Here is a 118,646-nt window from a genome sequence, read left to right on the forward strand (position 1 = left end):
TTGTCTGCAGTACGGTAGGTACAGGGTTACTATTGAGATTTTGTCCAAGTTGGTGGCACTGGCTGTTAAAGATGGTTTTGCTCACATTGAATTATGCCACTGCATAACTTTAGTGGAGGGTTATCTATCTGGTGGGGTTATTTTATGGCATAGCTGGCCTAGAGATTTTTTTTTCTTGTGATGCTTTCATAGCCAATTATATGCCACGAGCATGATGTTTACTTTGTTTGGGTTGCTTTGTATCTTTATCTAAACTAGCATGTGGAATGCAGGGATGACAGACCAGATCTAGCATGTGACTGAATCCTAGACTGACTTCGCTGAAAACCACATGGTATAAAAGCAGCACAGCACAAAGTTCAGCCTCTTGATGGATTAAGTCCATTATCCCTTGCCAACATCTTATCCCTGCCCAATTTTGCTGTTCTCTGATGCTGGGGGGAGCCCTGGGTTTGGTCCTCTGCTCCCCTCTGCCTGAAGGTAGGTTGAGATAGAACAGGAAACCACCACTCAAAGGAGCAAAAGACTTGAGAAAAAGCCTTTTGTTCCTGAAACTAGAGCACAATAAATCAAGGGGACCTGCCTTAAAGAAACTTGGAGTGCTCTTTTAATTAAAAAAAAAACCAAATCCCAGAGTTGCTAAAAGGAAATGGAGGGAGGGAAGAAGAGACCTCTGAGATGCTTCATAAATCACATGCTGAGTGGGTTGAACTGAGGAACATCTGCACCAGGTCCCACTGTGAGGGAGAGCACCATAGTGGACTGAATGTCCATGTGTGAAAGCAGATAGAAGGCTGCTGATTTGGAGAAGGAAAACCCCTTCTGGGGAATAAAACAGGCCATTTCCTGCGCCTACCCAAAATAGAGCCAGATTAAGCCCATCTCAATCTATCGCTTTTAAACATCCTTTTTTAATGTTGTGGGGCCGAGACTGGTTTTCTGGTGCTGAATGCTTGACATCAGTGGGGGAATCTGCTAAACATCTCCGATGTCTATACACAACTGCGAGGTGTCTGGGAACTAAATGGAAGACACTGGAAGTATTAGTATAAAGCTAAATTATGACTTAACTGGCATCAGAGACTTGGAGTGATAAATCTCCGGATTGGGATATTTGTACAGTGGGCTATAGCTTGACAAGGAAGGACAGGCAGGGGAAAAGAGAGGTACATTATGCATCCAGAATATATATGCTTTTTCTGAGGTCCAAAAGATGGTGAGAGGCAGACCAGTTGAAAGTCTCTAGGGGGAAAAAAGTCATGCTAGGGGTCAACTATAGACCACCAAATCAAGAAGAGGATGTGGATGAGACATTTCTAGAACAAATAACACAAATATCCAAAATACAAGACCTAGTAGTAATGGGGGACTTTACCTACAAAACTAAGGTTGTCTACATTAGAGAGCTTACAGTGGCACAGCTGTACAGAGAGCTCTCTTGTTGACATAGCTACCACCTCTTGTTGGGGGGTGGCTTAATTATGTTGGCAGGAGAGAGTCTCCCACTGACAGCACTGTAAACACTACCCCTTATGCTGGTGAAACTGTGGCTCGAGGCATTTCTTCACACCCCTAAGCAACATAAGGTTTGCTGACATAAGTGGTAGTGTAAACATGGCCTAATTCAGCAAAACACAAAATTTCCATTAAGCTCTTGGAATGTATTGGAGAACTTACTTCCACCACTTTCTGAAACTAACCAAGGGGTGGCCATTTTAGACTTCATTCTGACCTACAGGGAGGGATTGGTTGTGAATCTGATGGTGGAAGACCATTTGGGTGACAGCAGCTGATGATAAATGTCATGATCTTAAGGAAAGGAAATGAGAGCAGCAGAATAAGGACAGTAGACTTCAAAAAGCAGACTTTAATATACTCCAGATAGTTGGTAAGGTCCCATGGGAAGAAAATCTAATTGATAAAGGAGTTCAGGAAAACTTGCAGTTTCTCAAGGAGACCATAGTCCAGGCACAACCACAAACTATCCTGATACTATTCTTCCTATCTTTCCTTTGTAAGAGGCCAATAGGGCTCCATCAGGAGTTTCTTTACCTGAAAATCAAAAAGGAATTCCATAAAAAGTGGAAACATGGATGAATTGTAAGGAGGAATACATAAAGGGACAATCAGAAAAGCTACAGCACAAAATGAGCTACACCTAGCAATGGACATAAAGAACCTGTTATTTCCTTTTAATACATTAGGAGCAGACAAAGGTGAAGGAAAGCATGGGCCCTCTACTTAGTGGGGAAGGAGAGCTAATGATTGACTTCAAGAAGTCAGAGTTCAGTGCCTATTTTGCTTCAGTCCCAGGTGGATTAAAAATCAATGTTTGGTTTTTAAAATTTTAAAAACGGGTTTATTTTTTTTTATTATTTTGCTCAAAGGTTTTTTTGTTGGAAAAACCATCTGAATAGTCATAATTAAGATAAAAGAAAAGGAGTAGTTGTGGCACCTTAGAGACTAACCAATTTATTTGAGCATAAGCTTTCGTGAGCGACAGCTCACTTCATCGGTTGCATCTGATGAAGTGAGCTGTAGCTCACGAAAGCTCATGCTCAAATAAATTGGTTAGTCTCTAAGGTGCCACAACTACTCCTTTTTCTTTTTAAAAATACAGACTAACACGGCTGTTACTCTGAAACCTATAATTAAGATACATTATAGCTCAAAGATCTCCTCATGGAATAGGGATTATAAAGTATAATTCTATAGTATGAGAATATATTCATGTAACATTTAAGAAAAGTTTTTGTAAAGGAGTTCCAATAGTTCATGGATTAGGGGCTGAATCTTATGGGGTTCCAGGGGCTTCTGTATAGATTATTTAGGTTAACTTTTCTATCTAACCAATGGGACTCTGCCATCAGAGATGCTTAGTTTTGCAGTTCTCAAATTGGATTTGTGTCTCCAGAGAATATACTTAACAGCAAAAAATGTTTTAAATAATATATAGGGGTGAGAAATAACAGACCTCAATCCTATTGCCCACAGATTTGCAGAGGGACACAGTCAATCCCTTACCTCTCTAGAAATGCAAAACTTCAAAAAGTTCAATGAATAGAAGATTGTTGGGTGTGGAATAGATCTGGACAAGGAGAAGGAGTCTGGAGATAAATGTGAGAAGGAAGAGACAGGCAGTAGAAACAAAAGTGAAACTGTTTTGAGCAGCATATTCCAGAAGTCTTGAGGTCTTCCTGAGTGTAGCCTTCATTGATTTGAGATCTACCATACCATTCTCTCACTAGAAGGGAACCTATAATGGCAGCAGGCTGTAAAATATTCCCAGTTTGGGAATATTTTAATGAAGTTCCTCTATCATAGAATATCAGGGTTGGAAGGGACCTCAGGAGGTCATCTAGTCAACCCCCTGCTCAAAGCAGGACCAATCCTCAACTAAATCATCCCAGACAGGGCTTTATAAAGCCTGACCTTAAACCCTCAAAGGAAGGAGCTTCCACCACCTCACTAGGTAACCTATTCCAGTGCTTCACCACCCTCCTAGTGAAAAAGTTTTTCCTAATATCCAACCTAAACCTCCCCCACTGCAACTTGAGACCATTACTCCTTGTTCTGTCATCTGCTACCACTGAACAGTCTAGATCCATCCTCTTTGGAACCCCCTTTCAGATAGTTGAAAGCAGCTATCAAATCCCCCCTCATTCTTCTCTTCTGCAGACTAAATAATCCCAGTTCCCTCAGCCTCTCCTCATAAGTCATGTGTTCCAGTCCCCTAATCATTTTTGTTGCCCTCCGCTGGACGCTTTCCAGTTTTTTCCACATCCTTGTAATGTGGGGCCCAAAACTGGACACAGTACTCCAGATGAGGCCTCACCAATGTCGAATAGAGGGGAACGATCACGTCCCTCGATCTGCTGGCGATGCCCCTACTTATACAGCCGAACATGCCGTTAGCCGCCTTGGCAACAAGGGCACACTGTTTACTCATATCCAGCTTCTTACCCACAGGTTCTGCGGAAAAGGACCTAGGGGTTACAGTGGACAAGACAGGCATGCTTGCGAAATGCAAACAGTGCAACAAAGAAATGCAAGGCCTGGTTGCCCAAAGGAAACAACATCCTGAGAAGGATGGAAGCTCCGTTGAAGATGATGAAAGGAACATGACTGAACATGCAGGATCTTCAGGTTGGTAAACTTTTTTTATTTCATACTTGTTTCTTAAGGACTGCCTGTCTTCCTTCTGGACTATTCTTGAATTCTCATGTTTGAGCAAAAAATATAGTTGTTACTCTATGGTACTATCGTTTTAGATGCAGTTGTGATAAAAATAAATAGCTGAAATAGGCAGATCTTCCTTTTACAATTTCACCTTTAAAGTAGTACTGAGTGTCAGTGAATGGCAATGAGTAATACTAAAAACAGGATGATTAAATAACTACAGTGACTTATTTTGTTTAGGAGAATCCATCCTCAATGTGCAGGATTCTGAAGACTATCCACCTTTAAGATCACCATCATTTTCTATAGTTTTAGAGATATCTGCCAATGATAGTGTTTGTCATAACATGTATGTCATATAGCCACAGTATATCACCTGTAGCAAAAGGGCGGGGGGAACACAACCTTGTCTATGGCAGTTTCTGGATGATGGAGATAAGAACCAGCAGATTATGAAAAGAGGTAATTGATGAGAAAATTGCCTGGTTTGTTATGCAACAAACTCTCCTTTTTCATATGATTGAGAACCCACACTTCATTAAAATGGTTCAGTCATTAAGACCAGGATACCGTCCACCCAACAGAGCAGATGTTGCAGGCAAATAACTGGATAAAGTGTATGAAAGAGAAATTGAGCAGTGTGCAAAAGGTCTAGAGGGTGAAATTGTTAACCTGAGTCTTGATGAGTGGAGCACTGTCCACAATGATTTTGTTGTTTTATGCTTGTGGGTAAGGAAGCCATTCCCTTCTGTTGTCAAAAACAATTGATACATCAGGAAATGCACAAACAGCAGAATACTTACGAGAAGTAGCAGTAAAAGCTATAACAAACTGTGGGGGGGAATTCAAATGTCTAGTATGCAGCTTGGTCACAGACAATGCTGCAAATGTATCCAAGATGAGTAGAAATTTAGAGAGTGAAGAGTCCCACGCTAATAACATATGCTTGCAGTGCTCATTTGATTCACCTCCTAGCCCAAGACTTCGGTGTTGAAATTGCAAAATACTTCCGTCACAACCACCGTGCAGCAGCTGCTCTGAAAAAAGTGGGAGGAACCAAGCTAACTCTCCCCCAAGACGTGCGATGGAATTCACTAGTGAACTGTCTTGAGCACTATATCGAGAACTGGCCTAATCTGATAGTGTGAATAAAATCATGAAAAAATAAATGGTATTGTCACAGCCAAAGTTCTCAACATTGGGCTTAAGAGAGATGTTGAACACATGCTGAGTACCTTGAGCCTATTGCTGTAGCCTTGGCCTAACTTCAATACAGGAACATGTTGTTGAACAGTCCATTTGTAAGCACCTAGAGGATAATACGGTTATAAGGGAATAGGCAGCATGGATCTGTCAAGAGCAAATTATGCCAAACCAGCCTAGTTTCCTTCTTTGACAGTATTATTGGCCTAGTGCAGTAGGGGGAGGAGCAGTAGATGTATGATGTACCTTGATTTTTAGAAAGACTTTTGACACCATTTAAACCTGGGTACGTTTCTTCTTGAGAAAAGAAGACCTGAGGGGAACCTGAGAAGCCTTCACATCTGTTAAGGGCTGTTTATAAAGAGAATGATCAACTTTTCTTTACAGCTCCTGATGGTAGGACAAGAAATGGGCTTAATCTGCAGCAAGGAAAAGTGTAGTTAAACTCTGGACTAGGTTTCCAAGGAAGGTTAGGGAATCCCTATCATTTATTAAGTAAAGATTAGACTAACACCTGTCAAGGATCTAGGTTTACTTGGTCCTGCCTCAGCACAGGGGACTTGACTAAATGACCTCTCCAGGTCCCCTCCAGCCCTATATTTCTATGAGTCTAGTGCTGTGAAGACAACTGTTTAGTCCCCACTCCTTGGATTTTGACTTCCCACCTGCATTGTCCAGCCCCGAGACTGCTGTGACAGCAGACGGCTCAGCCCTGGGAAGGATGGGGAAAGAGGGAGATGAAGGAAGGGCCTTGTATTTATCAACAGCACTGCCTCAACCAGATTGAGGCAGCTTTTTTTGAACTTCTAAGGGAGTCCCATCCAGTAGTAGGTGGCTGCTACAGCACTTGTTTGCTCCTGCTTCTGTGGCTGGTGAACAAGGATGGGGCAGGCAAAAGGCCAGGTACCAAGCAGAAACAGCACAGTGCTAATGTAAGCATCGGAGAGTCACAGTAAGGAAACTAGCATTCTGGGGGCGAGGGTCAGAGATCTTCTAGAGAAGAAACATCCCCTGCAGCTCTACAGGCATGTCAGGGGCTACCTGTGGGGGCCATGGGGCTGACTGGAGCAGCTTTTGCTTGGCCTAGATTTAGGCCAAGCAAGCAGAGCACTATGAAACCTAAACTCCCTCACTCATGTGAGAGATCTCTCCAAGTAGACCGGTCTGGGAGGGGTACTGGTGTGTGTGTGGGGAGAGAGAAGCGAGAACACACCAGAAATTGGCCATAAATGGGGGTGGAGCAAAGAAGTAAGAGGAGGAGATGCTGGACCTGCTGCAACTCCATTTATTTAGGTGGGGATTACACCAGGGATGAATGTGCCCTTGCATCACATGGGTGTTGCAGAACCATAATATAGTCATGGTGCAACAGCTAGGCATTGCTGGTACATCTTCACAAGAAGCCCTGATGGCCTGAGCATTTGGTTCCCCTCACTGTCCCATAGTAGGCACTCTCCAGCAATGACATTGGGAATAGTTACTAGGTCAAAAGTGTGCTGCAATTAGCTATGCCGGTATTATGCCTTTGTTTTCAGTGTGCTGCGCCAAGCTGTTAAATCTCTAAGGGCTCTGTCATGTGCAGACGTTTTCTGTTTGTTTCAGAGCAGACATAGGGGAGATGCACAAACCTGTCATTCTCTCTTGCTGGGAGACTTTATCTTTCTTCCCTTTGACTTGGTCTCAATCTACAATAAAGGTCACCCAGATGGGAAATACTTTGCTCTTTGTGTATGGAAAAACATGAAAGGTTGTCAGAAATCTCCATCTTTGGGGTTTTGGTGCCTCCAACACCTGGAAAGTGTATTTATTAAACATGGCCGAGAATAACTAGGTGTATGTAAGAAAAAAGATACTTAGCTGCCTTTCATCTCCAGAATGCTTTAGAGACATGAGCTAGCCAGTCTGTAAATACACACTGTCTGCAAGGGGTTCAACCTTCTGCCTTCACTGTGAAACCAATGGACTGTCCAGCAAAGCTGACAAAAGCCCCATATCTTGTAGAACAGGTCCCTTTTGCCTTTCAGCTGACCTCTGGCTACTCCCCAGTTCTTTTCTCTGCTCAAAGTGTGTGGTGTCTCTGTCTGTCTCTGCTTCCCTCCCTTGCTGGCCAAGATCAATTTCACTAAATGAATCATAGTCTAGTGGAAACTCCCTATGAACTTTGCCAAGAATTGCAAAGTTGATGAAAGAGCAACCTTCAGCCAAGAGGAGCTTTGCGTGGTTCTTACTGGTTGGGACCAGCAGAGGTTCCCATTAGAGCTGGTGCCTACGGGCCATGAGGGTCGTGGTTGGCGTCTCAGCTGAGATTTGTGCCCACGTACACACAGTGAGTCTAGCCATGGTTTAGAGGGCACAAGTAGTGGTTATCTAACACAACTGGCGCTGTAACATTGTTACTGGAAGCCTCTCTCCATAGCTGCCATCCCTGGCAGCCACAGATCATTTCTTTAGGTCTCTCTACCAGGCTTCTCCTGTTTGCAATTGATGGAATTTTAATTCAGAGCATTTCCCATCCCTCCAGATTAGCAACACCGTTCATTTATTCTTCACACTACTTTGGAATTTGCATTTAGCCTAAATCTGGCTTTAAACCTTGCTTCCCATGGCAATGACTCTATGATTGTGTGGACTTCACAGTTGATGGTGCAACAGATGTGGTCCAATAGATAAGGCACAAGACTGAGAGTCCTCCTGAGGCCTATTCCTGGCTGTACCATTCACTCACTGTGTGACCCATGGGAAAGTCACTTCACTAGTCTGTGCCTCCATTTCTTAATGGAGATTATAATACTGGCCTGTCTCTTGTAAAGTGCTGTGAGATCTACAGATGAAAAGCCCTCCATATGTGCTTATTCTTGTTTATACTTGAACCCTAGGCATATTTCACTGGTGGGGAGCATTGCCACCACTTTTAGACCTTACATCTCCACAAGGACTCTGGCCGCTAGAGGGGAAGATAGTCATGTAACATTTGGACTAATATCAGAGGGATTGGTACAAATTTTCCCCCAACCCCAGGGTTTGGATGCTGAAGCAGAAGATTTATGGAATGTGGTGCTAGAGGTCTTTGGTCTCCTGTACAAGGATGCAGGCTGTTGTTGCTGATCAGTTGTAACAGTTACTGAGGGGGGAAGCTCCAGGGACTAGGGTGACCAGATGTCCCGATTTTATAGGGACAGTCCCGATTTTTGGGTCTTTTTCTTATATAGGCTCCTATTTCTCCCCCCCCCCCCCCCACCCCCACCCCCTGTCCTGATTTTTCACAGTTGCTGTCAGGTCACCCTACCAGTGACAGCCTTATAGAGGATATGGAACAGAGTCAACAGGGAGGCACTAGTAGATTGGACATCTTACCCCTTTCACCTAAGACGACATTCTTGTTCCTGGCCTGAAATGCATCTTTCTCTGTGTGGGAAGCTCCCAACTTCTGGTGTCCTTGCAGTTGTCATCCAGCTGCCTGATAACTGGCCTGTGTCTCAGGTACTGACTGGCATGGGCAGTGCGCGACTCCTGCATTTGGGGAGGCTGGGCCCCTTTAGGGAGGGGGCACTGGCACCTGGACTGTGGCCCCACTCCCTGCTCCCCGCAAGGCCTGGCCCTGTTCAGCCCCCTCCTCTGAGGTGCCCCCTGTGCACTCATCTCTGCCTCTGAGTCGGTGGAGAAGTGTGAGAAGCAGCTAGGGTTACCAACTTTCTAATTCCAGAAAACCAAACACCCTTGCCCTGTCTGCTGCCCCACCCCTTCCCTGAAGCCCGGCCCCATTCACTCCATTCCCTCCCACCCCCCATCGCTTGCTTCCCCCCACCATCACTCACGTGCTCATTTTCACTGCAAGGCCCAAACGGTCATATTTATTGTTTTGACAGATATATTATGCTAAGTTCAGGTTTTATTTGTTATAGGACACTACAGCTGGCAGCAAAATAGTTAAAAGGGTAATTTTTAAAAAAATGAAATTTCACAAAGATTTTCATGATTCTTTCCCTCCCCTCTTTCCATTTTTTGTAACCAGCTCCATGTTTTTTGTTCACTACGTTATTGTAATTTTATGTGTGGAATTAGGACCAGACATTATCACAGCTGCAATGGGTTCATTGAAGGTCCACTCCTGACGCCCAAATACAAATCCATAGAGCACAACCACAGAAATGGACACCTGTCCATATACCTATATAAATAAACCTGTAGAAACTGACTCCCACACCTACATGCAGATACACACGTGTATTCATGTGTACACATCTAGCATGCACTAACACATAATGTGGAAATATATTTATTATTACAATTGTTGTTTAGTGCTTAGAGACTCCAACTAAGATCAGGGCTCCAGGGCGGTAGGTGCTGGATATACACACAAAAAGAGTCTGCAACAAAGAGTTTATAATGTAGCTAGACAGAGGTTGGGAGAAATGTATGATATATTGGCTCTTCTGCAATTACTAGTCAACATTCACTTTTTAAGAAACAATACATATCTTTTAGAGTTCCCTTCTCTTTTAAAAAATTGTTATGAAATGAATACACACATTTTATGTCATCAATTTTTTGTGTGTGCAAGCCAGCAAAAGGAATAAAAGTCAAAGAGTTAGGCTACTAATTTTATTCGCAAAGGTATACACATATGCAGCAATGTACGCATCTCCCTATACAAAGACACACACAGTCTCTTACACACATACATGCACACACTTGCCTACACAGAGACACTTTTTCACACACTTTTCCAGGGGCTGCCTAAATCACCCAGCCAGGAAGAGAGGAGGATGGGTTGGAGGGGAAAAGATTTTGGAGGGGGGGGAGGTGGAGGAGAGAGGATGGGGAGGGAAAGAGGCCAAGGCTGAGAGCAGGCTTGGGGTGAGAGGGGGCAGTGAAGGAGAGAGGAGGAGGTATGTGGGATGGATGGGGATGCAGGGGGAGGCAGAAGGCTACAGGTGCATGAGGATGTGGGGGGAACAGGGGTATATAGGGATATAATGGGAGTGCAGCAGTGTATGGAGGTGAATGGGGTGCAGGGGCTTGGGGGGTGAGGGACATGGGGGTGGCGACTCCAGGCGGTAGAGAGGATGGGTAGGAAAGCACTGTAAGGTCCAGGGCTGGGATGGGTAGGTGTGAGGGGCAGGATAGGATGGGATAGGGGAGGGATGCAATGACGGGGCTGTGGTGTGAGGGGATTGGGATATGGAGTGATGCAGTGATGGGGATGCAGCCCCATTCCCAGCACCCAGATATGGGGATACACAGACCGTGGTTTGCAACAGACCGCGGTTCGCCGCAGGGCACGCACTGCAGCTCGAGCCCAGCCACATGAGGAGAAGAGGGCCGGGCAACAGCAGGAGAGGCGTGCACCACGCAACTCCTCAGCAGCCTCCTGCTGAGCACTCGAGTGGCGCTAGTTCCTCCCCTGCCCTGACCCAGCCAATGGGAGCTGTGCTGGGGGGCAGGGCAGCATGTGGAGCCCCCGCTCCCCGCCCCCCCACCCCCGGTAGCCCCTAAGCCTAGGAGCCAGACATGCCAGCTGCTACCCAGCCTGGGAGTCGCGCAGTCTGCGGCATGGTGGCTAGCAGGGAGCCTGCCAGCCCCATTGTGGTGCCGTGCTAACTGGGCGTTCAATGGCCCAGTCAGCGGTGCTGACCAGAGCCGCACCAGGATCCCTTTTAGACTGGGTGTTCTGGTCCAAAACTGGACACCTCATCACCCTAGCAGGGAAGCACCAGAGAAGCACAAGAGATGGCTGGGGGGGCGCCATGGGAGAAGCAGTAGAGCAGGGATGGGAAGAGGAGCAGCATGGGTAGGACCGCCAGGCAAGACCGGGATGCGGGAGTGGCGCCTCGGGGCGCAGCATGGCAGCACTCCAAAGATGGCAGGCCAGCGGCACGCCTCCAAAGGGAGATATGCAGTATCCTGGCCTATTATACCCTCCAGCCATGTTGACTGGCAAACTTCTATAACATTGGGAGAAGCCCCCACAGGTTTGGAAGTTCTTCTCCCGGGGAGGCCCTGGAGGATTCTCAGCCCTCCTGGCTCTGGCCTAGTGGGTAGAGTTGTGTGAGTGGTCTCCCTCATGCCATCTTGGTGGTGCTCTTTGCAGATGAAACCAGACAGTTCAGAGACAGGGAAAACTAAAGCCCAGTCAAACCAGTAACAGAACCTCTCCAAACAGGGAAAGGTGTGTGAGTCAGCTAGGATAGGACCCAAATGGGCTGTCCCCTAACTACTCTATCAGGCTCCTTCCTACCACCACTCATTCTTGTGTTTCCCTCCTTGTCCTACTCCCCTTTTTCCCCTTTGTGCCTTCGGGCCTCCTCACCTCATTCCAGTACCTCACATTATGTTTCTCACTTCTCAGACCCTCTTTCTCTTCCTTCTCCTTCCTGAATCTCCCTCCCTCTTCACTCCTCGCTCCCTCCTTCCTGTTTTCTTTCCCTCCGCACCGTTCTCCCCACTCATAGGCACCAACTTTCCCCGGCGCCGGTGGGTGCTCGCGCCCGCCCCCACTGGCCCCGCACCCATTACAACCCTTTCCCGCCCCTGCCCCGCACCCATTACAACCCTTTCCACAAAGTCTCTGCCCCAACTCCGCCCCCTCCCTGCCCCTGTTGGACCCCTTCCCCAAATCCCCGCCCCAGCCCCGCCTCTTCCCCGAGCAGAGCCCGGCGCGCTCAGGGGAGGAGGCGGAGCGGAGGTGAGCTGGGGCGGTGGGGGCAGGACGGGGAGCTGCCGGTGGGTGCAGAGCACCCCACCAATTTTTCCCCATGGGTGCTCCAGCCCTGGAGCACCCACAGAGTTGGCACCTATGCCCCCACTTCCCCATAGGGTTGCCAACATTCTAATCGCACAAAACTGAACACCCTAACCCCGCCCCTTCTTCAAGGCCCCACCCCTGCTCACTCCATCCCTCCTCTCTCTGTTGCTCGCTCTCCCCCACCCTCACTCACTCATTTTCACTGGGATGGGGCAGGGAATTGGGGTACAGGAGGGGACTCTGGGCTGGAGGGGGTGGGTTCTGGGTTGGGTGCCAGAAATGAGGGGTTTGGAGTGCAGGAGGGGCTCTGGCCTGGGGCCAGGGGGCTGGGGAGGAGGCTCTGGGGTGCAGCTGGGGATGAGGGGTTTGCAGTGCAGGAGGGGGCTCTGGGCTGGGGGTTGGAGCTGAGGGGTTTGGAGTGAGGGAGGGGGTCCAGGCTGAGGCAGGAGGTTGGGGTGTGGGAGGGGGTATGGGTTCTAGGCTAGGGGTGTGGGTTCCAGAGTGGGGCCAGAAATGTGGGGGGGGGGGTCAGGGTGCGGGAGGGGGCTCTGGGCTGGGGCAGGAGGTTGGGGTGTGGGAGCGGTTCAAGTTGTGGGCTCTGGGCAGTGCTTACCTCGGGGGGGTGCTCCCCAGAAGTGGCAACATGTCCCTTGGCTCCTATGCACAGGGGTGGCCAGGCGGCTCTATGCGGTGCGCTCTGCCTCCACCCGCAGGTGTCTCCCCCGCAGCTCCCACTGGCCGTGGTTCCTGGCCAATGGGAACTGTGGGAGCGGTGCCTGCTGGCTGCACCTACACCTAGTTGCCGGGGGATGTGTCACCACTTCCAGGAGTCTGTCAGCCCCATGCCACCTAGACTTTGAATGGCCCAGTCAGTGGTGCTGAGTGGAGTTGCCACAATCCCTTTTTGACCGGGTGTTCCAGTCAAAAACAGACACCTGGCAACCCTATTTCCCCATCCCTCTTATTTTCTCTACCCTTCGTCTCTCCCTCCCCTCACCACCACCAGGATTCAGATTTCCCATTGGCCTGTCTGGTTCCTCTTCTCCCACAGGGTGTTCCTAAAGCATGATGAATGCATCTGATTGATTGGGAAGAAACGGCTTGGACCGTGGTTCCCAGCTTTCCTCAGCCAGGCCTCTTCAAGCTCTGCTCCAGGAAAACTGGCTCCAGTAGCTCAAGCCAGCAGAGGCCCTGCATGGGAGGAAAGCTCATAAAACCCAGGTGTGTTATCGCTCTGCATTGCTGTCAGCCTTAGAACATGAGCCTCCCTCAGAGCTGTGTGCTCCCTGCCAAGTGATTGGAAAGAAAGTGAAGGGCCAGCCAGGGCAGGTGTCAGGTTTCTGCTCAGGGAAAGGAATGAGGCTGTGCTGTCTGAAATCCCACACATGCAATTTCACTGGGGAGTACCACAAGCCTTATCAGGATTCAGGCACTGGCTGCTCAGAAGAGGGATAGTTTCCCATTCTTGGTCTCTCTGCGCTCTTTCTCTCTCTAACCCTCTGCTCTTTCTTTCTCTCATCTGTTTCCTTTGACGCTGGTCCCAGGCCCACTGCCAAGTCTCTGATCCATTAGTGAGGTGCCTTGCTGACTGAAGCACAAATCATGATGGATCCGGGTGCAATTAGCAGCTCCTAGCACCTCATCTGGAAGACATTAGCTTGGCTGGGGGGAGGCAGCATTGGGAGGGGAAGAGAGAAATACGAAAGAATTGATGTAGATGCCAAACTGAATAAATAGCCTATTTCTATAACGTTAAGGAACCACAATCCAGCAGCAGATAGTGATGTGCAAACAGGGGAGACAGGGCGTGTAGTTACCATATCCTAGTCAACATGGCCCCCAGAACTATAACACATTCTGGGGGTGCACAGGTGGTTACTGAGCTCTCGGACTTGCAGTTACCATGTCCCATACAAAGTGTCCCTTGGTTTTCTCACACAGGCCCAGACTGATGATTATGGTGTTCCACAGAGTGTGCCCCTTGGGGTACCATAACATCACCAGCTGGGAGGCTTGGTTCTCTAGGTGCCTCTCAGGTACTAGGACCTCCCAGTGTGTGCTGCTATGGCCTACAGTACCACTCACTCCCAGAGCCATGCCAGGGGTGGGGTTATGATGTCCTGTACAGTATCATGGCGCACTAAAGTGTCCTAGATTGTATGGCTATAAACAAGCCAGGACTCAGCCCTGGTCTACACTGCGAGTTTAGGTCGAATTTAGCAGCGTTAGATCGATTTAACCCTGCACCCGTCCACATGCTGAAGCCATTTTTGTCGACTTAATGGGCTCTTAAAATCGATTTCTGTACTCCTTTCCGACGAGGGGATTAGCGCTGAAATCGACATCGCCGGGTCGAATTTGGGGTAGTGTGGACGCAATTCGACGGTATTGGCCTCCGGGAACTATCCTACAGTGCTCCATTCTGACCGCTCTGGACAGCACTCTCAACTCGGATGCACTGGCCAGGTAGACAGGAAAAGCCCCGCGAACTTTTGAATTTCATTTCCTGTTTGGCCACCGCGGCGTGACCATGCAGAGCTCATCAGCAGAGGTGACCATGGAGTCCCAGAATCGCAAAAGAGCTCCAGCATGAACCAAATGGAGGTACTGGATCTGATCACTGTATGGGGAGATGAATCCGTGCCATCAGAACTCCGTTCCAAAAGATAAAATGCCAAAATATTTGAAAAAATCTCCAAGGGCATGAAGGACAGAGGCTATCACAGGGACCCGCAGCAGTGCCATGTGAAATTTAAGGAGCTCAGGCAAGCCTACCAAAAAACCCAAGAGGCAAACACCTCCTCGGGGTCAGAGCCTCAGACATGCTGCTTCTATGATGAGCTGCATGCAATTCTAGGGGGTGCCCCTACAACTACCCCTCACCTGTACGTGGAGTCCTGCAAGGGAGTCTTCACGCAACTGGGATGAGGATTTTGGGGATGAGGAAGATGATAGAGCACACCAGGCAAGCGGAGAAACTGGTGTCCCCAACAGCCAGGAACTGTTTATTACCCTGGAGACAGCACCCTCCCAACCCAAGCTCCCGGACCTTGAAGGCAGAGAAGGCACCTCTGGTGAGTGTACCTTTGTAAATATAATACACGGTTTAAAAGCAAGCGTGTTTAATGATTAATTTGCCCTGAAGACTTGGGATGCATTCGCAGCCAGTACAGCTACTGAAAAGGTCTGTTAACATGTCTGGGGATGGAGTGGAAATCCTCCAGGGACATCTCAATGAAGCTGTCCTGGAGGTACTCCCAAAGCCTTTGCAAAAGGTTTCTGGGGAGGGCAGCCTTATTGCATCCTCCATGGTAGGATACTTTACCACGGCAGGCCAGTAGTACGTAGTCTGGAATCATTGCATAAGAAAGCATGGCAGCGTGTGGTCCCGGTGTTTGCTGGCATTCAAACAACATCCATTCTTTATCTCTCTCTGTGTTACCCTCAGGAGAGTGAGATCATTCATGGTCACCTGGTTGAAATAGGGGAATTGTCCCACAGAGACTTGGTGGGATAACTCGGATAACTGGAGTACTGTCATGGATGGATATAAACTGTTCAGGAAGGACAGGCAGGGCAGAAAAGGAGGGGGAGTTGCATTGTATGTAAGAGAGCAGTATGACTGCTCAGAGCTCCGGTATGAAACTGCAGAAAAACCTGAGAGTCTCTGGATTAAGTTTAGAAGTGTGAGCAACAAGGGTGATGTCATGGTGGGAGTCTGCTATAGACCACCGGACCAGGGGGATGAGGTGGACGAGACTTTCTTCCGGCAACTAACGGAAGTTACTAGATCGCAGGCCCTGGTTCTCATGGGAGACTTCAATCACCCTGATATCTGCTGGGAGAGCAATACAGCAGTGCACAGACAATCCAGGAAGTTTTTGGAAAGTGTAGGGGACAATTCCTGGTGCAAGTGCTGGAGGAACCAACTAGGGGCAGAGCTCTTCTTGACCTGCTGCTCACAAACCGGGAAGAATTAGTAGGGGAAGCAAAAGTGGAGGGGAACCTGGGAGGCAGTGACCATGAGATGGTCGAGTTCAGGATCCTGACACAAGGAAGAAAGGAGAGCAGCAGAATACGGACCCTGGACTTCAGAAAAACAGACTTTGACTCCCTCAGGGAACTGATGGGCAGGATCCCCTGGGAGAATAACATGAGGGGGAAAGGAGTCCAGGAGAGCTGGCTGTATTTTAAAGAATCCTTATTGAGGTTACAGGGACAAACAATCCCGATGTGTAGAAAGAATAGTAAATATGGCAGGCGACCAGCTTGGCTTAACAGTGAAATCCTTGCTGATCTTAAACACAAAAAAGAAGCTTACAAGAAGTGGAGGAATGGACAAATGGCCAGGGAAGAGTATAAAAATATTGCTCGGGCATGCAGGAGTGAAATCAGGAAGGCCAAATCACACCTGGAGTTGCAGCTAGCAAGAGATGTTAAGAGTAACAAGAAGGGTTTCTTCAGGTATGTTAGCAACGAGAAGAAAGTCAAGGAAAGTGTGAGCCCCTTACTGAATGAGGGAGGCAACCTAGTGACAGAGGATGTGGAAAAAGCTAATGTACTCAATGCTTTTTTTGCCTCTGTCTTCATGAACAAGGTCAACTCCCAGACTACTGCACTGGGCAGCACAGCATGGGGAGGAGGGGATCAGCCCTCTGTGGAGAAAGAAGTGGTTTGGGACTATTTAGAAAAGCTGGACAAGCACAAGTCCATGGGGCCGGATGTACTGCATCCGAGAGTGCTAAAGGAGTTGGCGGATGTGACTGCAGAGCCATTGGCCATTGTCTTTGAAAACTCATGGCGATCGGGGGAGGTCCTGGACGACTGGAAAAAGGCTAATGTAGTGCCAATCTTTAAAAAAGGGAAGAAGGAGGATCCTGGGAACTACAGGCCAGTCAGCCTCACCTCAGTCCCTGGAAAAATCATGGAGCAGGTCCTCAAGGAATCAATTCTGAAGCACTTAGAGGAGAGGAAAGTGATCAGGAACAGTCAGCATGGATTCACCAAGGGCAAGTCATGCCTGACTAATCTAATTGCCTTCTATGACGAGACAACTGGCTCTGGATGAGGGGAAAGCAGTGGACATGTTGTTCCTTGACTTTAGCAAAGCTTTTGACACAGTCTTCCACCGTATTCTTGCAGGAAGTTAAAGAAGTATGGGCTGGATGAATGGACTATAAGATGGACAGAAAGCTGGCTAGATTGTCGGGCTCAATGGATAGTGATCAATGGCTCCATGTCTAGTTGGCAGCCGGTATCAAGTGGAGTGCCCCAAGGGTCGGTCCTCGGGCCGGTTTTGTTCAATATCTTCATTAATGATCTGGAGGATGGCGTGGATTGCACCCTCAGAAAGTTTGCAGATGACACTAAACTGGGAGGAGAGGTAGATACACTGGAGGGTAGGGATAGGATACAGAGGGCCCTAGATAAATTAGAGGATTGGGCCAAAAGAAATCTGAGGCGGTTCAACAAGGACAAGTGCAGAGTCCTGCACTTAGGACAAAAGAATCCCATGCACAGACTAGGGACCGAATGGCTCGGCAGCAGTTCTGCAGAAAAGGACCTAGGGGTTACAGTGGATGAGAAGCTGGATATGAGTCAACAGTGTGCCCTTGTTGCCAAGAAGACCAATGGCATTTTGGGGTGTATAAGTAGGGGCATTGCCAGCAGATCGAGGGACGTGATCGTTCCCCTCTATTCGACATTGGTGAGGCCTCATCTGGAGTACTGTGTCCAGTTTTGGGCCCCACGACACAAGAAGGATGTGGAAAAATTGGAAAACGTCCAGCAGAGGGCAATAAAAATGATTAGGGGACTGGAACACATGACTTATGAGGAGAGACTGAGGGAACTGGGATTGTTTAGTCTGCGGAAGAGAAGAATGAAGGGGGATTTGATAGCGGCTTTCAACTACCTGAAAGGGGGTTCCAAAGAGGATGGATCTAGACTGTTCTCAGTGGTAGCAGATGACAGAATGAGGAGTAATGGTCTCAAGTTGCAGTGGGGGAGGTTTAGGTTGGATATTAGGAAAAACTTTTTCACTAGGAGGGTGGTGAAACACTGGAATGCGTTACCTAGGGAGCTGGTGGAATCTCCTTCCTTAGAAGTTTTTAAGGTCAGGCTTGACAAAGCCCTGGCTGGGATGATTTAGTTGGGGATTGGCCCTGCTTTGAGCAGGGGGTTGACTAGATGACCTCCTGAGATCCCCTCCAACCCTGATATTCTATGATTCTATGATGCTATGAATTTTATTAAGGGGACATTCAAAGGTGGCCATTCCTGCTGGGCTGTTTGCCTGTGGCCAAAAAGAAATCATCTCCGCTGTTAGCCACGTGGTGGGGGGAGGAGTGAAGCAATCATCCCAGAGAATTGGGTGTGGGGGGGGGTTAGTTGGGTTTGTGCTGCATGTTAACCCGAAAACATCAGCCCCTCCTTTTAAATGGCCAATGTGTCTTTTTCAATTTTACTCTCCCTTTTTTTCCTCCTGCAGCTGCAAATGTTTCAATGCTGCCACTAGCATCTCCGTCCCAGAGGCTAGTGCAGATAAGAAGGTGAAAAAAACGCACTCGCAATGAAATGTTCTCTGAGCTCATGCAGTCCACCCAAACTGAAAGAGCCCAGCAGAATGCGTGGAGGCAGACAATGGTAGAGTCCAGGAAAGCACAAAGTGGACAGGAGGGACGTGCAAGAGGACAGGTGGCGGGAGCAACAGGAGAGATGGCGAGATCAAGAGGAAAGGTGGCAGCAGCATGATGAGAGGAGGCAGGATGCAATGCTGAGGCTACTGGAGGATCAAACTGATATGCTCTGGCATATGGTTGAGGTGCAGGAAAGGCACAGACCGCCACTGCAGCCCCTGTGTAACCAACCACCCTCCTTCCCAAGTTCCATAGCCTCCTCACCGAGACGCCCAAGAACGCGGGAAGGGGGCCTTCTCCGGGCACCCAACCACTCCACCCCAGAGGACTGCCCAAGCAACAGAAGTCTGGCATTCAATAAGTTTTGACGTGCAGTGTGGCCTTGTCCTTCCCTCCTCCCCCAGCCCTCCCGGGCTACCTTGGCAGTCATCTCCCCATTTGTGTGATGAATTAAAAAAGAATGCATGAATTTGAAACAACAATTACTTTATTGCCTCTGCAAGCGGTGATTGAAGTGGGGAGGGGAGGGCGGTTGGCTTACAGGGAACTAGAGTGAACCAAGGGGGCAGGTTTTCATCAAGGAGAAACAAACATAACTGTCACACTGTAGCCTGGTCAGCCATGAAACTGGTTTTCAAAGCTTCTCTGATGCGCAGTGCGCCATGCTGTGCTCTTCTAACCGCCCTGGTGTCTGGCTGCGTGTAATCAGCAGCCAGGCGATTTGCCTCAACTTCCCACCCCGCCATAAACGTCTCCCCCTTACTCTCTCAGATACTGTGGAGCACACAGCAAACAGTAATAACAGTGGGAATATTGGTTTTGCTGAGGTATAACCTAGTCAGCAAACAGCACCAGCGAGCTTTTAAACGTCCAAAGGCACATTTGACCACCATTCTGCACTTGCTCAGCCTATAGTTGAACTGCTCCTTACTACTGTCCAGGGTGCCTGTGTATGGCTTCATGAGCCATGGCATTAAGGGGTAGGCTGGGTCCCCAAGGATAACTACAGGCATTTCAACATCCCCAACGGTTATTTTCTGGTCTGGAACGTAAGTCCCTTGCTGCAGCTGTTCATATAGACCAAAGTTCCTGAAGATGCGAGCGTCATGTACCTTTCCTGGCCATCCCATGTTGATGTTGGTGAAACGTCCCTTGTGATCCACCAGTGCTTGCAGCACTATTGAAAAGTACCCCTTGTGGTTTATGTACTGGTTCCCTTGGTGATCCAGTCCCAAGACAGGGATATGCGTTCCGTCTGTCGCCCCACCACAGTTAGGGAATCCCATTGCAGCAAAGCCATCCACTATGACCTGCACATTTCCCAGAGTCGCTACCCTTGATAGCAGCAGCTCAGTGATTGTGTTGGCTACTTGGATCACAGCAGCCCCCACAGTAGATTTGTCCACTCCAAATTGATTCCCAACTGACCGGTAGCTGTCTGGTGTTGCAAGCTTCCAGAGGGCTATCGCCACTCGCTTGTGAACTGTGAGGGCTACTCCCATCCTGGTATTCTTGCACTTCAGGGCAGGGGACAGCAAGTCACAAAGTTCCATGAAAGTGCCCTTACACATGCGAAAGTTTCGCAGCCATTGGGAATCATTCCCAGACCTGCAACACTATGCGGTCCCACCAGCCTGTGCTTGTTTCATGGGCCCAGAATCAGCGTTCCACGGCATGAGCCTGCCCCATTGCCAGCAGGATGGCCAGATTGCCAGGGCCCATGCTTTGAGAGAAGTCTGTGTCCATGTCCTCATCACTCTCGTCTCCACACTGCCATCGCCTCCTTGCCTGCTTTTGCAGGTTCTGGTTCTGTATATACTGCATGATAATGTGCAAGGTGTTTACAATGCTCATAACTGCCGCGGTGATCTGAGCAGGCTCCATGCTTGCCATGGTATGGCGTCTGCAGGAGAACAGAGTTGCAGGGGAAGCGGTGGTTGGATGACCAGTTTTGCAGACCTACTGCACCGTCTGCTGCCAGGACACAACAGCTGAGCGGGCTGCATGCTTGACGTGGTATGGCGAGACAAGAGCAACCGAGCAGAGTTGAGACCACCAGCAGAGCAGCGTGCCAGTGGAAGGGCGCTCTGTGAGTGGCTGGTCCCTTGTTTTCCAGGTGGGGAGGATGAAGGAGAAAGACTTGGTTCTGGTTAAGCCCTTGGTCACATGAGGATGCCTTTCCTATTACTTTTTTGTTTTTCCTTCTTAGTAACTCTTCCAATTAACTCTCCCAACTTGCTCACATATTGTACTCTGCCCTGCATGAGGGGTGGGCTTGTGTCAGTGTCAAGTAAGGAATAATGTGGGATTGTTCAAATCAGGGACTTTTAGTCATGGTCACCACTTGCCCCTTGCCCCTGACCTGACAAAGAGAATTTGGGAACCACATGATACTGAAGGATGACCCTACTGAGGAGAGCTTTAAGACCATGATCAAAGGCATGTGGATACCATGTGATATGTGGTAGAAGTGCCAGAGAGTTCATCATGACATTATCAGGATTAAATTTGGGCCCAAATTTAGGAACTGGGGGGAAGCAAAAGACAAAAAACCCAAGCTCTTACAAAACCAAAGACCACGAGATCATTCAAATGGAAACAATTTTTTTTTAGCTCTAAAAACATTCCTCTGCGACATTTGCAACCCAAACATTGCATCATTGTGCTAGGGCATAAGGACCTGCTAATGAAAATGACTGCAAAACAACCACCTATTTTCCTTGTCCAAGCTGTGAGAAGTGCAAAAAGTAAACAGGACAAATAGTGCCATGGGAATAGTGTGACAAATATTTATTTGAGTAACCTAGAGTGGGATTTCCAAAAGGATCTCAATGAGTTAAGTCCCCAAATCTCACTGAATTTCAATTGGCACCTAATTCAGTTAGGGTCTTTTGAAAATCACAGCCCTAACACGTTATAGGAAAGGATTTTTGTAAAGAACCTAATAGCATATTTTTAAGATTGTAAGACAACTTCTGTTAAAAGGCTTTTAAAAAAAATTAACCCCTTCTTATTTTCTAAAAAACAATAATTTGGATTTGAAATATCTCATGCCGTGTGAGTGGTCAGTGTGGGATTTTTTGTGGAGGGGGCACGGGTGGAGGTGTGTATGTCGGGGGGAGAAAATTGTCCAAGTCGTTCTGTATCTTACACTTTTAATGTACCTCCTCCCTGGGGATTCCACCCACTTTCCAACAGGCAAGAGTGTTGTCTTCTGAGCACTGTGGGGTCCAGTCCTCTGGCTTCAAGCAGGAGATATGAGTTTTTACAGGAACCTTGTGGGGCTCTCCAGGATGATAAATCTGCTACCTGATTAAAGAACAGGAGGCACCTGAGCCGAGGGTAACAATCTTCGCACCATGAGAGCAGGCTTTGGTACACACTCTGATGTAGGGGAATTCATGGCTACTCCTGTCCCAGGCTGTCCCAGCAGGAGGCACTGTAGGCAGCAGTGCAGGAACCCTGGCTGTGGGAGAATTCATAGTTACTCCAACCCCAGCAGGAGACACTATAGACACAGCCATGAAAAACTACTTAGCAATAGTTCAATTTCTTGGGAGGATACGCTGCCTCTCTTTTGTTGAGATGGAGAAGGGGCAAATGTATTGATCAAGATCAAGATCGATCTGTAAATAGTAATTTCGCTGGTAGGTCATTTAAACAGACAGAAGCAGCTACTGCTAACTTCATCCATCATCCAAGAGTCCTTCTTATGACACAGACCTGTGTGCTGCCCGCTACACTTTGAGCTCAGTGCCTCTGGCCAGGCTGTTTGCAGCCCTATAAGGTAACTGAATCTTCACAGTTAATTTGATCTCTCTAGAGTCACTAAAACCTTCTTGGTGCATGTTTGGGCCTTGGAAAAATGACTAAGGAGCTGCAGAAGGAATTAATTTATGCAGGAAAACTAAAAGAATTAAAGGCCCTGTTCACCTCTCACTTTACACTAGAATTTACATTGGTGTGAATTAAGTGGGGTTTACATGAGGGTAACTGAGAGGAGAACCAAGCCTGAAATAAGCATTGCTTTCTAATTAACAGATAAGATGAGATCAAAGAAATACCAAAGTGGGCAAGAGTTTGTTTTGGATGGTCCAACCTAGTAAAATCAGAAGTAATGGGACGAAATATAGCAGAGGAAAATTTAGGCTGAATATCAGGAATCGATGAATCAGAATTTCCATCTTGTATCTGTCAACTGCAGGGTTCTGAAGCATCTGGCCACTGTCAGAGGCCAGATGCTGGATGAGATGGATTTTGGGACTGAGCTAGTCTGGCTGTTCCTATATTCCTATAAGAGGTGCCCCAGGACTAGCTCCAGATCAGGAATGACTTTTTGTTTTGAAAGTTTCCAGGAATTAGGGTGGCTGTTAAATGCTTTGAGATCCTGGTCTGAAAGATGCTGTAGAAATGTGTGTCCAGCCTAGTGCAATGTAAATCCAGGCATGTGTGCACACAGGTACAGCTCTTATCACAACTCTTTTTGCCTGTTGCACAATCCAGAGTGGGGATCCCCATGTTCCAACATTGTGGTGGCCTTTAAAGTGACAAAGTGTTGTTCTGAATGAGGAACTATGAAAAGAGATTCTGTAACTAGAGAAGAGGGTATGTGTGTATCAAACAACAGCTAAAGAGGAGGCTTAAGTTTGTAAGTCAGTATCTGCATGTCTTAATACCAGAAATGGTGAGGAATTGTTTAGGATGATCCTTATCACTGAAAGTAATGGGCTGAAAAGGACAACTTAAAGTGAATAACATCATGTTATGCTGGAAGGTGGTGTGGCTGCCACTAAGCGGGTCTTTGATCTATAAACAATCACAGACCTGCTTAAAATGGAAGGTGCAATTAAACCCTTCATGTAGTGAGCTTGCTGGAAACAGAAGCCACTGTCCAAGGCAATGGGCTGCATAGCAAGGCTCAATCAGAAGCTAAGTCATATGGGCTGAGGGGCTCCCTGATTGCAAATGCAGGGGCTAAGGGACTGTTTGTCAAGCTGGGTGTGTGTTAGAGGGAGAGCACCAGCAGACAGAAAGAGAAACATTTATCAGCGTGGCCCTGAGAGGGAGCAGAGACACAACTCCTTGGTGTGCAGAACTGACTGGAGAGGCAGACTTGGAAACAGTGACCAAGGAAACTGCCTGCTGTGTGTTCCCACTGGGTTCAGGAGAGCAGGGTTTTGTGGGAACTCGTAAATAAACAGGATTGCACCAGACAACATACCTGCCTCCATCATCAATTTCTCCTAATGGAAACAGTCCCACAAAGACCCCGAATATTGGCTAACCACTCAGGCCAAAGGGATAACAGTTAAGTTTGCTAACGCTGAGAACCGAGGCTGGGGAATTGTGTGTAGAAACCCCATCACTTGGGACATTTCAAACTGAATGGGACAAAGTGCTGGAAAATGTACTGTGGGGAAGGACCCTGTGTCAGGCAGATGGCTGAGGGGCCTAGCAGGACTGCCCCAACTCTGATTGCTAGAAGTCACTAACTATCTGAATCTTTCTCTGGCCCTGTCAGCAGAGAGGGCCAAGGGGCTATTCTTGGTGTAATCCCATGGAGGCCAGTGGGGTTACACCAGGGGTGAACTTGGCCCAGCAAGTTTGAAGCTGATCATGCAGCCCCTGGAAAGCAGCAGCCACCAGGCAAAGCAGAAGGCAATGGGGATTGTGGAGAAGGCTCTTTCCTGGGCTGAGGCAGGAACAGGGCCAGGCCAGCACTGTAGGCTTTTCTCCTAGGTGCCTCCCTGTCTTGGGACCCCAGGTGCTGGAGCAGGGATAGGGGTTAGCAGATTTTTTCCATGCTGTTTCTCCACGGTCCCTCACAGAGCCCATCAGGACAGCCTTTTATCAGCATTGCACGCTTTAGTGAGTCTGTCATGACTCACGCACAATGTGCTCCACGCTGGATTAATCCAGGCTTTACGCTTGGGATGTGGCGAGGGAGAGAAATGGATGCATGGACTAATGGGGGCTGGAGAGATCAGAAACCCAGTCCCTTCACATATTGAAGATAGGCTCTCAATTTTAGGGTGATCTGAATGGGCCAAGAAAGAACAAACCTAGGTCAATGGGGACGTGTACTAAAAGAACCACAAGTGGGGAGGGGAATACAGCTGTAGATAATTAAGCTTGGAAGGATTAGATTGTTATTGGTAAATGTCGATTTTCACCACACACACACAGAAAAATGTTTCCATGGATGATGACGGAAATTTACAGATAGGCTGCTTGAGAATTTACTTTGATTTAAGGCTAAAATTTTGACATATGATAGCGACAGTTTGTGTTAACGGTTATAAAACGTTAGCTTTTTGAACTACAGGGTCTACTCTCATTAAGTGATTAGTGTCTGACATCCCGCTCCATAACTTCCCACAACTTTGAACACTTAAATTGAAAAAAACGCTTTACAATAAATATTTGAAGGGTATTATCAATTATTTTAAATATTGATTTCTGCCATGCCTACGGATACAGTCCTGTTCTTACAGTCTTATCAGAGAAGAAGTGTGATTAGAGCTAGATTAAATATGCCCTGAACCCTCAAAGACTGGACCGCAAGTTCAGGATCTCTTGAATCAGCAAAATTAGCCCAGAAACCCCTTGAACAGCCTTCTAGCATTATTGCTGCTTTCCACGCAGTAAGCACCAACTCAGTCTTTGCCTAGATTACTTTTATTTCAGTTTAAGAGACTCCACAAAGAAAAAACTCCTAGGAGGGTAAAGATGCAGTGCCCAGAATACCAAATCAGAACAGGACAGGATACAACGCAACCATCTCATCCCATCAGCTTTGATGCCTAGCCAGAATGAGGATGTATAAATAAATACAAGCCACAGGGACCCCTGAATGAAGCCTCTGGAAAAATGAAGGGTTCAGAAAAATCAGAACGCAGCATAATCATCACGGATAACAACTAAGGATCACAGACAATAGCAAAAGACTATTGCACTGCATTGTGGATTCATTTATTTATTTAGACCTTTAAGAACCACAGTTTTGCAAGACAGATCCAAATGCAAAAAAAAAGAAAATAAAAGTGTGCCATCGGGTTCACTGTTTATTCACATTAGAACCTAGTGCTCCGAAGAGTGGTGCTTCGGCTAAACTCTTTCCCCTGCCTTGTCTCCCCCTAGCCAGAGCACCACTTGCAGAGCCCTGCCCTGACTATTGTATATCCAAGTGCAACTGTTCTGGGGTGGACTCATAACCTGTATATTTGAGGATCTGTGCTTAGGATCTTGGAGATCTTATGCACTGCAGGTTAGATGAGAACAACATACGTTGCTCTTAAGTACTTGAATGTCACCACAGGAGCAGAAGGGGGGCAAGGGAACTGCACAGAGGCAGCAGTTATGTCTGCCTGCCCATGTCTAATGACTGCAGCCAAGGCACTGAAGGCTGCAGGTTGCCTAAGGCCAAGCTCAGAGCAGATTCCGGGCACCAGGGAGTGTGAGTGGAGATTAATGAGAAGTAGGAGCCACATAGACCACCAAGTCTGGGGGAAGCAGAGGGGGCCCCTCTGGGCATTGCTTTGGAGCTTCTAAAATCTCTGGTCCCAATCCATCGCTACCATGTGGCCCCTTTATGGCAACCAGGGGATGCCCCTGATGTAGGAGGCTTCCCCCAGCTATTACAGAACAGGCATAGCATACAGGAGTATCTGTCTCAAGGGGCATATCTGGGAGTGAAGAGGCATGGCCCACGTACTATTGAGCTCCGAGTATTCCTGGGTGCTGTAATTCTCTTGGGGCTGCAGGCAGTTGGGCACAAGTTAGGGTAGTCCTCAGGCTGCTCTAACCTGTGCCAGGGCCCTGCGCATCCCCCAGAATGACCCAAACAACAAAGGCACAAAGCTGGCATAAAATTTTCACTGACAGGAGTGAGAGTTTGGGGTGTGCAAAGAATACAAGATTAAGGCCAGAGTTTGCAACTCAAAGTGAAGCTGTAACTCCCCAATTTTCAATGTTCCTGGTGAATGAAATGCAGGACATCAGTCATTACCAGCAGTGGAGAAATAAATTCTTCCTGTGCTTAAATTAATACATTAAGGTGTCATAAAGAGGACAAGGAGAGGACTTGTCTTCAGAAATTAAAAATGGTAAAATCAGTCCTGGATCTAAGCTTCCCTTAAGCTTGGGTGGATTTAGATCCCAGGAGCCATTTGGGGGCAGTCCATTTAAATATGATTGATTATTAAAAAAAAATCGTGTGTTTTAAAATGTGGTCTCACTATTTATGCTGTTTTTACAATTTTTGTATTTTGCTCAGCCTGGACAATTAGTTTAGGGCATTTTCACTTAGATTAATTAGTAATAATTATGAATTATAGTTGAATACAGGCACTTGTAACGGGGAGCCTTTAGGAAACACTTATTTTCACTTTCTCACTGAGGTAGAAGCTTTTTATATTTGGCGCATTCATTCATTATGGGCCACTGAGTACAGGAAAAATCCCAAATGCTCCATCTTTCTATCAGAGGCATGAAAAAGTCATCATTCTAACCATTCATGAACATTTTTGATATTCTACCATGCAGTTAATATAATATAGTCTATCCCCGAATATTTTTAAGACAGTGGACCAAATTTAAAGGTAAGTCTACACAGCTGTAATTCACAACCTTAGGGGCCTATTGACTATTGCCCTGCATCATTTACAATCCTTTACACCCACCAACGGCTTGTCTATGCACGCAAATTGTACCTCGTTAGCTGTACCGTGTGCAGCTAAAGAAGCAAAACCATCTGAGGGTGGATACAGCTGTATAGTATCAAGCATCTTTCTACCAAGCATAGCTCTACCTGTGCAGGAAGGGAACAAAGCTATAGCAGCATAAGGCACTGTTACACCGGTATAGCTGTGTCCATACTAGGGATTGTACAGGTATAACTAGATCAGTAAAAAAAAGTCCCACCCTAGCTGAGATAATTATGCTAGTACAAAACTTGCATAGCCTAGGCCAGGGCAAGTGGGTCATAAAATCTATGGCTACACAAGAGGGCCCAGAAAAAAAGGAGTATAGTAAGAAAAACAATCAACAGGAGGAGGGTGTAAGAACTTTGTTCTCACCCTGCTATAACTTACACCTTGTTACCGTGCCTTCTGGTTGCTCAGTGGGGAACTTCACCATCTTAGACTCCTCTACACATTAATAAGGGGGTGAAAGGGCCTCCTGAGTGTAAGAGGTTATGTCTACACTACAGCCACTACAGCGGTATAGCTATGGCACAGTAGCTGTGCTGCTGTGGTGTAGACACTTCCTGCAGCGAGGGAAGGTTTTTTTCTGTTGATGTAGTTAATCCATCTCTCAGAGGTGGTAGGTAGGTTGACGGACGAATTCTTCTGTTGACCTACCCGTATCTACGCTGGGGGTTAGGGTGACCTAACTTCATCGCACAGGGCACACAATTTTTCACAGCCCTAAGTGATGGATATAGGTCAATCTAATTTCCAAGCGCCGACCAGGCCTAAAATAAACTAGTTTAAATGTGACTTAAAACCATTTGAAGTATGTCTACGTTAAGGGGTCGTATTGATATCACTAAATCAACATCAAAGCAATTTAGTTTACACTAGTGCAAATTTCCTAAACTAGATAAGCCTAGTTCTTGCATCACCTCTGAAATTTAGTGCACTGTGTTTTGATGACTCGAGCCCTTCCCTCTTTGTTTTCTCTGATTTGTCTAATCTATTGTTAAAAGATGCTTAGTTTTCTGAATCCTGCTCTGACACTTTCTTCTCTGATCTTCTCTCCAGCCAAACAAGGTTTTATTTGTTTGTTTAATTTGACATGCCAAGAGAGAAACGATCCCATTTCCTATGGATTATCAAAGTCACAAATAGCTTTACAACAGAGTAAACAAAGTAAAACTCATGTCTCAAGTCTTTGAACTAGGGGCTTTCTAATCACTTCACTTCTTAATGTGATTCCTTTCCCTCTCTCCCCTGCTGCTGTCAAGATGACTTTCTGGCCACTTCTAATAGAGGCCGCTCCCCCCAGCCCAGCCCTGTCCTCTGGATGAAATAATCACAGCCTCTTTGTTCTTCCCTTCACCAATATAACCAGCAATCCAGTTTGACAGCTTTGTACCCCTGCAAAAGGGTTTTTTCCCCTTCTGTCTAGTTTTTGGCTCTGTGGCCCAATCCCCTCCCAGCAAACTCCCATTTTCACTAAGATCAAGAACTGAAAGCACTTCCTCACTGCGGATTTTTCCATTTATTTTACTAGGAGTTTTGCCTGAACAAGGAATTGGTGTTAGGACTGAAATACACTCTAATTGCGCAGCCATCGGTGTATATTTTAATTCTGATTTGAGATGGGCTTGAGTCACAGAGTTTATAATCAGGATTCAAATTTCCACAGAAGTCAGAGGCATTTTGAATTCCTGGTTTTGGATGGGTTCAGTGCAGAGATAGTTGTCAACCACAAAATTCAGATTGAAAACTTCTCCAAAGTTTTGCGGGTGCTTGGATCTGGAATTTTGAGCTCCCCCTCCCCCTGTTCTGTTTATTACTTCTACAGTAATTGGATGGCCAGTGTGGATGAATTCAGCCTAGCAGGATGTATGAGAAAACTCGCTTTCTTCCCTGGCTGAATGAGCAAATTTAACTGAGCCTGTTACCCACTGAGTGTCTTATCGAAACTCCACTGTCCAGTTTCCTTTGAGTTCTCTCTTTCATCTGGAGTCCTCTTATGCTCCCCTGTCTTCCTCAGCACAATATCAAACAGCTGGAGTTTCTGCAGCTCGGAGGAGGTGGGGTTTTAATCTAACTGGGGCAGCAGTGAGACCAGAAAAAGCTGGGCTTTATTCAGACTAGCTGGTAGCCTAGGACAACAAAGACACTGTGGCACATACTGCTTATGAAACGTTGCTCGCTGGGGCTCAAGCCTCATAAATAGTTCATGTTAAGAAGTTTCCTCTGAGGGACTGGATAACTTAGGGGATGGGGCTAAAGAGGCTTTTTCAGCTTTGTTGCTGGTTCAAATCTGGTCCATGTCAACAGTAACCAAAAGTCATTGCTGTCTAATGGCTGTTTGATGGCCAGTGTGAAAGAAATTGGTGCCAGTTGAGTGCCCAGGGGGCAGATCTCCCTGTCACAAAAAACACCACCACTGGTAGCACTCTGGCATTCTCAGGAGAGGTGCCCAGGTCTGAAGGGCCAAAGAAACTGAAACACCCTCTCAGTTTAGAGGTGGTTGCCCTGGGTTTAGGGATGAGGCATACAAGGAGGACAATGCATGTGAAAAACTTGCACTGCAGTCACATGTACTCTTCCCCGCCGGGGAATAAACAGAGAACTAAAAACTCCAGAGCTGTCCTTTTGGCACCTTGTACTAACACTAATCTCTCTTTACAAACCCTGGGCCAGATTTTTGGGTAAGGTAAGGTAACTCTAAGGCATCTTTCTCTCCTCTTTCTTCCTTCCCACCCCCAATCCTAAAACTGCTCAAGGGCCAGTTCAGCTCCTGTTTAATTTAGAGCATCTTAAAACTGCTTTATATTATGCAGGAACTAATGGTCAGACAAGTTATTTCACTTCAGTGGGAACTGCTGGGTTATCAGCACTTTTAAAAACCAGGTCATTTATTTAGGTGCCTACATGTGGATTTAGGAGCTGAACATAAGGACCCATATTTGAGCAGAAAATCTTTGGGTTGTTTTTGTTTTGGTTCATTAGACATGAAAGTTAACCTTCTGGAGAAAGAAAATCTTTATTAAAGATTCAGTAAACCTGCCCATTCAATACACGTGTAAGATCCAATGATACACACCCTTCAAGATCTCTAGTATATCCTCCAGTGCAGACCAGATTTGACATGCGTGGTATGTCTAAATATAAAAAACCAGCAGAAAAAACTTTTAAAAATAACTTCCAGGTTGACTTTATACATCATAAAGAAGCACACAACTCCCCGCCCCAAATCATCACCTAGATGAATCAACCTGATTCCTCTTAATGGTGATGTTAACTCTGAAACCTAATGACAATATAAATGTCAACATTAACTGCTGATCACCTCAGCAGAAATGTTCTCTTCCACTGTTGCTGTGACTGAATGTAGGGGCAGCTATTGGATCAGAGAGTCACGGGAGCAGCTGGTTTGCTGGGATGAAGAGGGAGGGAGGGCAGAGATGAATTCCTTCCTCAATATAAAAGCCTCAGTTGTCTTCTCATTAACAGAAACCTAAACTGCTTCCCACATGTAGTTACCGAAAGCGCCAACTGCCCCTTTCTCAGATATCAGAACTTTGAGCGTCCCCTCCGACAACTACTACAGTGCAGTTATACATTGCAGTTCATAAACAGTGGCATACTACACATTTGGGAGCAAAGTAATACCAATGGAATTGAATATCAAATTATATAAATAATGCCTGGAAGGTGTACTGATTGGCTTGGAAGTGGGGATAGTGAGGTGAAGAAGGCATGTGGGGGACACACATTGCTTCATAATTCGGGGGTCCATCTTGCATAACTTAGGTCTGATGTGTTGCAAAGGCCATGTACTCTTGCATAAGACCGCTTGGATGCCTAAGATAGTGCAGAATGTGGCTGGCTGATTGTTAAACAGTGCTGCCTGTAGAAAGCACATTGTACAGACACTCTGAGCTCTGCACTGAATGATGATTTCCAGATGTAATTTAAGATGTTGGTTTTGACCTCAGTAGCTTGGGAGGGATCATCCTACCTGATAAGACTGCCCCTCTTCTCTCCCCTGAGGTAGTCATGCAGCCCTGGCCTGCAGAAGGGTTCAAGCTAACAAGCCCTGTTGCAAAACAGAGGGATATTCAAAAGTGGAACTCAAGCCTTTTATTTGGTCAGAGCCCAAATCTGTTGGCCTATGGGGCACCCTGCATGGCTCAGCTCTTCTCCTGCACCTCTGCTGAGTGGGGTGGTTGAAGGACTTCATAGAGATTTTGAAGTCCACCATTAGATCATCTAGTCTGACTTCCTGCATAACGCAGGCCATAGAATTTCACCCTGTCATTCCCCTATCTCAGTGGTTCTCAAGCTTTTTTCATTTGCAGACCCCTACAAATTTCAAATGGAGGTGTGGACCCCTTTGGAAATCTTAGACATAGTCTGTGGACTCCCAGGGTCCGTGGACCACAGATTGAAAACCACTGATCTATGGTAACGACAACCTTTTGTGGACTCCTTAGACATAGTCTGCAGACCCCCAGGTGTCTGCAGACCATGGGTTGAAAACCACTGCCCTATATCAAGCCTGGAAGGAGTCTTGGGTATGCTACAGCATATATTTCAGAAATACATCCAGTCTTGATTTTAAAGACTTCAAGTGATGGAATCTATCACAGCACTAGGTGAGTTGTTCCAATGGTTTTAATTCCCACTGGGTGACTGGATGTGCGAGTTACTGTATATATACTGCTGGATTTGGGGGGTGAGTATTAATTTCTGCTTGCAGGGGCTGTTTTTGACTATTGTATTTGGCTGGGTGACTTATGATGTTGGGCTAGAGATAAACATCATTTGTCCTGAAATGTCATGCAGTTTTGATAATCGTCTGCAGTCCCCTTACCCTGCCAAGTCAGCCAGGGTGGATCTTGGTGAAGACTAGACAACAGCAATGCACCATGGTGGATCTAGAGAAGATCACAGTCCCGGGGCTATGGGGAGTCCTTCTGGTCTCCAGTGATGACAGCATTTGATGAGGGAGATCTGTCTGCTGCCTTTCTATCATCAGGCTTTTCTGCCTTTTGAGTATCAGGGGAAATCTGATGATTTATATCCCAAAGCTTCTGCAGGGGCAAGTTCCTCCAAATCCCTGGCCACCTGCTCGAAGAGGGATCTGCTGGGGCAGGGGTTGCCAACCTGAGCCTGAGAAGGAGCCAGAATTTACCAATGTACATTGCCAAAGAGCCACAGTAATATGTCAGCAGCCCCCCATCAGCTCTTCCCCGCCACTCCCAGCGCCTCCCACCCACCGGCAGCCCCACTGATCAGCACCTCCCCCTCCCTCCCTCCCTGCACCTCCAGATCAGCTGTTTCGTGGTGTGCAGGAGGCTCAGGGGAGTGGGAGGAGCAAGGGCATGGCAGGTTCAGGGGAGGGGGTGGGAAGGGGTGGAGTGGGAGAGCCAGGGGCAGAGCACCCCCCGGCACATTGGAAAGTTGGCTTCTGTAGCTCCAGCCTTGGAGTCAGTGCCTATACAAGGAGCCGCATATTAACTTCTGAAGAGCTGCATGTGACTGCGGAGCCACTGGTTGGCCACTCCTGTGCTGGGGGTTGGAAGGCTCAGAAGAAATGGAGAGGGGGGTTTGGGGGTGTAACCCCAGACCCCAAGAAAAGGGACTGAACCTGGGAATGGAGCCTTGCCAGACCCTGCTGCTGAGGGAAAGAGGCTTGGCTAACTGGTGGCATTGCCAGCATTCCCCTGCTCCACCCTCTTGTTCCCTGGCCAGGCCATACGTTCTGTTCTCTCTGCACAGCGGTTTGCAGTCTTTTCTCTCTTGCCTTGGAATTGCTGGGGCTGCTCTTATTTTCCCTGAATCTTTCACTAGTTCATTTCTTTCCCCGCCACTCCTCTTTCTCATTCTTCTTTCTTTTGCTCCCCTTCACCCCATTCCCCTTTTAGTGTATGTTTTCTCCTGCCCTCTCTCCTTTGGGATACTTCAAGGCATCCGAGGGTAAATCCTCTGCTCACTGCCCAGCCTCATTAATGGTACTACATTGGTGGAAAGGGGGACCTTCACTTAGAGGAACCACTACCTGGGTAATGCTGGCCAGTCAGAATGCTTCAAAGCACTTTATAGACATTAATTACCCCTGTGAGACAGACAAGGCATCTGCCTCATAGGGGTATCCTTGTTTTACAGCTGGGGAAACCGAGGCACACAGAGAGGAAGGGACTTACCCAACATCACGCAGTGAGCCATCATCAGAGCCAGGGTGCCGGATCTAATTTTCATGAGGGCCCTGAAGGACTGCAGGTAAATGTGCTAATGTTACATGTAGAAGTGTATTTAATACAAACGTTTGGCCTGGCTCTTTACTGGTGCAATTTCTAGATGGAATAGTGGGAAAGAAGTCACACTAAGATCTTGAAGCTGCAGAAAAGGGTGGGCCATGATGTTGTGGTTATATTACATATTCCCTTATGGGACAGTCCTACAGATTTTAATAGAAAATGTCAATTTTCCTCTTGAACCTTTGAACCACCCGGAGAGTTTCATAGAGATTTATGTCCCTGCTAGAGGTCCGTTAGCATGGTTAAAAAAACACCTATAGAAAAGACATCCTCTCTATTTAATTCTATAGACAAAATAATTTCTACAGACCCCTATAAGTTTCATCCATATTAAAATCGACTGGATTTTTCCATAAAGATTCTGTTCATGTTTATTAGTAGCTCATTTTATTGTTATTTCTCTCTCTCTCCAAGGTCCAGTCATGATAATCACTGGAGTCTGGTTTTATAGGCTGAGGGATATGAAAAATAATCCCAGTAAAATGTTTTAAAAGCTCTCTAAAGTGACTTTTCTGCTAAATCTGTAGCACATGCAGAATCCATCAAGCAGTGATGTACTATTAAGGTTTTGTCAGCACTTGCTTGCGATGTTCCACGTTCTGTTCTGGCCATGTTGCTCTCAGTGAATGATGGCTCTCTCTGAGCCCAGTAGGTGCTAAGCACCCACAACTCTCTCTGAAATCAGTGGGATTTGTGGGTGCTCAGTTCCTAGGATCAGGCCATGTAGACTGCATTGCACAATGTACCACCAATCATTTGATAGTTACACATCTCTTTCACTATGATGCATATGGGGGCTGATCCTGCACCTTTCTAAGGGCATGTCTACAGTACCGACCTGATCGACAAGCAGCGATTGATCCAGCAGGGGTCCATTTATCGTGTCTAGTCTAGCGTCGACTCTGGTACTGTATGTCAACGAGACATGCAAGGGGAATCGACAGGAGATGCTTTCCCGTCGACACAGTGCAGTGTTACCACCGCAGTAAGTAGTTCTAAGTAAGTCGACTTCAGCTACATTATTGACGTAGCTGAAGTTGCGTAACTTAGATCGATCTTATCGATCTGGTAGTGTAGACCAGCCCTAAGTCAATGGGAATTGTAATGTCAGTGGGGGCAGGATTGGGCCCATGGTGAAAAGAACACCCAGAGGCCTCAGTGACAGCGGGAGATCTATTGTGCTATCTGTTGGCCAAACATGGGGGAGATAGGGGTCCTGCTCCAAAGAGCTGACAATTTAAAGATTTAAAGCCCAAGCTTGTTAACACTTAAGGACGTGTGTGACGGGCTACACTACCGTGGTAAATCGATCTTACTTATGCCGCTTCAGTTACATGAATAACATAACTGAAGTCGACATAGTTAGATCCCTTACCACGGTGGCGACACTGTGCTGTGTCAACAGGAAAGTGTCTCCCGTCAATTCCCCTTGCGCTTCTCGTTGAGGTGGAGTACCGGAGTCGACGCTAGAGAGATCGGCAGTTGATTTATCGTGTCTATACTAGACACGATAAATTGACCCCCGCTGGCTCGATCATGGTCCATCCATTGGTAGGTAGTGCAGACAAGCCTGGAGGTGGAGTACACAATCAGTGGGAGAGTGCTCTCCCATCGATTTAGTGTGTCTTCACCAGACTCCCTAACTCAACACTCGCTGCATCGATTGCAGCAGTAAGTGTAGACAAGCCCTTTTCACCAGCAGTCCTGTGGATTTAGACGGGACTATACACATGAGTAAAGTTATGCACATGCTTAAGTGTTTGCAAGCGAGGGCCTTACAAAGGTGAGCAAAATCCAAAAGGCTGGGACAGGGGAAGACAATTAAACATCTGTCCTTTAGAGCTGATATATCTTAGTTTTGTAATGACACAAACTTTCCCCAACTGCCCTTCAGCCTAGCCATCGTACAGTATAGGATACAATACCAATGCATGTGCAATGTGGAGCAGTGAATAATAAAGAAAAATAGGGCCACTGGTTGGTTTTTCACACACACACACACACACACACTTTTTCCATCAGCAAGGCTGTAAGTTCCAAGAGAGAGCTTCTTTCCTGCCTAAAGGTTCAGTGTTGTGTGTAAAGAAAAAATCACTTTGCTGCAGCAGCTCCAGCCTCTAACTCCCCCCCCCCCATGATGAATAGGGGGTCACTAAGGACCGCCACATACCAAATCCACAAGACAAGGGGTGGTGGAGGGACCCTCCTTCTTTTGCCAAACTTTTCAGCTCAACTTTCCCAGCTTCCGCTTCTCTGGGGACAGAGGAGGAGGAGCGGGGGGTGGGGGGAGCACCAGGGCTGCTGCTCTGTGCGTGTGATTCTTTAAACTCACCCCAAGTGCTGGGAGATGGGACAGAGAGAATCCATCTGATGACCATTATTAGTATTTGGGGAGACTATTGTTTGCTCCCTTCCTTTGGGGAGTTATTTCCCCCCCTCTCACGTCTTGCTCCTCCTCCTTTCCCTCCTCCTACTAAGGGGGAGGGGGGAATGGGAGGCTCCAGAAGAGCCGCAGGACTGGTAGCAAAAGAAGGGAATTGTTTGAGAGTTCAGTCATCCAAAAAACCTTCTTCCATGTGGCTGCCCTGATTCCAATGTCCCTTTCTTCCTCTTGCAACAACTTCCTCCTCCTCCTCCTCCTCCTCCCCTGAGCCCTGCAGAATCTCTCCGCCCCTAAAATTATCCCTAAAATCAACCACCACGAAAAGAAAGTAAGTCCAAAAATCAAAAACCCCAGACTCTTTTGCTGAGTTCCAGATCCGGCCTGGAACTTCCCAGCCCCTGGACATTAGCCTCTTTGTTGCTTCTTCTCATTTTGTGTATCTTTGTGTTTCTCCTTCCTGCTCCATCAGAGATCTCCGGTGAGTGAAACAGCTGGGGGTGGGGTGGGGAGGTTAAAAAAAGTTTGCTTTGGAGCGAGCGAGAGAGAGACGTTCTGGTGGGTTGTGGGTCGTCCCCCCCCTTAAGCTCCTACGTGTAGGAGCCGCAAATCTTTTGGAGTTTGGGAGGGTTGTTTGCTGGATGCTTTTAGGGGAAATCTCTGTGGTTTGTGTTTTTTAATGCAATAAAAATAGCAAGAGAAGAACAGTTTCCCCAGCAATTCCCTCGCCCCATTCCATGGTGAGTTTTGTTTTTGACCGGGCAGGTGGGATTTGGGGGCTTGTTTATTTCACTCTGTCTGTTTCTCGGCATTAATGGAGGGCCCTGCACGCACTCTGTGGGTACTGCAGCTCCAATGCCCAAAACTTCCCCAAAGATCAACTCGGCTCCCTTCCCCAGGCAACAAGAGACAGGAGATGGATAAAGAGGATTTAAGAAATAGATTTCTTTACCTCCCCCTCACCCCATCTTTCATAAAAAAAATAGTGGATTTGTTTTTTAAAATGATGGGAGTTTGCAGAAAAGACAACTAATGCAAAGGCATCTTGGCTTGTGATTATGTGGAGGGGTTCCTGTTGCAGAGAGAAGTTCGTGGGTGGGTTTTCTGTAAGTAAAATGTTTGTTCGCTACCTGCATTTTCTTGTGCAATTGTATATTTTAGTCCTTATGCGAAGGTGATCGGTGAAATAGATGGAGGGGGTGTTAAAGGAGAGTTGGGGGGAATCGTCTTCTGCTGTGATGATGTGGGACTTGAGAGGCTGTTATGTGTGTGTATCTTGGTATTTGGACTGTAACTTTGGCAGGTCCTTGTAACATCGCCTTTAAATAGAAAATGCACTGATTATTTAGGGGAGGGAAGGGTTCAGGATTTATAGCAGCATTCAAATTACTTTTTTAATTAAGAATTTTGAAGAACTTGCTAATAATATAACATAATAATAATAGACTAAGCAAGCACCTTTCTTGATAGCCCCCCCAAAGGGCAAAACTGATTTAACACAAACATTTTATTTTTGACTAAAACTTTTGCCTGTAGAGGGGCCACAGTTTCCCAAGTATATTTCAGTGAAGTTGTGGAAGAGGTATTTCAGGATCTAGTCAAGTTGGTGTTTTTGTTTTGTTTTGTTTTTTTTAACGAAACTCTATTGCCTCTACACATACTCTGTTTTATGTGAACAGGAGAGTGTGTTTCTATATATACAGACTGTGTGTGTGTCTGTGTTCACATACAATTTCTTGCATGTCTTAAATTGTTTGATTTACTTGGTGACCAATTCTCTTAATTTCTGCACAGCTACCAAGCAGCACTGTGCGATGTTGTTTTAATATATCCGTCTGCAGCCTAACTGTCAACCTCCATTTCCCATGGTTTAAAAAACTTCATCATGGAAAATTATTAAGAGTCTGAGGGTTTTTTGTGTTGGTGGTGGGTTTTTTTGTTTGCAAGTAGGGTTTTATTTTGGTTTTCCTATCCTTTTGGGAGTGCGCTTTCTCAGTCTGCCTGGATTTGGAAGAGAGAAAATTGTTGGCTTTGCACATGCGCACGTGCACGCACACACACACACACACAAAACACCTTTATGGTGGGTTAGATATTGAGGTTTATGGCTCTGGGAAAGGTTTCAGGAGAAACACTGTGAGGGTTGCAAATGATGGGTGTTTTGTTTTTTAAATGACCTAAATAACTGAATGTAAATAGCTCCCCTTGCTAATAGGAAGCACCCTGGAGTCTCTTGGGGAAAATATAATTTAGGGAGAATTATGATTTTCCCATAGAATGGGTGGATTTATGTGTGGCAAGAAATCAGTGGAGTTTTGCTTCCCTCACAATCAAAAGGTCTAATCCTCCAGGTCTAAAGCAGGCTAAACTCTCAGTGGGTGTTTTCTGTTAGGGCTGAAATCAGACCTAGTGCTACCCTCCTTGCTGATGGAGTTCTACTTAGGAAAAATAGGGCATGTTCCCATGAGGGAAGCACAAAATGCTAATGTACAAAATTGAGGACCAAGTTCATTTCACCCTCTCAAAAATAACTCACCTTTTGAGAGAGATCTCAGTGAAAACTGTAAAGGTGGCAGCATCCACACACTGCCCTCTCTTCTGCACGAGGGGTAAAGAGGATACATTACGGGTGGCTGTGGCTGCTCCATTCTAGGATGTACATTCTCATGGTCCCTCTCTACTTCCTTAGGGATTGGAAAGCACCGCTTTTCTTCATCTGTTTGTTACTGTGATGCGCTGGGTCATCCACCTGACACAAAACAGTACGTGGGCTGTTTGGTTTCACCTCGCTAAATGGGACACTTAAGTATTCACAGAGTCTTTCTAGCCCCTGGGGTGTCAGACCCTCTCAGCGTTTCCTTTCCTGGGGGTTGGTGGGCAATTATTCAGCTGTTCTTTGGCCAAACTCCCCTTGCCTCCTGAAATTCCTTGCACTCCCCCCCCCCCCCCCGAACCCTCCAAGCTTCACTATATTAACCATGGAGCTCAGATCCAGAGGTGCAACTCCCATTCACCTATGTTACTGAGTGTGACAAAATTGAACCTTAAGGATCTAACTTAAGTCCCCCAAAACAAGGAAAGCTGCAGCTAAGGTTGTAAACCCATGGAATCCTCTGAGCCCACTGCAGAGACTGGTGCAAAGAAGTAAAGCTCTTTCCCAGCCTACAAGGGTGTGAGATCAGTCTGACAGCAGTCAGAAAACTCACTCTGTGGAGCTCCTTGTTTTTCTCAGTGATACTGGATCAAATGTGCTTGGTTTCCAAGTCAACAGATTACTTTTCTAACTGCCAGTGCCACCTGGGTTCATCCTGCATCTCACACCCTGAAGAGTGAGGAAGGCTGACAGTTGGATTACGTGCTCACAGAAGGGATTCCTGCTCACACTGTTGTGGCTGTCTTAGGGAGGAGTAGAACTAGGGGCTGAAGGATAATCTTCAGGTTAAAGCACAGGGCTGGGAGTCAGGAGACTTGGGTTCCATTCCTGGCTGACCGAGACTTCCGGTGTGATTTTTGAGGTAAGATCCTTCCTCCCTCTTTGCCTCAATTTCCCCATTATTAAAATTGGTCTATTACTGACCTAACTCACGAATGGAAAGCACTATAGAATTGCAAATATGATTAATAATATTGACACTTCAGGGCCAACAAATATAAACCCTTGTTTCTCTTGGTAAAGCGAGGCTAGACGTTGGATGCATATGGTGATATCCTCACCCCAGTTCTGCCCCCTATATGGTGGGTAAAAGAGCTGAAGCAGCATAAAAGGGATCTAAAAGGTTTCCCTTGTCACAGGATCTGAGGAAGACAGCCGCAGAGTGCTCTCTGAGGCCCCCTGGCAAGCCTTGAGGGGCATGTGTACCCGGGGTGGGTTTGGGGACGGCTATAGGCAGCAAGGATAGGGTGCTGTAACTTAGACAGGCCTGCAGGTGTGTCCAGGTTACAGTGGGGGCCATGGGATGGCAGAGGACTGGGAGGAAGCCACCTTAGCCCCCTGTCCACCAGGGCAGTGAGTGCTGCGCTGCACCGCTAAGGGGCGTAGCGCAGAATCTCACCCCTAGGAGGAGTAGTTGTGTTGAAAAGACTGAGCTAGTTTCCTGACTACAACCATAGTCGAGCCACATGAACCTCGAGGGTGACTTCAAGGTGACTAATAACAAAACATTTAGTTTAACCTTGGGGCCAAAAGAAAAAGGCAAAGCAGCTAAACAATATGTTTAAAGCCACCCTCCCGTCATTGCACGCTGATGGCCAGATTGTAATGCATAACTGAGCAGCTGAAGGCCGAGGAATGTCTCTGGATTTAGGCTGGTGTAACAGATAGCCCCAAGACATTGGCACTACCGCAGACCATGTGGGTTCATGGTTGGCCTTGCTCTGCTCCCATGAGAGTCAGTGGGAATTTTGACTTGAGTGAAAGAAGAGAGAGGCCAACTCTGAGTGGTTTTGAAAATACCACCTTAGACATGTTCTAGGGGAGGTTTGCGACGTAGAGCTTGTTGAGGTCATTTGTTCAGATCCATCATGTAAAATGCCTGATTTTGCTGGCTTGTAGTTGGTGCGTTATGGTCAGGAGATTGCCAATCTTTTGGCTCAGGTGATCCCCATCCTGGGTGGAGCCTGTTCAGATTTAAAGCTCCTTCAGAAACGTTAGCTGGAAATCCTGTTGCATGTGCGTGTTGCAGTAACCAGCCATTGTGCTTTGATGATTATAGTGCTGAGTCAGCCCATTGCTTGTGGAATCGCCGTTCTGAAGATGCAGCAGTTTGGCATGGTTATAAATAGGCTCGGAAAGATCAGATTTTTTATCTGTAAATGTCGATTTTCCCATGCACACCAAAACTGCTGAAAACACATTTCCGACAACGACGATCAAAATTTACGGATAAGCAAAGTAACAAAAATGTGGCTTGAGAACTGGTTCCAATTTGATTTAAAGGATATTGACTTTGTATTTTGACATGGGGTGTTTTAACGAGTTTAAAGCTTTAACTTTATGAACCTCAACGTCCACTATTGTTAAATAATTATCCGACTCTTCCCCCCCCCCCCAAATTCCCTCAACTGTGAACTTTTAAACAGATAAAAATAGAAAAAAAATGCATAAAAATAAACATCAATGTCATCTGTCAAAATTGTAAAGAAATAAAATTCAGCTTCTGCCAAGTCTAGTTTTAATGAAGCCCGACTTAAAGGCGACTGTTTCTCTTAGTCAGAACAAACCCCCAAAGAGGTTGCAGGTGTTTTAACACCTGTTTGTTTCTGTCCTAAGGACTCTAGTTGGGACGTTCTCTTCAGTTACCCTGGTGGAGTCTTGTGGCCACAACGAGGCAGCAAACGCGGCGCTGGTATTCACCAGAGCGACAGTGCAGCACAGGGGTGAGTGAGGGTCCCTAGCAGCCTGTGACTGGCAGTGCGGGTGTGCAGTTCTGGTGGACACTGGGAAGGTGCCAAGCAGAGCTGTCCCTTGGGGAGGGCGAATCGGGGCGACCGCTCCAGGCCCCGCGCTTTGGGGGCCCCCGTGGACCGGTGTGGTCGGTCCCGGAAGAAACGAATCCGTTACATCTGCCTTGGGCCCTGCACCCCTAGGGACGGCCCTGGTGCCAAGGCTCGTTAGGATGGGGTGAAGCATTCTCCTAGTCTTTTTGCTTCTCAGCATCCCTAGGCGGGGAGATGATGGTCAGAGCCATGCTGATCACCTGCAAGTACCCCCTACATCAGTGCTCCTTGACATTGAGCAACTGTTTGATTAGGAATGGTGAGGTGGAGCTGTGTTGAGCACACAAAGCTCTTCTGTACTCACAGTGCCTATTGCCACCTCCACAGCGGCAGAGTTTAAGGTTGGGTGGGAGTGCAGCGTGGAAGACATTAACTTACCCTTGCATTTCCTAGTTCTCAGAGATTGACAGTTAGTCGCCCACCGTGTTCCGGAAGCAAATGAAGTGGTGGTAGGCAACCTTCATTCTGCATTCACTGTGGGGTTTTGGCAGATGGATGTAAAATGACCTAATCCCAGGTCCCAGTGAAGTTGATGGCAAGATCGCTGTTGACTTCAGTAGGCTCATATAAGGTTTGGATAAACATTCTGAAATTTCGGTGGCTATTCAGGCCTTCTGGATCTGTAACAATGGGCTGGGGGTCTTTCACTGAGCTATATATGTAGCAGGATCCATGCAGCGAGTTACTGTGTGGGAATCTGGGGTGCTGTGATATTGTGTGGCAAGCCAGGGTGTGAAACTCGCCATGTAGACAAGCCCAAAGTTGAATATTTGTGTTTAAAAGCTTTTCAGTACTTGCCTACTTTTATACATGCCGTGGGCATGCAGAGCTCTACGGATAGCTAAGAAATGACACATCCCTGCTCAGAGGGTCTTAGATACTAACTCAGCTGGAACCAGGAAGCAAAGAAGGACAAAAATGTAAAAACAAGTTTTAACAACGACAAATGTAGCCATGTTTATTTTTAAACACCACCCCTCAAAATAAAGTGAGCATCAGATGGCGTTTTGGAGGATGGGTTGGATCACTTTTAGTTGACTTCTTAATTTTATTTTTATTCACATTATTGACAGTGCAAATTGTTGTTTTTGCCGTAAAAGAGGTGGCATCCCATACGCAGTTTAAAGGCTTAGTTGTCCTTGACAGTCACATCGGTAAGCTCTTTGGGGGAAGAACTGTCTGTGCTGCGTTTGTACCGCACCTAGCACAGTGGGGTCCTGTCTTATGTCTGGAGCTCCTAGGTGCTACGGTAATCGACTATAACAGTCCTGAGTAAGAGGTGTTGCAGAACTGCTTGCCCACAGCGGGAACTAAGGGATCTTGTTTCAGGGAGTATGTGGGAGCTGCAAAAATACTGCACCCCATTATTAGGCAGAGTGCCAGTGCCAAGAAGGAGACAGACCTGGACCCTGCTCTCTTCTCAACTGGTTCAGAGCAGCTTTCAGCTGGTGGGATGTGGGAGGAGATCAGTCCCTGAGCTCCTCTCAGATGTGAGGATTGTGATTGTGCCTGGTCGTTGTGTAGTGACCACAGGCTTCTTGGGCTTAATCCAAACCTCGCTGTATCCTCCTAGTGCCTGACTTCTGTGGAGTCGAGGCAATATGGGCTGCTGTGGGTATACGCAGACTGTTGTAAAAGTTCAGTCAGGGATTGAAAGTAAATCACTTTCCTCCCACTTGGTCTGTGTTCCCTCCAGGAGTTCAGCTATTTGCCTATAACAGCCAGTAAGTCTCTCACCCAAAGCTCACTGGTGGGAATTCCATTTTGGCAACCAAAGGTCCCATCCAGCAAAGGGATCCGCAGAGTCAGGGTCTTGGTGCGTGTGGATCCTTTTGCCAGGTGCTGAAATATATTTATTAGATTCAGTGCCAAGGATTCTAAACTGATTTTAGGCACGGGTCTGCATGTCAGGGCAGTCCCCAGTCACTCTAATGACACAAATGTGGAGGAGTGAGACGGCTATCCCTTTAAGAACTCTAGCATTAACTTTCTAACATCAGACCAGAAGCCTTTAGGTTATTTTTATTTCTCCAAACCACTTCAAATTGCCTGAAATTAGAGGCTTTCCGCAATGGAGGTTTGGTGCCATCTGAAAGCTAGCAGGCCAAACTAGCAGGTGAGATAGAGCCCTCTGAGCCATTGCATAATGGTAATCAAGGCCCCATATACATTAAGGAAATTTACGCAGGTGTAACTCCAGCAATGTGGTCACACTGGTATGACCCCCTGACCTAGATGCATTGCACTGGCCCAAAGTGGGGCTTACCCCGGTACAGCTTAATCCAGTGAGGCACTAAAATAAACTGCACCAGCATAGCCCCTGCTTTTTGTTGCTGCAGTGTGTCTAATTACAGGTCCACAATGATGTAGCTACCTTGATGCTTATTTCCTTAATGTAGACAGGGTCTAAAGCTGATTCAAAACAACGTAGGCACTGCTCACCTGCCCTGCACTGAGGAGTGCTGAGATGAAGGGTGGCCTGGGGGAGACCCAGGTTTAATCCTCTGTTCTACCAGACATCCGGTGTGACTTTGGGCAAGTCAGTTAGCCTCTCGGTGCCTCGGTTCCCCATCTGTAAGAATGCACTTGCCTACCTCACAGGGGCATGGTAAGGATAAATTCAGTAAAGATTGTGAGGTGCTGTGAATCTGGAGGCCACAGATAGGAACCGCGATTGGTTTAGGATGGAAATGTAGCATGCCTCTTCAAGCATGGCAATGTGGTGAAAGGCTTGTCCTGGGTGGATGGGATGCTGTCTGGGGGCTCTGTGCAGTGCTTTGAGATTTGGAGAACAGGCTGGTGACCTGCTATAGAAGACCTGTTAGCTGAGTGTGACCGTCAGGGAGTCTAGTGTCGGTAGCAGCACTGCAACAGATTTATGGCTCCAGCCAGTGGTAGTACAGAGAGACCACTGTAATCTTTTATGTTCCAGGCAACGTGCATCTCCACAAGCAAAATGACTCCCACCTTTTCCCTCCTCTCCCCACTTCTAGTTTTATGAAGACACTCCCCCCGCCCGCAATTGAAAATTTGACCTTATCTTCAAAGAAGCCCTTTGATGTCAGACTTTGAAAGTGGAGAAAGAGAAGGCAAGAGAGAGACCATCACATCCACTAGGAGCCCAGTTGCCAGCGAAAATGTCTGAGAACAGTCTGAGCTGTTCATGTTTAAAATCCAAAGCCTAGATTAAGTCCATATAGAGGCCTTCTCCCCAGAGAGCACACTGGCAATGCTCCATGTAGCAAGGGTTTTCTCTCACACACAAGTGGACAGTTATTTGGAAGCCAGGAGTATTTTGAATGATGACTAATATTTTTACATTCATCTGGGGCCTTTCATCCTGGAGAGCTCCAAACTATAGATAATGCATAGAGGGTTCTCTTCACTCCACCCCTTCCAATCAAAGCCACTCAGCTCTGGGGTGGGAGGATGGCACTCAATCAGTGCTTGGCATGGCTGCATGGCTGTGGGTGGTATAGGCGCATTTTGGCCAGCTGCTATCTGAGCCTGCCGTCACCAGCAAGCACTTCCTTTGGGCCCCAGGCAACTGGCACAGGAGTTTAAGGAAAGCTGTTAGGTCAACAAGTCTGAGCTGTGTCAGGCCAAGAGGGTGGGACTGAGTTCCAAAGCTGAAGCATTCTCTTGGAAATCGCTCTGGGTGGGATATTCTGAAGCAACAAAGTGATTTAATGTAAGGCCTGTTGAAAGTCAGTGGGCCGTATGCTCCTAAGTCACTAAGGTGCTTTTCAAAATCCAAATAACTCCCCTTCCTTCTAAAATCAGGGCCTTGTTTTCTTGAGTGCCCTCACTGATCCTGTGTGGTGGTGTCACCCAGGGAGCAGGGTGGTTTCTCACGTAGCTGGGTTTCCACCCTGTTAAGGTTCAAACCGTCTAGCTCCAAACCACCACCTTAAGCCCTACCTGGAAACTACTTGGAAATGGACTATGAAGCATCAATGTGATGTGATCTCTGTGTGAGGCCGGCTTACTACGTAGGGTGTACCAATCTGCGTGATCCCATGGTGTAGTTCCAAGGAGAGAGTGTTGCATTAGTCTAAACCTGAGTGGTCAAAGGCCTGGATTTCTGTGGTAAAGACGACGATCTCTGAGAAGAACAGTTGCACCCTTCTCAACAACAAGCACAGATGAAAGAAAGCAATCTTGGCCATCTGTGTGTACATATGTGGCCCACATCACCCTAATAACTAAGTTCCTCACAAACATTGAGCTATGATGTCTTGCATTTCTAAGGATCTCTCCATCTAAGAATCACACTGTGCTTTACTAACTAATGAATTTAGCCTCACAACATCCCTTTTTCCTCTCTGCCTTATCTTGTAGTACTGGGGACTACTCATGTGCATGCCAAACAGAGGCCAGAAGTCCTCTATAGACAGTATTTACACAACATACTACAGATTGTGTTGGCTCTGGCTTCCACTTAAATCAATGTCAAAACTCACAGTTATTTCATTAGGAGCAGGTACAAGCCTTAAGTATACAACAGAGAGTAGTAATGAAAACGTGCTGGCCTCACTTAAATTGGCAGTTGATGTGCATTTAAGGAAGGCTATGCTGCTTGCTGGAGGGGTGGGGGATGGCTGGAGGGTAAACAGAATGGCATTTATACACATACCATGTTTGAGATTGCAGAACCAAGTGGTAAGTCATATTTATTATGCACCTTTGGCCACCTCACCTGCACTCTGCCCACCAATCCATTTCTGCTGGGACTGCTTTCGATATCCCAATCCCCCGAGATATTTCAAAGAGCCACTGTTTAAAAAAATACTAACCAAACAAGCACACACACATTTTACCAGACCAAAAAAATGTGAGCATAACCCGGTTTGATAGTAGAAAGGTTAAGCTAAGAGGAGGTTTGTTAATGTGACTCTCTAGGTGAGAGCCTGAGAAGAGCCTCTTGCTCCCCTTTTACTCTAAATCCTAAATTATTATTTGTATTACTGTAGCACCTAGAGGAATCAGCCAAGTTAAACTGGAAAAGATGGGGATCAATATGAAAATTGAAAGGTGCATAAGGAAATGGTTAACAGGGAGACTACAGCGGGTCCTACTGAAAGGTGAACTGTCAGGCTGGAGGGAGGTTACCAGTGGAGTTCCTCAGGGATCAGTTTTGGGACCAATCTTATTTAATCATTTTATTACTGACCTTGGCACAAAAAGTGGGAGTGTGCTAATAAAGTTTGCGGATGATACAAAGCTGGGAGGTATTGCCAATTTAGAGAAGGACAGGGATATCATACAGGAAGATTTGGATGACCTTGTAAACTGGAGTAATAGTAATAGAATGAAATTTAATAGTGAGAAGTGTAGGGTTATGCATTTAGGGATTAATAAAAAGAATTTTAGTTATAAGCTGGGGACGCATCAATTAGAAGTAACGGAGGAGGAGAAGGACCTTGGAGTATTGGTTGATCATAGGATGACTATGAGCCGCCAATGTGATATGGCTGTGAAAAAAGCTAATGCGGTCTTAGGATGCATCAGGCGAAGTATTTCCAGTAGAGATAAGGGGGGTTTTAGTACTGTTCTACAAGGCACTGGTGAGACCTCACCTGGAATACTATGTGCAGTTCTGGTCTCCCATGTTTAAGAAGGATGAATTCAAACTGGAACAGGTAAAGAGAAGGGCTACTAGGATGATCCGAGGAATGGAAAACCTGTCTTATGAAAGGAGACTCAAGGAGCTTGGCTTGTTTAGCCTAACTAAAAGAAGGTTGAGTGGAGACATGATTGCTCTCTATAAATATATCAGAGGGATAAATACTGGAGAGGGAGAGGAATTATTTAAGCTCAGTACCAATGTGGACACAAGAACAAATGGATATAAACTGGCCACCAGGAAGTTTAGACTTGAAATTAGACAAAGGTTTCTAACCATCAGAGGAGTGAAGTTTTGGAATAGCCTTCCAAGGGAAGCAGTGGGGGCAAAAGACCTATCTGGCTTTAAGATTAAACTCAATAAGTTTATGGAGGAGATGGTATGATGGGATAACATGATTTTGGCAATTAATTGATCTTTAACTATTCATGGTAAATAGGCCCAATGGCCTGTGATGGGATGTTAGATGGGGTGGGATCTGAGTTACTACAGAGAATTCTTTCCTGGGTATCTGGCTGGTGAATCTTGCCCATATGCTCAGGGTTCAGCTGATCGCCATATTTGGGGTCAGGAAGGAATTTTCCTCCAGGGCAGATTAGAAGAGGCCCTGGAGGTTTTTCGTCTTCCTCTGTAGCATGGGGCACGGGTCACTTGCTGGAGGATTCTCTGCTCCTTGAAGTCTTTAAACCACGATTTGAGGACTTCAATAGCTCAGACATAGGTGAGAGGTTTTTCGCAGGAGTGGGTGGGTGAGATTCTGTGGCCTGCGTTGTGCAGGAGGTCAAACTAGATGATCATAATGGTCCCTTCAGACCTTAATATCTATGAATCTACGTATCTAAGTTCTGGGCCCCATTGTTCTAGGTGCTGTACATACACATAGTGAGAGAGAGTCCCTGCTTCAAAGAGCTTGCATTCTAAATGGAGAAGACAGGCAAAGGATGGGAGGGAAAACCAAGCAAAGTGACTGCCCCAAAGTTACCCAGCAGGTCAGTGCCAAAGCGCAGAGTAGAACCCACATCTCCTGACTCCCAGCCCAGTGCTCTATCCATTGGCCCACACTATCTTTCTGAGGAGGATGTCACAGCTGAACACTTGGGTTTTATTTTAGCTAGAGAGGTAGAGAAGAAAAAGGGGTGTTGTGAGGCTAAATTCAGCAGATGCAGGCATACCTACACTAGTTTGGATTGAGCTAGCTCACTAAAAATGGCAGTGTAGCCGTGGTGGGATGGGCTAATTATCGCGTATGTGCCTTTGGAGCCAGACAGGATTCTACTTGGGCAGCTAGCCCATGCCGCCATAGGTACACTGCTATTTTTAGTGAGCTAGCTTGATCGAAGCTAGCTTGGGTACGTCTACACGAGCTGCACCCGCCCCGCCCAGTTGCTATGTAGACGCATCCGTAGAGTTGTCTATGGTGCCTACCACTGCAGTGTCGAAGCGCCTGTCAGCCTGAAGAAAGTTGAAGGGAGCTCCACTGTGATCCTGGGGAAAGGGCAGGTGAAAGGAAAAGTGCAAGGCCAGCCTAGGGGAAGGGAAAGAACCAGTTCTATATAAGGGAACAAGCTAACAGGAGAGAATTAGCTGAGGTATGGTGACTTGCAAGCTGGAGAGTAGTTGCCAGAGAGTAAGGGAACTAATGTGACTAATTTGTGTACTGCGGACAAGGCACAATTATTATATAAATATCACACCCATTCTGTCTTGGGGTGGGGGGTGGGGGGCTGGGACTAGGCTCCTGATCCAAAACCACAAGCCTTTACTACATGAGCTAAAGGCAAACGGCTATAGCTGCTGCTAGTTGTGGGCCCCTTAGCTGTGCTGTGGACTCAGCCAATAGAGGGCAGCATCACTTGCATGTGATGCATGTCAGTACAGGAGTATTTGGTGTTGCAGGGAAGTGAGGGAGGGGTCAGGAAGATGGTGGTTTGAGGTGCATCATGGGAGGAATGGAGTGATAAAGGGCAACTCATCATTCTGAGCGCTCTGAGGGATAATTAGAGTTATGAAGGGACCTCACAAAACTGGGTGAGTGGGCAACAAAATGGCAGATGAAATTCAATATTGATAAATGTGAAGTAATGCACACTGGAAAACATAATCCCAATTGCATATAAAATGATGGGGTCTAAATTAGCTGTTACTGCTCAAGAAAGAGATCTTGGAGTCATTGTGGATAGTTCTCTGAAAACATCCGCTCAGTGTGGAGTGGCAGTCAAAAAAGTGAACAGACTGCTAGGAACCATTAGGAAAGGGACAGATAATAAGACAGAAAATATTATAAAGCTGCCATATAAATCCATGATAAGCCTACACTTTGAATACTGCATGCAGTTCTGGTTGCTCTGTTGCAAAAAAGATATATTAGAATTGGAAAAAGTACAGAGAAGGGCAACAGAAATGATGAGGGGTATGGAACAACTTCCATATGAGGAGAGATTTAAAAAGACTGCAACTGATCAGCTTGGAAAAGAGACAACTAAGGGGGGATATGATGGACATCTATAAAATCATGAATGGTGTGGAGAAAGTGAATACGGAAGTGTTCTTTACCTCTTCACGTAACACAAGAACCGGGGGTCACCCAGTGAAATGAATAGGCAGTAGGTTTAAAACAAGCATAAGGAAGTACTTCACCCAATGCAGTCAGCCGATGGACTCGTTGTCAGGGGATGTTGTGAAGGCCAAAAGTATAACTGGGATCAAAAAAGAAGTAGGTACATGTGCATAGAGGATAGGCCCATTAATGGCTGTTAGCGAGGAGGGTCAGGGATGCAACCCATGATCTGGTTGCACCTAATCCTCTGACTACCAGAAAGTGGGACTGGATGACAGCATGGATCACTTGATGATTGCCCTGTTCTGTTCATGCCCTCTGAAGCATCTGGCAACGGCCATTGTCAGAGACCGGATAGTGGGGTAGATGGGCCATTGGTCTGACCCAGTATGGCCATTCTTACTTACCTTAGCACCATCCTTTATGCCCTTCTACTTTTCCACTTTCCAAACCCAGGTTGCATTCAGTGTACCAAACAGATTGCTGAAACACCAACCTAGCTGGACCAAAACAAAGTGGAAATGTTGACTCGGTTGCTGGGGTGGGATGTAAGGAGAGGTCATATATGGAGATGTTTGGAAAATTGGGTCCCCCTTATTCATCAAGAAAATAACTTACCTCTCTCCCAACACAGGTGTTTGTGCATGCACACACACAGACACCCCTACCACTCTCAGTTTACCAGCAAAACTTGACTCAGGCTCATTGATGAAAAAGATTGTGGAGGGGGGAGAACTAGATTAGAGGTGGATCACAATTAAGATGTTATACTCAAGGAGTATGTGTGCTTTCTCCCTGAGGGCTGAGGGGCTTGTGATCAGAACCAGTTGGGTTTTCTCCCTGCTGAATTTTTTTATCTGAGCTCCCCATGTTAGGGCCTCATGCCATAATTACTGTCGCCAGAGCTAAGAGGGACTCGTTGTGGCTCATTCCTTGTTCTCCTGTTAACAGTGCTGAATACTCTGAGGGAGTCAGTCAAGAACAACCCAAGAACAATGCAAGGTGTTTCCTCCCAGGGCTAAACATGCTACCTCAAAAGTGCTCCCAGCCATGCTTGGCCTGGGGACAAGAGACCAATCCTGACATGCAAAGGCTGGTTCCATTGTACAGTAGGTGACAGGGGATTGCCTATATTCCCTGGAATTGAAAGCAGAGGGTAATTCTGGTGAATGGTTATTCTTAGGAGATTTTGGCCCCATCCAGACATGAAGATAAGCCCCTTCCAGATTTGATTCAAAGGTGTGTGGAGGGGGTGAGGAGGTGTCAATTTGAATCTTGGGATTTGAATCCAAGCCTTTGGTTATGGTTTTTGACACATCTCTAAAATTAAACGTAGGCAGGGAAATGACTCGCCAGGAGGCAAATTCACACATGGCATAAGCAAATGCAGCTCCGCTGAAGTCCGCGCATGCACGTTGTCTGGGTTTGGCCCAAGAAGTTTATCTGTCAGTCTAATCAGTTGGCTGCTACATGTCAATGCTGCCATTGCTTTACTGAAGAAGTGGGTGTAATAGCACCAGAAGGGGCGAGGGGATCCTAGGTAACATGACAAGGACTGTATCGGTCAGAGAAGGGACAAGGGACTGTGGCTACAGCATGGCAAGTCTACTGAAACTCTTGGATCAGCCCTATAGTTTTTGGAGGCTCCCACGAAAAATAAGTGATAGTGAGAAGCAGGGAAGGGAAGATGATGGAGTATGTGTGGAAGTCTTATGCTCTGGATGCTATAGAAAAAAGAGACAGACTTCACCTGGGCGGGAGGCGGGGAGCGAGGGAAATTATTACGGTTTCATTATTGGATTTGTTGCAGAAATGTTGTAAGCTGTGTTTTGCACCTCTGTCATACCTTATATTTGTGTAGCTTGTCTTTTTCTTTATTGGGCACTAAAGCACTATAAAAATCATAATGTATAGGAAGAGTTCACTGCAGCTGTTTAACTACCCAGAGCAATGCCATAATGCCATTTCCTCCCATTTTAATATTGCATTGACTTACATTGTAAGCTTTTTCGGGCAGAAACTGTCATTTTGTTCTGTGCTGGTACAGTGCCTGGCATAATGGGGTCTTGGTCCATGACTGGGGCTCCTAGGTGCTATGCTAATACAAATAATGTGTAATAATTTTGTTGCAAAGTTCTCTAGCATTTTACAAACTATTAGATAGGCGAGAGCTTCTCCATAGTTAAGAGTGAGACTGGATTTGCATCCCTCCCTGCTTAAAATCCTCAAAACACTCCTTTCCTTTTTGCTTCAGATTTTGCAGGGATGGTCTGTGACAAGTGGACACTGTTTGGTGTAAATTGGAGGTGATGTGATTCTAAGAGTCTTGGCCTGAAACGTGACTGGAAGGGGGTCTGAGATAGTGGCAGCCGCTAAGTAAGTGGAGTGGGGGCAAGTTTTGGGTTAGCTGGCATAGAAATAAGAGAGTAGAACTGGATGGGACTTTGCATAGATAGTTTATTTTTCTAGTGGTAATTGGGGCTACTGAATATGTGGCAGATGTCCCTCCTCAAAGAAGTTATTGACATCCTCTATAAGTATTTAAATTATAAGCTCCTTGGAGCAGAGACTGTCTTTTATTGTATGTTGGTACAGCACCTAACACTGTGAGGCCTTGGCCCTTGTTGGGGTGTCTGTACTACTCTAGTACTAGTAATATAATAGGAGTACCAGATGCTCTTGACTCTCCTTCATTAGCCAGATAGAGTAAGAAGAGCTCCGTGTAAGCCTGAAAGCTTGTCTCTTTCACCAACAGAAGTTGGTACAACAAAAGATACTGCCTCACCCACCTTGTACCTCAGAGAGCGTAAGGATCAGTCGGATAGGTGGGGGTTTCCCGTAGTGTTCCTCAGAGTTTCTCATATGTGAGTGAGATAATATCTGAGAGGGATCCTATTTTCTCAGGCCTCTGCTTGGCCAGTGGTTCTAGAGATGCCATCCTGGATGGGGATGCACTTATCCATCAAGTAAGCTTGATGGTATCCTGCAGTAAGAGCTGCCCTGTGGCATCATAGGAAGGCATTCTATGTTGAGAAAAGAATGCATGATCCTAAAGGGTTCACGCTCCTTCTATGATGTAGGAGAAGTAGAATCTCTGTGCATATTCTATGGCCAGGGCGTAGGCTTGTAAGAATTTCTTGTGTCAGAGGATATATGTGTGTCTCAGACACTGGTATTTTATTCTTTCCTGCTTCACTGTTGCAGGTCATCCAAGAGCCAGTGGTCAGTGATTGATAGTATGCCACTGAGGGCTTGTCTTTACATACAGCGCTACAGTGGTGCAACTTAAATGAAGATACTACTAAACCAATAGGAGAGCTTCTCCTGTCGGCATAGATAATCCACCTCCTCAAGAGGCAGTAGCTATGTCGACAGGAGAAGCTCTCCCAGTGACATAGCGTTATCTACACACGGGGATAAGTCAATATAAATACGTCACTCAGGGGGTGTGGATTTTTCACATCCCCGAGTAATATAGTTATACCAATATAGGTCTGTAGTAAAGACCTGGTCTGAGTCTTCTGTTCTTTGGCCTCTTGGGGAGAGTTTTCTTTAAGGATTTCTTAGTATTTAATTGTTCAGTGACTTTCCACCCAGGCACTAGAGCTGGACACCTCTTGCATTTGTCCAAAGGGGCAAAACAATCACCTCCCAGTATCCTGAATACGAATTCCTATGAATGGATTTACAAGACAAGAGGGGTGCACTCCCTGAGAATTGTGGGCCAGCTGATGAATTTGGGGATAGGTGAGATTATTCTTATCTGAAGTAACTTGGACATGAGTTTTTTTCCCTTTTTGGTTGATTTGTGGGGGATGGGTGAGCATGAAGGAGAGGGAAGCCCAAAGTTATTAGTGATGGGCTCTTAGGGTGGGTGAGGTATAAGCGGGCCCCATCCTGGTAAAATGAGAAGGCCTCATGGAAGCAGGCACTGACTGTTGCTCTATGGTTTTGCAGTGCGGCCCTGTTCTCAACAGACCCTGAGGCATTACTGTAATATAAATGATAAAAAAGCTAGGTAGCAACACCTTGCTGAATGGATTTCCTTCTTATCTGCCACAGGGCAAAGAGCAGGCCAGATGAGCTGTGGGACCACCTTCCATATCAGACCCTGGCATGAGGCAGATGGTGTCCTTGCAGCATCGACATCTGAAACATTACATTAAAAAAAGTGGGGGTATGATGGGTGAGGGGCACTGAGTTGTAAACCCTTTCCTGCTGCCCTGGAAACTAGTCATTAAAATCTATAGGGGACCTGGTGGTGGGTGAGGGGCTGCCTAAGGGGAGAGGGGGAAGATTGTGGGATGAGGAAGGGGAGTGGTGTTTTGGAGATGGGATTGAGGGATCAGTTTTGGGGTAGGGAAGGAAGGCCTGGGTAGGCTTTGGATCAGGGAGGAAGGTGTAGTCTGTGTTGGAGAGGGAGAAGGGAAGGTCTTTGGGTGGAGACCAGGATGGCTCTGGAGCTGTCATAAGGGTTTGGGGAGAGGCGGAGCTGTTGACCATGTCTTAGGTTGCCCAAGCAGCACCGGTGCTAGATTCTCTTCCTTCCTCAGCTGGCCCCAGTCTTCTGGAAGAGAGAGAATTTGGTGCCTATGTACTGGAGAGATGTGATGGGTGCCTTTATAAATACCTCAGATAGAGAGAGTGACAGAATGTGGGGTGGTCTTCCCTCTCTCCAAGTACACCAGAGTGAGGGGCATGCTGGTGTATGAGGAGAAAAATCAAGTTCCTGTCATGGAGGGAACAAAAGAACACCATTCCCGCCCCCCGCTCAGATTTCTCTGGATTCAGCATTGACAAACATTCTTAATTAGACTGTTTTTGTTCTTCGAGGGTTTTCTCCTCTAGGAGATAGAAGAGCCAGTCTGTACACTGACTGCCACGTGCAGCTTCTCCACAGGCTGTGTATATTCCTCCTGCCTCATGGTGTATCTGCACCAGGACTCTTTGCACCATTGCTTTAGCAGTGGTGCAGTTCCTCCATTGGTAGCAATGGCAGACGCACTAGCGTAGGCAGGGCACTTGTGTTCGATCAGTATGTCATCCAACCCTGTGTAGACAAGGACTTGGAGAACAGCCATTAGTTTGGTGCCACAGCAGTGAGAGGGACTGTAGTATCCCAGGATATTGAGGTTGTGGCATCCTAGGACACTGGGATTAAATGGGGATCTGGCATCTTGGGCCACAAGGGCTAAGCCAAGGGGGAGGGGCATCATTAGGACACATACAGATGGGTGCTGCACACCCCCATATCACAGATTCCTAAAGCCTTGCAAGACAATGAGACAGACTCCAAATTGAGTGTGGTAGAAAGGAATCTGGAAAATGGCTGCTCCAGCTGGCTGGCCAAGAGTTAGCCATGCCTGTGAACTGCATGCTTTGCTGGTGCATCACTGCAATGCCACAAATTGTTTTTGCTAGTGGTAGCAGAAAGGGCTAGGGGAGGGAAGCACAGGGAGAGCTGGCTTCTTAATACTCCTGACTCGTCCTTGGTCTGTGGGGAAACTCAGCCATCTTATTTTCAGCCTCAGGAATGATCAGCAGAGACAGTGGTCTGTGTTCCTAGGAGTGGGGGGTCAGCACAAAGCAGGGGTGCTGATGTGGTCATCTTCCTGCACTATAGAATCTAGAGGTGGTATTTAAACAGAGAGAGAGACGGAACTCAAAGCAATAAGATGCTGCTGTTGTTAGTGGGGTGACCCAGCATGGACCTGGGAGTGAAAGCAGCTGGGTTCTGGCTGTGGGAAGAGGAGGATCGTCTGGATACTGTACAGTCTCCTGTGGCCTATTTGATCCAGGCTTCAAGATAACATGAGATATTCAGAAAATCTCCTCTCCCCACCATTTCCTCCCATGGCTAGTGGATAATCAAGACACAGTTTTAATACCCTTCTTCTCCCCTTGCCCCACACGTGCATGTATTTTTTGTGTGTATCCTCTTGGCGGGAGCTAAAAAACACAAGAGGAGTTTGGACCAAGATGAAACCAGTGGAGGAATATGTTGGGCAGCAAGAGGCTTTGTTCTGAGCCCTGAAGAGAATGGGGGAGGGTGGATGTCACTTCCCCGATAGGGACCTTGCCAAAGTTGTTCTTGCTTGGAAAGGCAATGTATAGTTTTGAGGTTGTCTCGGAGTTAACACTTGGTCATCCAAAGTAAGAGTCACTTCCTTTGGGACTGGGAGACTCAAACCATGGCCCTCAGAGTCCTAAATGTGGCTGCCTTGTGTTTCATGCTGTATTGGTACAGATATGTGGCTTAGGTATTGGAAGACGGCAGAGGCAAAGCTGGCTATTCCCCTTGGATAACAACTGTGCAATGTCTTAGAGTCTTCCTTAACCAACAAACAATCTAGGTTGGCCTGTCAATGAAGATACAAGTATGATGGTTGCCATTAAAAAGTCAACATTTACCTAGTGGGAGTCAGGACTTCTGGGTTCCATTCCCAACTCTGCCACAAACTACTTGTCTCATCAAGTCAGTTCACCTCTATGTGCCTCAGCTTCTCCATCTCTACAAATGGCAATAATGCTACTTCCCTACAGTTTTATAAAATGCCTGTAAAGAACACTTATATACCCCCTGCCCTGCAAGCATCTCAAAATAATAACTAGACAGAGCCACATAAAGCACTGCGCAGTCCCCAGCTGATTAGGACAGCAGTTCCCATACTGTGGTCAGTAGAGCACTAGCTGGTGGCCTGGGGAGGGCTGGCTGGTCGGATGGTGCTGACAAGGACACTCTGTTTTCAGCTGCTGCTATGAGCCCCCAGGCTCTTCATTGCAACCCTCTGTCAAAACAAAGGCAAAACGCTTAGGGAAGTTTGGATATATTGTTAACGGTCTCGAGTCAGATGTACCACCTGGCACATAAGTCACTGCTGTAGCTGCTACAGGGATGTTGCACAATCACAGGCTTTAGGGGGGAGTTGTCCATGAGGTGCTCTCTCTCTTAAGATGTGTTCTATGCCATGAAGAGTTGGAGTATCCTGTCTGTGTTAGGAAGTCATAGGAGCTCATGCACTTCCTAATTTAAAAAGAGTGATTGAGCTCTGGTGTTGGGCTATTTGTTTATATGGGGAACCCCCTCCTTGATCTGGATGGGATTCTCCCTAGGAAAACCACCCATCTCCCTTAGAACTCAGATCTTTGGGGGACCCATGCTGCATACATAAAATGTGTTAAAGTCCTTTTGTGTAAACTCAGGCAGAGTCTCCATTCACTGTGACAAACCTGGGAAGCCCCCCTTACAGAGACCAGCAGCTTCTCGGACTGCAGAGCCTGCCAGCTCTCAAAACTCCCACAATCCCTTTGTTCTCTTACAGGGAAAACAGCTTCCTTAATCCCCTGCACGTACATCCAGAACATAAACACAATCCCCAGCCCCAAAGAAGGTGTCACTGACCTCAAGCTGGAGACTGTAAACTCCTTCCCCTCCCTTCTGATTTCTACTGCAGCGTGTGAAATTTAACCTCTTGTGCTGAAGGAAACCTGTCACACACAAGCCAAGGCAATGAGCTGTGGCTGCTGCAGCGTGATGGACAGTGACTAATATAGGAATGTCGCCTTGAACGCTGGCATTGACATGCACCTTGTGTTCTGAACACTTCTTTCCAATCAGCTGGAGGTAGGATTTACTAAACTTGGGTCCAGGTGGATCAAAAATGCAGCGCTCCAAAACTCATTCTTTGGGAAGGAAGGGGAAGGTAGAGGCATGATCCAGTGGGCAAGGCACTGAACTGGGAGTCAGATCTGGGCTTCTTGTCCTGACTCTGCCACTCCTCTGCTGTGTGACCTTGGGCAAATCACTTCATCTGTTAGTATCTGGTTCCTCTCCTGTCCTTTGTCTGCTGCTTACTTAGATTGAAAGCTCATTGGAGCAGGGACTGTCTCTCTCTGTGTTTGTATAATTCTAATACAGTGGGGCCCTGATCTCATTTGGGGCCTTTGGGCACTACTGGACTACAGCTAATTAATAGGTAACACCCATAGTTATAGGCGGTGTGTTGCAAAAGCTATTTATTGTGGAGGTGTCCCAGCAGAGCATTTCAAGCATGAAGCCTAGATCAGATTATTCGTGCCACCTCCCTAGTTTTAGAGCACACTGGCTGTGGGAAATTCCCACTGCACCCACAAGTGGACAGAAACCCCCTTTCCTGTCTGAGCTGTTTATATGTTTGGTTGTAGAGATTCTATACTTGCTGAAAAGATCTTGCAGGCACAGTTTGCCACCTGGGCAGCTAGTTATGGCTGTGTCACCCATTCCTTAGTATATAAGCACGGATGTGATACGACTGGCTGGGGGAGCTGATCACGTGACATTTGCAAATGGTACCATGTTGCCGTTACAGCTCCACTGTTTGCTTCACTCTTGGCAGCTGGATGTCCCTCTGTTTGTTTGACAAACACTTTCTCTGGAGTCTGTGATTACCAGCGGTTTAGTCTGACAAACCCTTGTTAAATTGTCTCCTCCTTCGTTGTCTATAATTCTCCCCCCATTCTGTCCCTGTTAACCAAAATATTTTGAGTGCTCAGAAAAATAATTTCTCTCCATTGTAATCAGCCTGCCCCTCCTTGCTTGATTCATTCAGTGAGGCTGCAACCCCAGAATGCTGACAGTTGGGATTCTTCAGATTTACTAATCCAGAAATCCTGGGGCTTCAGGGAACCAGTAAATACAATAATGCTGAGAATCTGAGAATCTCTAAGTGCTTGACTGATGTTCAGCCTCGCAGAACTCATTAGGTTGTTCTTTATTATTATCCCCATTTTACAGAAGCGGAAGCTGAGGCAGAGGGAGGAAAAGTAATTTGCATAAAATCACACAAGAAATCTGAGAGAACCAGGAATAAAATCCAGCCATCCTGACTCCCAGTCCCCTGCTCTGATCACTAGGAAACATTTCCTCCTCGTCTTGAGAGAGAAATAAAATACCTTAGAAAGAAGGGGTGCCAGATGCAGTTTTTAAAATGCCATCTCATTAGTAATTTTAATGGCATTTTGGCATTACTGTAAACTCAATCCTGAAAACTGGGGTTGTGGAATTACTCCAAGGTCACTGCATTCCCCAGTCATGATCCAGTGTTCATAACTATCATCCTTCCTGTGAATCATGTTAAGTGACCTCTTGTTTTCAGCCCTGCAGTATTTGGAGCAGTGCTGGGGGAGAAGAGGCCGAGAGGAAAAAGCACATGGCACATGTCATGGATATTAACTAGCAAGGAACAAAATTCTCTCCTGGGGGCGGGCCCGGATAGATTCTGGCATTCTGCTCCCCCTCTACGAGGATGGTGGGAACATTTTGTACCAAGACCAAATAGAACATCTCTGGCTTTGCTACCATCCCCAAACACAGCTGAGAACCTTTTGAGGTATCTTGGGGCCGAGTTATGGTTTGGGGTGGAAACCACATGGAATTTAGCCATTTCACGTGGTTTCTGCTCCAAACTAGGCAAACTACAAGGGTTTCAGTTCAGTTTCACTGCAAGATTGTTTGCGGGGAGAGGGGGAAATATGGAAGAGAGACCATGCGAATCCTTTGTGGAGCCAAAACTGATGCAAAGTGACTTGATACTGCCACAGCTCTGCTCTCTATACATGCTCACAGTTCCTTGATGCAGATGGGCACATGTAGGGACACCAGAATATCAGAGCTGAAATCCACAGTGGGTTTAGGTTGCTACTATCTACAGTTTGGGATACAAGGAGAGAGAGATCCTGCAGCTGTTACAAATGGGACAGTAAAAAAGTTGGGGTTGGGTGGGGACATGTCCCCCAGCATCTCCCCTCCACTGGTGGTTCTCCCTACAACAGTGGGGATCTGCGAGAGGGGAATTTTGTCTTACAGCTGGGGCATGAACCACAAAGTTGAGGATTACTCTGAACTGGGAGTGCGGAGGTGAGCATAGGCTAGAGCAGGGGTTCTCAAATTTCCTTGCATCTTGACCCCCTTTTGACAAGAAAAATTACTACACGACCCCAGGAGAGGCAGGGGTGAAAGTAAGGCGGTACAGGCCGGTACGGCGTACTGGTACAAAGTAGCCGCCAGTACTGGCCCCTACCGCTGACTTTAAAGCACTGCCCTTTTTGAACCCCCCCATCGGCGGCCCTGCCAGGTCCCTACCAGCACAGCCGCTAATGGGGGGGTGCAAAAGGGGCAGCAACGTTAAAGCCCTGCAATGGCCGTGCTTTAAGCAGGGTCCTTAAAGCACTGCCGCAGCAAAGGACCCTACTTAAAGCGCTGCCATGGCAGCGTGGCAGCCAGAGCCCCGGGCCCTTTAAATCGTCGCTGGAGTCCCAGGCGGCGCGGGCCAGGCAGCGCAGATGGATGCTGACCCCAGCCCCACCCCTTCTGCCCAAGGCCCCGCCCCGCCCCTTCCGGGGGAGGCGGGGGGCAGAGCAGCCCCATACCAATGAGAGCTCAATTTTACTTTCACCCCTGAGAAGAGGGGACCGAAATCTAAGCCTGCCTGAACCCCGCCACCCGGGTGGGGGGCCAAAGCCAAAGCCTCACCACCCCAGGCGGGGGGAGGGGGTGGGGACAAAGTCAAAGCCAAAGGGCTTCAGCCCCGGGCGGGGGGCCTGTAACCTGAGCCCCGCCACCCAGGCCTGAAGCCATCAGGCTTTGGCCCCAGGTGGTGGGGCTCAGGCTTCAGCCCCAGACCCGAGCAAGGCGTGGGGACCCACAGTTTTGAGAACCGCTGGGCTAGGATTACCACCTTTTTGAAATGCAAAAAAACCGGCAGCCAACCCCCAACCACAGAGCAACCCATTCCCCCTTCAACAGCCACTAGGGAGAGAACGCATATAGATAACATGGATAACATCACATATCTCCTCACTCTGCCTGACTCAAACCCTCTTTCACACAGATGCGTGGTGTGCTTGCATGTTGGTGGGTAGACAGCTGCTACATTTTCAACAGTTTTGATCTGCTATCGTTCAAACTGCGGAAGTGGGAATGTTGCCGCATCTTTAGCTGGACCCAGAAACTTTTAACATTAGATGTCCCAGTGTATTGTGATGATAATGCAAATCTTTAGACCCACGTAAAAAACCCCGGCAGATTACATTATTTTTCTGACAACTGGCAAATCCATAAAAAAAACGGCCAGGCTGGTCAAATAGAGGGTTGCCAGGTGTCTGGCAGGTGTCTGATCGGTGGTGCAGCAGGGCTAAGGCTAGGTTCAGGCTAGGCAGTGCCTAGATTCAAGTGCGATCAGGGAAGCTCCGGCCAATGGGAGCTGCAGGGGAGGTGCCTGCGGTGCAGGCAGCGCGCACCACGGAGAGCCACCTGGAGAGCCACCCTGTGCCTAGAAGCTGAACGTGACGGCCGCTTCCGGGAGCCGCGTGGAGCCAGGGCAGGCAGGGAGCCTGCCTTAGTCCCACTGCGTCGCTGACCGGGAGCTGCCTGAGGTAAGCGCTGCCCGGCTGGAGCCCGAATCCCCACCCTGGCCCCAGGTCAAAACCCCCTCTCACACCGTAACTCCCTCCCAGAGCCCATACCCTAACTCCCTGCCCCAGCCCTGAGCCCCCTCCCGGAGCCCACACCCTCTCCCGCACCCCTACCCCAGCCCTGAATCCACTCCCGGACTCCAGACCCCTCATCCCCAGCCCGAAGCCCTTCCCACAACTCATATCCCTCATCTCCATCCCTGAGCCCGCCCCCGCAGATACAACCTGCCCCCCCCATCCCCCTGCCCCAGCCCAGAGCCCCCTCCCGCACCCTGAACCCCTCATTTCTGGCCCCACCCCAGAGCCTGCACTCCCAGCCAGAGCCCTCACCCCTCCCACACTCCAATTCCCTGCCCCAGCCCAGTGAAAATGAGTGAGGGTGGGGAAAAGCGAGCGATGGAGGGAAGGAGAACAGAGTGAGTGGGGGACGGGGCCTTAGGGAAGGGGCGGGGCAAGGGTGTTCGGTTTTGTGCAATTAGAAAGTTGGCAACCCCTAGTCAAATACAGCCAAGTGGTAACCCTAGCATAGGCCCATCTCTGCTGGAGGCATCTAGCCATTTGTGTCCATATGTACATGTCCCTGCATGCGCTGGGGCTCTAGAATGCAGTAAAACCCTTCCAAGTCCCCCCTTCCTCGCTCTTCTCCTCTCCCTCTTGCTTCATTCCTTTTGTAAAGAGCTCTGCCAAACCACGTGTTTGTTTTCTGTGCACGTGCAGCTCTTGCCAGCTCCATTGCACTGGGGAGGGGAAAAAAGCAGGGGCTGGTGGGGAGAGCAACTGAGAGCAGGCTGCTGCTTTCCAAACTCTTATTTGTTTAAAGCTTAAGATTGTTTGAGAGCGCTTTTGGAGCGAAGGGGAAGTGGCAGGGGAGGCAGGGAATGAAGAAAGTAAACTGGCTGTCAAGGAAAGCAAACTTTCCAGCTGGAACTGTTGCCTGATGCTTATTGTGTGAAGACTGGGGAGAAGCAGCGCATTTACAGTCTTGCTCCTTGGGTCTGTCCAGACAGCACGCAAGTGTAAAGAGAGAAGAGGGGGAAAGCAAGGAGCCAGGGACTGAGTCATGTGGGACATCCTGTTACTGTCATTCTCTGTAAGCTGTCTGAGGCAAGAACTGTGTGTGTGTGTGTGTGCGCGTGTGCGCGCGGTTGGCCGGCCCTGGCATCCTGATGCTAGTTAGAAACCCTGGACGATACAGTAATGGTGAATATTAAAGAATAGTATTGTCCGGGCGTGCTTTTATGGCCACTAATATTTAGTAGCTGTGCTTGTTAAGACAAGGGCAAATCTCATGTTCTGGGGCCCTTGCCCAAAGTCACACAGCAAGTCAATGGCAGAAGAGGGAGTAGGTTTCCTGACTTCTATTCTGGTGTCCCAGTCCTGGCCCGGACCATCTCCCAGACGTTATGAAGGTATTTGCCATGTGGGTGCAGCACTACAGAATTGGTTAGCATTATTTGTGGGAGGGAAGATTTAACTTCAGCTATCGTAATATTCACTTGAGGAATCAGTGACTGGCAACGAGACACTGAACTTGGTTTGAATGTATATGGCAGGAAAGGATGTTGGATTTGACTGTCTGTAAGATACTTACATGGCCCCCACACCCTTAATACCTCCCAGTTTTAATGTGTCTATCCTCACAACACCACTGTGAGGAGGACAATGTTGCTATTTCCATTTCTCAGATCAGGAACTGAGACACGGAGAGACTAAGTTACTTGGCCAAGGTCACACAGGCAGTCTGTGGCAGAGCAGGGAATTGAACCCAGGTCTCTGGAGCTCCAGGCTACCACCCTAACGACTGGATCATGCTTCTTCTCAGATGAGTGGTTGGATCCAGTATGTCAAATCCTACAGTATGTTTCTCAAAGTTAGCATCCCTTCAGGCCTGTATCTGAACAGGTAAAAGTGGAAGGGCCTGCGAACTATAGCTATTTACAGATGTCCCCTTGACTGAATTGGTAAAGGCAAACTGTGTCAGGAGATAACATGTGGGTGTGGCCCACACTGGACTCCAGAACTCCATAAAGCAGCACAGGGGTCATCAATAGAAGGAAGCGTCATAGTTTGCACCCGTGTGCCACCACTCGCTATCGGCCGCCATCCCTCACTGGCAACAGAAGAGGAGGTGGCTGCTTGTGGCCTGATGGCACACACAACCCCCCAGCAGCTTCAGACCCAGGTCTTGTGGAGGGATAAAGCCCAAAGTCAGGGAGCAGCCTTACTAGTGTTTGTGAGCAGATGTGGAGACAATGGTCCCTGTGAAACTGGACAGCTGCTCTCCTAGTCAGTCTGTTGACCTGCACTTCCAATGTGACCATCACTAAGGTTCTCACCCTGCCCTTGTTTCAGCTGCTATCCTGAGTGGGTGATTGTCTTCAGGGGAGCCTGAGCTGAGCTAATAGCTCTGCGACTAAGGAAAAGGCTGCCCACACTTGAGTCAGTCTTCACCTGATCGTTCGCGAGAGGGAAATCTATCACCCTCTTCTGAGAACTCCCTGTCACCTCCAGCCCCTGGAGCTTCACCTCGGGACCATCACTCACAGTACCCTTGTGGAGCAGGCTGCCATGGCAGGTCATGCATGAAGTCCTAGATTTTTAAGGCCAGAAGTGTCTATTATATCACCGGGACTGACCTCCTGCATAAGACAGACTATAGAATTTTCTCCAGCTACTCCTGTATTGAGCCTAGTAGTCTATGGGTTAGCTTGGTCCTAGCCCATTCAGGGGGTTAGAGCACAGGGTTGGCATTCTGCAGGTAAGCCAGAATTGGATCAGGAGCCAGCGAAGAGGCCAAAGCACTGTTTTCAGGCAATAATTTTTCTCTTCTCTGTTGGTCTCTGGCACTGACATAGAGCTACATCCCATTGGGCTCTTTCCTTTGAATGTTACTGACGTCCCATTTCGGTGGGAAACTGAGCATAGTAGAGAGTCAGATGAGCTCCGTTTCTGCCCACAATTTTTTCAGGTTTTCTCAATTTAAAAAAAAAAAAAGTGATTCAGTGCTGCTGAAAAGCATTTGCCTGATAGCCTTTGGAGACCGAAATCCTCTATTTATTCCCAAACAAAAACCATCACTAAAAGTGATCTGCAAAGGAAAATAAATTTTGGGGTTATGCTCTTTTTTTGCTTCTTTATGATACATATAGAAGGGTTTATTTTTCTCCCCACAAAAAGTTGTGCTTCATATTCAAAATTCTTGCCTTACCTTAGTTTTTCCCTGGAAGACTCAATATACAACGAGTAGGTTTATGACTAGAGCTGTGTGAATAACCAATTTTTGTTCAGTTTGGTGGCTGAACCAAAAGAATAAAATATTTCACTTTGGCTCAGCCCAAAATGAAAAATGTTCATTTTTTGGTGGTGGGCAAAATATTTAATTTCAATTTCAAGGGTTTCTTTTAAAATGTTTGTTTTTAAATAAAATTAGCCAAACTCGAAAACAAAAAATATCTTTCTAAAACAAAAAGTCAAAATGTTTAGATCTTTCCAACTGTTTTTCTAACAGAAACAGTTCGCCAAAATAGACCTGAATTCGCAAATTGCAGATTTGTGTAAACCCAAACATTTTTTTGTGGAAAAAGGTTTTGCACAGGTCTATTTATAACATCACAAATACTAAGAAAATGAAAACTAAGCAACTAAACAGGGACGGATTTCTGGTCAGAACGTTCATATTTTGACAATATCTGTTTAACTCAAATGCCTGATAAACCGCTGTGAGGAAAGATCTCATTGTTAAAGATTCAATATTGCTGCACCTTCCAGCAAGGGCAGAGAGAGCTCCCAGTCCACATCTCTGGTCCCCCAGGAGAAAACGGGGAAAACTAGAAATATCAGGAATGTCAAATCTCATGTTTTTAAAAAAAACAATACAAACAAAACCCCACCACCATCACTCAAACCAAACCCCATGTGTGTCTCTGTGAGAGCATGTACATGCATGCTTGCGCGTGCACACAGAGTTTATTTGGAACAAACCTTCCAGGCTTCCTCTAATATATCATAAAGAAGCAAAAAAGACACTTCTTCCCCCACCCTTTGCCGTTCACCTTCAAAACTTAACAGCAGACCACTTTTGGGACTGACCTCACACTGCACAGGTTGAATAAAATAGCATTGGAGCTACAGGTCAATGATGGAGAGAGTGCAAACTCACTGGCAGTTTTCCCTGTACAGTATGTGATGGGGGACACCTCCAAAGCCAGTCAGCAGGTGATTAAACTTTGCATTGATTGTACCGGCAAGTCTTTTGTCCTGTCTGCATTGTACACCCTTTTGGATTTGATGTTAACTGGGTTAAACTAGCGTCAGATTCGTTGACTGGAATTTCTGGGCCTGCTTCCACTGAAGCCAAGGCAAAGGTCACCTTGACTTCAGTGGCAGCAAGATCAAACCCTTTTTATGATCTCCTAGAAAAGTTACTGCAGGAAACCTCGGGTGGACCATTGGATTACAAAAGTTTGGTCAATTCGCTCTAGATCAATGACTAACTCTAGAAGGGACTCCTATGCTGACTGTGTGACATACTTGGCAAGATTGTATATTTAAAAAAAAGCTGAATATTTAAAAACATCTGTCCAAGTTTTTTTTTCTGCTTTGTGGAACAACCTATTTCCTCACTGAGACAAGAAAGACACTGGTTTATCACTTGCAAATTCTTTGTTTTGCCTGTAGCTATTTCCTGCTGTGACCTTTGTTTTCATTATATTCTAGCTGCCAACTCTGTTGTCTCAGAACTACAGTTAAAAAATTACCACCAAGACTGTCAAAAATAGGACTCTAAAGTTAGGCTCCTTAATCCATATTTTGGCATCTGAAAAAGTGGCCTGATTTTCAAAAGCATGAATAACTGTCATCTCTGTGTAAGCGGGGGAAAAGTCCTTCTATTGTGGGGAACTTTCCTGGCTTCTGCACTACGCCGGTGAAGTGGGCTAGCGAAAGGATCTGAGTCCTCACTCCCACTTCCTTTACCCAGAGGCCTCCCTGCCCTTGAGGACTCCCCTTCCACTCTCCTGTCTGGCAGAGTCCTCGTAACCCCAACAAGGCTGGGCCCAGGATTCCTGGGGGGCTTGACTCCCAACCCTGCTGTGGTCACCTAGGACAGGGGCTAGGGTGTCCCCACTCCAGGGTGCTCTCTCTGCACTGGGCACTTCTCTGACCCATTGATCATTACATATAATTTAAAGCAAATGCAAGTTATTTAATCAACAATCAATTTTAAAAAGAGTAAGGAAAAATGGGAAAGGTTAAAGGAAACACATCACCCCACTCTGTGGCAGGGAATATCACAAACAGTGTCTCTGGAATGTTAGGGCAGTTCACAGTCTGTTCCTTGTAAGTCCCGGGCCTTCTTCTCAGGCCCTGGCTGTGCTGCAGGGATGCTGTGAGTTGGACACTCACTCAGGTGGTAGCCACATGCTCTCAGGCTCTAGGTGGCAGGGCCCTTCCTCCCAGGGTCCCCCCCCCCCCCGTCAGGGTTACCAATCCCCCTCCGAGTCTGGCCTGCAGAGCCTCTTGGCTGAGGCATCTCCCTGTGCTGGGCCCACTGCCCAGGGTGCCCCCTCGCTCTACCCAGCTGCTCACGACACCGGGCCCCGGACTGCTCCAGCCCCAGCTCCAGCTCCACTCTGTCTCTGCGCTGCTGCTGCTCTGCCTCCAGCTCCCTGGGCTGCTTCTTTGGCCCCTCTGGCTCTGGTTGCTGCGGCTCTGCTCCCAGGACAGGTCTGCTCTGCAGGCTGCTTCTGTGACTCTGCTCCTAGCACTGACGTGCTTCCTGGTCTGCTTTTCTGGTCCCTCTGGATCTGGCACAGCTCTGCTCCCCAGCTCAGCTTGAGCTCCTGCTTTCTCCTTAGCTCGGCCCCACTCTGTCTGACGCAGACAATTCCAGCTCACACGGAGGAGGATGGGACCCCCCTGGCCTCCTGACTCCCTGATTAGCCTGCCCACCCTCTCATTCAGGCTGACCTGGAGTATTGGCCTCTTCCCCATTGTTCCTGGGGACTGTCAGGCTCAGGGTCCTGATTTCCCATCAACCCCCCTTTTAGTACTGGGAGCTAGCAACTAAAACACCCACGCTGAATGTTAGTAAGGGGGCAACAGTCCCCTTACATTTGAATCTGAGCGCACTGCACAATAAACTCTTTTGAGAACAAGCAGTTCTGAAATGAGAGTCAGAGATGGTAGTTATTGACAGCTGTCTGGTACTCCGACCTCCATGTTCGACATTTCTAAAGTATTTCCGTGTGTTTATTAACTGGCTGTATTAGTTTGTGGCAGTGGAGTCTTTGGTTTTGTGGTTAATAAGATTTATTTGCATTTGTATTTTTGTTTGTTTTTTAAAGAGAGGAAATTGTATCAGTAGCTATTGGAGTGAGTGGATACTGTGAAATATATTGTCAGTGGTACTGTAATCCTGACCCATATAACATAACTGAGACGTGGAAGAAAAGATCAATCTCTTCCCAGCTTTCCGTCACATACTTATTACGCAATGCAGTCCTCCTCCTTTGGAAGACTGTAAAGCAGTCAGCAGCCCATTCCATGACTATTTAATCCAGACCAGGTTTTAGGGAAGGCTGGTGTGGTGACACTAGGTATCTGTCAGCCTGGGACAGCTTCAAAAAAGAATCACCTTTTCAGTCAGCACAATGGGGTCCTGCCTCTTAATTGCCTCACACCCTAGTGACTGGTGTGAGGTCTTGCTGGGCAGGAGGGTTTTCTTGGGCTCTTTTGGGGATATGCATCAGATGGGGAAGGCAATGAGAAAACAGCACTGTCTGATCATTGCTGCTTGAACCTCTAGCAGTCAGGGCAAAACACAGCATAGTGGGACCTGCCAAACACCAGCTCCAACGTCCAGCCATCTCCCTTTCCCTCCTCAAAACCCTCTTCTCTGTTTTTCTCCCTTTCTGCCTCCCCAGCTCCCACCGCCTCTGACACCCTTGGTCTTTTGCCCAGCATTGTTTCCTTTGCGTCTGCCTAGCCTGTCTCCTTTCGGACCTTCCTCCTGCCCAACAGGCAATTACAACCCCGGCCCCAGACTTCAAGTGTTTTTTTTGTTGGGAAAGGATGAGAATGAAAAACAAACTCAGCGCCCGGAGTAACGTACCCAAGCCACAGGCACATCTCTGCCGGGAGTCCCCGAGACACAGGAGTATCAGCTCTTCCTCTGCTCCTCTCTCTGGATGATATTCTGTCAGTTGGTTTGGCTCAGTAAGAAAACCCCGGGGTTCAGGGCTGGGTTAAACCTAATTGGGACCGAGACTCAAACAAGCCAAAGCTCCTTCCACCCCCTCCTCCTGACCAATTGTGGAACTGTTGGCTCCCTGGCTTGCCAACACTACAGACTCTTCCCCAGTCCTCCTGATGAATTCCAACATGCTGGCAGTGCCCCGTCTGTTCAGCGGATCTTTTGGTTCAAACTGTGTGGATCCATAGGTCCCCCTTCCAGGCCAAGGCCCCGATTCTGCCATATTCCACACTGCTTGTCTGGGATACAATTATTTTTGCCTTCTCTTTTAAACCAGTTGAGGGTTGTTGCTTTTTTGTGTATGGTTTGATTACTTGTTCTTCTTCCTACAGTAGAAGGCTGTGATTGTGTGCTACTGCTCCAGGAGGTGCCGTTCACCTAGCCACAGCCCAGAGGGATAGGGGACAAAGATGGCTTTAAAGTTACCTTTGCCCTCTTCTGATTCTGGGCTGGTTGGGGACCAAAATGGCCACTGGCATAACTTGGATAGCCCAGGAAGCTTCTCTGAATTACAGCAGCCCTGCATAAGCTGTTTGTGGGTAGCTGTGCCACCCAGGATCTCCATTGTGCTACACGTTCTGGGCCTACCCCGGTATGCCCCCTACCCCAGCATGCTTGAGGCTGGCAAGCGGCCTGTGCAGGCCGGCCTTGGGCTGACCATGCAATGCCTACACGAGGAAATCCTCCTTTAGCGGGTGAGGAGGCCAGAGCAGAAGAAAAAATCCCTCCTGAAATTGTTTACCATTGTTGCAGTCTGTCACTCTCCTTTGCATTTCTTCTCACTAAGTGTGTCTGCCTCACCTGCCCATGCTTCCCCTCCCGTCCCTCTCTCTCTCCCTTTTCTCCCTTTGACTACCACGTCCCCCTGTGGAGACAGAGCAGGAGAACTGAATAGTGGAGAGAGAATGAGAGATGTAGAATGCAGTGAATTGAGGGTGTTTAAGTTAAACAAAAACAAAGACACATGTCACTGATTAGTTGTGGCCTGTCATCTAGGAGTAGGGTGCCACTTGTTTGCCCTGCAGGTCAAAAAAATACTGCAGCGGGATTTGAAAGGAGGAGATGGGTGAGTAATTTCATGAGTCCAATAATGTAACACATCCTAAAATGAGAATAATCCCTGTAAATTACACTATAAACGCTTTGGGGGCAGGGATCGGCTTTTACTATGTGTTTGTACAGCACCTAGCACAACCGGGCCCCGACCCTGACTGTGGCCTCTGAGTAATACTATAATGCAAATAGCAGATAAACTAGTATTCTGGGGTGGCAGAAGGTAGGATGCTGGACTAGATGGGCCAGTGGTCTGATCCAATACAGTAAATCCCTTGCTTCTAAAATCAATGTGGTATTAACCCATGGTATTCTGACACTGTGTTTTTTGCATCTCCACATCACGCTGTTGTCCATGTGCAACTCTGTCCCCTGCATGTCTCACATCTCAATACTCTGTGCAGATGCAATATTTTGTTGCAGAGTCCAAAATAAGTTGAACGATGTAGCTGTTCAGTGAGCTGAGTTTGCAGCATCCGTGGGACAAACCCACAAAAAACAGGCTGGGGGGAAGAGGATATCTGGTGGTCTGCCAAATAGGCAGCAAACCTCCATGAGCAGAGCAGTGACATCGCTGTTGGTTTTACAGGCTGATCCTTCTCTGTTCTCTGAAAGCTTGTTTGGGGTGCAGGGCAGGTTGAGTTGCAAAGCTGTGGACTGCTGCTTCAAATCTCACAGGGTGATACTATTAAGAGGTGTGAAAGGGTCATTGGCTCATTGAGATTTTCCCTTATGCAACTGCTGGAGATGTCCTGTCTCTCTGGGGACTGTCAGGTATTAAAGTGACACGAGAGTGGCTGTTAACCAAAAGGCTGGAATTTCTGCAGATAGATCAAGGAGGAAAGGGCTAGAGAAGATGGTGAGGGAAGTCATCTAAAGCCTGTTGGCATCTTTCCCTGGTGGGAGCTGAATTTAGGGGGGTTGTTTGGTTAGGTGTTTCCACCCCTGCCTGTGTGGCTCAGAGAAGGAGCAGGAAAGGGCAGCAGTTCTGAGCTTGACGCCGGCACAGCTTCTGCTTTCTTGGAGCATTTTATTTCTGAAGAGGTTTCGTAGCTCAGTCTGCCTAGGCCTTTTCAGCAATCAGGGCTGCGCTCGGCAGACAAGGGCCGAGCCACTTGGGGAAAGATGGCTCCACCAGAAGGACCCAAAAGCCACCTCTACGCCAACTTGGGCTGGATGTTTGCCCGAAGAGCGGGCTTGGGAACGTCTTGACAGCTGGCCCACTTTATGCTTATTCGTTGCTTCCTTCTCCTTCGTCTTCAACCACCTCTCTTCTCCCCCACCCCAACCCAAAATTCCAGCCCTTCTCCGAGCCCCCAGCCTCTCCAGATTAGAGCTCTCCAGGGACTTCGGCCTTTTGAAAGGAAAAAAGAAAGAAAAAAGGGAGGGGGGAGGAAGAAAGAGGGGGAACAGAAGAATGAAAACCGACCCAAGGGGCAATAGTCCCTCGAGCCATCTCACTGCATTACAATGAATGTGGACTCTATTAAGCTCCGTTCTGCCTGTTAGTGTTTCCCAGGGCAACACAGCTCCCATATGGCAAGCATGCAGCAGATTAGGGTAGGCCTCTAGGCCTCATTGAAGGCCTGAGGCTTGACTGGCAGTTGAACCCCCTCCCCGCTTCTCATCACACTTGACACTGCCTGTGTTTATCTAAAGCAAAAGGGTTGGGTGGGGGGGAAGGGGCATTTGGAAGGTTATTGTCCCAGGCAATGAGAGATAGGAGAGGAGAAGGGCTGAGGCAGGCAGGGATGGAGAAAGGGATGTTGGTGGGGGGTGGGAGATGAGGTGCAGTAGAAGGGGGCTACGAAAGCGAGAGGGTGGCGGGGGGGGGGGGGAGGAAGGCCTCATAAATATTCAGGAGGGGTGTTGAATGGGGAGAGGAGAAATAAAGCAGATGGAATTCGTGTTAAAGAACAGCTACAATCACCCTCCAAAAACAAGAAAAGAAAAGCGCACGGCCTTAAAGGAGCGTAGGGAGCGGCGTTTATCCAATTAGCAGGGTTGTCAAATTGAATTTATACAGAATGGAAGGGGGAGTTGAGGGGGGGAAATTAAGTGTGTGGGATGCGGGGAGGGGGGTGAGATATCGAAGAAAAGATGTGAGTTTTCTTTTTTCTTTACACTTTGACAAGGAGGTTTTATCCTTTAAAGGGCTGAAGCCATTGTCAGGGTGGGCAGAGGGTAGAGAAACTCGGACGATTAGCGTTTGGTGCAAGACTCCTTTTTGGGGAAGGGCAATAGAATAAGGAAGGTTACAGAACGAGGCACAAGTCTAGGATGTGACAGGAAAATGCAGACATCCCTTTTGCTTGCCTTGTATATTTGTAATGAATTTAGGGCTGGTTAAAGGTGTTGGGTTTTGGCAGCACAGGGAACCGAAGTCCTCTGTGCACATGGCACATGGCACCACATGGCACAGCACATGGCACCACATGGCAAGCTTCCCTCACATAGTGCCGCCTATCCATCCATCCCAACTCAGAAGGACCACTTCTCAGTTGAGCGGGAGTCCAGATTCCATAGCCAATTCAGCCCTTGCTGTGCTGCTGAAACTGCCTAGGAGGGGGCTTACTGGCATTGCTGACAGCTGCTCACTAGAAAACGATACTCATTTCACATAGGCCACCAAAGAGCTGTTAGATACGACTGATATTCTCTCACTAGTGACCTGAGCCAGACTAGCAATGGAATGCTTTCTATCCCATTCCTATCTTTGAGCCATCCAATCTCTCTATAGTGGTACCATGGGCTCTAGTAGAATAGAGTTCTGAGGAGCAATAGCCTCATATTCGAGGAAGATGAAATGGCTTATAACGGTGGTTATGTATTTGGTTTTGTTTTGTTTGTGTGAACAGTTCTGCTCCACGTGTTTGGGTTATTTTCCATCGTGGGCCTACTTAATTCTTTCTGGTGGGTACTTCTGCCTCTATACTCAAAGCCACTTTAAGCAAATTTCTGGTCTCTCCCTGCAAAGTCCTCTGATACACCCCCTCCCAAGTATGATCTACCACTTCCAAGGCAGACTTGCTGCTTTGCAAAACAGTGATGCTGTGCTCACCCCAAGTTATGTTCAGGATGCTTTAACCATCTCAACACCGAGGATGAGTTTAATCTGATATTTCTGTGCTTCCACTCTTCCTCCTTGACTGAGATCACTGGGCCAGATTCTGATCTCAGGAACAGCCAGCAAGAGCCATAAAGTTTTAGAGACTGAGTGTCCCTCTTTTCATTTTTTCCTTCCTGCCCTCCCTCCAAAAAAAATAATTTAAAAATTTTTAGGAGAAAGGAAAAACAAAACAAAACTTGGATATTCAGTACAAAAAATGGCATTAATTGAAAGTCACAGAGTTAATCATTCCAAAGTCAGAGAATGCAATGTTAAGATGAAAGCACAGTCTTAATTCTGTCTCTATATGCATATGCATTATGATGCAGTATTTGAGAATTAGTAAGGACTGTAATACAAATATCACACAAATATTTGTCTACTACTTTAGATACACCAGTCAGTTTTCCCCCCGACCCAGGTTCTCCCTAAATAGAGTCCTCTGAGTGTGCAACTACTGTTAAATCTTTTCTCACCACTACAGCTATCCCACGCTTGAAACTTCTCCAGGAGAGTGAACGTAACTAACACTGTGACTTCCCCAATAACGTCAAGCTCTAAAATTAACCCTGTTTAGACTCTCTGCTGTGGGGGCGAGTGGTAGCTTACCTCCTAATGTTACTTAATATTTCAGTTTCAAACTAGCATGGCCTAGTATAGAGTGGTTTGAGATCTACAGAAGAAAAGTACTATATAAATGCTGCATGTTTGTTTATTACGTGTGTAACAGTAGTGACTAGTGGGGTCCCAACTGAAATCAGGGCCCCATTGTCCTAGGCACTGTACATTGTAAGAGACAATCCCTGCCGGATAGAGCTTACAGTCTAAATAGACAAAATGGACAACAGATTAGAGAGAAAATATCCCTATTTTACAGATGGGGAACAGAGGCAGAGAGAGATTCAGTGACTTGCCCAAGGCCCAGAAGGTGTCTGTGGGAGTGCCTGGAATTGAACCAGATCTCTGGAGGTGCCCAGTTCAGTGCCTTAACCACAAAACAGTCCTTCTCTTCAAGATATAATTATTTCTCCCCTCCCCTGTATCCAAGAAGTAGCCTGGAACAACCAAAAATTTGGTCCTTAGTACAGCAGCTGTGCTGCTGTCACGTTTTAAGTGTAGACAAGCCCTAAGTTTGTATCTGGATCTAGAGCCAAATGTCCCCACTGTTTGAAGCCTGGGTATTCGATAGGGATGGTCTCTCAGAAATCCAGTGTGCACAGACTGGTACATCTGACCTGATGCTGACAATGCAAACTGGCCTCCTGCCTCAACTTCCTTGTAAATGTCACCAAATAACAGAAGAAATGGATGGTTTACTCTCTTGGACTGTGAGTGTCGTTAACTCCTCCGGCTTCTCTCAGCCAGTGGTGGCACCTACTATGTGGGACAAGAGCACATGGCTAATTTATGTGTGCGTCCCTACTAAAGTGTGGTCTGGGGCACAGCTGTTCTGAGGTGGTAGATACGAGGATCCTGGGGTAGGAGTCCTGGTTTTCATATTCAGCTTCAGCTCTGACGTGCTGGGCGGTCAGTGCAGCTAGGATTTTTAAAGGCAGCTCAGCACAGCAGCTTGTCGCCAAGGGGAGACAGCTGGAACCTTCAACACACACACAAAATAGTTCTTTTATTTTTATTTTTTTAGGTGATTCTATCTAACTACTGATCACAGTGGGACATCCATGTTTTCTTATCTGACAGCTGCCCTGAGATCCAGATTATCCTTAGAGAAGTCCCCTTAATACTCTTTCCTTGGCCTGCCCATTCCTCCCTCTGTTTTAGTATATCTGGTGCCCAGACCACTGTAGGCCAATGGGAGATGGCTTAGCATTGTGCTAGCCCTGTTCTCAGCTCAGGTTGTGCTGGAGGATATAGGGAGAGCAGGAAATAATTTAAAAAATAACAGTAATACTTGGTACTGCTGTTGCACTTTTTCTCCTCAGAACTAAAAGCACTTGAAGAAGGTGGTGGTATCCCTGTTTTACAGATGTGGAAACTGAGGCATAGACAGGCACAGTCACTTGACTAAGGTCACTGAATGAGGCAATGGCAGGGGAACAGAACCAAAGCATCTTCATTCCCAATCCTGTGCTCTAGTCACTGAATTGCAAGGCCAGCCCATGCTAATCCAGTCCATAGTCCAAGAGATGTGGGGGAAAGAGGGTTGTCAGAGACAGGGTACACTCTCCTGGGCTTCAGCATTTTTCCTCCTGGTCTGTTCTGGCTTTTCATTTTTCCTTCCTCGCAGGCCATTCCCCCTCCCCTGGAGCTGTAAAGGGCATGTTGATGCCCAAGGGTAGAAAGGGGCTGTTTTCCGTTTGGGACCCTCATAAATTACAGGCAGTGTGGTAGTAACAGGAATTGTTTGGCTGGCCCTCGTTAAGCAGGAGGGGGCCTAGGTCTGTGGGCAGCATTTCCTCAGTAAAACCTTCAGCTTCTAATCAGCAAACACTTCTGTTGCTGCCTGTGTTTAATGCAAAGTGTGCTGGCTCTCGCTCCATCTCCTCCTCACATCTCTCTTCTGTCTCCTGCTCTCTTCCCTCCCCTCCCAACCTCATTCTCTCTTGCCCCCCTGCCCCCATCCACTCCACCCCCTAGTGCAGTGTGTGTGGCAGGGAACTAGGCTGACAGCTTTTTCACCCCACACATCTGATGCAGCCCTTGTTAATCTCACTATGCTAATGGCCCAGTTCTTTGATTTACTGGGCTGTCTGAAAGGGACTTGGTACCTTCACTGCACTGACAGGAAATTGTTATTTTAACCTGACAGGAAATAATTAAGAAAGAAAGAAAGAAAAAGGTCTTTCTTTCTTTTTCTTTTTTTCTTTTTTTTTTTCTGTCAAACCCCCCCCCCCCCGACTTTAACCCTTTCTTTCCTAGAACAGTTGGTGAGTGTGAGGTTTTGATAGTGTAGGGCTCACGTCCTGATGGAAGGAAAAGGGGTGCTTCTCGGTGTAGCTGCCTTCAGGGGAGGAGAAGAGGAAGTTAGGGACATTTTGAGTAAGGTTCCACTACACATTTGGGTAGAAAGGTGGAAATCGTTCCCATGGGACTGCAGTCCTATCAGCACCTAATGCTAGGGGAAACATGTACTGGGCATGCAACCTCTGGGCATGCAACAGAAATCTAGCTGGGAGACGGGGACATTTCGGGGATTGAGCTGCTCCATTCTGCATCTTTCCCCTTCCCAGATACAAAGGAAGCCAGGTTGGTTACAGGAACGTTACTGAGATAGAAGTCAATCTACTTGCTTAAAATTCTTGACTGTGTTACTGCCACCACCTTAGGACCAGAATTTTCATTTGATATGTTGGGAGCTGAGCGCTTTCGACAATCTGGCTCTGATTGTGGGTGCGACCGAACATATGAAAATCTGGCCCTGGATATTAACTGTTCTTTCCGTTTTAATTATTTCTTTCATTTCCCCCCATTTATGCTGGCTGTTTACTTTCTACACTTGGCTCCCAGCTATGAAAGGAAAGGTTGTTATTTAGTGCCATGACTCTGACTGGGGGCTTGGGGGAGTACCACACCCTTACTGTGTTAAATGTCCTGCTCTTCTCATTCCACCAACAGCACCGTTTAATCCATCAAGTGCCAAAAATGAATGGATCAGTCTCAATTTTCTGCCACCTATTGCCCTTCATCTTTCTGCCAATGTTGGCCATCAGTTTTGTAATTGTGTGCGCATGGATGGTCCTAGCTGGGAAGGGTGCATTGCACATCTCTGCTTTTTGCCTCAGTGAAAAGCCTCTGGCAAGGGGGTTATGGAGGCCTGCAGGGAGGTCCTTCCCCCCAGCACATACTCCAAGAAGCACCTCTTTTTTCCTTCCAGTATTCATTCCTCTCTCTGCCAAAGCCATCCACATGGGCAGTGAAACTGAGCTAGTCCGTTTCACTCGGTGTAGGCTTCCCGCACTGCAGGGGAAAACTTAAATCCAACCCCCCAAAATTGTATTGATTGTTTTGTTTTAATTTCCTGAAAACGTTTCTGTTCTTGTTAGATCTTATAAAACAACAACCCACATTTTAGGCCTAAGCTCCCTGACAGATCTTGTCTACACTAGTATAATTAGTACCTGTACTTTAGCAACTGCCAGCAATAGCATAGCTGCATCGTTGATGACGGAGGCATAAGCACTTGCCTAGAAGGGGCTCAGGCATTTGTATTGCCATGCTCTGAGCAGGTTTGGAGATAGCACCGCCTTAGTCCTGTCTACACTAGGGGGTTGGCGTCAGTACAGCAGCAATGTTGTTTGCATTTATTGACATAAGGATATTAATGTTGCGAGTGTAGACACACCTTAAGGCAATAATTAAAGGTTTACAGTGCAGCCATTGCATGGGTGAGTAGGTGATACTCTTGGCAGGAGGAGTTTCTGGGCCAGCTGTTAATCCTTGGCTGTGGGGTCATGGGAGGATAAGGAGGATGGGAAATAAAGTCAGTATCCTTTTCTAACTGGTATCCTATGGAAGCTTCCCATGTGTAATGTATTGGGTCTTCTATCCTCTGTATGATGCAGTCACTAAAGAGTGACTTTATCTCATCTCTCTGTGGTATCTGCAAAGCACCTATCACTGTGGTATCCTAGTGTACATATCAATTTATTATGCATGTCTTAATTAGATCCTTTTGGTCTCTCACCAATCTGAGGCTGGCTTTTGCTTTTTCCCTACCTTCTCTCATTCCTCTTCCCTCTTGCCATTTTCATCTGCCTCAATTACTTATTCTATGTAGGTTCTTATGTGGCCCCCACTGCTGTAGTAGCTGAGCATCTCACGGTCTGTATTGCGTTTATCTTCACAACGCCCCTCTGAGGTAGGGAGTACCATTACCTCCACTGTACAGATGGTGAAATGGGGCTGAGAGAAACTGTGACTTGCCCAAGGCCACTTAGGAAATCTGGGACAGAACAGGGAATTGAATCTGTGGGTACTAGCTACTGGATGCCCTTGCTACTGGATCATCCTTCCTTTCTCAGCTTCATTGTACGCTGATCATGGTATAGAAGTGAGATTTACATCTTGGTGTAAATATGGTCCAGCTTGTCTCTGTCTGCACTCCTCTGGGAAGGGCCTGCACAGCTGGCATGGAGAATCCATAGCTCATAGAGAATCCCCACACTGCTAGGGACTGAACCTGGCCTCTTTTGCTGCATTGTCACTGTGGAGTGCAGCTGTCTTTGAGAGCCTCAGCTATAGTGAGGTAGTCCCTGAGGCAGGCAGGCCGTAGCTCATGTATGGGTTTGTAGATTAGGACCAGGGCTTTCAATTCAACCTGGAAGTGAAGAGGGTGCCAGCAGAGCGAGTGGAGCACTGAAATGATGTGCTCACAATGATCGTGCTAAATGGGTTGTAGCTTCTGTGTGACGCTCATGCTCACACCCGGGTAAAGAAAGATGTAGTTGTCTTTCCTGGAGGTAACAAAGGCCTGGATCACAGAGGTATGGTCCTTGTTAGACAGAGAAGGGCACAATCTCCTGATCAGCCTGGCGTACCCTCCTCACCACTGCAATCTGCGGGTGATCACACATGTTCAATAGATCTCAGAACTGTAGCTGGCATATTCCTGAAGTTACAGATAATGGAGTCTTTTGATAAAATAAAAGTGAGTGGGAATTTGTGTAATAGTCGAAGGGCTTAAATCTGCCTTGAGCCACTTGAGGGCAATGTGAACACACTCACTTGGGCTGGTCCGGCGGTGTGTCCTATGCAGAGCAGTTCTTCTCCACCTTTTTGATACCAGGGACTGGTTTGCTGCCTTTCTAAACTGTCAGAAAGATCTGAGGGACTGGTGCCAGACCACAGACAGGTCACTGAGAAACACTGCTGTAGACAGTTTAGAGGACCTTGTGGGACAGACAAAGTGAGCATGTTATATAGATACTGATAAATAAGGGGGCTGATTCTCATTTATGCTAAGCCCTCTTCACACAAATCTGGTAATGTAAACAAGCCTGAAAGTGGGTGTAAATTATTTTTAATATAAATGTTGTTATATTTACATTTACTTTAAGGACTCTTTGTATTGCGGGAGTGACAAAAAGGAACCGCAGCGAAAATGAGAATCTGGCCTGATATATTTATACACCAAATTAATTCAGTGTGATCCCATAGCGTGCTACACACTATCACTTCACCCACTTCTGAAAAGCAGCCACTCTGAGGTGGAATTTGGCAGCTGTTTAACAACATACCTCAACACTGCACAATAGTTTAAGATAGGAATTGAAAAAGAATGTCCTCTACCCATGGAACTCATCCAGCTGGAAGGCATCCATATATTCCATTTGCTAGGTATTTATTTATGATATGTGAACAGGAGGGAGGAAGCCTGAATTGGCTTGTAGAGGTTGAATTCATCAATGGCAAGATCTGCAGAAAAGCCCTTTCTTTTGAATTGCCTGAAGGATACCTTCTACCTCAGCCCTTACCCACTTCCCAACCCCCTCCCACCAAGCATGACATATACAAACACACACCCAGCATTTCTTGGCCTGTAAGCACCCTGGAGTGTGAAATCTCCAGTCCTAGCTCAGGAACCCCCTTTGTTAGAGATCTGATATTGCCAGGCCTCATGCCTGAAGCATTCGTGGTATACTTTTCTTTTCTTTTCCCTTTAATTGAAATGGACATGGAAAGGTACTGTACCGGCTGTGTGTTGCTAAGCTCAGTATAGGCGGCAGGAGTGATGACTGTGGTGTAAAAGCCAAGGGAGATAGCACTGCTTTGCAGAATCCAGACACCGGGAGAATGCCAGTAGCAATTCACCAGCTGATAATGCGGCTCTTCCGATGGCCAAAAAATGTGGATTTCTTTGGTACTAATTGTCTCCTTTGTTGGCCTCCATGGTCTAGTCCGTCTTTGGCTTCTCCTCTGACATCTCAAACAAGGGGGCCAGCCAGCCAGCTAGTGCCAGTAATTAACCCTTCTAAGCAGCACAGTCCAGCTGGCCATTTCCTGAGCTAAGAAATGCTACAATTAGTACTCAGACCCCTTGCACATATCCCCACATGATACAGGAGAAATGTCTCCTTTCATTAAATCCTTTGCCTTTGGTTGCAGGTGATCCTGATTTGACATGCAAGGTTTCCCTGAGCAGAGCTGGGTGGGATGCTGTTGGCAACAAAGCCTGAAGCCACCCTACACTGCTTATCGGGGGCTCATTCCAAATTCAGATTAGGTTCATCACAATGGTGTCTGAAGTTTGTGACTCTTGCAAGCAATGCTGCGATGTTCTGAATCCAAATTGCATGACATTTGCTGGGATGCAAACCTAGCTGGCACTCCGAGCTGTTGGGTCCAACTTTTCTCCCTTCAGTGTTGGATTCCTTCAAACCTAAAACGTGCATCAAGTGGGGAAATCTCTGTGAATTGGAGCTGGAGACATAGATCCAGGGATGACATAACGATTTCTCCACGTAGCCTGTGATAAATGCCATTTCCAAGGAGAGTGTGTGGGCCCCTTCGCTGATTTTTCCCAGCATTTAAACCAGAATGTTGTCTTATAACCACAGCCAAGGAGGGAGGCAACAGCATCTGGCAAACAAACTTCTTAAGCAGCACTTAGCTGTTTGCTTTGCTCCTGAAAGAGGTATCTTGTACACTGATAGCCTAGCACAGTGTTCAGTGGGAGTAATTTGACCTGGGGAGTGTGTAGTGTGTAGCCGTATACAGAGAGCTGAGGAGGTCCTCCCTTGGGAGATTCTGTATATACCTGAGACTCGATGCAATGGCTGACCGGCTGGGTGACTTTGGACAGGTCACTTAGGGCCAGGCTTACAGAAGTGCTGAACATGCACTTTTGCAATTGAAGTCAATGGGAGCTGCTGATCAGTATACCCCTGAAAACTATACCCTTAATCTTCCTGTGCCAGAGTTTCTCTCTCTAGGAAACAAGGGTGATAATACCCAGGACTTTTGTGAAGCTTCATTAACGGTTGTATAGCGCTTTGAGTGACTCCTCTGGTGGAAAGTGCTAGAGAAGTATGATTATTCATAGGCCCCTTATGCCACTACTGCTCCTGTAAGGAGGGTAGGTGGTACTGGAGCAGTGCAGGGCATTGGCTTGCACCCTTCTTCCTGTAAAGAGTCCCTGTAGGGAGGCAGTGAAACCAGAGGTATCTACAATATCCTCCACTTCCCAGGGTGGGGAGTTGGAAAAGTAGGCACCACACATATCCCTACCTCTGTCCACCCGCTCGGGCCTTCAGTCTCAGCCATCCTGGGCTTTGTGGGCTCCTCTATTGAAACTGGGGAAGGCTGGTTGAGGAAAGAGCATCTGAGAATCATGTTTGATCATTTCCCTCCTGTCATCCGCAGGAAGCCACAGGCCCTGAGGCGGCTTATGGGAACCCCGCCTGGGTCCTTCTGCCCCAGGCTGCGCTGCACAGGATGACAATGACCCCGGGACGGAAGAGACCAACGGCTGCCGTCGCCTGCCTCATCCTAGCAGCTGCTGGTTGCTTTGCTAATTTGGGTGAGTTTACTCCTTACCCATTTTTCTGCTCTCCCTTGAAATAACTGCAGGCCCTTAAGGTCTTGAAGGAATGGACCCTGCTTCCATCTCAAAGGGATCAGCCCCACCCCATCCTAAAGGGACAGTCTCCCCACCCCCCCCCACCCCACACACAGGCTGCAGGGGGTGTTATTGACCCCACTGCTTCATTAACGCAATGAACAATGCCCACCCCTGAAGGGGATCCCCCTTCCGCTCACCTGGTCCAACAATCCATCCCCCTTTTTCGGGTGATTATAGTATCCACAGTCCAGATAGCCACTCCCACACAACCTGCTCCTTCTTGCCATTTCCTTGATGGTCAGTGGCAGTGGAAAAGCATGTCACAGGGGCTGCGGAGGATCTCCAGCACTCAAGAAGTTGTGTGACAACTGAGAGCTCCAGGCTGCCTTTCCTTCTGGAAACCTGCCCCAATGCAGGGGAGGGTTAAGAAAGGACCCTTGAGATCAGCGGGCTCCAGTTCCGCACTTGCCGAATGCACAGTGTGCAGCGGATTCCTGCTGCCTGACCACTTACTGCCAGCATAGGATCCAGCAAAAAGGAGATAAACCGTGAGGTTCAGTGTACTGCCCACAGCTCGAGCCACATCAAAATGAGAGGAGAGCGATCAGGAGTTGCATGTCTGTAGCTGAGCCAGGGTGAGTGGCTGTCCGCAAGGGACAGCGTGTTTCATGAGCAGGCAAAATTTTGGTGGCTGTGGCCCCAGTGTAGTCTTTAATCTACCTTTGCTCCAATGCCTGGACAAGCCTAGCCTGCCTCCTGCATGCTTTGAACACCCAGTTCCTCTGTGTCCTTCTCCTAGAAGCTAAGCAGCTCTCTAAGAGCTCAGGCTTTTCAAGTGGTCTGTTATCCCTAAGCAGAAGAGCTTTTCTGTCTCATTCTTAGGCTGCTGCAGCAGCCTCCCAGTAGTGACTAGAGATGAGGGTCTGAACCAGAACTCTGAATAACCCAGAGGCTTTGAGAGCAGAATTATAGCCCCAGCTTTATGATGGACCAAACCAAATCCCTGGATCCAAACACACACTTAAGCTTTGGGGTGTCCAAAATCCAGAGCTGGACTTTCCAGCTTGGACCTCTCTCTACTTGAGACTGAGTCATTGTACAGTTCCAAGAATTGCTCTGCGTGAGGAGAGTGGCATGGGGTATGTAGTGTGACAGTGGAGGAGATCTCCCTCTGCTCTTCTGTATGCTGATGCTCATGTGGAGATCTTGTCCTTGCCTCCACCATGCAGGTGAATCTCTTCAGGTCACTGTCCAACCTGCTTCCGCCGTCCAAAAGTATGGTGGCTTGGTGAGCCTGGGGTGTGTGGTACAGCCCCTGAAAGTCAACGTTACCTGGAGGCTGAACGGGAAGGAGCTGGTGGGGTCGGATGAGGCGCTGGGGATCCGCATTGAGCTGAGGAAGCTCATCATTATGGCTCTCAACAATCACACCGTGGGCCGGTACCAGTGCATCGCCCGCATGCCGGAGGGAGTTGTTGCCAGCGTCCCAGCCACAGTGACTTTAGCCAGTGAGTAGCTTTTGTCTTCTCCCACCCCACTACTCTGCATTTGATCCCTCTCTTTGGTTGGGCCTCCATTTGGGGGCTTGGCAGCCTCTGAGACACAGTGGGGCAGGCTGATCCCATGCCCATGGGATCCCCAGTCTGCTCATGCTGGGATCCCCAGTCTGATCCCAGGCTTCCGGAGTAGTCCCTTGGCCTGGGCTGTTTTGTAGCATATTTGACACAGAGGCCTGCCGTGCTCTACCTTAGCAATAGGCAAAGTGATCCTTGTACGTGATAGACTGCAAGCTCGTATCATGATACCTTCTAAGAGTAACTGCATAAACCAATGAATAATGTAATATTTCCTTGCACCTATGTCTGCACTTGAGATAGATCGAGTGATTTTATATTTCTCCATCTGCCTGGTTCTTGGGATTGTCTCCTTCAGATTAAAAGGAAAGTCTGCTATTCCATGCCGGAGAGAGGAAGGGCTCAGAGGGGTGCTATTGTATTGTTTAGAGAGAGGCGGTGCTTGCGTATAGCCAACAGGGGTAGGGAGCCGGGCTCTTCTTTGAGCTCCTCTCATGTTGTGGGGGAAGTACATTCATTTATTGGGGGGCATGATCATACTCGGATGCGTCTTCTATCAAGGCTTGTCTCTCTAAGCGGGGGTGCTTCGAGGTGCCCTTGTTGACATCAGAGTGTCTAATATGTTGGGGTGTGCTTTCCTTTCCAGGGGGCGTTTCTGACTCGCGTTGCAGTGTTATTTGTATGGAGGGTCGGTCTTGTATCAGGGATGCTTGGGTTGGGGAGACCTGAGATCCCGGAGCCTCATTAATTTTGGTCCATGTGTCACGCTGTGGGGCTGTGCTAGTACTTCAGGGTATATCTCCTCTCCGGGGGCTACCCTCATATTTGAGTGTGTCTTGTAGGAAAAAGATTCATAGACTCCAAGGCCAGAAGGGACCGTTGTGATCATTTAGTCCGACTTCCTGCATAATACAGGCCAGAGAACTTCCTCCATATAATTCCCACAGCGGATCTCTTAGAAAAACTTGGAAACTTGACTTAAAAATTGGTCAGTGTTGGAAATCACCCAAAATGAACCCTGGTAAATGTGATGGGGGCCACATCTCCGACAGGGCTTCTTGTTTCAAACTGGGATCTACACTCAGGTCAGAGAGTGTGCTGAGTTATGGGCGCATCTCAACGTGGGCAGCACATTCAGTTTGGGTACGTCCTTGGCAATGGAGGCACTCACGTTGGCATCATGAAGCTCTCTCCATAACTCCAAATCCCTCGGCCCCACCCCCCAGCCTGGAGCCCCCTACTGCACCCCAAACTCCTCATCCCCAGCCCAGAACCCACACCCCAACCAGAGCCTGTACTGCCCCTGCACCCCAACCCCCTGCCTCAGCCCAGTGAAAGTGAGTGAGCGTGGGGGAGAGCGAGCCACCGAGGGAGGGGGAATGCAGTGAGCGGGGGGCGGGGTCTTAGTGAAAGGGCGAGGCTAGGGTGTTCAGTTTTGTGCAATTAGAAAGTTGGGAACCCTAACTGAGGTGGGGACATGGTCTTCTTGAGATGCTGATGCTGGGGAGAGGGGTGTTCAGAGGTAGCACTTGTGACAGGGCATGTCTCTGAGGAGAATGCCATTATCCGTAATAGCCAATGGACAGAGCTCCTTCATAAACTCCCTCAGTTGGTCCTCGGAGGAGGCAGGGAGGGAGCTGGGGAAGGGGATATGTCTAAGAAATTGAAGGAGAGAAGATGTTTGTGCAAAACGGGGGCCGGCTTTGTGTTAAAGCCAAGAACTATTGGCTTGTCATCAAGACATTAATCAGAAGTGAAATGTTTAGGTCGGGCTGGGTAGGAGGAGAAGGAGAGGGAGAGTGGAGTGGAACAGCAGCTCTTGCTCTCGGAGGCTGGATGGGAGGGGGCTGTCATTGGGTTGAAGCCATCGGGGGATTTGGCCTGGGCTTTGCACTTAGATTAAGTTTCGGAGAGCGCATTCCAGAGCAGAATGGGGGCTGTGTTTTGGCGGTGGGCTGGCCCAGGAGGGGAGCGGAGAGGTGGATGGGATTACCAAAGGCATGGTTTGCATTTAGGAGGGATAAGGAGACCAGTGCACGCACGCTCCTTAGTACGGTTGTTTGCTTTCAGGCCTCTCTTAAATGTCGTTGCTTGGACAAAGCCATCGTTGTTCAGTTTACCTGGGTGCTGCCCTCCCCCTCCGGCTTTGGTGACTGAGGGGAGACAGGCTGTGATTGAGCTGCTAGTGTGCAGGAAGTCCCCACCATCCTTCCTGAGACAGACTTCAGCTATAACCACATCCAGTGCTGTAGTGGGGCCCCAGAAGTTGGCCTGGTGTTGATTCAGGCCCATGTATACTCCATCCGTACCCTCACCCCCACCAAGCCAGAGAGAACTTGGGCTGAATTGTTATGCTGGGGCTTCCAGTTAGCATGGGCCTGCCAGTGTGACTAAATATTAATAACAACATTTACAAGGCCTGACACAAGGTGTAGAGATCAGGTAGATAAATGGTCCTTGGCCTGGGCCACTGAGCTGGAATCAAGGAAGGGGGAAGATGAGACCTCCCCATCACCACAAGTGTCTTGCCACTGAGAGGAGCTAGGAGGATCAGATGGGTTGCAGAAGGAGGGTGAGGGCTTAATGGGCTTTGTTCCCACCACTAGGGGGATGGTTATTAATGCCATTGAATGGGTCTTGTGACCTGAAGGAGAAGGTGGGTTAAATAAGTGAGGGACAGTAACCCATTGTGAAGCCCTCTGTGCTACATGGCTTGTCCCCTGAGAACTCATGTCTTCTTCCCAGACCGTCAAGTTTCAGCGCCTTGCAGGGTAGCTGCTGGGCCCTGCTGAATCATTCTCTGGGGCACCTGGCATTGGCCACTGTGGGAAGACAAGATACTGGGCTACATGGACCTTTGGTCTGGCCCAGTATGGCCGTTCTTATGTTCTTACCATCTTGGCACATGGCTAAGTGGGCAGCTCCCACCATGATCCTTGTTGTCTTTGGGCAGAGGGTGCCATGAGAGTGGACAGTGAATCCCACTGCAGGGCAGAGAGAAGCTGGGGAGCCCTGGAACAGATCCCACCTTGGGAAGAGCCCCGAATGGAAGGGGGAGAAGATGGAACTGAGGGTGGGACATGAGCGGGACAAGCAAGGAGCAGCACTTCTCGGGGTATGTGACTGATTGGCACTCCTGAGCCGATCTGTGATCAGGCTAACTCAGAGGACTGATTGAGACTAACAGTTAATTCCGGCAGTAGAGGTAAACCTGGCTATAGTTTTATAGCCCCCAGGAAGGGAGATATTTGTGGAGGGGATGGAGATGGAGTTCTTAAAGCAACAGAACAAGGATCACTTCGCCAGTGTTCAGCTCAAGTCTTCAGACATGGTACAGATGATTTCTTGGTGTATGTGGCTAGGGTGCTAGAAGGGTAACTTATTGGAGCTGGAGGGGCCCGCTGTCTCTTCCCCCCCAACACCAGCCCAGTGTATAGAATAGATGGTAATGACCTTGATCACTACCAGCCTAAGACGCACTGGAGCAGGACATCTAGAGAGGTTCCATATCCAATTCCCAGTCCCTTGGACTGTTCTGGGTCCTAGCCCTTATGCGGAGAGTGATTGGAATCCAGGGAAGTCTAAATGGGGCAATGCATGGTCACGGGGGCTGAAGGATGGAATGAGACTCTGTAAAGGCTGCCTGACTTTAAAATATATAGTACAGCGCTGGGCATATGGATATAATCTGTTGCTTCTCTTTGCCATCACTCCCAGCTTCCCTTCCAAGCCCCTTTTTCTAGTAGTCTCCTAAGAATGAAGTGCACTGTTCACTACGTGGGTGTGACTTCCATGGAATGCTTTGGGAGGGACGACAACAGTGGTAAAAGTTGCACGTTGCTGAAGTTTAGTCATCAGGACCCCTATCTAGCAAAAGCCTTTAAGCACATGTTGAACTTCAAGCGTGCAAGTAACCCTGTGGAAGCCAATGGGATTGCTTGCACGCTTTAACTGAAACCTGCTTTGCTGGATGAGAGTGAGTGGACGGAAGTGGCCAAGCAATGGAACATGCACTGTTAAGCGGGTACACAAAATGAGCGTAACTTACACAAAAAGACTGATGAGGGGGATGTAGCAGGAAAAGCCACTCACACAAAGGTCAAAGACAGTACTACTGTAAGCTAGAGCAGCTCGTGGGGACTTCAACTGGAGTTGCACCTATTCATGCCGGGGCTGAATTTGATCCCACTGAATACCAAATGGAGGCAAGTGGCAATTACGTTCCCGTTGAATGCCCAATCAGAATCCTCCTTCCCCCTGTATACCCCCCCCCCCCGAACAAGCACTTGTGGGAGGAGAGGAATATACTAAACTGGGTTTTCTCCTTGTCAATCACCTGGTTGCAATGGAAGAGGAGATAAAGGGGTGCATACATACTGGAAACACTCTCGGACCTGAGAGGGTCATTCCTTCATGCCCTTTCAGCTTCTAGAAACGAAAGTAGCAGAGCAGCCCTCAGCTTTGGCTAAACGCATGGGAGTAAGCCTGGTGTTGTTGCAAAGTGCCAGTGGGCAGTGACCCCTGCTCTGGGGCATGTTTGGGGTCCCTTAGGAATTTGCAGCTGTCTTCTAAAGAGAAACCCATTCATTTTCCTTCTGCCTGGGCCTCTCAGCTGATGACTCCCCTGACACAATGGAGGGGGAATTTCATCTCCATCTTGAAAAAGCATTTGCTCGCTTGGCTCACCTCCGCCAAAGGCCTCTGGCTACAAGGCCAGGGGTGGTGTGGGGTGGGGGGGAACGAAAACACAGGCGGCGCTTCCTGAGTCAGTCACCAGAAGGGAGGCATGTTGGTCATGATGTGGCTTGGAATGTGTGTGGGGGGGGATGTGGGGACATGATGGGACGTTAGCATATGATGAGGGGTGCGTGCGTGAGGAGCTGTTTGAAGGGCATCTGAGCACTGCTCCTGGGAGGCTTGGGGGTGACTGTGAGAGGACCGGCATGCATGAAGGAGGTGGGGAGAATGGGATTGTGTGCATCTTGCCGTGGCACTCGGAGAGGGCTGCATCTGTTACTCCTCACGGAGAGGAGACCGACAACTGGAACGCGGCTTAGTGCAGGCGGAGAGCTCTAACCCCATGGGGCTCTGGCAGCCAAAATGAGAATTAGTGAGGAGTAACTACCCCCTTGCTTTGTGCTGGAGGAGCCTCAGTCCTTGCCATTTCCTGTTCTCAGAGGTCCTACTTCCCACAGTGATTCTTCTCCACCCCTGGTGTGAAGGCAGTAGGGAAGGCTCAAGCCCTTGGGGCCTGTACTTTTTAGTTCCACATGGTCTCCCACTTGGGTCTGATCCAAACTGATCTGTCTAGTCCATGTACTTACCTGGCCCCCTTGCTGTAGTACCCAAGGGCCTTAGTTCCTCCAAACGAGGGCTCTCCTACTAGTCCTAGGATGATTCTTTGCCCTGCCCATCGCTGTGCCAGCAGGGGCCTAATCACACAGGCACAGACAGAGGCTGCCTTTTTCTCTCTGTCCACAGCCCACCCTAAAGAGAACAAGAGCTAACCCTATTTTTCTTAAAACGGTGGCTTCAGCACAGTTGGAGCTCAGCCATCCCCAGTGCCCTCCATCTGATGGTCTCAAAGTTCTTCACAGACAGTGATGAATTGGGCTATCACAGCTCCCCAGTGAATTTAAGGTTAAGGTCCCAATGGGCAACCACAGTGAGTAGGGAAATAGAGCAGTGGTAGGGTCTAGCATGGGATTTGGGGATAGGGAAGGCAGGTAGGAGCTGGCTGGATGTGGGGAGTAGAGCCAAATACAGACGGTCAGTGAGTGTACGGGAGAAGCTGTCGCCCGCAGCTTCTGCTGGTCTCAAAATTCCCCATCTCGCCTGCCTGCAGAAAGGAGTCCTTGGGGTCCCTCCAGCTCACGTGACACCCCCACCGGGCCGGGCCAGGTAGGTGCAGTAGTACTGGCACTATCTTTGCAGCAGTACCTCAGCTCAGATACGACCACACTTCCCCTCTGTTTGCCAGATCTGTTTGTATGTAGGTTGTGAGTGCGCATGGGCAAACACATGCCCCAGGGGAGGCAGGTTTGAACTCCAAAGTCCTGGGTGGAAGCCATTTACAATACAACTAAACATTATTTGTGGGTTATGGTCATTTATGGGAACAATCTGGCATTAAACTTTTGAATAACTGATAGTCAAAATAATATATTCTGTGTCCCGTGCTTTAAGTTCCTTATCTTTCCCTTCTCTTCCTCTCTTGGTGCCTCTCTCCTTTCTCTGCTTGTCATGGCTCCCCACCGCCTCCCCTATCACTGCTCTTGGCTCTCTCCACTCCCACCCATTTCCTCACCCTCAGCTCCCCCAGAGACCAGGCTGGTGGGCTGAGAGATGCAGGGAGGAAGGGGGGGTGATACCCCTCTTCCCTGGATTGGCAGAGTAGCTGCTGTGATATCAAAGGGTCGTACTCCTGGAGGTCTGGGGGTGGAGGGCCCCACTGATGCTTGCCCATCTCACCAGCCTTTGGCTCTGCACCCTCCCGTGCGACAGGGAGATATTATCCCCACTTTACAGCTGGGGGAAAATGAAGCACAGAAAAGCAAAGCAACTCATTGAAGGCCGCACACCGAATGAGTAGCACAAGCAACCATAAACCCCAGGAGCCCCAACTCTGAGATCTATGTGTTAACCTCAAGACCATCCTATGACGGGTTCCCCCCCGGGGTGCCACCTGGAACTGGGGTACCACTGAGCCCTCTGACCCACCAGCTTGGGCTCCGTCTCTCACTGTGCTGCTGTGACAAGCTGCAGACCCGCTCCTGGTCCTACACTTCCACAGCATTCACCCAGGTAGGGACACACCCAGCTGCAGTTACAGGCAGGCTCTCTAACCAGCCACTGCATGAATCAATAATAGAAGGGCTACAGCCAAGGTAACTCTCAGCTCCCCAGGCATGCACCCCCTCTGGAGTATAAAGCCAGAATTATACTGTCTGGCACTGCACAGGGATTTGTACAGTGTAAGATCATAGAGTCGTGCATCCCCGCCCTTCTTCTTTGCTGTACTAGAAAGGCTAGCTGTGGGTGTCACCCAGAGTAAGCACGATTGAAATACAGATACATAGTCAATATTCCTAACTTTAGATACAAAAATGATACATGCATACAAACAGGATAATCCTATTCAGCAACTCATAACTTTTCCAATGACACCTCACATGACCTGTCTTGTACAAAATGCATCATCATTATGCCATAATCATATCATAATAATATCACTGAAGAATATGGGGTGCAGTGTCCTACTTGCCCGTCTCACCAGCCTCTGGCTCTGCACCCTCCCGTGCGGCAGCGAGATATTATCCCCGCTTTATAGATGAGGGCAAATGAAGCACAGAAAAGCAAAGCGACTCATTGAAGGCTGCACACCGAGTGGGTGGCACAAGCAACCATAAACCCCAGGAGTCCCAACTCTGAGATCTATGTGTTAACCTCAGGACCATCCTTCCCCTCTATACACTCAGCTCAGTGTCTGAAACACTCTCTCTAATTGCAGAAATCTCGTTGTTATTTTCCATGTCCTAAAGAACTGTGTTCACTGGTGAGCTGCTCTGCATCTGAGGTGTTGGTCTCTTTCTTTCTCCAAGCTCACTGGCTCTTAGACCTCTCTCCTCTTCTGGATCTCTCTGTGTTCATATAAACCCCTGCCAGCACTGCTGGAGCCTGGGCCTTGGCAATGAGATTGTAATTTGGCCGTGATTAATTCAGACCACCAGGGTGCACATTAATTTTCCTGATGCTCGTTTATATTTTGATGATCAGAGAAGTATGTGTGATATGGGCAGGCAGACTTCTGCTTCTTTCCTTTTCTCCACCCCCTTCTGTTTGTCTCTCTTCCAGTTTAATCCCTTGATCAAATGTCAGAGGAGAAAACACACAGCACCCTTCCCCTCCCCCAGGGTAACATTCATTATCAGAGGAACAGAATGTGCTGCATGTTAAGAGTTAACCTTCATCTGGCTTTAATACTCAGTGGAAACATGGCTCCCCTTCTCCGCTTGTCCTAAAGGATTAATCATGTTTCTGAAGTTCACTCTTATTCCTGTTTTTTATTATTTTTAATTGAATGATGCCAAGAAATTCTTGAAGTCTTGAGCACGTTCGCTGCAAATCATTGTTATGACATTGCTAAACCTCTCCTTCTCTTTTCAACCTTCTTCCTCCCCGCTTCTCGAATCTGGGCACTAGAACCGTCTCTAAACAACACGCCTGACAACGAATACGTTTGGGAAGGTTTTTCAGTACATTGCCAAGGGAGCTGGTTTTTATTTAAAATTAAGAAGAATCTTGCTTTAATCAGAAAGTCTGTTTTGAGAAATTTCATGTCACTTTTCCAGGACTGTGGGTGGGAGAACCTTGGAGCCAGAGTTGTCTTTGCTGTTGGAGAGCTGGTATAAATCCCAGAGAATGAAAACACATTTTTCCACTCTCCCGGTCTGCCAAGGGAAGGTCATGTGTAGTCTGCGATCCACGAGCTCTTCTGATCCCTGCTCTCTGAGCTGCCTGAGGCTGTGCGGGCCTTGGATTTGTATTGGTTCCAAGGAAGAAAATAATTGTGTTTGTGATAATGGCACACTGCTGCGCAAAGTCGTGGTGGTGTAGGTCATACTGTGTTGCTATTACATTATGCTTTGAAGAGGCAATGTGGTCTCATTTCAATGCAGTGTCATGTCACTCTGAAGAAGTGTGTCAATGCGAGGTCATGCTATGGAAGATGCAACTTTAAGTATTGTTGCAATGTCATAGCATATTGCTGCAAGGTGCTGAAGATGCAGGGTCCTCAAAACACAGTGCCACTACCTACTTGACCTAGTGTCCCAATGCAAAGACGTAGCATCACCCCACAGCAGGTACTGCAACCAAATTCCTGAAATAAATGTTCATCTCTTTAACATTCCTGTGAGCTGGGCTTGCAGGACTCAGGAAACACTTGCAAACATTTGCTAGAAGAGCCATATTCTAGTTTACTTGCAGTTGGTCAAAGCATGGGTTGATTTCATCCACACTGTCTGGTCAAACTGTTACCAGGAACCAGGGTAGCTAGCACTTTGTTTAAAGCACTTTCAAACAGGTTGGTTCCCTAACTTGGTTTAAGGGCTATAGTACATGCATCTCCCTGCCCTATAAGTGAGTTGAGATGCACTGGCTCTCAATGCTACTATGCTGTAGTGCACATATAGGCTTCCAGGAGCATCTGCACTAGGAATGGGTTTGGAAATAGGTCTCCTTGGTTTATTTTTGTTTATCTTCTAGTCTTTGATGTTGTGGGTTTGGCAGTCCTGCCGCTACCAGTCTGGGACTGGAATTGCCTGAGACTCAGCTGCATTGCTGCTCTCAGCTTCTGAGTGGCTGGCACAGACCTGAAGCGTTACCTGACTCAGGCCATTTCACCTTGGTATCTGCTCTGAGTCTTCTGAGTAGTATTAAAAAATAGAGAGAGAGATACTTTCCTGCTTTCCATCCCCACCCCCAATGGGAGCAACGTGTAGATGGTTCATACTGAGTTCATCTGAGTCCTAAAGTCTTGTTACAGAGACATTTCCATGGTGAGGCAATGGCCTGGCTGGTGTGTCTCTGAGGTCACTGAGCTTTTCCAGGAAGGGTCAGCTGTGCAGGGTGGTGGAGGAGCAGGTTCTGATGAGAAGGGGTCAGTCAGCTCATAAAGACTAGCAGAGAGTCATTGCAGTGTTTCCATTATGGCCTCTAACTCTTTGCCTCATGTGGAGCTGGTTGAGAAGTGCAGCTGGAAGAACGTAGACAGCAGGGGAGGAGGAAGGTGGAGGACTGTACTGGCGGGTGGGGCGGGGGGGCGCATGAATAGCTCTGTCAAAACATTCTCTCCTAATGGATTTCTCAAATGTACCAGCAGGCAGGTGTCACGTCAAATGCCTTCCCTTTTGAAACCTGATCTATTCCTCTTGGTCTGGTACTCTCATTCTCTCTTAAAGGCATCCTCTGTTGGGTTTTTTTAGCCCTCAGGAATGTGGTGTATGTTCAGGGCATGGTGTGGGTAACTGGTTCAGCAGACAAAGGAACTTGGCCAAAGTCCAGTTCTTAGCCAGTCTTGAGAGCCTTTCTCCCTCTCCGGGATCTTTAAAACTGATTTTAATTTTTATGTGAATAGTTGCATGTAGAGACCAATTTCATTCTGTTTTTTCTGTGACCCCCCATCCCCTCCAACATCTCCCCAAACAAACTGGGGATGGGGGAACCTTAGGACACAGTAATAATCTAGTGGTAAGCCAGCCTGTGGCTGTCAAGCATTTGACTCGAGCAAGAATTCCCTGCGCGGAGATGCTTAGTATTCAGGCAACGGAAGAGTTTGAAGTGGTGGTTGTGGTCACAAAAGTGGACTCTGAAAATGATTTTTTCCTTCCTGTTCCAAATTAATTCTTCTCCATTTGCTTCCAGATCAAATCTTTCAAGTCTGCGAGTTGAAATAAGATCTTTTTTTCCCCCTCTACGCCCAAAGTTTGCCTTCTAAATCTCTTGAATCTATCTATCTACTACTATGCTCTCATCTGTCTAAACCAGTGGTTCTCAATCAGGGGTACGTAGAGGTCTTCCAAGGGGGTACATCCACTCATCAGATATTTGCCTAGTTTTACAACAGGCTACATAAAAAGCTCTAGCAAAGTCAGTATAAACTAAAATTTAATACAGACAATGACTTGTTTACACTGTTCTATATACTATACACTGAAATGTGAGTACAATATTTATATTCCAATTGATTTATAACTATATGGTAAAAATGAGAACATAAGCAATTTCTCAGTAACAGTGTGCTGTGATGCTTTTGTATTTTTATGTCTGATTTTGTAAGCAAGTAGTTTTTAAGTGAGGTGAAACTTGGGGGTACGCAAGACAAATCAGACTCCTGAAAGGGACACAGTAGTCTGGAAAGGCTGAGAGTCACTGGTCTAATCCATCTGTTTGGGATGTACAGCATGAGAGGATGCATAGCATTCATCACCATATTATCCAGGGGCTGAATAGTTAGTTTAGACCCACAAAGCATTGTCCATAGTAACCTTCACACTTGATCCTGCTCTTTGCCTTTCCCTGGTGTCAGCTAAGAAAGCTCTGCCCACTCCCACACCCGATTTGGTGCACAGCAGCTGTCCAGAGATGGCAATGTCACTGAGGACATGTGAGATGAGAGAGAACCCAGAACCCAACTTGAGTCTTTCACAGTTGTACAATTCTTCCCTCAGATGCACCCCAGCAAGTTCCTAGTGAAGTCAGTAGGAGCAGTGAATGCATAATTAGAGGTAGAACTGAATCCAGAGGAGGAAGATCTGGGCAGCAAATATTTTTACCCATTTCCAGCACCTTCCATCAGAGGATCTCAAAACACCTCACGGACATTAATGAATTAATCCTCACAGCCCCCACATTTTCTAGTTCAAGACCGTCCTCCCCACTTATGAGAAGGGGATGTCATTTTCTAACCGTATTTGAGGTGTTCAGGTGAAGTCAAAGGGTCATGATGTAATCCTCTCTTCTGTATTACCTAGCCTTTGAACCCTGTCTGCACAGGCTCAGCTCACAATGTTTGTGGTAGCTTCTGGGCAGCACGGCTACAGTTATGTTTGAAATGGCACTTACCTTTTGAATCTCAATTTTCAGTTGCTCAGTAAGTTACCTTTTAGGGCTGGTATTTCTCATGTTCATACACAGCCCAGGAACAGTTTATTTGCAAAGTTTCTTGATGAGCCCTTTTTGGAGCTAGTAGGTGATAGAAAGGAGCGGCGTTCTGATACCAGCCCAGTTCCCCTCATCGCTGAGGGCACCCCTTCAGTACCATCCATTGCCAAGATGCACTGAACTGGGTCCTGACTCCAAACCTGAGGTGGTAAAGGTCAGACAACAGGAAGAGGATACTCTTCACACCAAAAACAAGATCCAGAGCGTAACTAGCTTTGTGCATTCATAGAATATCAGAGTTGGAAGAGACGTCAGGAGGTCATCTAGTCCAACCCTCTGCTCAAAGCAGCACCAATCCCCAGTTTTTGCCCCAGATCCCTAAATGGCCCCCTCAAGGATTGAGCTCACAACCCTGGGTTTAGCAGGCCAATGCTCAAACCACTGAGCTATCCCTCCCAGCCAACTTAATCTGTATGGACATGGAAGACCTGCTCCATGGGGGTGTCAGGAAGCCGAATCAATATTTGTAAAGCTCTTTGAAGTCCTAAGGATAGGATAGAAGGGCCCAGTGTTAACTATATGCATTGTCTTGTTCCCCATCTTTGGAATCTAGCTGAATTACAAGTTTACGTACTGAATATACCTCAGGTTGTTGTTTTTTGTTTGGTTGGTTGGTTGGTTTTTTTTACTCCTTTCCATTAACTCCTGAATTTCCCACTCCAGTGCTAAGACTTACTGTCCTCTTAACAGAGATCAAAGACTTCAAATTTGATGGCCAGCATGTGATTGAAGTGGATGAAGGGAACACAGCTGTGATTGCATGTGACCTGCCCGAAAGCCACCCCAAAGCCCAGGTGCGCTACAGTGTGAAACAGGAGTGGCTGGAGGCCTCCAGAGGTGAGCTGCATTCAAGGAGGGGTGGGTCCCTCTTCTCTCTTTGCTACCCAGTGCTTCTGTCCCACCGAGCTCTGTCACGTCTCCATATCTGCTGGCTCTGCCTTTACCCTTCCCTCTAGCTCTCCAGTTCTGCAGAGAATAAGCCCTCTCTGCCCACTGCCTGATGTATGTCTCCCCCACAGCTGCTCCTTTCTGAGCTGCTGCCTGGTCTTTGTGATGTCCCCAGGCAGCCGAGCTGAGGGAGCCATGCTCAACAAAAATTTGCAAACAGAAAAAGGAGGGGGCATGAGCTGAATAAATCCTAAATTTAATTTTGTTAAAATGAATTATTCGCCCATGTGACTAGAGATGGGTTAGAACCAAAGCCCCGGCTCTGAACCCCTATGAACCCTTAGGAAGTTATGAAATCTAGGTCTGAATGTTGCCACTTGAGCCCATCTGTACTTGTGACCATTTAACTTCATCTCCCTCCTCCCCAAATCAGTTCTCTCCTTATCTCGATTCTGAGACTGAATCAGCTATTTCCAGGAGAACCCTGCCTGTGATGCTGATGTATCCAGCTCTCTTTCCCTCCTCTTTGCCCACCTTCTCCCTTTCCTTTGCCCAGGCAAGTTTGGAACCTACTCCTGAGATGTTATCTGGCTGGTAGAATAGCTCCTCACAGAGAAAGGTCCTCTCTTCTTTTCCCTTACAGACAACTACCTGATCATGCCATCGGGGAACCTTCAGATAGTCAATGCCAGCCAGGAGGATGAAGGAACGTACAAATGTGCTGCCTACAACCCCGTGACTCAGGAAGTGAAAACCTCCGTCTCCAGTGACAGACTCCGTGTGCGACGTAAGATGCCTCCCTTTAAACATTTTGGGTTCCTGCCCTCCAACCCATCCCCCTTTGCATGTGTGACGTTATCTTTGGCACCTCTTGACTGTTGAGTGTTTACTTGTGCAGCCCCGGTGTTCTATTATTGTAGCTTTATGTACAGACTGCCAGTATTCGCTCCTGGAAGACTTCCCTTGCAGCAGATGGTGAGAGGCTGTAGTTTTCCCAGTAGAAGGTCGAGCGGTCTGTTCTCTGTGCTGCACATGCATGCGCATGCGGCTGCCCTGTGGAATGGTTACACCCTCTGAGGAGCATGTAGACCTGGGAGCAAGGCTCTGAACTCCACTGCTTGACTGGGTCCTCTGCACATTGGTCCCATAAGAACTACCAAGTTTCTCAGCCTGTATGGTGTGTTCATCTGTCCTATTGTCTGGAGGAAGCAAGCATTCTTAGGGTGCCGCTGCCCCAGGTCAGTGCTCTGTAGAAGGCACTGTTCCCATTTGTAGGAGCTGCAGTGTCTGATTCTTTTTCTTCTCCCACCTCACCAGGCTCCGCAGCAGAGGCGGCGCGGATAATCTATCCCCCGGAGGCTCAGACCATCATTGTCACCAAAGGTCAAAGCCTCATACTGGAATGTGTGGCTAGCGGGATCCCGCCTCCCCGGGTCACCTGGGCCAAGAACGGCTCCAGTATTTCTGGCTACAACAAGACCCGCTTCCTGCTCAGCAACCTACTGATTGACGCCACCAGCGAGGAAGACTCCGGCACCTACAGCTGCATGGCTGACAATGGGGTGGGCGAGGCTGGAGCCGTGTTCATATTCTATAACGTTCAGGTGTTTGGTGAGTACTGCTGCAGCTTTCCTCGCATCTCCCCAGACAGAGCCTGAGCTTTCTCCTAGCACCTGTTTCAGGGAGAAATATCTGCCCCACCTCCATTATAATGTGAAGTGAACCCACACTCCTTACTGGTGTCTTTAGTGCCAGTTTTAGCGTGAGGTGATGGATTTGACCCTGGGGACTCCATCGCCTGCCCCTTTCACCCACAGGTTCCACTGTGATATATTTATTTAATTTAATTATTTATATTTTTGTCTTAAGGTACTCTATAGCACCCATTAGCGTAGTATCTAGCGCTTCCCAGGTACATTTAAATCTGCATGGGAAGGGACCCTAGCAGACTTCAGAGTCTGTGGATAAGGAGGCTCCATCTGAGGGAAGAACGGTTAGGAAGAGAAGTCCCAGATAATTCCGCAAAGCATTTCCCCCTTCCGACAGGCATTGCTAGAGAGCTTATTCCTTCACTCTCCCACTTCCCTGGTCCTTCTTGCATGAACAGAGAGCAACAATGTCCGAAGTCCGAAGGTGCAAACAATTCTACGTTTATTGGGGTAAACTTCCAGCAAGCTTAAATCCAAGTTCCTTTTTCCTTATTTTTGAATCCCAACTTACTTCCTGTTTGCCCCTAATTTATATAGTAATATTCTTAGCTATACCTTAACCAATATTCTACTGAAATTTACCTAACCAATCCTAACATATTGTAACATGTTTAGCTAACCAATTATATCCCACCACCTTAATTAGTTTACACCCAGCAAAATTAATTATACAGCAGACAGAGACCATGCAAATAAACAATAGCAAAGTGGGAACTATAATGACAAAATAATACAGAAGTGAGGATTTCACAACTACATCTATAAAGACATAAGGGTTTCCCAGCTGTGTCTATTGATAAGTGAGTTCTGACCAGACAGAAAACTATCAAACTAAATTTCCTTTTACATCTTCGAGGCTCTTCCCTTTCTCTGGAGGTGATAGATCAGATCACCTTCCTAACAGCCCCATATTGACTAGTTTGGAATGTGAGGATGTGACCGTGCGCTTCCCAGCTTATGGCTGCCTCTGCTGCTTAGCCAAAGGCATTGGCCTAAGAACAGGGCCTCAGACTGTCACAGAGAGAGAAGGCCCTTACACAGGTTCTTTCTTGTATACCTCTATTACTAGCTAAATGATAAACATATACCTAAATTCTTAAAGTATAGGCCTTTACAGACAGGCCTGAATAGCTATAGCCTAACAGGGATTAGCTGGGACTTGAACAGGTTTGGTCTGAGCCAGCTGTATTTCATCCAGGCGCTGCTCTCCTGTAGGCATTGGGACACCCTTATAGTGGCACTGGGGAAAAATGGGTTACACAGCTGTGTGTCATTGACATACTATTGACACTGGACATGTGGCATCTCACCACCTCGCTGAGTGGTCTCCTGTGGAGACTGGAGAGGAGAGGTGACAGGGTGGATCCCTGGGGGACCCCATCAAGAAGGAGGACTTTTCTTGGTTGAGGCTTAGTTTTCCAACCCCTCTTTCTACTAGAAGCGAATGACCAGTCATGGTAGTGCTGTGCTCTCTGCTAGAGCTAAAGCAAGTTGTTGTTTCATGGTTTTTGCTTGACAGAACCTCCCGAGGTCACCATGGAGCTGTCCCAGCAGATCATCCCCTGGGGTCAGAGTGCAAAGTTCACCTGCGAGGTGCGAGGGAATCCCCAGCCCTCGGTCATGTGGCTGCGCAATGCCGTGCCTCTCTCTTCCAACCACCGGTTCCGGCTGTCCCGGAAGGCTCTGCGGGTGATGAGTGTGGGGCCTGAGGATGACGGGATATATCAGTGCGTGGCAGAGAATGAAGTTGGCAGTGCACAAGCCATGGTGCACCTGAGGACTGCCCAGCCTGGTGAGTCTTCAGTAGAGTTCACAAGTTACCTTTCCGCAGACATCGGTGCTTTAATTCAAGGGACTAACGTACAAATAAGTCACTGGAGTGCGAAAGGGCTGATACCTCCTTTCTGTCCTGCTTGTGTTTCAGCTGTCCTGCTCTTCTAGCAGCTTACCTCCAAATTGCTAGGGCACCCCCAGCTGGCTCCTCACCGTAGGATCTCCATGTCTCCTGGTAGGAGCTGGCTATGTTAAAACAAGTGCCACTTGTCTCCTTTGAGTTTTATCATCACAGGAAGGTGTGGGGCCCCACCGGGACTGTCCGTGGTAAGAGGTGCACAGAGCTATAGGAAGCTGGCCTCTCTGCAATCAGCCCCGGTGTCCATGTGCCCCATTGTTATTGTGGGAGAGATGGAGGGGTGTGTTATAGGTATATGTGATGGAGAACGTCGTTCAGACAGAGTGAAACAGATGCAGCAGCCTAACAGCTCTTGAGAAGCTTGGCTATGGTTCCTCTAAGGTTCATGGCACCAGGGCTAGCAGGAGGATTGAGGCAGCTTCTTACTATCTCTGCATTTACTGGTGATATAAAATGGCATTTGTTCTGTCTGTCCCCACTCCCTCCACCCCCAATTCATATTTCAGGAACAACTATGAAGCCATGGCGAGACTCCAGGTCAGGCTCAGCTCAGTCCCCCACGCCGCCGTCCAGCGACAAGGCTCTGAAGGAGAAAGCCATGCTGCAAAGGCCTAAGCCTACTGCACTGGAAGCATCTCTCCAGTGCGTGACTAACAGAGGGCAGGTGTCTCCGGCCGAGGCTCCCATCATCCTCAGTTCTCCCAGGACGTCCAAGACGGACTGCTACGAGCTGGTGTGGAGACCGCGACACGACGGCAGGGCCCCCATCCTTTACTACACTGTGAAGCATCGGAAGGTACCACCATGCATGCTGCTTCCATGTTTCCATCACTGACGTTCTGTAGGTGAATTTGTGACTGCGCTGAGCAGTTACCTAACAGTGCATTCCAAGTGCACCCACTCACCCCATGGGGACAATCACTCACCCTTGCAATCAGATGCGCCTTATCTGCAACATTTGGTTTCTTCCTGCTTTTGTTGCTGGGATGTCCTAGGTTTCTGAAACTACGTCTCTAGGGAAGAGCGCACATTGACTCGCTCTGTAATGTCCTGTGTCTGGGCCAAATCACCCAATGACAACCGACTGCAAAGCCAGAGGGCACTCCTCTGCCACTCCTTGGTGCTATGGTAACATAAACAATAAATAATAACTTAAAGGTACAGAATGCAGGCAACAAAATTACAGTTCCTTTTCATTTGCAAAACCTAACAATGGTAAATGCATCCACCCCACTAACTAAATGGTGCTGTCCAACAAATAGCAAGGCTGGGACCTGATGTGCAGGATTGCTATGCTGACAGGTACGGTAGCTGTCCTAATAATCCTGAATCTTCAGGGAAAGTCCCAAACTACCTGTTTTTCTAGGCTTTCTCCTGAAAGCCAATACGTGACAAGATGGTGAGTACACAACCTACTTGGTGGTGTGGAGTGAGCTGTTATTGCTCTGGTAACTATCCTTGCCTTGTTTCAGGGATTAACCCCTTGTAACATCACAACATGTCTTTGACCAAACAAATCACTCCTGATGCTCCTTCTGGTGTGAATCCATTGCTGGGACTTTCAGACGGATAGGCCAGAGAAAAAATTCCACTGCTTGCAACCTGGAATGTTATTTTAACACATCAGATTATAAGTGTTAATTAATATTCAGAATGATGAACCTCAAATTTTCATCCTGAAACACAACTCCTGTTTAAAATGCAAATATACATGTTCCTTATGTTTGTGTGAGTTCAACTCTGGGCCGTAGATTTCGATAGTGCCCGATAGTGGGCTGAGGTGCTTCATTTTTGGGGGGAGGTGTCAAAAACTGCAGAGCCCAAAATCCAGCAGCCACTTGGAAATGTTGGGATGCTGTCAAGATAAAAATTCTCCCACCCACCCCCTTTTTTTTAATCAAAAAATTCCTTCCTAGTTTTAATAAGCTAGAATGTTGGGGGTATTATTTTGTAATTTCCGGCTGCTATTCATTTACTCATTGAATTTCCTTCATCGCAGACAGAAAACCAATATAGATTTCAGGTTCTAACATGCTCCAATTCTGATGTATTTGGAGGAATTCAGAATTTCAATTACATATATATTTAAAATGTGTCTATTTTCCCAGAAATGGTTAATTTCATGAAACCATTTCTAGTATAAGACTTTATAACCCCTGAGAACATCCTTGTGTTTTTTCCTAAACAAAGCTGAAATCTGGGGCTTGGGCTTTAACCATGTCTCTTTAAACAGCCATTTAAAATAAAGACGTGAGATGTCGACACAAGATCTAATAGAGAGAGGGGATAAAACCACTGGATCATTGAGTCTTTCCATCTGCAAGGGCAAGATGCAGCCCCCAAATAGCATATCCTGGAACGAAACCAATTCTGCACGTGATCTTAGCTTATGGGCTGCAGTTTGTTCTTGTTTTGTTTGTTTTTTCAGTGCTTTACCTGGAAGGTCATTAGGGCAGAGAAGGTTGCCACGGGTCACTGCAGTCTGCACTAACACATTTTCAGTGTAGTCCAAATTCTCAGTTGGAGACTCTTCCTTGTGCCTCTTAGGTCTCTACATATGGGGTTTAGCCCCATTAACCCTTACTTTACTGTCATTTCTATGACTGCCAACCCAAGGGATGTTTAGAATTAGGTTTTATAAAGATCCAGATTTAATTAAAACTAATATGAATAGAAATATTTGTGTGTATGTGGTGGTGGGTGGGAGGAGTTATTTCAATTTTAAAAAATTATGTGTATATGAGAGAGAGAGAGAGAGAGAGCGCACAAGATCTACTATGTTGGAAATCCATATACGTCAGAGCGGCACTAACCTAGGATCTGATTCTCAGCCATTCTGAATACTCGCAGTTCCCATTGACTTCAACTGGAATTGTGTGTGCTGAGTGCCTTTGAAATCAGGCCCTTTATGGTATGAGAGTGAAACTGACCAGTCAGCTGAAGGAAGTGCAAAAAAGTAAATAAACAGCACAAATTGTAAAAGCAAATAAGATTGTAAAGATTCTTTCTGTTGTGCTAACTTCAACTGCTATTAATGATCTAGAGACTTTTACAAACAGTATGCGATTTATATCCACCTACGTTTACCCACTCTATAGACAGGGGAGCAACTACTCTAGTGTTCTACAGCTTAAGGGAAGTCAGCTCCTACCCCGTCATTTATCTCTGTTTTTTATATTCTTCTTTACCCCCCTCCCCCTCCCCAGCTCCTGCTTTCTTGAATGTAACAGTCCTGAGGGACCTCTCCCTGGCCTCGCAATCCCACAGACTTTGTAATAAAAATAAAACAGGGTAGACATTAATCCGTCAGTGTCAAACACTCAGAGAAGATAAATTACATTGCAGAGGCTTGGCATTTCCGTTTCATCACGTTGCCTGCACTGCCACTGCTCCTCTCTATACAGCGTCACTGAAGTGTCCCACCTGCTTGCCTGCACAATATTATTCTTGCAGTTGCAGGTTCCCCTCTTTTGGTTGGGAGGAAGGAAAAGAGAAAAGCCCCATTCTCTCTCACACTCACTCACTCATATGCGGCATCTAGACCTGGCTGTTCAATTACACTGAAAGATGAAGCTGTGCTAAAAAACCCTTTGGAGGCCATGACCATATGCTGCATATTTCATGAAGAATGCTATGTTGAACGAAATTAAGGTTGCATGGTTAAGTTCGCAAAAGTCAGGAAATACCAGAGATCAGGCCACAACCTTAACTCTGCCCCCTTGTTCCTACATGTCTCTGTTCAGTGTTAAACTAGAGGGTCACATAAACTCATGTAATGCAATATAGTTTTAAATAGCACTGACTCTCTTTGCCATGTTCTAGGCAGTGTGAGAATGTCTCTCCTTAGCCATTGGCTGCGTGTTTCCAAGAAGCCTAAGGGAGTTAGGCACCCAACTCCCATTGAATTTCATTTGACAAAGCCCAGCCTTAAAATCTCCTTGTGCAGACAGTTTTGTTTTGTATCACTGGAGCTGACCCAGCTCTCTGATGTTCTCTTCCTTGTTGGTGCATCAGACGGGCCATCAGCTAGAGTGTATGCAGCACTGGGAGATGGATTTAAAATCCCACTTCTCCTGCTGAGGGTATTGCATTGAATAACACCGAGTCCTTGTTAATGGGCACTCCCTTCCTGCACTAGCAGGACAGGTGATTTTAAGGGTCCAAGGACTGTAATTGTTACTTATGTGCTGAGCTAGCAGGGGGCACTCAGCATTTCACACACTGTAAGGGGAAATTATTGCATGGTATTCGATTTCCCCTGAATTTCTTGATGACTGAGTAACAGATGTAAAGAGCTACACCCTGATATTTGGTATCTGAAGGCTGATGGCCATGGGGTAATGGCTTGTTGACACTAAACAGAATGGATTGCAACCTGCAAACAGATAGCTATGCACTCTAGCATGCAGGGGCTGATCAGCCAAAAAGAAAATCTAGGCAACTCGCACAGCAGGAAATAGATGATTGTGGGTAAAATCCTATTTTGAAAAGTGATGTAGGCACTTAGGAGCCTAAATCTCAGAGAAAGTAAATGGGACCTAGGTTCCTAATTCACTTAGGCGCTTTTGGAAATTATATCCTTTGTGTTTCAGTGGGAGCCTTCCCACAGCAAATATAAATGGCACTGGTTATGTTTGTCCAGACGCACAGAGCAACCGGACCCTTTAAATCAGAATGACCGTTGTTTTATCTTAAGTGAAGCATCAAAAGGAGAAAGAACAAAAGTGAAGTCACCATGAGAGAGCACACTGTGTGTGTGCGCACACAGGTGCGGTCTGACAGCCTGCTGAATTGAACACAAAATGGTAGACAGAAGAGTCCTTGGAGATTTAAACATGCAGTACTTGGGACAGAAATGCATAACCAGTACACAGCTAAATACCCTGCAGTATCTATTAAGGTGGGGTGAGACTAGAGCAGTGGTTCCCAACCAGGGGGATGCGTACCCCGGGGCGTACACACAGGTCTTCCAGGAGGTACATCAGCTCATCTAGATATGTGCCTGGTTTTACAACAGGCTACCTAAAAAGCACTAGTGAAGTCAGTACCAACTCAAATTTCATACAGACAAAATGAGGAAGTAAGCAATTTCTCAGTAACAGTGTTGTGACACTTTTGTATCTTTAAGCAAGTAGTTTTTGAGTGAGGTGAAACTTGGGGGTACGCAAGACAAATCAGACTCCTGAAAGGGGTACAGTAGTCTGGAAAGGTTGAGATCTGCTGGACTAGAGGGTGGATAAGCTGTAATAGGGTCAGAAGAGCATCCCGAGACTTGGAGGGTTATCCTAGACATATCTGAACCTCTGGGCTTTGCAAAATTGGGCTGGAAAATCGCACTCCTTTGCAGGAAGCCAAAAAATGGCTGGGAGAGACAAGTGAGACAAACTTTTTCAAACTTTCCATGCTTCGTTGCAAGTTTTAGCCAAAAGTTCAAGTTCATCCTAAAAGTAAACCAAAGCCAGCACCCTTCTTCCCCTCCCCCCCCCGGCCAGGCCAGTGATCTCTGTGCTTATTTGTTCTTCAGCAGATTATGAACTCTTCAGCCAACTGGACGGTCAGAGACATCCCTGCGACTCAGCACCGCCTGACCCTGACCAGGCTGGATCCTGGCAGCTTGTATGAGGTGGAGATGGCAGCTTATAACTGTGCAGGGGAGGGACAGACAGCCATGGTGACCTTCAGGACTGGTAAAGGTCAAATCTTTCCCTAGATGCTTTGGTTTAACTCCCTGCAGTCCCATCTCCCAGCCCTTGATAGCAGGCACCGTTCTGGAGTTAGCCTCTCTACCTTGTACCCTGCAGGTGACTTTTAGCCACGTGCTGTGTTTTGGTTCAGTGCCTGTCAGGTGGAAAGGCAGCTGCCCCCACGTTCAGAGTCGCCGCCCATTAGAGGAGAAAATAAGCAGGGTGGTAGACAGTGTGCTGACAGCACAGGATGGGCAGAATCAGGATTCCTGGGTTCCATTCCTGCTGCTGCCGGTCACTGGCTGGGTGACCTCAGCAAAGGTCTCTGTGGCCCAGGTAGGCATCTCTCTACCAATGGTTACCAACTTCTCAGGCTCAGCTAGTGGGGGAAATGGTGATGGATTTTTCAGGAAGAATTTAGAAATGTTTTTAAAAGGCAAAAAATGTTGCTGAACATTTGTAGAGAGTCACTTGGGCTTCACAACACCTCTGGGCCTAGAGCCTGTTTATCAATGCTTAAGGCCCTACTTCATTTGCGATATTGCGGAAATTGCGGGTCCTGTAATATTAGGCTTCCACTGCAGTTTTGATTGTGATTAGCTTACTTTGCACAGTCCACAATTTTGCATACATTTTGAGGTTTGTAACGCACACACGTTTCCCCACTAGTACAGTAGAACCCCATTTATTTGAGCTGATAGCGGCTGGGGCTCGGGCTGTCAGCCCCGCACGTTAATGTCTGTAATATAGTTGCAGCAAAATGTCTGGTTATAAAAAAAATAAAATAAAATTAGCAGGCATAACATCATAATTGAGTGTTTATACTGTTCCAGCAAATTTATCTTCAACAAATAGGTCTTTTCTAGCTTTTCCAAGTTAAAGCAATTCATGAAGGTCCATTATCACTTTTCTGCGATTTTCCATGCCTTGCCTTGCAACTCAGCCGCAATTATTTGACAATCATCCCTCAATACAAGTAGGACCTTATCAATGCTGTGAAATCCTTGGGTTCTGTAAGTGCAAAGTGCTACTATTCCCATGTAGTGGCTGCGAATTTCCAATGGGAAATAAACACCAGTGGATAACCGTCCATCACGCCATCTCTGACGTCATTTCTCTCTTGGCTAGGCCGACGACCAAAACCTGACATTGTCGCCAGTAAAGAGCAGCAGATCCAAAGGGACGACCCAGGCACTAGCACTCAGAGCAGCAACCCATTGGACAACAGCCGCCTCTCCCGTAAGGCCCTGCCTGAGTGGGGAGGGGGGAGTGCCGTGTGTGTTGTGGGGATCCAAGGCCAGGCTGCGTCGGGATCAGAGTCAGTCCCTGGGTAACATTAAGCTTAGTTTATGGGGTTTTTTTTGCTCATGACTAGTCGAGCACAGAGCATGTGTGTCACTCGCAGAACTGCACGCTTGTTCCCTTTTCCCATCCCCAAGGAGACCATCGGACATCTACCCTGCTCTTCAACTGAATTTCATGCTGGTGAAGGGTGCAGTATTCCCAGCCAGGGAGACTGCAAGCCACAGAACCAGTGCAACATGGTGAAGGGATCACATACATTTCCCACACCCCACACTGCCCTGGAGGGACCCCTTCCAAGGACGAGCTGGGAGTACCGGCTTTGTAGCCTGTGAGGTTCTTGGCCTCTCAACTGAGCCTGCTAACAGGGGGGTGTTTAGTGCCAACTCTAGGGATGGTTTTGTGCAGGGCTGGGCCTTGGCATTTTGTTGCAGACGGGAAACATCAATATGAACCCAGCCCAGCTTGTCCTGTTCGTCATGTCCTATCCCACGTTTGACATGGGTATTGTTTATTGGGGCCGTTACCCTTCCTATGAAGTTCTCTCTTAATTGCCTGTTTTCTCCTTTGTATTCATTCTTCTTCTCGTTCCCCTTCCTTCACTCCTGTTCTCTTTCCATGTCCTGCATATCCGCCCATCTTTTCCTCCGACTATTTTGATGGTTTTCCCTCAAACTTTTTTTTCCATCATGTATAATTTTTCCATGTTTCTCTGTTGTCTCATTTCACTCTTTCCTCCCCCCCCCCCAGTTGCTGTATCAGTCTCTACCATCTTTCTTATCACTCAGTGCCTCTGCATACCCCATCAATCAAACTCTCTTCTCTACCTCGATCCTGACACATGCACGCGCACACACCCTTCTCCCCAACACACAGCCCGTTTCCCTCTCCAGACACACAGGTATACAAGACCTCTGCCCCACCTGGCCTACACACATTTGCTTGAGGCTGAGATGGTCCTTCTCCTGGGTGGGAGCCATTGGCTGAAAGGTGCTCTTTTCTGACATGAAAGAGAGAAGTTCTTAGCTGCGTTGCCAGGTTGAGTGTGCTCAAAGCCAGCTGAGCCCTTATCAGCAGCTTTGTTGGAAGTGGTGGAGCGGGACATAAGGGAGTTGCAAGCAGAAGGTAGAAGGAGCTCACTGAGTTTTCAGGGAGCAGCAGGGGCAGTAAAGAGGAGGGGGCGGGATTGGTAGCACAAGGATGAGGAAGAGCGAGGGGGTCAATCAAACTGGTACCTCTGATCCACCCTAAATTTGCTTTAGAGAAGGAGAGGCAGAGAGAGAGAGGCATTTCATGTTCTACCCTGCTCCTCGCAGCTCCCGAGGCACCAGACCGTCCTACCATCTCCACAGCATCGGAGACTTCTGTCTATGTGACCTGGATCCCCCGCGGGAATGGAGGGTTCCCCATCCAGTCTTTCCGAGTGGAGTACAAGAAACTGAAGAAGTTAGGAGACTGGGTGCTGGCCACCAGCGACATCCCCCCCTCTCGGCTCTCAGTGGAAATCACAGGCCTGGAGAAAGGTAGGAGATGTGCTCCTCTCCCCTGTCTTTCTGTGGGACATGACAAATTGTCCTGCTCCGATATGGTGGTTCCCATCTGTTATGCCATGCTCTGTGCTGTGGCGTTTGAGCACCTTCAGTGACCTGGAGAAAGTCTTCCCAGTCCTTTCTTTGGACACGTGGGGAACTCTTCAAATGTTGCCCTGAATCCTGCTGCTGGCATGCAGAGATCGAAGGGGGTCTGGGCTTCTTTGAGATGGGAGAGGGATGGTCTTCTCCCAGCTGTTTCCTGTCAGGGTGGTGGAATTTCACAACTGTGGCCTGTGGACCATCCAGACAGCCTCCTGGGGAGAAAAAGTGGCCTTGGTCTGGGACACAGTTGAACTCAGGCCATTAGTTTCTTTGATGTCAAGGGCTGGGAGCCCCTTCTTTGCAACATCTCTCCATGCCATCCAGTAGGGTGGCGTGGGGCTGAGCTGACTGGAAGAGAGAGAGACAGACACAGCTTTCCTCTTCTAGGTGCCATGCTGGCTATTGGGCTTGCAGGAGGCACCAATCCTCTCTTAATGCCGTTGTTTCCAACCCATCTCTCCCACCTAGGCACCTCCTATAAGTTCCGCGTCCGGGCACTGAACATACTTGGGGAGAGCGACCCCAGCACTGCATCTAAGCCGTACGTTGTGTCGGGATACAGTAACCGAGTGTACGAGCGCCCCGTCGCCGGGCCTTACATCACCTTCACCGATGCCATCAACGAGACCACCATCATGCTGAAGTGGATGGTGAGGGAGAGAATCTGTGTCTGCAGGGAGGGAGGGATGGGCACTGGTTGGGTGTCTTAGAAGATAACATCTCAGGTAGCTATCGGATCTCACCAGCCACAGCAGGCTAGGCTTCCCCAGAAGTTGGGTGGGGAAACTCCAGTCATCTAGGAAGTCCTGCTGGTGATGCATTAGAGTACTCTCCTTCCTCGGTACCAGTACTGACGCAGTAACCCGCGTGGTGCTAGGGGATGTGCACCTAGACATGTGGTCTTCCAGGGGGGATGTGATGCTGGGGCCATGACCATTTTGCTCAACGGTTTCACGGAAGTGGGGTTGGTAAGCTTGCTTCCCTAGCCTAATTCCTGTTTGATTAATTAGTGCCTCCTTAAATTTCCCTGCAGTTTCAATGGGATACACTGTTCATCTTCACTTCCCGTGCTCATCTGTTGGGTGGCATTGCTGGGTGCTGCTAAACAGCCTCTACGCTCTGCCCCAGAGGTGGCTTCTTCTCAATTTTGGGTGGGATCCTTCAGGCTCATGGATGCTGTCGAAAGGGCCGTTATTTATTAATCGATACACATGAATTAACAAGGGCCGAGGATGGCATCCTCCTTTCCTACCTGCATAGATCTAAGGGCTTCCACTAGCCCAGGGTGAGCCATAGAGATGCTTTCTCCACTTCCCAGCCAGCATCTTCTGGCCACAAATCCCCATGGGGCCTCTGTGGCAGCGTTTCTACTGTTGGCTGCTTTTCCTTTAAACATGGAGATCATATCTGAAGGGGGCTGGATGAGGGCAAGGAAGGTGAGGTCTCACCCGGCTCTGTGATGAAATATCTTGGGGAAAGCCAGAAGGAGCTGATGGCTAGTGGCTGTGCTGTCAGCCAGTGGGGTGAGGAGGAGAGGTCGGTCGCTCTGTCTCTCTCTCCTGTATGTGGCATGTGACCACTGGATCATTACACGATGCAGCTTGTACAGGACATCTGAGCCTTAGTAGGGTAAAAACGAAGGTCATCAAATCTCATGCATGGCCAGGCGCATCACTGTTGGGACTGGGGGGTGTGTGTCTGCTGTTCCTGGCAAATCCGATGGCATCCCAGCTGTTACCCGGGCCCCAACGGAAGGGCAGCAGGTTGGGATATGATAGCGGGCTCTCTTAGGCCTCCTAGAGAAGCCCCTATCCAAGGGCAGCATGGGGAGATGGGAACATCCCTGCGGCTCCTCTCCAGCGAGAGGTGGTTTGATCAGCATGGACACCTCTAAACGTTGCCTTCCCCTTCATCTTTGCAGTACATCCCAGCCAGTAACAACAACACCCCCATCCATGGCTTTTACATCTACTACCGCCCCACTGACAGCGACAATGACAGCGACTACAAGAAGGACGTGGTGGAAGGTAAGAGGCGCAGTGCAACTGGCTCCAGCTGCCATGTGCTGGGTGGTTTCTCCATTGAGAACGTCTGTTGGCAAGAAGGAGCGGCTATCGTGGTGCCTAGGAGCCATGTCTGCCCAGGCACAGCCCAGCTGAGGCTCTGTCCAGCACGACAAGGCGAGGTGGCGACGGGAAGCCTGTGTCCGGCGTACCCCTTGCCGGAGTGCAGAGACAGGATTAGTGAGTCCGATTTTGCCAGTGGCCTTTGGGCAAAGGCAGTGAGGCTTCGCTTGAGTTCTGGGGCAGGGAGCTAACGGAGCCGTGTGTTCATTCCCCCACCCCTCAGGGGACCGGTACTGGCACTCCATCAGCCACCTGCAGCCAGAGACCTCCTACGACATTAAGATGCAGTGCTTCAACGAGGGCGGCGAGAGCGAGTTCAGCAACGTGATGATCTGCGAAACCAAAGGTATCCAGCTCCTCTGGCGGGTCAGCAGCCGCCTGCTGCCCCCTCGTTCTTTTTTCGCAAAGCATGGGGGTGATTCGAGGCCTGGCCCAGAGGAGCCAACAGTCTGGATTAAAGATGAGAGATGAGGGGCGGAAGTGAGGAAGGGCAGGGTTTGCAGGTGATGCCATCACACTGGTATTAGGTCTGTGCACAGTTCAGTGGGTTCAGCCCCATTGGGCTGGGCACTGTACACACATGGCAGGAAGAGACAGTCCCCACCCCTAGTCTGGGTTAACGGCGAGATGTAAGAGGTGAATGAAACAAACAAGCAGTGGCTTAGGGGGGCTAGGAAGCGGTCAGGAGAATAACAGCACGACTTCTGGTCAGAGCAAACTAACTCGCTTGGTGTGGGCCCTGTGGAGGAAGCCTTCAGCTTTCAGGAGGATTTTCATGAGGGGAGGTAGAAGCTCAAGAGAGCAGAGTAGCGAGAGGGGGCACCATGCACAGAGAAAGCTGATCAATCAGGCAGCCAGGCTGGCATCAGTGGTGGGGCTGGCACACGGTGAGAGGAAAGACTGGCCAAACAGAGAGGAGTTGTGTAGGGTGTGCAACGTGAGGTCAAGAGGGTTGCACTTAGGTGCAGTGGAGAAAGCAGGGCCAATGGAGAGAGTCCAAGAGGTGGCTCTTGTGTGCCGTGTGTGGGGAAGCAGAATTTAGGGGCTCGTTTTGGAGGGGTTGGGGAGGGGCAATATGGGTGCCAGGGAGAAGGCTGTAGTGATGAAGCTGGAAGATGATCAAGGCCTGGAAGAGATTTTGCTGTCAGGTTAGAGGAAAGGGGCTGGCCTTTTAAATGGCTGGTGTGCAGAAAATGGCAGGATTTGAATGCAGCTTGGATGTGAGAGGGAAGGAGCCAAAGATAATGCCCCGATTGTGGAGCCGAGTGCAGAGAGGCTGGTGATGGTGAGTGACACAGAACATGGGAAATGGAGAGGGTTCAGGGGGAAAGTCCAGCTTCACTGTTGGCTATATTAGCTTTGAGGTGCTGGTGAGACATCCAGGAGGAATTATCAGAAGAGACAGGCTGAGCTGCAGGATTGGATGGAGGGAAGCAGCTCAGGAGTGGAAAGGTAGCTGTGTGACTCATCTTCACACTTAGCAGTTGAAGTCATGTAAGCAGATGAGGTTGCTGAGGGAAAGGGTGTAGTGGGGGAAGAGAAGGAGACCAAGGGCTGAGCCCTGTGAGACCTCTCCGTAGAGCAGGAGAGTGATAATTACCTCTGCCTCCCTTAAAATTCTCCTGCGGCTCTTACTGGACACAGGAGTCCCCTTCGCTTCCTCTCGTGAGCTGCTGGGTAGTGTTTTGGGGTGATGGGAAATGGCTGCCCTGTTCTATCCCAGCAGCAGCTACATTTCCATGTAATATGATTATTATAACAATCAGTAAGGAAGGGCTCTACCCACCAAGCCACGTGGACCTAGAGAGCCGGTGGTTCTGTGAACCATACACAGTGTGTGCAGCCCCCCTTTAGCTGCCTGTTGTCTTGGGTGACATGTCCGCTTCTAACTCCCTGTCTTTCTGTTGTAGCTCGCAAGTCTCTTGGGCTGCCTGGGCGCCTTCTGCCCTCAACGGTGCCCCCACAGCAGCATCCAGCGCTTAGTGGTGGGCACAGCGGGCTGGGGACTGGTGCCATGGTGGCCCGCTCCAGTGATCTGCCCTACCTGATCGTAGGGATAGTGCTGGGCTCTATTGTCCTCATCATCGTGGCCTTCATCCCCTTATGTCTGTGGAGAGCCTGGTCCAAGCAGAGTAAGTGGCTTCACTCTGAAGAGGAAGGAGGGTGCTTGTTGGGTGCTGGTGTCCCGGTTAGAATAGTTGAGTGGGAAGATCCTGGCTATACTGGGGAACAAAGTCCCCGTGAAAGCTTATGCAGGTAGAGGCCCAAGCTTTCTCCCTTGTCCAGTTTGTCAAGCCAATAAAGAGTCTTGAATTTTTGAGTCCATCAGGCAGAGTCCCCCCTCCAGTGGAAGGGTTGGATCACTGGCAGGCGTGTTAGCAGGTGGTACAGCCCAGTGTGCCCACAGGATCCTTGCAAACAACCAGCAGTATTTCGTCTTCTCTCTCAGCTGCCTTCTTCTTCTCCCTCTTCAGAACAAACCATAGACCTGGGCTTCTCTGGAACGAGGCTGCTGGTGTCCTCCTGCCAGTACACCATGGTGCCCCTGCCAGGGGTCCCCACTCCTCGAGCCAACGGGCAGCCCTATGCCAACGGTGTGCACCTGAACGGCAGCTGCCCCTCAGGCGGGACAGGCTACCTGAGCACAAAGTCCCGAGACTACAGTCCAGATGAAGTTCAGCAGGTACCTTCTCCCCCTGTGTTAATAACCAGCATGTTGGGGGCTGGATGATGGGGGTGTTTCAGTCAAGCCCGGTCTGGCCCATTGGCTACTTGGGTTAGAACTTGCTCTGAGATTTCTGTCTCCAGTCACTCCCTCTCCAGAGCTGGGGTACAGGTTGGGGGAGCAGTTTGCCAGGCACAGTGCCCAGTTAAAGGAGGCAACATGGGCAGGTTGGGAAGGGAAGTCCAGTTCTAGTTAACTTTGGATGAAAACACTAGGCCCCTGTGCCACGGATCCTGAGTCATGGGCAGAAGGGGAATAGGGATGGTCTTCGTAGCTCCAGTGATTAGACAGAGGGGTCCCTTGAGAGGCCGGCTGGAGAAGTTAGCAAGAGATCCTGACTTCCTATCAATAAGAGCTCCTGGCCCAAACCCTGGCAGGGCATGCTGGGATTGTACAGGGGCTAAGACATAGGAGACTCCAGCCCACCAGTGCTCTTACAGAAATGTCGTTATCATCTGATGGTTCCATGCCCAGTGTGAAATGAGTTTGTTGGTGCTCAGTCCAGTTCGCAGCAACAATTCTACCCTCTCCCTTCGGGAGGCAGGTTCATCACTGGCTGCCTCCATTGCACTGGTTCTGGAGTCCAGACCAGCCTCCACCTCTTAAATCTGGCTTGGATTCTTGCTCTTCTAAGATGCTTTTTCCTTTTTCTCCTTCCAACCACAGGATGAGACCAACACCTTACTGCAGGGGAGGGTGCTGCAAAATGGGACTGTCCAAGGACACTATCCAACCTCCAGGTAAGCTCTGGATCATGGGACTCCGATGAGGGTTGTGCAGACATGGGACTTAGCAATGGAAAAGAGCTAGTTAGGTCAACTTCTCTGACGTGCAGGATCGTTCCCACAGCCTATCCTCCAGGGATCTCCCCAGTCTAGTTTTAAAGTCCCACCCTTCTCCCACCACCCTTCCCTTGGGAGACTAGTCCACACCCTAAAACATCTCACTGCCTTCGTTTTTTCCAGTCTAAATTTTCTCTCTCTGAATTCCATCTCATCCCTCCTAGAATGTGGAGTTGGCCGGGCCGCATTTTAGAGATGGCCAAGACCCACTTCTCCCCCTTTTTTGTGTCCCGAATGGGGATGGAGACTTAGACAGGTTAACAGGATTAATGCTCACATCCACAGTGTTGATGAACTTCCTCAAAAGATGCCATCGGTGCAGTTCTAGCCTCACTGTAGCAATGCAGTTCACTGCTCAGATGTCAGATTATGGTTTCTATCATCCGTGACACTACCTGTTCCTGCCATCTCCTCTCAACGCCCTTGTTGACCAGGCTGTGACCAGAGCAGCTTCGAAGACTCCAGGTTTTACATTAAAGTTAGAACTGGTTGCGAATGATTTTTTGAGGGAAAATTCCATGTCTGCAAAAATCAAAAATTTCCCCTTGTTTCTGGAATATTTCGATTTTGCGTTAGAATTCTTTGTCTCAATTGGTGATGAAATTTTTTTCAAAAATTTGCATTTTTTTGTGGGAGGGAAATTCAGTTTTTCCATCCAGCTCTAATAAACCCATTCCCCCACAAACACGCCCTGAAATAGAAGGACAGGCTGCACTTAATGTATCTGAAACCAGACGTGGGGCCTCCCAGCTCTTGAGCTCACTCTATTGTTTTGTGTTGTGTCTTTAGCCAGATGTTGGTTTATCAGATAAGGGTGTGTATCTCTGCCTAGTCTTCTTGATGTTCCATGGGCATCTCAATTCCCACCCCCTAACACACACACACATTCTTCCCCCATTTGGGAGTCCTCACTTTGTTATTGCATGAGGCTGATATTGTATTGAAACGCAGCCATATGGAAGGTGACATCCAATTCAGGTCCGCTGTCCACCGAAAGGGAATCCTCTCGTAGCCCCTTCAGTTGGCTGGAATGCACCACTCACCATGTCCCTCTAACAGACTTCTGGGAAGGAGTATTTAGAGATGGGTACAGACAGTACCAACCCGTATCTGTCTTTCTATCAGGCTCTCTGATGCTAGACCAGAAGACAGTTCCTTCCTCTGTAGCCTCCCAGATGACTCCACCAACCAGCTGCTCCAGCCGCATGATGATTGCTGCCATCTTCAAGAACAACTTGTTGGCCTATATCACCCAGTGACAGGAAGCAAGATGGGAGGCCCCAGCCTGGAAGCCCTGCGAGATCCCACATTCCACAGAGGTCAGTGGGCAGGAGAGCTCAGTGCTTGCTGCTGCTATACTTGTTTAGGTTGATCTTGGAAGAAAAGTATCAGTCTGGGAAGACTTTTCCAAGGCTCTTGGAGGGCAGGGCTGGAGGCTCTTGGAGGGTAGGGCTGGAGGCAAGCTATCATTTTTAATGCTCAGCATTGTTGTGCTAGAGCAGTCTTTGAATGTCACAAAGGGCATAAAAACATAAGAATGGCCATACTGGGTCAGGCCAATGGTTCAGCTAGCCCAGTACCATGTCTTCCGACAGTGGCCAATGCCAGGTGCTTCGGAGGGAATGAACAGAACTAGGCAATTATCGCATCATCCATCTTGTCATCCACTCCCAGCTTCTGGCAGCCAGAAGCTTAGGGACACCCATTCGTGGATGTAACCTTCACAAACGTATTTAAATCTTTTTTTGAACCCATTTATGGTTTTGGCCTTTTCAACATCCCCTGGCAACAAGTTCCACAGGTTGACTGTGCGTTGTGTGAAGTACCCCCTTTTATTTTTAACCCGATGCCTATTAATTTCATTGGGTGACCCAGTTTTTTGAGATCCCTTTGTAACTCTTTGCAAGTCTACTTTGGACTTAACTATCTTGAATAATTTTGTATCATCTGCAAATTTTGCCACCTCACTGGTTACCCCTTTTTCCAGATAATTTATGAATATGTTGAACAGCACTGGTCCCAGTACAGATCCCTGTGGGGGCATCACTATTTCTCACCATTCTGAAAACTGACCATTTATTCCTACCCTTTGTTTCCTGTCTTTTAACCAGTTACTGGTCCATGAGAGCATCTTCCCTCTTATCCCATGACAACTTACTTTGCTTAAGAGCCTTTGGTGAGGGACCTTGTCAAAGGCTTTCTGAAAATCTAAGTAAACTGGATCACTCTCGTCCACATGTTTGTTGACCCTCTCAAGAATTTTAGTAGATTGGTGAGGCAAATTGGTGAGCTGTGTTGACTCTTTCCCCAACAAATTGTGTTCATCTATGTGTCTGATAACTCTGTTCTTTACTATAGTTTCAACTAATTTGCCTGTTACTAAAGTTAGGACTACTGGCCTGTAATTTCCAGGATCACACAGCAACGTGAGGGGGCCAGAATAGCAGGTAGAGACCACAAAACTGGCCCAGCATACTGGAGGATGGGGCATTTATTTGGCGGAATAGGGGTTCCTAGCACCCGCTGATTCTCATTGCTCTGAGACCTTACACCCAGGGAACCAACTGGTCTGCACGATGGCAGGTACCTAACCTGGCTGGAGATGTACCTGAGACATGTACTCGGCCACTGCGGTGCCTTAACCCTTCCAGTGCTTGCACTTTCCAGGCTGTCAGTCAAACAAGTGCATGGGAAGACACACGTAAGTTCACAGTTCATGAAAGGTTAGAGTGATCCATTCCGAAGGGGGCTGATCCACTAAACAATTCTTCCTGGTGGGGGAAACAGGTCAGTCAGTGTCAGGTGCCCTAGGACACTGTTACTTTGGTACCTGCTGCCATGTCTCTCTCTGACACAGCTACCCGCATAGCAACTGTGTTGAGAACCAAGCACCACACCACTTTCTCTTTGCCAATAGGATCCGTTGTTAGAAGGTGGTTTGGAGGTAGCAGCTCTCCTGGCACGTCCATGCACTGGTCAAAGCTTTGTTTTCTTTGGTTGTAATTGGTTCTTGCTCCCCTCTCTTCTCAGGTACCCCTTGCTGCCTTGGCCTGGTGCCAGTTGAAGAAGTAGAGAGGCTAGATTGCTGCCAGCTCAGAGGAGAACGGTGTCCCCAGAACCCAGCCATCACTTGTTTGGGGCAGGACCCAAGGAGGCATCTGCGCAGCAGCCCTCCAAGGCACATGCCCTTTGAGACTCCTCCTCCTACCAGTTAGGGACAAAGCTGCCTTTGCAAAAGACTATTGTTCTAAAGAGAGAGAGACTGGGTATTTATTTTTGTATAACAGCCTTATTTATATATTTATGCATTTGTAAATAGATGTATATGTGCCTTTTATAATGCTATTGAGACAGAGGGGAGCCTGTGCAAGGTAACAGGAGGAGACAAGAAACTGGGGCATCTGCCAGCGATGGCATCGGGCTATTTATCAGAACACAGCCTAGGAAAGACAGCCTTCTGCTCAACACAAGCACAAGAGACATCATAGGACATTGGGCCAAGCACAGCTGCGAAGAGGAGACTGGTCTAAGGTGTATTTTTTTGCAGCAGGGACTAGGTGAAAGATCAGAGTGCAGAAAAGAGGGTCCCTTTTTCTCTCCCAGCCGGAAGGGATCTCCTGGCGACGTGCCCCTCAGCATGGATCGAAATCATGTACAATACATATTGGCATCAACAACCCTTCACATACTCGCCATCTGTAGTAGCATATCTGCAAAGACAAACCCCTGCTTTAACAGCTAAAATAAAGGCTTTCGTCTTCTCTGTGGTCTGCTGTATGCTAAATACTCCTATGCTGAGCCCAGTCTCCTCCCTTCGCAAGAGCAGGGGAGGGGGGATGTTTTCCATGAATTACTGCTTTACACAGGGCCTCCAGCTGGTTCCTCTAAATCCAGGAGTCAGCAGAAGAGGTGAGGCCCAGACAGAATGCCCATTGGGGGAACAAGGTCGGACCTTTGAACGAGCTGGAGAGGTGGGGGTTCTATCTCCATCTTTGTGAACAGAGCTGCACAGAAAAATGTGTCTTTTGTGCAGACTCTCCCTGTTTTCTTTTTCATTTTCCTTATTTCAAAAGCCTTTAGCATCTGTGTCCGTAGGTAAAGGTGCCCCTTTGAATGGTAGCTGAAGGTGCTCGGCACCGTCCAGGAGAGGGCCTTTAGGGCACAAGCAGACAGTACAAGAAACACTAGCTGTATTGTGATGGGTGCAACTGCACTGCACCTGCCCAATTGGGATCTTTACTGTTCTTCATTTCCGCTTGCTGACTCCAACTGCTTTACGTTATTTAGGACTGAAGCGTCCCACGCTCTGTTCTGTCATGCTGTTGCTTTGCTTCCCCTCCAACCTGAGAGTTGTTCGCACGTTTGATCCTGGTTCAATTTACACAAAACACCTCACAAAGAACAACCTGGAACAACCGCAAAAGGGGCAGAGAGCCCGGGAGGGTTGGTCGGTTTAGTTTAGTTGGTTCAAAAAGGGCTCTGGACCACTAATGTCTAGGACTGGGCTACACCTGCCTTAGAATGAAACCTCACCACTTGATGAGCAAGGCAGTGAGACAGCAGGAGTGCCGTAGTCCATAGTTAAAGAACAACCAGATTCCAGGAGAAGGGAAAGGAAGAAGAAAACTATGACACATCCAGCCTAATTCTCCTCTAACAGGTTGGACCAAGTCCATAGATATCCCAATGTCAAACCAGCATAAGAACAGACTGAGGCCTATCGCTGCTACAAACACGCCAGGCGCACTTTTCCCTAACACTGACTCCAGTACCCCAATTCATTGCGGTGTCTTATTTCTACTGAGCCGAAGCAAGCAGCAAAGTCTGTGATTTAGCCATGGCCTTCCCTAATTTGGTCAAAGTTTAACCCTTCAGACCCTGAAGAAGTTCATCCACAGTGTACAGCATACTTGTCTTGGGCTCCTCCAAATACCTTGTTCCTCCCTCTCATTCCCCCCCTTTCACAATGTGTCCTCCCTCTGCCCCCACAGAGGGGGCAGGAGAGCATCTGTGGTATTGGGCTAGCCTACTCTTCAGCAGACAGCCGGTGGAACGTGTTTCTCTCTGAATATGTGCTCAGCTGCTCTTTGACAGGACATACTACATCACAAGATGCAACCTTAAGAAATTCATTAACTACACCTAAGTACTAAAGATAGAGCTGAGGAGTGCAATTTCCAGTGGGTAGATCTCACACATCAAAAATTGCTCCCTCTTGAACAAGGGCTAAGAGCACATCCAGCATTCGTTCAATGCAAATCACTGTAGCACATCACTAACACTGTTCAATGATTGTATCTGGAGCACTACCTAGCCTC

At 47.8% G+C, this 118,646-nt stretch overlaps 1 protein-coding gene and 1 pseudogene across 1 annotated transcript; both read left to right on the top strand.

Annotated features, from left to right (window-relative positions):
• Positions 1 to 3,743: 3,743 nt before the first annotated feature.
• BOC (BOC cell adhesion associated, oncogene regulated) lies at positions 3,744 to 117,050 on the top strand. Its single transcript, XM_074973977.1, has 19 exons — positions 3,744 to 4,146; positions 81,010 to 81,166; positions 82,438 to 82,716; positions 95,197 to 95,343; positions 96,038 to 96,181; positions 96,712 to 97,005; positions 98,623 to 98,895; positions 99,522 to 99,811; positions 104,540 to 104,702; positions 105,828 to 105,938; positions 107,318 to 107,524; positions 108,104 to 108,285; positions 109,557 to 109,662; positions 109,985 to 110,107; positions 111,672 to 111,893; positions 112,236 to 112,444; positions 113,153 to 113,226; positions 114,454 to 114,647; positions 116,359 to 117,050. The coding sequence occupies exons 1-19, from the start codon at positions 4,132 to 4,134 to the stop codon at positions 116,541 to 116,543; spliced, it is 3,375 nt and encodes a 1,124-aa protein (XP_074830078.1). The 5' UTR covers positions 3,744 to 4,131; the 3' UTR covers positions 116,544 to 117,050.
• On the top strand, positions 14,685 to 19,155 carry LOC142000001 (uncharacterized; annotated as a pseudogene).
• Positions 117,051 to 118,646: the final 1,596 nt, after the last annotated feature.

This window comes from Natator depressus, chromosome 1, assembly GCF_965152275.1.
Source record: "Natator depressus isolate rNatDep1 chromosome 1, rNatDep2.hap1, whole genome shotgun sequence".
NCBI classification, from domain to species: domain Eukaryota; kingdom Metazoa; phylum Chordata; order Testudines; family Cheloniidae; genus Natator; species Natator depressus.

Coding starts and splice junctions, on each gene's coding strand:
- BOC (XM_074973977.1), top strand. Junction 82,717..95,196: donor AGCCACAGTGACTTTAGCCA/GTGAGTAGCTTT, acceptor TCCTCTTAACAG/AGATCAAAGACTTCAAATTT. Junction 97,006..98,622: donor CTATAACGTTCAGGTGTTTG/GTGAGTACTGCT, acceptor TTTGCTTGACAG/AACCTCCCGAGGTCACCATG.